Below are 107,279 nucleotides of genomic sequence, written 5' to 3'. Positions count from 1 at the left end.
GTCTTTGATTTGGATGAGAAGGCGGGAGGTGGAGGTACAGGATCCTCCCTTTCCAGGATTATCAGCAGGCCAGTCAGAAGGAAGGAACCCGCCCGCACAGAAGCCTCCTCCAAGCCTGTCTTTGGTGAAGTCAGAAGTCTGTGTCTGAAACTTCCAGAAACCCACTGTACTCCCACTTTAGAAGCTAGCTTTTCTGTAGGCCTCAAAGTCCCTGATCTCATTAAATTTTCAAAGCCGTTGCAGGGTCTGCGTCAGAGTGCGCTCAGGAGATGTTACTAATGGTGAGGGAATCAACAGAAGGACCCAAGAAAAGCAACTGAGGTCACACAGACAGTGAGCTGAGACCTGGGCCGTGTCCCAAGCAAAGCTCAGTCTAAATAGTTCCTGCAAAATAACTGTTAAAGAGTTTAAGTTAACCTGAGTATAACTCCATTTTGAAATAAAGATCTTGACTGGGAACTGAACTCAGGTACCAGGAAATATCACAGAATGTACACCTGGCAGAAAACAAAGTCAACTCTCCTAGCAACAGCCTCCAGGAAATATAACAGAATAAATGCTTCATAGAAAACAGAGACAAACTCCCTGGCAATAATCAATGGGAATCGGTTGAGAATCAGGTGGGAAAATTCTCCCCAATGTTTCAGATATGGTTTAGAAAAATAGCCATTGTGATTATATGCCTTAGCCATGGTGATTGTGTGCCTCAGAAAAGGTCACCCCGCCCTGCTAAACTTCACCCAATTCTGTAATGCCAAGGCTTGTGCCCCCCGGCTTGCTGCCATGGAAACCCCTTGATCACAGACTTTCCCTTTTAAAATCCTGCTCACTCAGAGCTCAGGGTCCCACTTCTCTCCTGCTGCATCAGTGAGACCTGGGTCCCGAGTTCGATCGCTCTCGTAATAAAGCTCTCTTGCAATTGCATCGAGTCATCTCCTGGAGGTCTCTGAGGGTCCCGTGAACCTGGCATTACACTGTCAGTATTTTTGAACACAAACTTCTCAAAATCAATTTGACAATTTCAATTCAAGCCGATCCATGGTATGGTCCAGGCTGTGGTTAGGAGGATCATCAGTTCAAGGCTGCCTTGGACAGATTAGTGAAGCCCTGTCTCAAAAAACTAAAGAACAAGTAGGATCTAGCTCATGTATAGAAGGAATGTTGGGCTGCAAGTGCAAAGCCCTAGGTCCCCCCGACCAGAACTGCAATAAAATAAATAAGAAGAAGGAGAAAAGAAGTTTAAAAATGAGGAAAAGCAGAAAAGCAGCGGGGTGCGGTGGCACACACCTGTAATCCCAGCACTGAGGGAGGCAGAGGCAGGTGGATCCCTATGAGTTCAAGACCAGCCTGGTCTACAAAGTGAGTCTAGGACAGTCAAGGCTATACAGAGAAACACTCTCTCGAGAAACCAAAAATAATAATAATAATTATTATTATTATATAAAAATGAGGAAAAGGTTGGTGTCCCACACCTTTCATCCCAGCATTCAACAGGGATGGATCACGGGCGATTTATCTGTGCTTATAGCAGAAGAAAAATGGCTTCCCCTCCTGAAGCAGGCATCGACCACTGGTAGTTCCTGGCTCAGAAATAGGAGATGGCGTTTTTTTGTTGTTTGCTGTTTTTGTTTGTTTGGGACACTGTGGCTCAGACTGGCCTCACACTCACAGTTCTCCTTTCTTGGCCTCCAAAATGCTGATAAACTGGAGGAAGTGGCACATATATGTAATCCCAGCACCTCGTCAGGAAAAGCAGGAAGATCTGGAACTTAAAGTCGTCCTTGGCACTCGGGAGGCAGAAGCAGGTCGATCTCTCTGCGTTTGAGACCAGCCTGGTCTACAGAGTGAGTTACTGGACAGCCAGGGCTACACAGAGAAACCCTGTCTTGAAAAACAAAAACAAAACAAAACAAAAAAAAAAAAAAAAAATTAAAAATAAATAATTAATTTTAAAAAGCCTGAAAAAAATGGATTTGGTGGCTAAGAATGTACATCCTCTTATAGAAGACCCAGGCTGCTGGGGGTTGGTCTGGGTCCTTGTATTCAAATGCTAAGTTAATGGCTCCCAAGATCAGAGGAGCGCATACTCATGCACACCAAGTGATGCTGTGTAAACTTTGACAGTTTACAGGAGCAGTTACTGCAAGTGACTTGGGGTGTGTACCCAGGAAATAGAAAAACAGCTTAGAGGTTTGATATCTGCCCAGGTATTGTGCCTTGAAGCTTTTATAAACCTAAAAAGTCTCTATCTTGATCATTTGGGAACTAGCTCGGATAGAGAAGCCTTCCGGGGCCTAATATCGATTCCCCAACACCAGGTTTGGTTCCCAACACTCATGTCAGGTGACTTAAAACCACTCCAGCTCTAAGGGGTCCAGTGCCTCTGGCCTCTTCAGGTTCCTGAACCCACACATAGAAGTAGACCCCCACAGAGACACGTATGTTTTTCCATATAAAGAAAAAATAGTTTATTACACATGTAGCTACTTAAACCATTAGGAAGAAAGTTTCTTTTAGAGGTAGGTGCACAGCTCTGATAGGAAGACAATCCGCCACTTGCTCTGCACAGTGTGCTAATGCTCTTCTGGTCCTGGGAAATGAGAAAGTTTGGGTTTGTTGGGATTATTTTTCAGCAGCCAATCAGCTAGCCAAATCTATGGAAAAAAAAAAAAAAAAGAAAGTTAATAAACATTTAGATATTTACTTTTGATAATGAAATTAACAACGGAAAAATTAAGTATCTTTTAAAAAAAATTTTTTTTTGAGACAGGGTCTTACAACCAAGGCTGTCTGGAATTTACTATGTAGACCAGGCTGGCCTTGAGCTCCTTAGAGATCTAGCTGCCTCTGATTCCTAAATGTTGAGATGCCGTGACATCCAGATAAACAGGGTTTTGTTTGTTTTTTGAGACAGGGTTTCTCTGTGTGGCCCTGGTGTCTTGAAACTCGATCTGTAGGGGATTGGGAGGCTCAGACTCAGAGATCTGACGGCCTCTGCCTCTGAAGTCCTGTACTGCCGCCACCACCACCCTGCCCCGGTTTAGAGGAATCTTTACATCCCTGGAAGTTGACAAGGACCATATGTACAGAGATGATATCCTCCAGTGCTCACTGTCTCACTGGGGCTTGGTGCAGGTCGAGATTCAGACCAGACTACTGGTCTACCTTAAGGGGGTTGAAGATTGTGAGCCTGTAAGAAGGAGCCAAACTGCTATTATGAATAACACTTCCATTTTGAATAAAGGACAAATAAAGTTCAAATTTCTAAGGCCTCCCCGGGTAACTGGCATCTTGCTTGGCGGAGAGAGACATGTACACAGCTAACTGACATCCTAGTTGGCAAGTTGAGACATGGGTGCTGGGCCCGTCACCTACCACAGCTGAATAAACCAACCAATGAGGACAGGGGCCGCATAGGGAAATGTTCCTGGGAAAGTCCTGGATCCCTAAGTCCCGACTGGTGTAACTGCTGTAAGACCTGGGGTCTCACAGCTCAGGAGTTCAAGATCGCGCCCTTCCCAGAAACTCCCCCAGACCAAGACTCGTTGCAAAAGCAAGAGGTTTATTAACCATTGTACAACAGGGTCACCCCCGCTGGTCAGCAAAGAGTGGCACCGGGAGACAAAGGCCTTTAGGTTTTTAAAAGAAAAATTGCGGGAAATTTGAAGTTTTAGTTTTGGCAATTTAGGATTGGATGAGGAAGCTATAAAGTAAGATAATTGGTTAGTCTTAGGTGCTCAAGCTTGGCCAGTCCTGCCAAGTGTGAATGCAGCTGCACTTTAAGGTGGGGGTGGTTAGCTCATCCTTGAAGATTAGGGCTGCGGGCTCTTGGCCGGAGGTCAAAAGCTACTCAGAAGAAGTCTAGGTTCGTTGCTAAGAAACGCTATCTCAAGGACAAGGGTCTGGTCCTTCTTTTGCTGAGTGAAGGTCATTGCTTGCTTGCCCTTTTTTTATATCTGTCCTCACAGATAGGGTCACATTCCTCCACTCTCTGGAAAGGTACTAAGAGGCTTTAGCTTAACCTGGACCTAAAACTCAAAACTATAGGCTTTAGAAGACATATAGGTTACAAAGTTAGTCTAACCCTTTCACTGCAACTTGGCAAAGATGTTTGCAGGTTTCAGGCTGAAAAGCTCTATAACACCTGGGTGGCCCTGGAGGCAGGGTGTGGCAGTTCAGCCACCAAGTCTGTTTTGCATCCCTGATGGATCAATAGCGGACTTGATTACAATCAATTTTTGTTTTCTGTCCTGACCTGGTGTTTGAGTTGTGTTGGATCTACCCAGACCCCATAACAAGGCCAGTGTAGACGTTAAAGTAAAGCAGGAAAGGACAGCAGAGTGAAGGGAGAAGGGAGGAGAGTTACCTCATTAGAACTGAGAGACTGGCAGGCGATCATAACAAACAAACAACAAGCTGGATAATGCTAGTAAGAAACGTATGATATAACTGGATGGTTATTTCTTGGGAGGCAGAGGCAGCTGAAGCTCTAAATTGGAGGCTAGCCTGGTCTACAGAGTGAGTTTCAGAACTGCCAGGACTATACAAAGAAACTTTGTCTGGAAAAACAAACAAACAAAGAAGAATAAAACATAGTTATTACAACAAAATGAAATCATTCCTCGACACAGTTAGCTTTGCACTGCAAAATGATTATGAGTATGGGTTGGGCTGTGCAGTGGCACAGGCCTTTAAACCTAGTACCCAGGAGGCAGGGGCAGGTGAATTTCTGAGTTTGACACTAGCTTGGTCTATCGGTCTGCACTGCCTGGCTGCTAAACAGCTTTTAAACCAATTTAAGGATAAAAATAAGCCAGGCTCAGTGACGCACACCTGTGATCCCAGAGCTCTGGGAGGCAGAGGCAAGCAGATCTCTGCAAGTTCAAGGCCAGTCTGGTCTACAAAGTGAGTCCAAGTCAGCTAAGGTTGCACAGAGAAACCCTGTATGGGAGGTAAAAAAAAGTATAGAAATAAAGGCCAGAGGACAGCTTTAACCTCAGCACTTGTGAGGCAGAGGCAGGTGGATCTCTGTGAGTTCAAAGCCAGCCTGATCTACAGAGTGAGCTCCAGGACAGCCAGGGAAACAATGAGAAACTGTCTAAAAAAAATAAAAAAAGCAACGAATAAAAATAAAAGTCTGACAGATACACACACAATAAAATAAATAAATGTAATTAAACATTTTTTCTTTTTTGTTTTTTCAAGACAGTGTTTCTCTGGCACCATAACTGATCTCTTTGGAATTTGTTTCTGGTTGCCATTTGCAACAAAGATGGTTTTACTTCTTCCTTTCTAGTTTAGATCTGTATTTGACAGTTTTACAGAATAGTGTTTTGAGGTTTTCCGCTTTGTTTTGATTTTTTTATTTAATATATATACAGAGTGAGTCCAGGACAGCCAAGGCTACACAGAGAAACCCTGTCTTGAAAAACAAAACAAAAATAAATAAATAAGTTACTTTGAGACAGGGTCTCAATAAATTGTCCTGCTTGGTGGCCATGGAGTCAAGGATAGCCCAAGCAAGCCTCAAACCCTGCGAGTCTTCAGACTAAAAGAATAAATATTAAAGCCAGTGCAGTGGCATAAGCTGGAAGCCTGGAATCCCAGCACTCAGGGATGCAGAGGCAGGTGAATCTCTGTGAGTTCAAGGCCAGCCTGCAACAAAGAGAGTCCAAGACAGCCAAGACTACACCGAGAAACCCTGTCTTGAAAACCCAAAATAAATAAATAAATAAACAAACATTAGGCAGGCAGGTGGTGCCCATCTTAATCCCAGCCTTCAGGAGGCAGATGTAGTAGATCTTCGGGAATTCAAGGCCAGCCTGGTTTACACAGTGATGCTGGACAGCCAGGACACATACATAGGGGCACTCTGTCTCAAAACAAACAAGATACAGTTTTAAATAGGAAAACGAGAAACAGTACTTTCTAGTGAGAATAAAAGGAATCTTACGAAAGGATCCTCTGGCTTTTGCTTACAAAGCTCTGTGAGTCCTTGAAGTAGGGTTGGTGTTACGTACAAATTTAAATAGTCCTTAGCGATTACTCCAGTTGGAATGGGTTCGGTGATCACTGCAAGCACAAATAAGTTCTCGCTAAAACTCGAATAGAAGCGATTAAACATTACACAGGTGGTAAAAGGATGCCTTCAAGAGCTTTTAACTGTCATGAGACACTCATCTCGTTGTGAGCTTTAAATTTGACTTTTACGTCTTGTATTAATTAAAGTATTATAATTGTTTTTATTACTGGCTATCTGATAAGGTCTCACTGTATTCCAGGCTGGGCTGGGACTCACTAGGTAGCCTAGGTTGGCCTCAAACTCAAGGTAATCCTGCTGGCTGGCCGCCAGGGCGGACAGATGGGTGCCACCACACTCTACCTGCTTACTGGGGTACCATTTACAGACAGTGCTTGCTGGATTTTATCACACCGAGAAAAAAAAAATAATTTAAAACTTAAAAAATCGAAAAGCTGGATGTGGTGACATACCTTTAATCCCAGCACTCAGCAGGCAGAGGCCATTGGATCTCTGTGACTTCCAGGCTAGCCTGGTCTACAAAGCAAGTCCAGGACAGCCAGGGTTACACAGAGAACCCATGTCTTGAAAAAAAACTAAAAATAAATAAACAAATAAATAAAATGACAATAACCACCATATACAAAAGAACAAAAGCAAAACCAAACCAACCCCAGCAGCCACTCAGGAGGCTGGCAAAGAAGGATCGAAGGGGGCTTGCCCGTGGACAGAGCACAGAGACTGCCTCAGAACAGAGGACTGGAAAACCAGGCTGCAGGAGGCCTGAAACCCCAGCGCTCGGAAGGCGGTAGGGGCAGGAAGATCGGTAGTTCAAGGCTAGCCAAGACCTACAGGCCTGTCTCAAAACGCAAAAGCAGGGGCTGTCTGAAAATGTAAGGGGGCGGGTTCAGTGGTTAAGATCAGCATTTCTTCTGGAGGACCCGAGGTCAGATCTCAGCGCCCACATCAGACGTGTCACGGCTGTCTGTAACTCCACCTCCGGGGATGCAATGCCTTCTGGCCTCTGAGGACATCTGCACACATGAGGCATAGCTCACACAGACATAAAAAATAAGATAACCTTAAAGATAAAAGACTAAAGGACTGAGGACTGAACTGCTCACCAGCAAAGGTTTCCTGTTATGGAGTCACAACCTGGACTGAAAGGCAAAGCACTGTTTTCTTAGTGTGCACACTCCCTTCTTCCTTCCTTGCTTTTCTTTTCTCTCTCCTTCCTTCCTTCCTTCCTTCCTTCCTTCCTTCCTTCCTTCCTTCCTTCCTTCTTTCTTTCTTTCGACATGGTTTCTGTGTGTAGCCTTGGCTGTCTTGGACTGACTCTGTAGACCAGGCTGGCCTTGAACTCACAGTGGTCTGCCTGCCTCCTGAGAGCTGGGGTCACAGGTGCACCGCAGTGTTCACCAGCATGTTTACTTTTTAAAGGTTTAGGCCTCCAGGACTTCAGATTGGATGGAGATAAGGTCTGGAGCAGCCTAACTAGCTTCCCTACAACCAAAACTTGAACTTCTAACCTTCCTGCCCTCACCCCGAAGGGTTAAGATTAGGATCACAGCCCTCTGGCCCCACACACAACTGTATCCTGTGCTGGGATTCAAACCCAGAACCTCCCAGGAGCTCAGCCATCTCCCTATCAAAGAGCTACATCCCAGGCCCCTCCAGCTCCAAGTTTCAATGACTCACAACCTGAAAAGAGCATATTTGGAGGGAGAAATCTCTGTGAGTTTTCCTTCCTTCCCAGTCACGTCTTCGGGATGAAAAGCAAACTTTAAGAGGTGAACAGTTTAGAGATAGTGGAGAGAGCAGGCACGAGAGACCCACCTTCTGGAAACATGAACCGAATCTCTCTCTCTGAGGTGGGGAAGTCGTTGCTCCCATGCAGTGCGTTCCTCAGTTCATCTGTACCGTAAATCGCCCTTAGGCTAGAGAGAATTAAAGACGTTGTCCCTCCGCTCGGGCACTCTTTCCTTCCTTTACATCAGAGAGTTCTCCCTACCCTACTTGGAGGAGGGGGAAGCACACGTGAAGGTCAGAGGATTACCTTGGGTCTTCTCCTTCCAGCTTATGGGTCCTGAGTTCGAATCCAGGTCGCCCCACTTGGCTGCAAGCACTTCACCCACTTAGTCATCTTGCCAGCCCTTTCTGGTGTTTGTTTGTTTGTTTGCTTTTAGATAGGCCATCTCAAATCTGATTTTAAGCTTTTCATCTACCTAGATGAGGGTCAAATGCATTTATATTCGCTGATGGCACACTCCGTGATAAAAGCATCCTCTTGGTGAAGAAAGGGGTTTTGGGAGAAGTCAAAAGGAGATCTAAATTTGAAAGTGTGATAACTGACTATTTTATTTCTAGAAGCTAGCAATAATGCTGAAATTTTGGCTTTTTTTTATTTTTATTTTTTGAGACAGGTTCTCACTATGTATCCTTAGCTGGCCTGGAACTTGCTATAGAGACGAGGCTAGCCTTAAACTCTCAGAAATTTCCTGCCTCTGTCTCTCAAGTCCTGAGATTAAAGATATGTACCGCCATGTAGAGAAAACAAACCTAAAGAATTCTCGTTTTCCTACTAAAACTCCTACTTCAGCATCAGTGGGTTGGCTCAGCTGCTAAAAGCACTTGCCACCAGCCTGAGGGCTTGAGCTGTGCTCTACATGTGAAAGGCACGCGTGCTCACAAAATAATAAACAAATAAAATTAATTTCAAAAATCCTATTTCATAGCCACGAGCCATGGCTCATGCCTGTAATTTCAGCGTGGGAGATGGGGGCTGGGGTAGGAGGATCATCACAAATTCATGGCTAGTCTGAGCTATACAGGGAATTACAGGCCAGCCTGGGCTACAGAGTAAGACCTAGTCTCAAAAAAATAATTAAAAACAAAACCAAGCAACCAAACAAATAAAATCGGGGGGGGGGGGGAGGGGAGGTGCACACCTTTTATCCCAGCACTCAGGAAGCAGAGGCAGGCTGAATTTAAGGTCAGCCTGGTCTATACAGTGAGTTCCAGGATAGCCAGGGCTTTTCTGTCTCAAAAAACAACAAACAAAAAATAAATCGAACCCTAAATCTTCCTTTGGAGGCAGTGTGACGCAAGGCTAGTCATCTGCCAATGAGATACTCTCTGATGTGTTCCTTCAGCGGCCTTTGGCATTAAGACAGACATTAAAATGGTGAGCATGCCGAATTCACCGCCTTACACCAGAGAAAAGTTCATTTAGGAAAATGTCCTCACACAGAAACCCCCAATTGTAAAGATAGCAGGCTCGAGCTCTCTCATTTCTTTTGTTCTCATACTTTAAGGTGGCTTCAGGCCTCCAAGCCACGCCAGGGAAATTACCTGTCCGGGTGTGTCTCCTTGGCTACCAAACTATTGGCTGGTCCCAAGAGTTCTTTCCAGTAAGATATGGCATTGTGTCTGGCTAATATCATGGCGACAAGCGGCCCAGAGCTCATGTAAGCTGTCAGGTTTGGGAAAAACATTTTCCCGTACTGGTCCACATAAAAGTTACTGCAGTGCTCAGGGCTGAGGTGGAGCTTTCGTCTCTGCAAACAAAACAAAGTCGGCAACAGCATTTAAAGCTACAGCTCAACGACCGCTCATTAAGTCATTAGTGACTTGCCGGGCACCGTGGGCATGCCTGCAATCATCTTTGCATTATTATATAGAAAGTAAGTGGTAATTAAGTGAGTTCCGAGGAAGTATTTATCCCACTTCAAAAAAAATGATCCCTGGGCTGCTGCCAAGGCCGAGGTTCTAAGTTCAACTCCCCAAATGTACATGTTAGGAATAGAGAACTGATTCGCTCAAGTTTTCCCACCGCAGCATACACTGTGTGTAAGTAAATATAAAAACTGTTGTTGTTGTTTTCCGGGACGGGGTTTCTCTGTGTCGCTCTGACTGTGCTGGAACTCCCCTGTAGACCAGGCTGGCCTTGAACTCACAGAGATACAATAACCTCTGCCTCCCAGAGTGCTAACATTAAAGACATGAGCTACCACTGCCGCCAGTGAAAACATTTTTTAAAAAGAGTATTTGCTGAACAATCATTAGGAACAGACTCCGGGTCCTGGTACCTACATTACATAAAGTAGGGTATCCACCAAACACATGTAACTCCTGCTACAAGGGTTTTGATGCCCTCTCCTGGCATCCATACCCGTGGGTAGGCACACTTCACACAGTCATCCTGAGATCAAGGCTCGCTTGGTCAGCATAGTGAGTTCCAGGTTGGCTAGGGCTCCAGAGTGAGGCCCTGTCTCTGAAACAATTTATATGAGATCACCTAAAGGAATATTCTGATAAACTCTGCAGTCAGTTCCCAAGACTAGCTTTCACCTGGCTCCCTGCTTGCAAGCACTCGCCTCCCTCCGCATGCCCAGTTTGTTTGTTTGTTTGTTTTGATACAGGGTCTTATCATGTAGCCCCGGTGGGCCAGTCTCCTTAGCTCCTTAGACCACTGCCTTGGTCTCCCTAGACAGGGAACTACTGGCATGCCCCATGGCCATGTGGTTTTGTTTTTTTTTTTTCTTCAGGTTTGCTAGCTCCTGCAGCACAACTGTAAAACTTTAGAGTTCATCCTTAAAGTTGATACAACATTAATGATTCTATTTGGTTGCTTTAAAATGAAATCAGGTGGGAGATCCTTTGAACTTTGAGAAACAGTGATTCCAAGTACAGGGTACAGAACTCAGAGTGTGCGACCAAGGAAAGGCTGCCACCTTCTGGAAGGAGGGAGAAGTTTCCAGAGCTTTCCGAGCCTCCACCGCAATAAAGCCTACTTGACCGACAAACCTTACCGATATCCAACAACTTCATCTGCATGAAGTAGCTGGAGGAGTCAAATTTCTCCAGGCAGAAACTAGGATAGTGGTGGCCAGGGGCTGGAGAAGACGCAGACACAGCTTCCTCCCTTTTTAAAACTAAGTTCACAGCTTCAGGTTGAGGAGACCGCAGTAGTGGTGACGTCACAAAACAACGTGAACGTTGAATACCACTACGCTGTACCTTAACAACAGTTTAAATGGTACAGATGATGTAACATATATTTTGTGAAAAAAAAAAAATTAAAGCCAGAGCAGTGGCGGAGGCAGCGGCATAGACCATAGCCGTCCCCGGTCTAACAAACGTTTGCTGCTGACGTAAATTTTGACTTATGTGGTTTTTTTTGTTACGTTGCTGTTGTTTTGTGGTAGGGTCTCTGTGTGTGTCCCGGGACGGCCTAGGACTCACAGAGATACATGTCTCTTTGCTTCCTTGAGTGCTTGGACTGAAGGTATGTGCCACCAGGCCAGGCCCTCAGATTTTAATTTACAATAACCACAAGCCACTTAATAACAAAGTCTGTCTCTTTTTTTTTTTTTTAAAGATGGACTTAAACGTTAGAGAGATGGCTCAGTGAGTAATGTGTTGGCAGCTCACGTGTGAAAACCTGGGTTTGGGTCCCCGGAACTGTGCTTGTACCCAGCACTGTAGTGTGAGCTGGTGATGCTCGTACACCCATCGAGACAGGGCAGCTGGAGACGAGAGGGCCCAGTTAGCTGCACTTTTTCAGCAGAGCCTGTTTCAAACAACGGAAACGGTGAGGGCTGGGGCCTGAGGTTAACGTGTTCAGCTCAGCTTCACCGACACGCGCCCCTGAGAACCTGGATTGGTTGCTTGCTTGCTTGTTTTGTTTGGGGGGGAGGTGTTTGTTTGTTTTGAGACAGAGTTTCTCTGTGTAGCCCTGGCCGTCCCAGAACTCATTTCGTAGACTAGGCTGGCCTTGAACTCAGAGGTCCAACTGCCTCTGCCTCCCGAGTTAAAGTCATACTGCCGTAGCCACCTGACTGAGGTAGAGTTTTAAAGTATCTTTTCCCTCGATTGTTTGTCTACATTTCTTCTAGAAATTACAAACATGATTTCATACTTGTGGTGGGGGGAGAATGGTAGGGATTGAACCCACAGCCTCATGCTTGCCAAGCCTGTGTTCTTCCACTAAGCTACGCCCGCCCTAGCCCTACCTGTAAATTTAATTTTCAAATATTTAAGATCCCAGAAAAAAAAAATTCAGTCTTTATTAATGACTCTGTGTCTGCCCGTAGCCTCTCTATCAGAGCCTCCCTGCCAGGCCATGCATGTGTGTGATATATGCACTTCTGTGCTCATGTGTTCATATGTGCACACGTATGTGTGGAGCCGGAGGTCCACACTGCCTGCCTGCCTCAGCTGCTCTCACCACCTTAGGTCCCCCGCAACCTGAAGGTCACCAGTTTGGTGAGACCAGTGGCCTTGCCGGCTCTGAGATTACCTGTAAGTGCTGCCACCACGCCTGGCCTTTCCATGGTCACTGGAGATTCAAACTCAGGTGCTTGTGCTTGCTCAGCACACACTGCCACAAACTCCCCTCCAGCTCAGTTTGAAAACATTGACAAAATAGATATGATACTATATAAAAAATTTGAGACAGTCTCAATGTGCAGCCCTGGCTGGTCAGGAACTTGCTATGGAGACCAGGCTGGCCTTGAACTCACAGAAATACACGTGTCTGCCTCCCCAGTGCTGGGATTAAAAACACCACACTCAGCTACATATACAATTAAGAGAGAGAGAGAGAGAGAAACAAAAACTAGAGTAGTTCAAAGAAAATTCAAACAAAATATTAAAAATATTAAGTTCTATTTGATACATTTATACACTTTGTCTTTTAGCTGGAGACCTTGTCCTGCTAGAAGACAGACAGAGAACAGATCCTTCCATTTTATGAGGGAAAATGTTTTCAAATCCAGAGAGACACCTGGGAGAAGAGAATGCAGTAAGTCATTGCCTCTCTCTAGACCTGCCCTGGAGAAGTTAAGGGAAGAAGAAGGCAATTGGCTTCTTTTGTGTCTTATTCTATGTCGTTTGTAAGTGTGAAAAACTTGTCTGTTACATGCAACTTGTTTGCTTTTGCAACAGGTCTCATAGAGTCCAGGCTGACATGTCAAACTTTGAAGTTATCCCACAGCTGACCTGGGGATCCTTTGGCCTCCATCTTCCGGTAGACCGAGATTACAGGCATATGTATGCTTACATGTCCAATTCACATATAACCTATAGTTAGAAACATAAAATTTAGCCCGGCGGTGCTGGCACAGCACCTTTAATCCCAGCACTTGGGAGGCAGAGGCGGGTGTATCTCTGAGTTCGAGGCCAACCTGGTCTACAGAGCGATTTCCAGGACAGCCAAGGCTACAGGGAGAAACCCTGTCTTGAAAAAAACCAAAAATAAGAACTGTGAACCTAATGTTAGCAAGGATCCAAACGGTGGCTGTATTAAGTATAACGCAAACTGATAAAGCTGCCAGAAGTTACCTGAACAATGGTGAAGCCAGACCTGAGAATAATATCACGTATCTCCTCTTCCTTGTCAACAATGTCTGGCTTGATAAGAGCTAGCGTTTTCTCCACGTATATCTGAGGCAGGGGCATTGATACCTTCATTCTGGCGACTCTCCTGACCACCTATCCACTGCAACGAAACACATCCGCGTCCCCAATTCAGCCCGTGGCAATATGTGATGCTAGGTCTGATTAATTTACTAAAGGAATGCAAACTGCCGTGTGCTCCTACAAGCAGTTTTGCAAGAACGCGACTTGCACAGCCCCCACGGGCCGCCCTGGCCGCTTGCCTGAGGCTGGATGGCACCTCGGTGCCGCTCTCCAGGGTGAGGGGAGGGTCCTGGCCGGCTGCCCTTGCGGAGGGCCCCTCCTCGCAGGTTTTGTACAGGCTTAGGTGTGACTGGAAGACAGGGTCCCCAAGTCCTTAGGAAATCTTCAGGCTGGACCGTCCCAGCACTCACCTCCGTTCAGGTGTTGGCAAAATCCGTTGCTAAGAGACCTGAAGCTGGGTCTCAACGGTGGCTGCAGAGGGCCAATCCCAGCAGCGGTTTTTTTTTTGTTGTTGTTGTTTTTTTTAAGGCTGTAGTTTGGTAACCTAGGGCAGCAATTAGCCATGCGCAATTTATTCTTTGTGAATCTTAGAGTAGTAGACGTATTTCTAACGTCTTTTTCCCCTCATAATCTAAAAAATAACTATTTATTGTGGTGTGTGTGATGTGTAGTAAGAGAACAACTTTGTGAAGTCAAACCCTTTCCATGTTTTCTTGGTTTCCAGAGATGGAACTGAGGGGGTGGGACTTGTGTGCAAGCCTCCTCAGCTCGTGAGCCTCAGCGCCAGCCTTCTCTAACTGATGTTCTTTCACGCTACTTGAAGGATGCCTGCCTTAGCCACTCTTTGGAAATAAGACGAACCAGACTCCTCTCTCAGCCCAATCTACTCCCTCCCAGACATTATATGAAAGACGAACGTCACGTTTGTTTTCTTAATTTATTGTCTTTCCTTCCTTCCCTGTGGTTTGGGTTTTTTTGCTTTGTTTTGGTGGTCATGGTGCTGGTGATAAAACGCAGAGCCCTGTGCATGCTGGGCGAGCACCCAACTATTAGCCACATCCCCATCCCCAGGGCCCTGTGCGTCACATGCCCAGGAAACATCTTTGTTAAACCGCAGGCAGCGGTCTCCTCTAGCGGCGGCTTCTTTAATCACTTAGACAGTCTTTGCAGGGTCTGGCGGTGCCCACCTCCAGTGCCAGCATGCAATGTAAGTGGAGGCTGGGTGCTACACAATTTCCAGAAATGCCCAACTTTAGAATTGTGAGACCCTGCCTCAAAAACCAAACAAAATACCTGGTTTTCGAAATGTTTATTTATAGACAAGCAAAAGGTTCAACCAAATTACTTCTAAGTCTAGCAACAAAACTGGGCACTATTTACATCCTAAATCCTGGTCGTGGCGCCCTACCCCCACCCCTTTACAAATACTGTATTTGCAAGCACACGGGCTTCTCATTTGGAAAGTAAGGCATTATTATCCTTGTTAGGAAGGCAGTGGGGAAGGAGTAAGTCCTCACATCTTCTCCGGCTAGTCGTGAGGAGAGCTATAAAGTTGAGAAAGAACAGGGCTAACAAAAGAGGCTTCCTTCAGCCACTGGATTAGCTGGCATTTCACTCCTGACTACGCAAGTCCTTCCTTTTGTCCAGCCAGGTACTCAGCACCTACGGGAACAAGGACAGAAAACAAAGCATGAACCCTAAAGCCATAGAGGAGTGTATGCAGTTTTACTTATTTTCTTGGCAAACAGTAAGACCACACCTTTAAAGTTTGGTGCTTCCCCAAAGAGAAACCCTTTCGCATCTCCTTGAACGAGGTCTTATCCCCAGATGTGGAAATACACATGTCCAACACCACCAAGGGCTGCAGCAAACAGGACATGGACAGCGGATCCAGCACCCGACCTGCTTTGGGCCTTACAACTTGGGCCTCTGAAAGCAGAATGGACACTTCCCAGACAACCTTATCCCATGGTGCGTTAAGTCTGGACCCGGTAAGGCTCGGAGCTTCTCAACCCGGAGGGTACACCAGGCCTGTCCTTTAGTCATCTCCGAAGGTAAACTCCAGGAACGCGAAGTCCTGGAGCTAGGACACTGGGACCACTACACTACTGTTCCCACGGCCTCAGAAACCACAGGCCGTTCGTGCGGCACTTTGTTGCAGTACCTGGATCTGCTCCAGGACTTCCCGCTGCATCTCCACAGCCATATGGTAGATGTGATGGTCAGAGTCATTGTACATCACAGCATTTTGGAACATGAGCATCAGGTCCCGCTGGAATTCAGCCATGGTGCGAATGCGTCCCTTAGACAGATTCCTCTTCAGGGTTGTTAAGTCCATGGGTCTGCAGGAGCCAGAGGAGACCAAACCTTAATGGGCAAGATCTAGTGAACTAGTGTTCTGGAGGCTGAGGCGGGAAGATTACCATGAGTTTGAGGACAGCTTTTGAGCTACACAATGAGTTCCAAACCAGCAGGAGGGAGATCCCGCCTCAAAACAGACAGTAGTGTCTGTAACAAGTTCTTTGAGAACTTCTTAGTGAAAATAGCAGCTATACTGGTTCATTTTGTTTTTATTTTTTGTTTTGTCAAGGTGATACAAGCTGGAGTCATTTGGGATGGGGAAACCTCAATTAATAAAATGGCTTCATTAGGCTGGCCTGTGGGTATGTCTGGGGTTATTATTATTATATTTTTATTATTAATGACGGATGTGGGAGGGCCCCACTCATTGTGGGTCACTGCTGGGCAGATAGTCCTGAGCTCTGTAAGAAAGCACACTGAGCAAGTCATGAGAAGCAAGCCAATAAGCAGCATCTCTCCATGGCCTCTGCATCTGTTCCTGATTCCAAGTTCCTAACATCAGTTCCCACCTTGATTTCCATAGATTATAAACTACAAACTGTAAGACAGAATAAACCCTTTTCTCCCCCAAGTTGACTTTGGGCATGTTTATCATAGCAATGGAAAATACGCTAGAAGAGTAGCAAAGATAACTTTCGTAAGACAAAAGAACAGCAGATAACATCTGATCCTTTATAAAGGTCAAGCAAGGTCAAGCAGTATGCCGAGTATGGTCAGCACATTCCGTAGTAAATTAATCCTTTCACTAAACATACCATGTAGGCATTACTTATCATCATCATCATCGTTTAGGAGGCACTGGGTACTGAACCTTGGGCAGTGGTTCTCAACCTCGGGTCACAACCCCTCTGCGGGTCGATGAGGTCACATATCAGACACCCTGTATATTAAATGTTTACATTAGGATTCAAAACAGTAGCAAATTACAGTTATGATGGAGTAACAAAATAACTGACTGGTTTGGGGTCACAACAGCATGAGGACCTATATTAAATGGTCACAGCATTGGGAAGGTTGAGAGCCGCTATGTGACATGCAGTAGGCAGTACCTTCCCACTAAGCCTTCATCCCATCCCTCTTTTTAAATTTTTATACATATCTTCTGCAGTTGCCGGGCGGGCCTTGAACCTGCTGTACTCCTACCCCTTCACTACGAGTGAGGCTCTCAGGCTTGCTGACACGAGGCCTACCTCTACCACTGCTTTTCAGACAGGGTTTTACTGGGCATGGCGGCATACCCGTTCATTCCAGCACCTGAAAGGCAGAAGCTGAAGGGCTGTCTGTCTTGCCACTGCTTATGCTGGCGGGACTTCGCCTCGTGACAATCCTGCCTCAGCTTCCAGAGTAAGCATAGGTACCATTATGATGTCCACTGACAGATGAAGAGACTAAAGCCAGAAGAAATGAGGTGCTGCTCTTTTCTAGCTATAACCAGGGGAGCCCCAAAGAGAAGAGAAGAGAAAGAAAGAAGGCTGCTGCTGTGCCAGAAACCCTTAATAGAAAAAGAAGAAATGTCAGAGTTGAAGGCAAATCTCCTGAAAAGAGACGTTCCGAAGATGCATCAGAAGACAAAGAGGAAGCTTACTGTGAAAAAAACATGCTCTACCACAAGGAACACACACAGATGTACAGAACTGAGACTCCAATGGCCAGATGGCAAGAAGAGCTGGTAAGATAACACACTTCACAGAACCCAAGTTGGCATTTGCCATCAGAGTCAGAGGATCAATGCTGTGGATGCGAACTATCCCCTACACTCCATGTGTTTGGACAATTGGTCCCCACATGGTGGGGCCACTTGAGAAGGTTGTGGGACCTTTAGAAGATAGAGCCCTGATGGAAAAAGTATATCATGGGGCCACACACTTCCTGCTTTCTTTCTGCTTCCTGTGAACCAAACAGTTACTTGGTCCTGCCATGCTTTCCCTACCTGTTACTGCACCCTTTCATGCCGTGATGAACTGTATCCCTCTGGAACTGAAGCTAAAACAAGCCCTTTATCTCTTAGGTTGCTTTCTTCAGGGTATTTTATCACAACAATTCAAAAGTAACTAAAAAGGCCAGAGAAAAAAGTGGCTTAGTGGGGACTAAAGAGATGACTCAGAGATTAAGAGCACTGGCTGCTCTTCCAAAGATCCTGAGTTCAATTCCCAGCAACCACATGGTGACTCACAGCCATCTATAATGAGATCTGGTGCCCTCTTCTGGTGTGCAGGTGTACATGCAGACAGAATACTACATAAATAATAAACAAACCTTTTTGAAAAAATGGCTTGGTGTTGGGGAGGATTTGCCTGATAACCTGTGTTCAATGGCCAGGATCTACATTACAGAAGGAGGGAACTCACTCCCAGAAGTTGTCCTCTGATGAAACACGCATGTCATGGAGTACACATATATGTACATGCATATTCACACAAAGACATCCAAATAAATAGATGTAACTATGACAAATGGCATAAACCCAATGATCTGTAAGATACTGCGGCCTCTTCACCATCACGAGACCCAGCTCTCCAGCATGCCTTCTTCAGTCCTTGATGGCACCTCTGTTAAACTTCATCCACAGACTTAACATACTGAAGATTGTAGCCCTGAAGTCAATACATGAATTAACCTACGAGCATCAGAATGACAAAATCAGTAACAAACTGCCTTCATAGATAAATGACTGCTCCCTCTATTGTTAAGCTTGGCATCATATGCTTGGATGATTTGATTCATAAAATACATCCTGTTTGAAAATGCTTCAAGGAAGCAAGTTTCTCTGGCCCTTCAAATGATCTTTTTCATGATATATAATGAAGGGAAAAACAAGATTGACAGTTATCTACAATAGTTATACATATATATACATATATATATATAATCTAGTTAATTAATAAGTAACTGCAGACAAAAAAAGAAAGAGAAAGATTAAGTAACTGTTCGAAGTCATAGGGTCTGGGTTCCAATCCAGAGCAGCCTGTTCATTTATTCATATATTTATTGTTCAAAGTCATACGGCCTGGGTTCCAATCCAGAGCAGTCTGTTCATCTCCTCATACACTGTGTGCAAACAGGCATGTATGCTAGCGTGGATGCCACAGTGAACTGTGGGCTTCAGAGGAACCTTGAGAGAGCCAGCCATTTCTTGTACTCAGTCACCAAGCTTTGCAGCCGGTGCCTTTACCCACTGAGCTCTCTCGGTGGCCCTGTGGAGCCCAGGCTGGTCTTGGCTTCATGGAGGAGGTAACCTTTTACCTTAAATACCACAGCCACTCTCAACCGTGTGTTCTCCATTTACAGATGGAAGAATTAATCCCCCAAGTGTGACAACAGCATGTCCCTGCTCACAGCTTCAGCCATACAGATTCACAACCTGCCTGTGTATCTGAGTTACTAAGAAAACCTAACTTTTACTACCTGTATTTTTTTTAGGATTTGAGCTTTAAATTATATATACATGTGGGACGGCGGTTGGGGGTTGGGAACATGTTGAGGGCAGATGCCCAGAGGCCAGACATGGATCCTCTACAATGTCCACACTTTCACCTGCTGAGTCACTTCTAGCCCCTGATCTCTCGTTAAGTATGCCTTCCTGAAGCTTTTGGGTCTCCTCCTTTCTCTATAGCTCTACTCCCCACCACAGACCTGCCATGTAGCTGACCTCCACACTGCTTAACTCAAAAGACCTGGTTCTTTTCTCTGGGAAGATGCCACGATGTACTGCCTTAGGATTTTTCTTTTAAATTCTAATAAAACTGTCCTCAAGCTTCTGCTTGAGTCCTTTTTTAAATCCCTTATTAAGGAGACTAAGAACCCCAAAAGGGGAATCCAATTTCACTGGTAACGTGGCAACTCTGGCAGAACTCCCCAAATTTCCAGTGATATATGGTAACCATGAAGGGTTTTTGTAATAGTTTCTCTAAGGATAAAACATTTGATCATATTTCAAGACTTTAGAAGCCATCTAAAGTGATTCCAGTCACTTTAACTGCTACCCAAGTGTCTAAAAGATGACCCTGGGTTCATCAATTTCTAGTTAAGCCTTTGAGGCCAAAGGTAAAAATACCCAAGAAAGAGCTCAATGGATGGATGCTCCTCTGAGCCTTTCGTGAGATTCTAATGGATGTGAACATTTCAAAAACTCCTCAGTCGTGGCAATTAAAAATAGTAAAACTCATGCTGAAGCTTAACCCCAGCAAAACAGTATTACAAGGAGTGGCCGTAGCCAGGCGGCAGTGGCGCACGCCTGTGATCCCAGCACTCGGGGCGGCCAAGGCAGGCAGGTCAGGCCAGCACAGCCAAGGCTACACAGAGAAACCCTGTCTCAAACAAAACAAAACAAAAAACAACAACAAATAGGTGTGGTGTGACCTTTAGGAGGTGGCTTTAGTAAAGGACTCCTTCTTCAGGAATTGGCATCAGTGTACTTGAGTTTAAGATGGAAAATGTAACTAATGATAAAAATAAATAAGTAAATAAATAAAAAGATGGAAAGATACTTCTTGTTTTCCCCCCCATGTAAGTCTTCAAAAGTCTCCATTCCTTTTTGAGGGGCACAGCAGGACCATCTCAGAAACAGAGGCTGGGGCTGGACAGATGGTTCAGCAAGTAAAGACACCTGAGTGAAATCCCTGGACCAACTCTGGGACTGGGGCATTAGCCCACCATTAAGAACACTGGCTGCTCTTCCAGAGAATCCAACACCCTCTTCTGGCCTCCTTCAGGCACCAGACACACATGCGGTGCGGTGCACATACACAAATACAGGTTAACTCAACCATATACACAACAACAGAAGTTGTCCTCTGACCTCCACACACACCATGACATGTATCCTCCTCTTTGACCAAATAAACAGAAATTTAAAATATACTATAAAAAACAAGGAAGAGACCAGCCCTCCCAGACATCAAGTCTGTGGGCACTTTGATCTTGGACTTTCCAGGCTCCAAACCCACGGGAAATCTATTCCTGTTGTTCATAAATTATTCAGTTAGTGGTATTTTATTATAGCAGACAAGTGTGTGTGTGTGTGTGTGTGTGACTGTCCACGTGAAGACCACTGCCACTGTGCCTCGCTCTTTACACGGGTGCTGGGGGTCCACACTCAGGTCGTCACCCCCTAAGGTCAACACTTCCTGACCCAGCACCTCCACTAGGCAGCATTTTCCGTGAGCCATGCTAACATTCAAAACACTCCACTGAGCCAATGTTTTTAATTTCTATTTAACATCTTTATCTTAGCATGTCTAAAACTATCTTCCTGAATGAGCACAGGGTCCCTCCTTAAATTTTTCTTCATAAGACCCAAACACTTTCATGCTGCTGGTGGTGGCACACACCTTTAACCCCAGCACTCGGAAAGCAGAGGCAGGCTGTACACACACTGAGTTCCCGGACAGCCAGGAACACACAGAGAAAGCTTATCTCACAAAAACACACACTGTCAAACGTGGAACGGCCGAGGATGCGTGTGCACTATGTAACTTCAGCGCTGCGCAGCCTGAGGCAGAACATCTCCAGTTAGCAGCCCAACTGAGGTAAATGGCAAACAGATTTAACACAAAGTGTTAATAACACCTGTAATTCCAGGACTCGGGAGGTTGAGGCAGGAGGTTCAGGAGTTCAAGAACATCTTCAGCCAAGTTTGAGGCCATCCTGAGGTACATGAGATTCTCTCAAAACCCTGTAATCTCAGTTAACAGAGAAGCAGAAATGGGAAGATCACCTGAACCCAATCTAGATACTGTTGGGATGGGGAGCAAAAAGCATATTAAAAATAAATTTGAGGCCAAACTTTAATTGGCTTTAGATTATATCTTTGAGTTTGTGAGCACTGTAAATAAGATAAAATACTTGAAAAGATGGGAAATAAAGAATGAGAAGACAGATATAAAGGCAACCAAGGGTTGCTGAGTGTAGTGGCTGAGGCCTGTAATCCCAGCACTTCAGAAGTACAAGCAGAAGGATTAGGAATTCAAGGTCAGCTTCAACTATTTGAGACCAGCCTGGGCTACATGCACCCCACAAAACAAAGAGAAGAGCAACGAGCCAGGCTGGAGATGAAGCAGAGCAAGTAGGGTGCTTGCCTTGCATGCTCTAAGCTCTGCTTTAACCCTCAGTATCATAAAAGATAGGCATGGTAGCACATACCTATAATCCCAGAACTCAGGTATGGGAGGCAGGAGGGTCAGAAGTTCAAGGATATCCTCAGCTATCTAGCCAGTTTAAGTAGTTATCCTGGACTACTTGAAAACTTGAAACACTGTCTCACAAAAAAAAAAAAAAAAAAAGAAAGAAAGAAAAAAGGGAACCAACCACTCTTGGCCCCTTTCCTACTGACCTTTTCACCACATCTTTGTATCCTGGGGCCTGCTTTTCTGACACAGGCTTCAAAAACGGACTGCTGAACCTGTTAAGAAATAAACCCAAAGAGGATAAAGAAACTCTGGCAAGTCACTCTAAGGGAGAAGTTTACTCTGTAGCTTAAGAGTCACTTAAACTACAGAGTAAACCCTAAGGAAGCTGCGACGGGAGAATCACCAAGCAGAGGCCAGCCTCGACAGCACACTGTGCTCTGGTTCTTGGCCAGCCAGGCTACAGGGCAAGGCAAACGGACAGAAACCTACAACACATGACTCCTTGTCCACTTCCCCAAACATCGAGAGTGTGAGAGGGGACACCCAACCTGTGAATAGTTTATTATTATAATCTTTCTTTTTTTGTTTTGTTTTTGAGACAGGGTTTCTCTGTGTAACAGCCCTGGCTGGCCTAGAACTCACAGAGATCCACATGCCTCTCCCTCCCAAGTGCTGGCATTAAAGGTGTGTACCACCATGCCTGGCTCTTTGTATTTTTTAATTAAGAGCTCACAAATTTGTTCAAGTTTTCCAGGACCCTGTTTTCTTCTTCCCCTTTTAAAAATATCTATTTCATTTTATGTGTATGAACATTTTGCCTCCATGTATATATGTGTTCACCTGTGTAGTGGCCCCAGAAGCCAGAGGAGGTCGCCTGATGCCCTGGATCTTACAGACTGAGAGACACCATGAGGAACTGAACCCATGTCCTCTGCAAGCCATCTCTCTAATCATTTGTTTGTTTTGAGGCAGGGTCTCATGTAGCTCAGAGTAGTCTTAAACTTACTGTATAGCTAAGGATGGCCACGTACTTATGACTCTCCTGCCTTGACTCCTCCAGTGCTGGGACTACAGCTGTGTACTTGTATGTAGGTGTACGCAACACTGAGGATTATTAAATCTGGGGCTTCCTGACTGCTAGGCAACCATTTTACCAATTGAGCCATGTCCATAGCTCTGAAGACCTGTTACTGTGACAAAAAAAAAAAAAAATATCCACCTTATGGAAAGGAGGCATACATATTTTAAGACAAAATATCATATATTAGAAGCAAAGCTCCAGAGGCAATTCCAATAGCACAGCAATGACTTCTTATAGACTAATAAAAACAGCTATCGGTCTCAATCATGGCCTGGTTCTTGGTTTCTGGACTCTTCATGTTTTGTTTTGAGGAGTTTCCTGTAGCCCAGGCCTGTCTCAAACTAGGATGCCCTTCAACTTCTGATTGTCCTACTTCCATTTCCCTGAAGTTGGGATGACAGGCGTGTGTGTCCCCAGCCAGGGTTTGCTGTGTTCAGATTAAACACAGGACTTCACGCATGGTGGGCAGGCAGCAGAGCGGCTGAGCTGCAACCCCACACCCCACTCCAACTACGGCTTGTATGAGGGGTGAACATACCCCTTCTGTGCTCATATCCAAGTACATGTTTTGGTTCTGGAGAAAAATCTCACTTTGGAAACCTACCTGTGACTGGCAATCATCTTCCAGACTTGCAAAAGAGTCTTCTTAAATAGGAAATGATCCTGAATAGGATCACCTTGGCTTAGGTCATTCCTACAGGATACATGACAGAAAAGAGACAGTCGCTTCATAAATGGTACTGTGTCTCACTAGGTGGGTAATGAGGCTTTCTCAAGGCATAGTTCTCCTAATTAAACATTTGAAGGAATATAGTATCATAGGTATGAAAATGCACTTATGTTTTTATAAGGGATAGTAAACTACATATTTGTAACATTTTTTTTTCCTTTTATGTGCCTCTGTGTGTACCTGTGAATTTATGCGCACCAAGAATGAACTGGGGCCTGAAGAGCACCATAGGGTGCCCTTGATATTGGAGTTATAGGTGATTGTGAGCTGTCTCGGATGGATGCTGGGCACTGAACCCAGGTCCTCCATAGAGCAGTGAAGGATCTTAACTGCCGAACCAGCTCTCTTCAGCCACAATAAACTATGTCACTCCTACTCAATAAAGTGGTTTCCTTTGTTTGTTTGTTTCCTATTTCTCTTTTTCCTTTTGAGGTAGGGTCTTGTATAAACTAGCTGGCCTTGAACTAGCTATGTAACTAAAGATGTCCCTGGGTAACTAATTCTCCTTCCTCCATATTCTAGATTACTTGAATTTTAGTCATACGCCACCATGCTGGGTTAAGTGGTCATCACCTTATAAAGCACACTGCAAATCTGAAACTGCTTGTGCCCTTTCTCGTCCTCTTTCTCCTTTCCCCTACCCTAGCATTTCCAGGGTCAGTTATGTTGTCAGGACTATTCTGAAGATCTGTTTAGACCAGGATGGCCTGGAACTGTTCCGCCTCCAGCCTGAGCCTCCAGCTTCCCAAATACTGGGATTGCAGGTGTCTGCCTGACTCACCTGTGCTTCGTCCTCTCCTACTCATTTGCACCTGTGATTCTAAAGCACTCATCTATGAAAGTAGTTTTTCAAGTGAGCATGGTGGTAACACACCTATAACCCAGCACTTTGGAAGTAGAAGCAGGAAGATCAGAGGTTCAAGGCAATATAATGAGTTAGAGGCCAATCTGGGCTACATGAGATGCTTGCCTCAAAAAAAAAAAAAAAAAAAAGTTTTTGTTCAGTGTTCTTTCCTAAGTACAAATACACAGTTGATAATATTAACTTATTCCTTATATATCAAATAATTCTCTTATGTTTTATTTGAATTCTAGAAATGAAATGGTTTCTTTTCTTTTTTTTTTTTTTTGACAGTGTTTCTCTGTGTAGCCTCAACTACCTGAACTTGATCTGATGACCAGACTGGCCTCAAATGCCTCTGACTCCTGAGTGTTGGGATTAAGGGTATGTGCCACTACCACCCAGCTAATTTTTTTTTTTCACTCTCCTTGTATGCTTCATTAGAGGCAGGCAAGCCTAGCAATCTGGAACTCCATTTCTTTGGGATGTACACCTAACAACCTCTTTTTTAGGAATGCACTTGGCAGTCTAAGAGCCTTCCCAAGATGCACTATGCATATACAACCCTTTGTAAACAATGTAACTAGGAACCTGCCAGCAGCTGGGACCCTACTACATCAGGCTGCATGTACTTGCTTTACACAACAGAAATAAGCTATTCCCCTTATCAACCTCTTAATAATGGCTACTCTCTGCTTTCCTTTCTGACACATTCTGAAGTGGGCCCATCTGCCCTAGACTGGTTCTGGGTGCAAAGTGCATCTCCTTTTTCTCTTTTGCTTCCTGTTCTGGAGATTAAAGCTTAGCCCTCAAGCATGCTAGTCAATATCCCTCAGGCCTCCTCTGTATAGTAACCTTAACTGTCCTGAGTTCCCCCTAGTTTCTTTTATGCTGTGTGTGGGCAGAGGACAACCTGAGGAACTGGTTCTCCTCTTCCACCATGTGGACCCTGAGGGCTGAACTCAGCCTAAAAGGTTGGTAGCAAGTTGCTTTACACACTGAACCCTTTCTTTGCCCCTCGTTTTCATTGTTTTGGTTTTTTTTTGGTACTAGGACTTCTTGTTTTCTGGGCAAGCACTCCATCGCTAAACTATATCCTTAGTTATCATAATCTTAAAAAATAAATACTTAGTATAGATCAATGTTTCCTCATGATACTTCCTCTCCTGGGCTTAATTCTCTTATTCTGTTTTTCTTCTGAGATACAACAGTTCAAATTTTATCTCACCTTATAATTTGAAAAGTTGAAAAGTTTTCTCCTGAGCCACGTGGAGGTGGTGCACACCTTTAATCCCAGCACTCGGGAGGCAGAGGCAGGTGGATTTCTGAGTTTGAGGCCAGCCTGGTCTACAGAGTGAGTTCTAGGACAGCCATGGCTACAGAGAAACCCTGCCTCAAAGGGGGGGGGGGGAGTTTTCTGTTTATTCCAAAGTTAAATTTTATGTTTCCAGTTTCACATTATATTCTCTGTTATTCCCTTGAAAAAGGTTCTCTTAACACTCTAAATGTCTACATTCTCTAAATCAAGCATGGTGGCACATCTGTAATTCCAGGAGACAGAAAGGAAGATCAGAATTCCATCATCTTTGACTACACAGGCCAGCCTGGGCTACATGAGACTCCATCTCAGGAAAAAAAAAAAGAATTTCACATTTTACTGTATGCCACATGGTGTGGGTGCATGAGACACTACACTCCTATTACTTGTTCAATTTTAATATCTCTTTAAAACTATCATCATTATGTAATATTTCAACTGTATCTGGATTCAGTGTCTGAATATTTGACTGCATGTATGTGTATGTCACACGTGTTTCTGGGACCCGTGGAGGTCAGAAGACGGCACTGGACTCCCTGGGACGGGGGTAACAGATGTTTATGAGCCGCCATGTGGGTGCTGGGAAGTGAACCCTGGTCCTCTCCAGAGCAGCAAGTACTTATGTAACAGCTGACCCAACTCTCTAGCCCCACTTCCATCATTTAAAATTTACTTACTTATTTTGACATATGGTCTCACTGTATCTCTGACTGGCCCAGAACTTGCTAGGTAGACCAAGATGGCCCTGAACTCACTTGCCTCTGTATCCTGACAGCTCAGATTAGAGGCATGCACCACCACAACTGGCCTCACCTGGATATAACTGCATACCACCAAATCATATAATTAAGATCTTTACTCAGTTTATTCCTAAATGCTATTACAAACCCTATCCAAATAAGACATTTAAAGCACAAAACAAATTTCTTTTCTTTTTTCCTATTTTATTTATATTTTTAAGATTTTTTGTTTTGTAAGTCTGTGTGTTTCTGTGTACATGAGTGCAGTGCCGGAGGAGGCCAGAAGAGGGCATCAAATTCCCTGGAGCTGAGTTACAGATGGTTGTGAACCTCCGGATATGGGTGCTGGGAAACGAACTTGGGTCTTCTGCAAGAGCAGCAAGTGTTCTTAACTGCTGAGCCATCTCTCCAGCCATTCCTATTTTATTTAATGTTTTTATTAGCATATATTAATTACACATAATAATGGATTTCATTAATTTTCATACATGCACATTAATATGTATCAATCCTACTCAGCACTCGTTTACTATCTCTTGTCCTCCTCTAACTCCCATTACTCTCCTTCCTTCTTCTAGCTAGGCTCACTTCTACTTCCATGTCTTTGTGTGTGTGGGTCTATGTCCCAATGAGTGTCATTAGGCTTATTTACAGGAGTGTGGATGGGAGGTTTGTTTATTGTAGCACATGTGCCTTCAGTCTCTGACCACTCAGGCTAAATTAACATTCCCTCCTTTGTGTTAGGTTGCAGAACTTCATTCACATATTTCTGTAAGTATTTAATGTCTCCACTATATATACTATGGTATGGTAGATTTTGTAAACTCATAATTAACCAACTATGCATATTTTAAGAATCTCTATCTTACCTTTATTTTACCCATATGGAGAACAATACCAAGCAACATAAATGAAAGTAAGAAGCAAGGGAAAACACAGCACAAGTGGAACCCAGAAGGCTCTATTTCTCTTGACCCTATCAGTAGGGACTAAGGAACGGGTAAGAAAAGAGCCTGGAGAATGTCTGTTTTGTTTATTTGTATTTTCCAATGCTACAACATAAGGTCTTGAGTATTCGAGCCAAGAGATCTACCATTGGGGTCCACCTCCACGTTCCCACCCCAGGGACTGCTGCTGGTGCTGTTGCTGGACAGTGTTTCACTTTGGAGCCCAGGCTGGTCAAACAGGGAACTAGTGAGTTCTGGGATTATATGGCACCAGCTCAGCTATGGGATTGTTTTTTAAAGGAGTTTTAAACTTCTACTTTAACCTAAGAATTCATGTAAGAATTTCTATCTCCCCTTAAGATAACTGGCCAAGCCTATAACCTCACTCAGAGGTAGAAAGAGAAGAATCAGAAGTTTAAGGCCATTGTCATCCACATACAGAGTCCCAGGCCAGCCTGGGTTCCAGGAGGCCCTGTTCAAAAACCAAGCAAACAAAAGAGGCCCTTAGTCAGCGACATCACTATTACTATTCTATTGCTTTCTTTTTCTTTCCTGCCTCCTCCCTCCCTTTCTCTTCTCTTTTCTTTTCAGATACAGAAGATAACATGCAATTTTCTCTGAACTGAAACATTCCATTTTGAAATGATGCTCCCTAAAGACTCAGGGAGTTACTGGGCACATGCCTTTAATCCCAGCACTTGAGAGACAGAGAAAGGTGGATCTCTCTCTGAGTTTCAAACCAGCCTGGTCTACAAAGCATATTCTAGGACAGCCAGAGCTATGTATGCTTGGAAACTTGTCTCAAAAGAAAACAAACAAGACTCAACAAGGAGGCTCGTTATAGTTATTTTTACAAAACTGTGTTTTTTTTCCCAAAGATTTATTTACTTATTATTACTGTATTCTGCCTGCATGTATGCCTAAAATCCAGAAAAGGGCACCAGATCTCATTATAGATGGTTGTGAGCCACCATATGGTTGCTGGGAATTGAACTCAGGACCTCTGGAAGAGCAGCCAGTGCTCCTAACCTCTGAGCCATCATGTTTCTCTGTGTGGCCTTAGCTGTACTGAACTCACTTTGCAGACCAGGCTGGCTTCAAATTTAGAGATCCGCCCGCCTCTGCCTTCCCGGGTGCTGGGATTATAGGTGTGCACAATGCACCTGGCTTTATTTTCTCTCTTAACCCTGCTATCATACAATAATTGAGACTATTATTTATTTTAACAAGCTTCACAGCACAATTCTGAGCAATAGTAACTCTATTCTTAACCCTCTCAGCTAATTTGGCTTCCTTCAAATATGCATTCCAATGATACTTGCATTTTGTAGCTTTTCTTGCTGAGTTCTCTCTCCTGGTCCCTCCTGGACATCTGCCCAGGACTGAATTCCCCACTTCCTCTTCTAATGCCTCCTCCCTCCCCTGGCTGGCAGGAAGTTCAGCCCTATTCTCTCTCCCGCTCATCCATTGGCTGTAAGGTGCTTTATTGACATATCAGGAAACAATTGGGGAGCAGAGTTTACACAACTTTAAGACAGGAAATTCTCTCCCTTTGGGAGAGTAGTAGGGGAGTTTCGAGACAGGGTTTCTCTGTGTAGCCTTGGCTGTCCTGGACTTGCTTTGTAGACCAGACTGGGCACCAGATCACAGTGATCCGCCTGTCTGAGATTAAAGGCAGATGCCACCATGATTGGCTGGGATAGTAGATTCTCAGAACAAGGACAACCAGATGAGGAGGTACGGAAATTAGCGTTTGAATTACACAATGACCCTAACCTACATCACAAAGGTGGCCCATAGCCGAATCCTTTCTAGCCAGCATTTCAGTGGGCTGCATGAAATTTCTTCAAGCCTTTGTGGATGTTCCTTTTTCCTCAAAAAAGGAACTACCTTTTTTGGTGTTATTGTAAATTCTAGATTGGATTTCTCTGAAGATTCCCTATTTTGATTAAAAGATTCCTCCAACCTCTATTCCTTGGCCTCTAATATAGCATCTAACTTCTCAGTCTCTTTTTTTCTCCAAGTCTATCTTACTCTGATCTCTCTCAAAGAAAATATACAAAACTGAAATCGTCACTGAAAAAATTATTTGTATGCTAAGATAAACAAACTCAAATAGTATCCAGAAGCACTGTGACATTGTGTCTTCCTCCATTTTCAACACAGAAAATAATCTTCTTTAATCTCAAAACCTCTTGCTAAGGACTTTCTTAGGCCCAGCTTACCTTTCAGACCTTACCAGCTCAGATGCTTAAGGCTTCTCTGTCTTTGGCTCCTGCTTCCAGGGAGAGGCTATTTGTTTTTCTGCCTCCTTCACTGGAGCCTGACCCCTCCCCTCACTCTGGGAAGTTATTGGGTCCACAAGTGTTTGCTCCTCTGGCCAGCATAAGCCAGGACAACAAGGGCCCCTTCTCAAAGGAATTTAGCTTTCTGCCTTGGCTAGAAGGTCTGGCTTTGAGAAGCTTGCTTGTGTCAAAGAGCTACTTTTTTTGTTTGTTTATTTTCCTTAGCACGGTCTCCTAAAAGAACTGCTTCCGCTCTGTCTCTCTGGCATTTGTATCCGTTTTTGTTTTTCTGAAGCCTGTTGGTTGCTGGGGTGGGGGGAGCACTGCTTATTCAGGAAACTGTGAGATCCTGCCTTAGAATCTGCAGTTGCTCTCTTTATGAAGAGAACTAAGAAATTGCTCTGTAGTTTTACTTTCTACATAAGTCTGGCCCCACCTTGGGCGCCAAAATGTTAAAGTTATTTTTTTTTTTAACTGTTTTTGTTTCTCTTGGTTTCTCTCTTAACCTGGCTATCATACAAATAATCGAGACTCTATTATTTATTTTAACAAGCTTCACAGCACAAACCTGAGCAGTATTAACTCAATTCTTATCCCTCTAAGCTAATTTGGCTTCCTTGCAGCATGAATGCCATCAATACTTGCATTTTGTAGCTTTCCTTGCCGAGGTCTCTCTCTCCTGGTCCCTCCTAGAGGTCTGCCAGTGACTGAATCCCCTAATTCCTCTTTTAGCTCCTCCTCCCCTGGCGGGCAGGAAGTTCAGGCCTTTTCTCTCCCCTGCTTAGCGATTGGCTGTAAGCGACTTTATTGACATATAAGGAGGCAATTGGGGAGCAGAGTTTACATAACACTGAGACAGGAGAGTCTCAGAAAAAGCAGTGCAACCAGATATGGGAGTTAAAAATCAGCGTTTGAATTACACAGTAACCTTATGCCTACAAAGGTCATTAAGTTCAGGAAGTAAGCTACTTGGCAAGTCTCAGGATGTCCCTGAAACTAAGAAGATTCAAAGCACCCCCCCACCCCCCAGTTATAAAAATAGCAAGGACTTCTGATGAGACTCCAATCTATTGAGCCGCCTACAAGCTGAACAGAGAAATCCAAGGTTTCAGCTTTCATGAGATGTTATCCATGATGGGGAGCCTTTGTGATATCCATTCTCTTGTAAGTAATCCCATACCTATATTTCTTTAAATGAATGACCCCAATAAACTCATTACATGCATACACTTCTAGCCCAGTTCAATAGTTCACCAAGTTTGACTTTGGTGGTATCATTATTTGGTCTGTCATCAGTTTTCTATTGAAGTACATAGATGTTTGTTTCACATTTCTCCAGAAATAATGTTATACCAAAATAGGCTCATTATGTAGTTCAGAACATCAGCCTCCAAGAGTGCTGAGATTACAGCCTTCCTGACTATCCCAACATATCTGGCTATTTTTTTTTTTTTTTTTTTTGCTTTCTAATAAACAGTCTGAAGAGGACATGGTAGAGCATACCTATAATCCCAGCCCTCAGGGTTCAGAGGCAGGAGGAGCATTACAAGGCACAGGCCAGCAAGAGCTGCCTAGGAAGACCAGTTTTCCTCTGGACAGTGGTGGCACACACCTTTAATTCCAGCACTTGGGAGGCAGAGGCAAGCAGATCTCTGTGAGCTCAAGGCCAGCGTGGCCTATAAAGTGAGTTCCAGGACAGCCAAGGCTGTTACACAGAGAAACCCTGTCTTGAAAAGCAAAACAAAAAAGACCATTTTTCAAAATAAATAGATAACTATGGTCTTCAGTGACTCAATTACCTATAAAAATAAGACAATTATATTATAATTTTCCCAAGATACAAACAAGAAAAAGGGAAAACATAAATTTTAATCTTAAAGAATTAGGCCTGATGGTTTGGGCTTATAATCCCAACACCTGGGAGACAGAAATAAGAGGATCAATAGTTCAAAGTCACCCTCCACTGTATAGTTAATCTGAAGTTAACCTGGGTTACATGAGATCCTGTCTCAGGGGAAAAAATGTCTATCTATAAAATTAACTACTTGAAACAGGTTTAATATGCAGCTCTGGAATTCTGAAACTCACTAAATAGACCATGTTGGCCTTGGACTGTTAGCTATCTATCTTCCTACCCCTGCCTCCTAAATGCTGAGATTACACGAATGCACTTCTGGCCCAGTTTCAATAGTTTTTTAAAAGGTATATTTTTTATAATAGTAGATCATTTAGCACCATTCCTAAGTAAATGAAACTAGTAATTATTGAGAAGGTTTATTTATGAAAGAGATTCTGTTTTTTCCTTTTTTCAAAATGCTGGGTATTAAACCTAGAGCTTTGCAAGTGTTCTACCACTGAGCTACCTCCTCAGCCCTGAGACTCTCTAAATATCAACAAAACAGCTTTTAAAAAAATACAAAGATTTATTTAATTTTATATGCATGAGTGTTTTGCTTACGTGTACATATTTGTATTGTGTACATGTCTGGTACAGAAGGATAGAAGTAGGTATCAGTTCCCCCGGAACTGGAGTTATAAGCACTTGTTAGCTACCAGGTTGGTACCAGGAATTGAACCTGGGTCCTCCACAAGGCAGCAAGTACTCTTTAACCACTGAGCCATCTCTCCAATCTCTCCAATACAAAACTATGCTTATTTTATAATAGAATAGCATATAAGCTTCTATTTATAGTACGTTAAAAATTTAACCTGAGCTCAAGAGGTCAGACTAGCCTTGGTAATAAAATGAACACCTTGTTCAAAAAAATTCTTAGTGTTTTCCACCCATAACTTCCTTTTTTGTTTGGTTTGGTGTTTTGTTCTGTTTTTCGAGACAGGATTTCTCTGTGTAGCCTTGGCTGTCCTGGACTTGCTTTGTAGATCAGGCTGGCCTCAACTCACAGTGATCCACCTGTCTCTGCCTCTCAGAGTGCTGGGATGGCAGGCATGTACCAACACACCTGGCATAACTTCCTTCTCAAAATAGTTATAAAAACAATTTAATTCATAGTAACAAATCCAAGTACTTATAAACAGAAACAAATGAAAGGATGAGTCCTAACAACCTTGGGTGGAGATCTGTGCTTAGAGGTCCTCGCCGTACTGGGAGCACATGGAGGACCTCCAGGGTGTCACACAGCACTCAAGTCATCCACTGCACCCCCAGCCCTATACTTACAGTTGTGAGGAGCTGTACAGGATGTCCACCAGGGGAGCTTCCTTAATGCTGACGCCGTCACCTAAAGGGGGCTGCTCTTCTATTTCGGAAGCATCCCCTTCACCCTGATCCTCCTCTTTGGTGTCTTGCTGAGCCTCCCCCTGGGAATCCAAGAAGCACCGGAAACTTTAGAAAGTCACCATCCACATCCTAATTTTTCTCATACAGGGGAAAGGGTAAGAAGACCTAAGGGTAAGAAGAAGCCAATTCTATAGAGCTACCAGAAAAATTAGAAAAAGGTGACTACATTAGAAGAATCAATAAAGGTTTCAGTGATAATCCAAACAATTTAAAAAAATTCTCCAAAGTGAAAAAGTATATTTACTCAATTCTAAGTTTGATGTTGACCCCTGTAGGGGAGGAAAAAAAACAAACAATAACAATCAAAAACAAAACAAAACAAAACAAAAAAAAAACAAAGTAAATAAAACAACCCTTCACTATCCCCTGGGGTCTTAAAGTTAGCTCTTATAGCCACCCAGATAATATTAACAATGAGATTCTAAATTTACTGATTATGTTCGGGCTAAAACAAATGTTAGGGTGAAAATGGCAAAACCAGAAACACCTGGAAAGCTAGAGAACACACGGCCATCTGTGGAGATCAGAGGACAGCTCTCAGCAGGCAGGTCTTTCCTTCCAGCATGTGGGTTCTGGGGGTTGAAACTGGGTCTTCAGACTTGGCAGCAAACACCGTTAGCTGCTGAACCATCCCACAGACCCTTATTTTCCTAGTTAGCTATTTACCTAGTTATTGGCTTTAGGTCTTGTCTTGCCCAGGCAGATTCAATCACAAGTTCAAATGATTCTTGTCTCTCAGTCTCCTGAGTAGCTGGGACTACAGGTGTGCATCATTACGACCCCCTGAATTGTTTCATTTGCCTGATTGCAACTCGGCCTTCTTTACCTCCAGCTGGATCTGAGGTGTGGCTGAGGATAAGGCGGTATCTGATCTTTCTCCGCTGACACCTCTTGACTGCTGGGGTCACAACCATGCAACAGCACACCCTGCTTATTCAGTAGTGGGGATCACCCAGGGCTTATGTGTGCTAAGCGGGCAATCCGCCGGTTGCGCTCACCCCTGGCCCTGTTTGTGTTTTAAGACAGGGTGTCATGTTGCCCAGCTAGTCTGAAATTCATTGTGTAGCCAAGGATGGCCTTAAACTTCTGGTCCTCCTGCCTTGGCCTTCCAAGTGCTAAGATTACAGAGGTGTGCCACAACATCTGGCTGAATTCTTACATTTAAATCTTACCCCAAAAAAATCTTCCAAGTAGAAATGTATTTAATCTGTTTGGAGCAGAGAAAACAGAGGTTTTAAATATCCAGTAACATACTGCCTAAAGCTGGTGCTGAAGCTGGACTTTGGAAGCAAGAAGTTTAACTCTTTGGGTTATATGTTCTAGTCACTCTGCTCCACCTGCCTGTGGGGATCAGGTGACCTAAGTAGTTTACCTCTTCACTCTCTTGTGGGTAGCCCCTTTAAGCCATAATTATTTGCGGGGGCTGCAGCTGCCTCTGGCTTTCCATTCTCTCAGCAGCTTCTTTTCAGCCAGAGTTTAAGTCTAGCTTAGGCCTCCTGAGGGTCTTCACTCTCCACATCTTCCATAAGAAACCCACTAGATTCCTTCTGCTTCAACTCTGAGTCATCAGGGGAGTCTCGTCCAGAATCCAACCAAACCCACTCACAACACCCCGTCTTCAGTCTGTCTTCAGGGCCCCTCTTTCACTTTGGTAGTTTCCACTCCCCTTCCCTCCTGTTGCCTGGTACCAGATGAAGGGCAACAGTTTTGACTTGATTCGTTGCTGCTAGTGCACAGTGGCCCAATTAAACAAGCTCCCTGCAATCAATGTATTCGTAGATGCATAGGACCAGCAGTGGGAGTCAGCACCCATACATTGTATTGCCACATACTCACACTATCAGGATGACTAAGCAGGAGATGGCAAACAGATTTCACCCATTCAATTCAGTCCTGAATTTTATCAAAGGCACTGGGTTAGTTGCTAGGGTCATCATGTAAACATGTAGACCTACTTCTTGGCTCTTTCAGATTATATAGTATAATTTTTAATCTCAAGTATAAATATGAGTAAGAGTGGCTGTCCATAAAACTTAAAAAAATCTATTCATTTTATAGAAGTGGCATTATTTAAACTAGATACCTGTTGAACTTGATGTAATTCTCTTGAATATGTTCAGTTGCAGACAAAATATAAATTCACTGTCCCAATCTGTGGTCTTCAGCCATTAACAAAGGTAATGACACAAATGGCAAGGATAGTCATCATAAGGCAGCCTTGCATGTAATAATGCTACTCCCTAAGACCCAGAGCCCTAAAGACTGAGGATTTAGGATATTTAGTTGCAAACTACATATTTGATGCACATTCTATATCATGACCAAGTGCTGGGGCACAGTAATCAAGCAGCCACTGCCACAGTACAACTTGTATTTTGCTTTTATTTTTTAAAGATTTATTTTTATTTGCTGAGCATGGTAGTGAACTCCTTTACTCCCAGCACTCAGGAGGCAGAGGCAGGCAGGTCTGTTTGAAGCCAGCCTGGTTGGTTTACACAGTGAGTTCTAGGACAGCCAAAGCTGCATAGTGAGACCCTGTTTCAAACAAACAAACAAATAAACATACATACAAAAATATTTTTTATTTTTATTTACATATGTGTGTGTTTGAGTCATAACACATGTATGTGGGTGTCCTCAGAAGCCAGAAAAGGCTATTGGATTGCCTGAAACTGGAGTTACAGGTGTTTATGAGCTGCCTGATGTAGGTAGCTGCTGGGAAACAAACTCCAGTCCTCTGCAAAAGCATTAGTGCTCTTAAGCACTGAGTCATTTCTTTAGTCCCTAAGCTTTTGTTCCAGTCAACAATAGTAAGAGTGGTAGGGACATGCGAGGGTAAGCATTCTGGTGAAAACTTAGGTGGGACATCATGGTGCACATGAAAATGCCCCCAGGAAAGCTGAAGCTGAAAAGGATCTCAAGAGTTCCCATATCTGATCTCAAAATGAAGAGAGAGAGAGAGAGAGAGAGAGAGATGGAAAGGGGAATAGGGAGGAAGAGGAGGGGAAGAGAGAGGAAGAAAAGGAAAGGAAAAAGAGAATGAAAAGTTTAAAAAAAAAGTGATCTTTCCAGCTATGGAAATAATAACTTCACCATTACCTCAGAGAGGATTTGGAGGAGGTTCTGGTGTGTGTCTTGTTCTGCCTCTTCCTGAGGGTCTTCACTCTCCACATCTTCCACAAGAAGCCCACTAGATTCTCTCCCTGGGCTGCTTTCCTCTAGTTCTTCAGCCTCAGCATCCTCAGTTTCCCTCCAACTGCCCGCATCAAGATCCAGACTGGAGTCCCAAGAGCTGAAGAGAGACGTGCAGCCATTGCTCAACTCTGAGTCATCAGGGGAGTCTCGTCCAGAATCCAACCAAAACCACTCACACCCCGTCTGTAAACACACAGAAACAAACAAACAAACAAAACACACACACACAAATTAATTCAAATAAAAGCAAAATAAATTCATTCAAATCAATATTCCCAACACACCTCTATTGTCCAAGTTCATAAAAGGGTCCCGGAATGTCTTTCTATTCATTAGGAGGCATAAAATCTAGCTAAAGGGAGACATTAGATAAAATTTTAATCTTTTAGATAAACTATAGCTTCATATTACCCCATTTTAAAATTTTGATTTCTTCATACGCCAAGAGAATTAGAACATAGTTGCCTTAATAGACTTGCTCTATCACAAATCACTCATGAACTCAATCACAAAGCAATATACTTGATAAAACTATTTTCTTCAGTGTATATCAATTATTAACTTACTTTTAATCATTAGTTCAAAATACTCATGATTACCTTTGTCATCTTTCTGGTCATATCTGACTGTACAATAAAAACAGAAACACTTGAGTTTTATTCATTTATTTGGAAATTTCATTTTAAAGATTTACTATTTTTACATGGTTTGTGTATGTGTGAATGAATGCAATTTGTGTGCAGGTGTCCATGGGGGGGCCAGGAGGAGGAGAGATTGAATCCCTTGGGTTACAAGTAGTGGTTAAGCCACCTGATGTTGGTGCTGAGAACAAAACCCAGGTCCTCTGGAAAAACAGCAAGCACTCTTTCGTTGATCCATCTCTCCAGCCCAAAACATTTTTAACTGCCTTCTCTTGCTCATTACACTTTTTTTTTTTCAATTTTCTTTTTTCATTCTTTTAAAGACAGTCTCCTGTAGACTGGCCTCATGTTCTGTAGGTAGCTGTGAATGACTTGGTTTTCTTCGGTGCTAACCCTGAAATCCGGAGTTTTATGCATGCTAGGTGATCTAGCTACATCTCCAGCATCTAGCTACAGCTTTCAACAAAGATTCTTCTTCAGTTCTTGCTTGGTCTTCTGCTTTCTCATTAACTCCTTTAAAGTTTCATCTTTTTTTCTCTGTGCAAGTTGCTCTCTTGATTTGTTTGAAAAGATTTAAAATTACTGTTTATGCATGGATGCCTGTGTGAAGTGTTGGATCCTCAGTTGCTGGAGTTACAGGCAGTTGCCAGCTGCTTGGTGTATGAGTGCTAGGACCTAAAGTTCTCTGAAAGAGCAGCACATGCTCTCCATCTCACCATTCCACCCTCCCCACTTTTTGAGTCTTACTGTGTCAGAAAACTCAAAAATTCTACTCAAGCTTCACAAGTGCTGGCTGCAATTACAAAGCTGTGCCACAAGGCCTAGCTTTCTAGTCTCCACCACTGGGGGGGAGGAGTGTCTTTTGTCTCATCTGTACTTTACCCCTAATTACGTCTCCTTATTTTTGTTCAATATCTCTTAATATACTTTAAGACATAAGTTGGCAGAAAAGCCAACTTAATTTCCCACAAATTTTTCCAACTTAAAATATTTTTTCAAAGATTTACTATTATGTATACAGACTTCTGCCTGCATGTGCACCTGCACTCCAGAAGAGGGCACTAGATCTCACTATAGATGTCTGTGAGTCACTGCATTGTTGGGAGTTGAACTCAGGACCTTTGGAAGAGCAACCAGCACTCTTAACCTCTGAGCCAGATCTCCAGCTCCTCCCACCCCACAACTTAAATATTTCTGAGACAGGTCTCAGCATGCAGCCGTGGCTAGTCTGGGACAATGTGGAGAGAGCAGGATAACTTGCCGCTGAATCTTGAGTGCGGGGTTTTCCAACCTCTAGTGCTTTGATGTTTGTAACACGACTGCTTTAAGACTTATTTCCTATTCTGATTTCTGGACTAAGTGAATTCTCTATCATCTCAAGGACTAACTTCTCCCTTAGTTTAATGAAGTTTTTATTTTTGAACAGGGTCTTGTGTATCTTGGAGTGGCCTAAACTTTGCCAAGTTTGCCAATTATTACTTTGAACAGATTCTTCATCTAATGCTAAGTGTCAGGATTACAGGCTTGTGTTGCAATGGTATATGAAAGCTAGCGATAATCTCTAAACTACACCCCAAGCCCTCAAATTTCATAAACAGTTCCACTTTAGACAGTTGAGATCTTTTTTAGGCATAGCCTATTGTTTGGATTTTTTTTTTTTTTTAAATGATGGGGTCTCACTAGGTATCCCTGGCTAGCCTTGAACTCATTATGAGATCACCTGCTTTTGCCTCTGAAATGCTGGGATTAAAGGTGTGCATTACCACACCTAACTGTAAGCATATTCTTCTTAAACCTTTTTTCCTCAAGATAGTATTAAAGAATGCCCTACCAGTCACTGTTTTAAAGACTCATACCACTAGTTCATTTCACTGCTGAATATTTTTATTTAGTAACGGAAGTTAGAACTGAGGTCTTACAGTCCTAAGACGTTTTAAAATTACATTTGTGTGTGCACCCACACATGTGTTATGAGGATGTGCATGCCCCTGTGCATGTGGGTCAGAGCACAACTTGCAGGAGTCCATTCTCTCCTCCCACCATGTGGGTTTCGAAGATTAAACTCAGGTGGTAAAGTGCGGTAGCAGGTGTTTGAGGCCACTGAACTATCACATAGGCCCCACTTCTGTAGTCGTGGCTGGCCTCAAACTGTCAGCTGTCCTCTTGCCTCAGCTTGTCTGGTCCTGGAATTAACTGGTATGAGCCAACATGCTGTTTTCAAGTGATTTCTTTCTTCCAGCACTGGGAATTGCCAAGGCAAGTGCTGTACAATCAGACTTCACAAACATAGTCCCAGCCCTAAACCTTCCAACTCCCACAGAGTAACCTTTAAAGTTTCTGCTGTTGTTTTAAGCACACAGTACACCCACCTGTAATCCAAACCACTGGGGGAGCTGAAATGGAAAAAATTCTGAACTCTAGGGTAGCCTTGTCAAATAAAAGGAAGACTCCACCTCAAAAAACAAGACAATATTTTACAAGAGTTTTTTTGTTGTTTTGTTTTTCGAGACAGGGTTTCTCTGTGTGTAGCTTTGGCTGTCCTGGAACTCACTCTGTAGACCAGGCTGGCCTCAAACTCACAGAGATCTGCCTGCCTCTGTCTCCTGAGTGCTGGAACTACAGGTGTGTGCCACCATGCCCAGCCTGTGCAAGAGTTTTACCTATAGGAATACGGACAGCATAGACAAAGATAGTACTGACACAAAACATTACTGACATATTTTGTTACCTTTGTCCATGCTCTAATCCTTAAGGAATTATATGAACCAGAAAAGACTAGTAAAACAGTCCTTATTACACAATTAACTCTTTGAAAACACTAAATATTTGGTCTTGGTTACTCACCTCTTCTCAGTTGCAGCAGACAATTTGTAAGACCACGTCTCAGCTCTAACACTCATATGTTACCCCACATATGATCAGTCACGGTAAAGAAAACACATCTCAAACACAAAGGACACATCAAAGGCCAGTTTTCCTTATGTCTGTTATATACACACACTTCACAGGTTTATTTTTTAAAAAAATCTGTACACTTCACAAGACAGTACAAATTAGCTACAATCTGCTCGCTACACATTAGGCATTGACACAGCCCATGATCTCTGCCCTACAACGGGCTTCTGTGCTACTCCAACTCTCTGAAAAGAGATTTTCTTTTCTCAAGTTATGTCATTTGGCCTGGGGACTTCTTCTTTTGTATTCTCACTTCTGGACTCATATTGCTTCTCAGCCTTTTGACTAAGATCAAGTGTGGAACTGAGCCCACAAGCCCAAGCTATAACATCTTGTTTATTTCTATTTCAGGTCCAGCTCAAAGAAGGTATTCACTTCTTCATCTTCATATCTGCTTCAATTGCACAGCGGCGTCCCCTGGTTCCCCCATCCTAGACATCAAAGAAAAGAAGTTGAGTTGGTTACATACTAAGAGACAAAGTACAACAGGAATTCTGGGAATTTGCTTTCTTGGGGGAAAAGAATCTGCAGAGAATACCAAAGGGAAGAGGTGGAAGGAATTTTCTGTTTCCCCACAGAGTAGCTAAAGAACACCTGGTTTTGTTTTGGTTTTGGTGAGGGAACTGTAAGATGTATTTTCTTCATGGCCCTTAAACTTCACCTGGGGTCCTACAGAGTGACTACCAGTCACCACCCCCCCAGGCTCAAATTGTATGTAAAGAAACAGGTAAGGAAAATGAAAGGTGGGAGAGGCAGAAAGGGCAGTAGATAACGAGGTTCTTGGCTAACATACCTGTCCAGTTGTGGATCCCTATAAGAAAGGCCTTTCCTGCAGACTGACCCTGGCACTAGTTCCCTAGCACCTCCTGACAGTTGTTTTCCATGAGATCAGGACAATCAGGCTTCTTTCCATCTGCTGCTCTCTCCCTGCAGCCCAGCTCCTTCCTCTTGTGCAAAACTTTGCTGTCTTCAATAGATAAAAGATCTTATTAACCAGCCTTGCAACAGCCAGCCACTCAAATGAGGGTCCAGGGTCACTGTTGCAGGCCAACAGAAAAGAATAGAGGTCACCGTGTTCTGTTTATGGCACAGGCCTACAGGAAACATGAACTAGTCAACACTTCTGCTGGGCTGGACCATTTTGCATTTCTAATATGCAAGGATTAAAAAATTTTTAGAACATAAGTTGCCAATAGTTAACAGTAAAAACAGTAATAACACCTTGCAATTGTGGAACATTTTAATAATTTTTTTCAAGTTAGTTTCATAATTTATTTTTATCCTCACAACATCCCTGTGAGGTAGGCTAGACAGGTATCTCCATCTTTTTCTTTTCTTCTTTTTAATTTTGACTTATTTATTTCTATTATATATTCATATATATGTTTTGCCTACATGTGTATACATGCACCACAAGTGTGCAGTGCCTGTGAAGGCCACAAAGGGCTTTGGATTCCTTGAAACTGGAATTACAGGCAATTGTGAGTGGTTGGTGGAAGTCTAACCCAGATGCTCCCAAGAGCAGCAAGTGTCCTGAACTTCTGAGTCACCTCTCTAGCACTCTCTCCTGCTTTCTTCTGAGACAGGATCTTACTCTGAACACTAGGCCACTTGATTCTGTGGGCAATCCTCCTGCCCCTCAACTCATTATTTCTATCATATAGGTGAGAAAAATAAGGCCCTCAAGGTTATCCAATGATCTTAAAACCACGTAGTGTTTCAGTATGTTCTTTATCTTACTTCATTGCTCTACCATGAACAAAGTCAGCATTTAATTCATGGAACAAAAGAATAAAAGCCTTTAGGCTAGATCAATTACGTTAACTCTAATTCCACCAGCTATTAACCTATCCAGGGGTCACTGCTACTGAGATGTTTTTAAAGACTTGCTATTACTGTGTGTGACGGATGTGTAGGAGCGCACATGCCATGGCGTACATGTGGAGTTCAGAGGACAATTCTAGAATCAGTACTCTCCTTCCACCTTCAGCGGGGGTCTGGGGAGCAAACTCAGGCCAACACCCTCCCAAGGCAAGTGCCTTTACCCACTGAGTCATCTCACTTGCCTCTGCTTCTCTGAGCTATCTTCCACTTGTAAGTAAAGAATTGGTAAAAGGTGGAAGCAAGAAATGAGGAGCAGGTGCATCCTAAGTTTTTTACCCCAAGAATACTTCATATTTCAGTCCAGTTATTTTATAAATAGTCCCTTCCCAGCCCCCACATACACATACTCCCACACTCACACATGCAAAGAGACCAGAATGCAGAAGAAAAGAGTTTCCTATTCAAAGATTAAAAAGAAATTCAAGACATTGCCACAGTCTGCATGCTGGATTTCCCTCTGCCACCCAGGACCAGTAGGAGCTGAGAATCTTTCTGGCAACATCATCCCTTGCAGCCATTCAATACTTACAAAGAGAGAGAGAAGGAAGGCAGGAGAGCCCATGGGGACACTGTCCTGTTAGAGGACAAACAAATACTGATCAGGTTCCACAGAAACTCTCAGCCACAAGCACCCCAAACCTCAGGACAGAGACAAAAGCACCACACACACAAAACAAAGACAAAATTTTAAAACTCAAGAACAGGAGGAAGAAAGAGATCCCACAGCCACATGGCCATATGACTCTAGAATAGGAGCTAACAGTCATCAACCACTGTGGGCTAATTCATCCCCCACCCTGAAGCACTCTCTCAGAGGATTAATAATTCACTCACTCAGCTCAAACTTTCTCCCATGTAACTGGGCTTTTCAATCACAGCAGATTTCTTCACCAGTTAGACAGAAGCAAGCTCCCAACCTAACATCAATGTGCATACAGTGGCTGGAAGAAGGTTAGCACTATCAGAGTCACTCAAGGTTCTCTGGGTGTTCTGAACCTAATTTTGCTCTGCTCACCTTCTCTGAAGCATCTTGTTTTCGGGTAGAGTCTCTCCCTCGGAGACTTTTAGCACTGATTCCAGACTCAGATGTTTGCATAATCAACTGTGTGGCCAAGAATTGCTGTAGGGAGGAAAAAAACGGGAGACCGTAAAGATCCAATCCAGTAGGAAATTAATATGCTTCAGATTTTATGAATAAAATTTATATAATAATCTTCAATACTTTTTGGCTTATTAAAAGGCTTAATTCTAGCTATTCCTAAAGAATTTAGAAGTGAAAAATAGCTTTTAAATAAAGTAAGGCTAACAGTCTTCAGCAATTAAAGTCACTTGGGAAACTTAACAAAGATACAGTACCCTTGAAGACCAACGTCACAAAGGGCGTGTGGTGACACAAGGTGAAGTAGACTACTTGTGATAAACAGGCATTACAAGCTCTTGGTTGAGCACACGTGCCGGAATGCTTTACCTAACTAACAAACAACATTAACCCTTTAGAAACTGACTTACAACTTCAAAGGGGGCTAGGAATATAGTTTAGATGGAACAGTGCTTTGCCAGCACACATGAAGCCCTACGCCCAATTCCTAACATGGATAAACTGGGTGTGGTGGGGGCATGATGTAGTTCAGTAACAGTATTTGTGCAGCCTGTGTGAATTTAGATCCTTAGCAACAAGAGCAGAACATCAGCAACAACAAAAACCTTCAAAAGCTGAATTCACTTGCCCAAGATAGACTTTGTATCATTAATTCTTCCATCAAACTCATCAAATCTATACAACTCCAGTAAGAAAAAAAAATTACCTGTGTTCCTGATACCTATTACAAGTGAAAGTCAATATAAATTCTTCATTTCATTTCATCCCTACTAAAACAAAAATGAGCCAAAATGTACCTGGATCTGTTCCAAGACATCTCTCTGCATCTCTACTGCCATGTGATAAACATCATGGTCTGAGCTATTGTACATAACAGCATTCTGAAACATCAGCATGATGTCACGCTGAAACTCAGCTGTGCTGCGAATCAGTCCATTTTCAATGTTTTTCTTAATAGTTGACAAATCCATAGGTCTAAAAAATAAATAAATAACTAGGGGTAACTGGCCAGAGAGGGGAGGATTCACTTGGATTTCTGAATACAGTATTATTATACAGTCCTGTTCATACAGACCTTCAATATCAGCTACCAAGATTCAAATGACAACCCATTATGCCAAAGCATGCACTCAACTCCCAAAAAGCCAATCTGCGTAACAGGCATCAAAAAAAGCTTAATTCTTTTAATAAACGGTAATATAGCCACTGCAATAGTAAAGAGTTAATCCCAGCCTTTAACAAACTCAGCACTCAGGAGGCAGAAGCAGGGATTACTCACAATCTGAGTTTGAGGCTGGCTTGGTATATAGAGTTCCAGGCCAACCAGGTTTACACATAGTGAAACCCTGTCTTGAAACAAGAACCTGATACCCCCCACCCCCCAACACACACACACAAATCAAAACAAAACATCTTTGCTTTACATTTACTACCTAAGGAAAAAAAAAATTCACTGAAGTCTACACACATTGTAAATTGGACCATGGCTTACCTCTGTACAATACTATGGTAGCCAGGAGCTATGTCATCTGTAACAGGCTGCAGGAACACATTGGCATACCTGTCCAAAAATAATAGGTTCATTACTGATTTAATCTCTAGAACTAAAAGGTGAGAATTTATTCTGTGTAGCAGAAAGCACTAAGAAGCAACACCAACGGACACGCAATCCCATGGTTTACTCAAGGAGTCTAAGCCAGCAACGGGGAGCTGGTAATGCCTGCTCACCTATGATTCGCCGCAGCCCTCCATACAAGCATGATGGCTTTCTTCCATATTTTCTGAGCCTGAATTGCTTCTTGATCTTCACTGCACACAGAGCTGAAACAGACAGAGGAGTGCTACTAAGCATAAAGGGAAAAAAAGAAGTCACGTTTCTCAACTATTTGTTTCAAGCCAAGAATGGAAAAATAACAAGTAAAGACTACAAATGTGGCTCTATGGTAGAATGCTTGCCTAGCATTCAAAAGACTCTCGGTTCAAATGCCTGAAAACATTCTTGTCCCGAATTAGCACACGCACACACATGCACATACCAAGTGGGGTGTGTGTGTGGCAAGGCACAGTCGTGCACACCTGTAATCTGTAATCCCAGCACTCTTACTAAGCAAGATGACCAAGAGTTCAAGATCACCCTCAGTTACATAGTCTGAGTTGAACTCCAGCCTGGAGTACATGAGACCCTGTCTAAAAATGAAGAAGAAGAAATCATAGATACTCACAACTGTGAAGAGGCAGGGCTGCTTGGGATAGAGTCTGCCAGTGTGTGTGACTGCAGTGTGGCATTATGTATACTAAAGCCATCATCACTTTCGCTCACAGGGGGTTCATTATCCATCTCAGACAAATAGCCTTCTCCTTGATCCTCTTCCTTAGGCTCCTCTAGGCTAGCAACTTCACTGACTCCATCTTCTTCCTCCTCCTCACCTGGAGCATCCTTAGACATAGTGTGCATTAGTCAACAAATGAAAGCAAAGCTACCTAGTAAGGCATTATTAAATAAGATCTGTTTTTTGTTAGATCAGCTCCAGAAATGGCCTCACACTGATTTTTTTGGCTGAGCACTCTATTGCTTATACTACCCTCTACTTAACTGACTGATTAAGGTAAAGTAATTTAGAACCTGGATAAAGAATAAAACCCAGGATCTTTTTAAAAAGAAAAAAAAAAAAAAAGAAAAAAAAGAAAAAAAAAGCTACTTACTTAAGACTAAGCTAAGAGGTGTTCCTTCTTTCCCCTTGCTCTTGAGAGGTACTCTGACCCTGGATATAAAGTTATCAAAAATAGTTTCATTTTATGTCTTTTTCTGATGAAGAAAGCTCACCTCACATTACTTTAATCTCTGTTACTACTATTTTAGTAATTCTAAAATAAAACCAGATAATTCTCTTTCAATAGTCTAAACTGTAACCAGACTTCCATATGGTCTTCCTGGCCCTTTTATTTACTCCAAGTTATTCTGGATGTATCAAAATGTCTTTGTGTGTTATATACAGAAAGACTACATGGTCTTTACAGCTCTCACAGGGGAAGCACATATTGCTACAGTACTCCCACTACGCCAGAATGTCCACTACAGTTTTTCTCATCCAATTCTTTACCAGTTTTACCAGAAAATAAAGGTATGAATTTACTAAAATTCATTTAAAAAGGTAGTACTGTGGGGAAAATCTAATCATATGGCAAGAAGAATAAAGAAAAGTCTGAAATACCTTTATCTGGCTTCCAAAAATAGTCCCTGATTCTTCTTTCAATGAGTCTGCAGAGGAGAGAAAGACTACCTGAAGATTTTGCACCTTAGCTTTCCCCTTCCTATGGACCCTGACCTCTCCCTGCAGCTCTCCTTTCTTCTCATGCTGTCCTGTCCTACCTCCTTTACTTGCCCACAACCCACAATCCCTGAGAAGCCAAAGGAGAGATTTCAAGTCAGAAACTGTTCAAACTTCCTGTGCTTTATTTACCTGATATTTCAAACTTGTGTTGAGTCTCTGCCTCTAAAGGATCTTCAATAGGATTTGAGCCATGTGATGGTGACAACATGCTTTCAGGGGATGCCTGAAGACCAAAAAAGAATAAATTCCTTAGTTACTACTAAGTTGTTATAGCTCCCACAATTCTGTTCTCCAATGACAATGAGACCATAGAAGAAATTCCAAGGCCTACTCATCTCACATTTTAATGCTTGACATAAAAGGATAGGGTGCGCATACCACTAATGGCAGCCTGTGGCTTTGGGTATGTGCCTAAGCTCTTACTTCTTGCCTAAGTCAAGCCCTCCTCCTCTCTTCCCAGCCCAATCACATTAAATACCTCTGACTTCACAGTTGAAAGTGGCATCTCATCGCCTTTCCCACTGGAACCATCTGTCTCACCAATCTCTCCAGCTGTAGAACTTCTAGGTTCTTCATCTAAGTCTTGACTCCTGAGTTCTGGTGGGTCCATACTTGAGACTGGACCAACTCCAGCTACCATCTCAGCTCCTGACAGGCCTTGCTCTTGCTCTGTAGGTTCCACCTTAATCTCAACACCTGACTCCCTCATGTCAACCAGTTCATGGATCCCTTTGTTTTCTGTTTCCTCAAAGTCCAGCCTCTCTTGTTTGACTGTCATTTCTGGTGCTGGAAGAGGTGCTGGCTTGTCCCGCTCTTGCTGGATAGGGTGCTCCCAAGGGCCAGGCAGGGACTGAGGATCATCATTTTCTTCACAGAAGGACAATGCTGCTTCTACAGCTGCCACATCTAGCACTTCAGGGTGATCATCCACCTGTCCCACAATGTACAAACCGTTGAGAACACAGAAAAATCCCAAGTTCTTCAGTTTAACAGTACACATTTAGATGCTGAAGCCACAAATGCTTGCTATCCTTACCAACTAGTGGAAGCAACCAGTGGATAGAGAGTTGTGCTATACAAACAAGTTCAGAGGGAAGGAAGGGAAGACAAGTAGTGTGTACAAAGATAAAAAGGGGCAAAAACAGAATTAAATAATTCGTGTCTTTTGAGACAGGATTTCTCTATGAAGCCTTTGCTGTCCTGGACTCGCTTTGTAGACCAGGCTGGCCTCAACTCACAGATCCAACTGCCTCTGCTTCCCCTGGTGCTGGAATTACAGGCAAGTGACACTGAGGCCAGCTGCATTAAATAATTCTTACTAAGAAAATAAAAGAGAGAAAGAAGAGTGTAGTCTATGTAGTACCCAGGAAACTTCAGGATTTCACTAGTTACCTTGTCCTCAATGATGGCAATGATGTCTCCAACTGTTTCAAAATCCAACTCTTCACCTGTGTAAGACACAGCAATATCCATCTTCTCAGCCAGATCTAAATCTTCCTTCCCATCTATGCTTGGAGCCTTTGATCCACCAGGAGCCTCTGCGACCCCTGACCGGAAACATTCTTCTTTGATAGAATTAATGATCATAGAGATTTCACTGCTGTCCATAGAAACGGTCACAGTGTGTGGATCCCCGACAGCTTCCAGGGGAAGGCAGGGGTCAGGCTGACTCACTGATTAGCAGAAAGAAAAGGCACTCAGAAGCTTATCCATTATTAAGTGCCCACCCAGAGATCACACCAGAGCTGTAGACACTTATGGTCAGACACACCTAAGGTCAAAAACTTACTTCTGCCCATGTTTACTTCTCCCTCGTTTTAATTACAAAGTAAAGTAAAAATACAGTCTCAAGCGTGCTTATGCTTCTGCACTTCACCTTCTCCACCCAACTCACAAATACCCACCCACTTCTACCCTTGTTTTTCTAAGGATAAAGATGGTCCACATCTATGGAGATGGGAGATAACAGTCTTGGTCACCTTTCTCTAACTAAAGTTTGGTCCTGTGGCTGCTCAGGGCGTGGGTCAGGGACGCACCTGGAGCTACACTTTCAGGAGTGGAGACAGCTGGAGCAGAGGATGGTGTTGGCAGCGCAGGCATCATGACAATGGTAGCCTGGGACACAGACTCTACAGGGGGTGGCACAAGTTTAACTGGAGGCTCACTGGCAACAGTAGTGAAGGAAGGAAGAGGAGTGGTGAACTGTGTAGGACCAGCTTCTAAAAGCCGGGAAAGAGTGGGAGCACCTAACAGACAAAGAGGGACACAAAATGAGGAAAGAGAGCACATGAACTAGAAGCAACAGCCACTCTAGGACTCAATCAAGAATCTTTTTCATAGTTTCAAAGAATGAAAGTAACTCCTGTTGAATAAGCTCATCACCTACATCTCTGCTTTCTTTAACCTCACCTAAGATATTTCTTCAAGTTAGAAATGAACCCAAATGCCAGATTATCCACTTCATATATTAAAAATGGGTGGCCATTTTCTCTGAGGAAAAATAAGCAGTCATAACAATAAAATAAAAGGACTGGCATGACAAGTAAGAGACTAAGGAAGTAGGGGAGTTTAATAGCTATAAAATAAACTCTTGGATAGCCTGAACTCCATATCAAGACCCTGCCTTAAAAACCAAATGATTGAATGAATGAATGATTGAGAAGGAAAAAAACCTGCCAGTTCTTCTGAGATTCAGCACACTGCACACTACCCAAACCCAACATAAATAAATAAAATAAATGGGAAGGGAAAACCCTGCCACTTCTGCTGAGATTCAGCACACTGCACGCTACCCAAGCTCAACATTCATCAAATAACAATCTCTAATATTTATGTTGTATTACTATTTTTGCTTCACATCTTCTATATCATTTTTAACACATCCTGTAAAGTATATATGCCATTATTAGTAGAATAGGAAACTAAGTCTCAATAGAAAAGATAACCTCTCCAAGGTCACAAAACCACTCAATATGGAAGATCTGAGGTTCAAAGAAGGTCTCTAGTTCCAAATCTCTTCCCCCTATTTTCTAATCTCTAGGATCTTTAGCATCTTTTCTATAATTTTGCAAGCACTAGTATATTGCCAACATTAATAAAATAGGAACAATCAATAGTTATTTAAACAATGTCACAAGATCCACACTATGGAAGACATGAGATTCAAGCCCTGATCTTGGGTTCTAAATGTCTTTCTCCATTTTACAATCTCACAGATCTCTGGAATCTTGTCACATTTGGCAGAGAAACAGCTTCACTATTAACTTTATTGCTTCTTTTATCATCACCTATACTGTGGTCAATTAGAGCTATCAATATTTTACATACAGAATGGATAAACAATTTCAAACACTATGTTGTTTAATAGAAAAACTATCCCCAAAGTAGAGTCTAAACACTGTAATTGGGCCTTAAATCCAGGATGACTATTTTCTCTCTAAAGACATGAAAAGCATAAATGGTAACTTACCCGAGGCAGCGGGGGAGGCCGCAACAGTACTGGTTGTTGGCTGGATCTCCCCACCGTGTATCATGGGAAGAACCCCGCCTACCTCCAGAAGAACACCTGTGCTGTTCAGATGGCCAGAAGCCACAGACATTTCACTCTCATTTACCTAGCAGGGAAGAACAGAGGTGAAGGCTATACTCAAGCTCTTTTACTACCACATCCCAAAAAAAGGCTCCAGTGCTGAACCAAAGTTCTTGAACTAAAACTTAGCATCCACAGAAAATAATTTAAGATAGAAGGGAAAGTCTAAACTATAATGGTCAGAACTTTAGTGACAAAGAGTTCTCTAGGGGAAGAAAACCACAATAATTATCCTTCAGATACCTTAGGATCCAAGGATCAACCTAATGCATTTTTTTTTAAGTTAACCTTTAACTAGGAGATCTTTTCCTGTTTTTTGGTTTTTTTTTTTTTCTGTATTTTTTTTTTTGTTGTTGTTGTTGTTGTTGTTGTTTCCCCCAGGTCATATTTTAGGGCCCAGGCATTCCCTTCCAAGTACTAAATTACCACAGCTCTCAAACACCCAAAGAAGTCTCCATACCAGTCTGGGGCTAGTAGGCAGGAGGCTGCCCTTCTTCAAGAGCTCTGACAGCAGAGGGGAGGGGGGTGGAGTTGCTTTCTGTCCAAGCATCTTTTTCTGGGGTGAATCATCTGTTACTGGGGTCATGGGGGCTTCTAAGGGTGCAGAGCCTGGAGGAAGGGTGTCAGGAATCCCAGGAAACGAGGTGACTGGGGTACTCGGCAAAGTCCCAGGGGTTACCTAAGAGACAACAGAGAACCTTTATCTGACTTCTCAAACTATGAAAGGTTCCCTACTAATCTGGATGGGTTAGTGTGTCTATTATTTTATTAGTTCTGAATGGAAATAACCAGAATCTGTCTATACTTCTTTCCCATAGTATTTCTCTTCCACTTACTCTAACCCACAACCCAATCATTCCATCCAACCTGCTATTTCTTTCTTCTTTTTCATTATTTATTTATTTATTTATTTATTTTACAAGACAGGGTTTTTCTGTATAACAGAGCCCTGGCTGTCCTCTACTTGATTTGTAGACCAGCCTAGCCTTGAACTCACAGTGATCTACCTGTCTCTGCCTCCCAAGTGAGAGTAAAAGCATGTGCCACATGCCCAGCTCAACCTGTTATTTTCAAACTCCTTAAACATTATTACTATATTTATAATTAGATGATCTCTTTCTTCAGCAGAAATTTTATAAGACTAAACACATTTATAAATAATTTACAGTCTTTTACCTATCTCTCAAAAAGTCAGTATCCTAAGTGCTTTTAGGTGCATCCTTATCTCACAGGGGAGTGCATAACCTACTCAGTCTTTAGCATCAGACCAAGAAAAGTTGCTTCTAGGCAAAAAGTGGTTTCCCTATTATTCAGTTCTCTGCTGGCATATTGTCCCTTTGCATATCAATGTCAAAAAATGCAAACATACTTACCCCAGAGGTAGCTTCTTCCATACTGGTTGGGGTCAAGTCTCCAAGTGGATAATCACCTCCAGGGGAGGCAGAGTCTATAGGAGAGCGGACCATCACAGTTGGTAACCTTCGAGGAGGTGTTTTTACTGCTTGCCGAGCTACAACATAAGCAAACAGACCAAATCGTCAGGATTGAAGAAGTGAAACCAGCCACCAACATACCCTAAAGCAGCGATTAGAAGTTTTATTACTTTTTTTAGCTTTATTTTTCACACTAAGGGCAATTTTCACACTAAATAGATTAACTACGTAACTATTTCAAAGGTCCTTGTTGTAGTGAATGGTTTACATACCCCTCAGCACCTTCTTCAGCGACTTAAGATTCTGCTTTTAAAAAGAGACAACCTCACTGGTTCACACCATGTAGTCTCTCTTGCACTTGCTAACTCAAGTTTCTCCCTCATCTCATTCCCAAGGCTGGCTAAGATGAGTTCTTGATCCTATGTCCTTCCTGGATTACAGGTGTGCACCACTGCATCCGGCTTTCCCTTTTCATTTTCATTTTGGAGACAGGGTCTCACAATGTAGCCCTAGCTGGCCTGGAAGCCACCAGATAAGCTGGACTGGCAGAGAGCTGCCGACCTCAGACATCCAAATGGTTATCACTACATCCAGCTCCATATTTCTTTCCTTTTGATTGGCCTCTGAGTTCTAAAAATTAATTAAGGCCAGTGAGATGGCTCAGTGGGTAAAGGTTCGCGCTACCAAGACTAAGATCTGAGTTCAGTCTTGGAGACCCACCGAGTAGGAGAGAATCGACAACTACAACCTGTTCTCTGGTTTATAAACCACAATACAGCACTCACCTGTGCCCCTACCTCTACACAAGCAAATGGAAAAAAATAAAATTTTAGCCAGGTATGGTGCACAACTTTAAGCCCAGCACTTGGGAGGCAGACACAGGTGGCTCTCTATGAGTTCGAGGCCAGCCTGGTCTACAAAGTGAGTTTCCTTTGTAGTCAAGGCTATATAGAGACACCCTATCAAGGAATACAAAATAAAAAAAATAAGATAAAAAACTGATTACACTGTGTTCCGTATACCGGGCTCAAGTGTGTAGTCCCACAAGTAAAGTGAAGACCTACAGAGGATGAAGAGACCCCATTCTCTATACATTCCTTCTTGGACATAAAGGAGGGTTTATTCTGGTAGGAAAGAAATTTTCTTTCTGGCTGTTTGTTGTGCTAGAACTTAAGCCTCATGCATGCTAGGCAAGGGCTTACTACTGAACTCTACTTTTAACGAGGGGCCTGATTTTAATAAGACTTCTGTGCACATATGAACAATAGATCTGTGTCTTTCTTCTGTTTACTGCCAGTTTGCTCCAGAGATTTAAAAACACTCAAACTTTATAGGAGGAAAAGTTTTAAATTGCCCTTCAATTTGGCAGATCAGTCAGGAGCCTAAGACATTTTGCTTGATCCACAGTCTACAACTGGGAAATCATGGAACATGACAAAACTAGTGAATGGTAAACACAAAGGCTGAAAGAACCCTGATAGGTGTCGCTTTCTGATAATTTTGAAAGCCTACAAGCATACTGGAATTCCTTTCGATAAAAGCCTGTTTATTTAATGCCACTTGGAAGTCTAACTTTAGGGGAATATACAAGATCCTCAGTTCAATTCCTAGCACAGAAAACAAAAAGAATACTGTTTGGGGGGTGGGGGGAGGAAGGAGAGAGACATGACAAATTCTGCAAGTAAATGTAAACAACAGACTGTGTTATAAATTATAAAAAGTGTGTGCAGGTGACACACTTATCTCAGTACACACTCAACTGCTGTCAGCATACAGGACTACACAGTCAAGGGCCAACAGAGCCCCAGACTCCGCTTACCCTGGTATGCAGCATCTGTAGCCTTCCTTTTGACTTCAGCCTCTTCCTCCTCCAACTTCTTTTTCCTAAAGAAGAAATTGAAGTATGTTAGCCAGCTGTCGCTCTTCTTCATAATTCACCCTAACCCTCATAAAAAAAACCTTTTTTGCCAAACTGGCACAGAGCACAAACAGAACCTACATTGCAATGTCATTGCAAAGCTCATCCAGTCTGCTGTCCATGTGTCCAGCTTGAATTAGTTCTGCATCTCTTTTCAGCCGCCTATGGAAACAAAAAGAGACAAAGAGTGGTTCTCTTCGTGATTCTTAGTTTGTAAGTTTTGTTTTTTTTTCGAGACAGGGTCTTCCTCTGTAGCCCAGGCTGGGCTCAACGACATAGAAAATTTCCTGTTTTGGTCTCCCAAGTGCTGGGAGTACAGGCATGAACTACCATACTCATTTTTTTTGTTTTTTAGTGTGTATCTGTGTGTACAAGTACAGGTGAACACGTTCCACAGCACGGGTCAAAGGACAGCTGTTGGGGGTTGGTTCTCTCCTTCGCTGACTCAAACGGGGCCCCTTTCTTCATTTCTGCCACTGAGTTGCCTAATGGACACCTACTGTAAACTACCACATCCCAAGCTTTTACGTGAGTTCAGGGGATCAAACTCAGTTTTCAGGTTTGTACAATTAAGTGCCTTTATCCACTGAGTAATCTCCATGGTGCACTGCTTTCTGAGCAAAAACCTTGCTCAGACATACATGCAGTCAAAACACCAATGAACATAAAATAAAAATACATTTTTTAAAAATTTTAAATAATTTGTTTTTATTTTATGTACACTGGTGTTTGACTGCATGTATGTCTATGTGAGGGTGTCTGATCCCCTGGAACTGGAGTTACAGAACAGTGAGCTGCCATGGAGTGCTGGGAATTGAAGCTGGGCCCTCTGGAAGAGTTGTCAGTGCTCTTAACCACTGAGCCATGTCTCCAGCCCCAGCAATTTATTTTTAAAAAGCTAAGCTTCTTTTTTTTTTTCTTATTAATTTGTTTATTGATTGATTGCTTGATTGATTTTTTTTTTAAGACAGGTTTCTCTGTGTAGCCTTGGCTGTCCTGGACTCACTCTGTAGACCAGGCTGGCTTCAAACTCAGAGATCTGCCTGCCTCTGCCTTCTCGAGTGCTGGAATGCACACTCACCACTGTGCCCAGCTGAAACTACATTCCTTAATCTGTCATTAAAAAAAAAACTTTTATGAGGTTGGTTCTGCGCACACCTTTAATCATAGTACTTGAAAGTAGAGGATGATGGGTTTCTGGTTTAGTGTACAGAGTTCAGGGTAGCCAGGAATATACAGTGAGACTCTGTCACAAACAAACAACACTAACTAAATTCTTGTATGTACCAGAAGTCAGCCTTTATGTGTTTCCAAACCCCCCCCAATCATCTGATAACTACCTGTATCTCTCCTGAGTTTCCTTTATCACTTTCTTTAGTTCCTCAACTCTCTCAGCAGTCAGTTTCCGAACAATAACATCTTCAACAGTTTCTACCACTTCTCCTTTTTCACCCCGTTTCCGTCTGTGGAAAATCAAACAATAAATCCAAATTTAAGTTAAGAGGACATTTGTTTCCACTTGTATTCTTTGACCCTTTTCTACCTTTTAACCACAAATAACATCTGCTACACTTTTCTCACCCAAAAAGATGTATCTCCCCATGGACACTTCCCAACTCAGCAGTGTGTACCTGGGTTTATACTCACTTTGGAGTCTCAGTAGTCTCTAAGAGCTCAGAGTACTGAGAAGCACAGTGCTACAACAAATTTCAAAGAGAGAGAAAAGAAAATGTGAGAAGCAAGCTTGGGAAGAAACACGCTTTCCAAATTTCAACAACAGAGAAAGACTTGGTGAAGAAGGCTATTCGAGATTGTGTGGTTTAGCTGGTCATGGTGGGAGGCAGAGATAAGGGATCTCTGAGTTCAAGGCTAGTCTGGTCTACATGTTGAGTTCTGGGACTGCTAGGGATGCATAGTGAAACCCTGTCTCAAAAGAGAGAGGCTCACTGTCTGTTCCGGGCTGCTAAGATAGTTCAGTGCTATAGACACAACAACCTGAGCTTAATCCCCAGAACCCCACAATGAGAACTCATTCCTGAAAGCTGTCCTCTGGCCTCCATGCATGTACACACAAAACTACTACTCAATAAAAATTTTAAAAAGCAAAAAGTTTGTTATACTTTGTATTCATATATACACACATATTCATATATTCAAAGCCAATCAGCAAACAGTGGGGAAAAAAATGGCATTTTCTATGGTATATAATTTTTTTGTTTTTAATTTTTAAATATTTTAATTTTATTAAGTTTAAATTGGTTAAAAATTTATTTTTATTACATTTAAAATAGTAAAATAATTTAAAACATTTTTACTTTTAATTTTTATTTCTGCCTGTGTGTGTATGCCTGCATGAATTTACACGTACTCTCTGGCTACAGGTGCCTCAGAGGCCAGAGAAGGTACTGGATCCCCAGAAACTGGAGTTACCAGCAGTTATAAGCCACTGGATTCGGGTGCTGGGAACCAAACCTGAATTCTCTTCAAGCACATTAGGTGCTTTTAATCACTAAACCTTCTTTCCAGTCCCTTCTTACTTTTTAAAATGTGAACAGACACAACACACATGTTCACATACATGCCTAACTGTATGTACATGTGTGTGCACATGCATGTGGACACGAAGACTGACTCTGGGAGTCTTTACCTTATTCCCTGAGGCAGGGTCTCTCAAAAAGCTGGAGCTTGTTGTTTCAACTAGTCTAGATAGGCAGCTTAGCCTAAGGATCACTTATTGCCCCTGCATTCCAAATAGTGTAGAAACTACTGGGCTGCCATGCCTGCTTGGCATGTTAAGTGGGTTTAAGGATCCAGACTCCAGTCTCTGTGCTTCTACAAGTCAATACTTTAACCCCTACAGTGCCGCCCAAGCCATGATTTCCATTGGTTTTTCTTTTTCTTTCTTTTTTTTGAAGCAGGATTTCTCTGTGTAGCCTTGGCTATCCTGGACTTGCTCTGCAGGAACTCACAGAGATCCGTCTGCCTCTGCCTCCTTGAGTGCTGGGATTACAAGAGTGTTGTCTCCTTTTGGTTTTCTTGAGGCAGGGTCTTGTTGTTTAGCCCTGGCTGGCTTGAAACTCCCAGTGTAAACCAGGCTGACCTCACATGTTGATATACCCCTGGCTATCTCCCAACTGCCTGAATTACAGGCATGAACCACTATATCCAGGCTCCAGCACTGCAAGTTATTCTCCCCTTCACGATACAGAAAACCTTGTAAGCAACAAGGCAGAACCTGGTAAAGAATCAATTTCATATTCCAGTGGATATAAAAGATCTGAATGGTAACTTACTTTTTGAGAGAACCAGTCTGGAGGCCGGCCAGGTTCTGCAAAAGGCTTGATTGCTCTGCTAACTGATACCCTACAAAATGAGAAAAGCCTTATTATACATCAAACAGGAAAAATGTAAGTGGCAAAGGTATGCTGAGTTCAAAGATATCACATAAAGAACTGTCACTGGTGTTCTAGAATACCTTTCCTTCATCTCACCCATGCACATTAGGGAAGTGCTCCACCAGTTACACCTCTAGTTCTGGGATACCCGACAACGGAAAATGACACAACTAACTATGGAAAAAGCAATTCAGGGGCTAGCGAACTAGTCCTGTGTGTAAAGCCACTTGCTGCCAAACCTGATGACTTTAACTCTATCCCCAAAATCTATAGGGCAAAAGTATCAACTCCTACAGTTAGTTCTCTGACCCCCACACCATGCACAGTGGCTTGTATAAAAGTATATACACATACATGCACAATAAATAAAAATGCAAAAAAATATTTAAATGCTAGAAACAATATTTAAATGAATCCAGGGCCTATGCAGGCAAATATTATATAACCAAGCTATCACCCCAATCTGGATTTGTAAAATTAGCTCTTCGGCCATTCTCCCTTGAGAAATCAGTCCCATACTTGGTATATCTTACTTTTATGACTGCTTTTTGAGAAGCCTACACCCCTGATATCATGTTTCCTTCTGAGCCCATTTCTCTCTTCATCCTCGTTATGAAACTGTATTTAAATACCTTTATTTTACTTTTTTAAAAGTATATATTTTGATGGGCATAGGAGAAGAAAAGGGAGGGAGGATGGGATTGGGAGAGGATGGGAGAGGGAGCTACAGCTGGGATACAAAGTAAATAAACTGTAATTAATATAAAAAATAAAAATTAAAAAGTATATATTTTAAAAGATTTATTTATTTATTTATTTTATATGAGTGTTCTATCTGCAGGCACACCTGTGCACCAGAAGAAGGCATTAGATGTCAGTATAGATGGTTGTGAGCTACCATGTGGGTGCTGGGAATTTGAACTCAGGACCTCTGGAAGAACAGACAGTGCTCTAACCTGCTAAGTCATCCCTCCAGCCCCTAAATACCTTTATTAACACTATTTTTTTAAAAAAAGATTTATTTATTATATAGTATTCTGCCTGCATGTATGCCTACAGGCCAGAAGAGGGCACCAGATCTCATTATAGATTGAGCCACACCATGTGGTGTGCTGGGAATTGAACTTAGGACCTCTGGAAGAGCAGCCAGTGCTCTTAACCTCTGAGCCATCTCTCCAGCCCCAAACACTTAATTTTAAAACTCAGTGGGATTATACCTGTAATCCCAGCACTCTCAGAGGCAGAGGCAGGTGGATTTCTATGAGTATGAGACTAGCCTGGTCTACAAAGTGAGTCCAGAACAACCAAGGGCAACACAGAAAAACTGTCTCAGAAAAAGTAAAAAAAACAACAAACAAACAAACAAAACCTAAACACACACACACAAAACCAAAACAACAACAACAACAACAACCCACTTCATTGCCTTTTTTCTTTTTAAAAGACAGGGCTTCTCTGTGAAACATCCCTGGGTGTCCTGGAATTCCTTTTGTAGACCAGGCTGGCCTCAAACTCAAAAAGAGCCACTTGTCTCAGAATACTGAGTGCTAGGATTAAAAGCATATACCACCAAGCCCTGCCATTTCAATTTTATTAAGTATTTTTTACTGTATAATTATGCTTATAATTCTAACAAACAGGAGGGTGAGACAAAAGACTATCATAAGTTTGAGGCTAGCCTGAGCTACATGAGTATCCCAACACCCAGAACTAAATAACAAGACCCTGTCATCATCATCATTATAACTCCCCCAAACCTGACCCCCAAAAAGCAGCTGGGCATTGGGTCTACATGGCCAGCCAGGCATGCAGAGCTACAAAGTCAAAATACCCGTGTCAAAATAAACCAAACCAGTCTACCAAGAGCATGTCTAACAATCAGGCTCTTTAAATATGTTAAACCTCTTCATTACCTCGCTGGCAGAGGAAAAACTAAACATTAGACCATATCTGTAATCAAAACATAAAAAAAGGCAAGGTCATAGCCAATTAAAAGACCGGAGCCAATCTACGTACAACTTTCTGTAATTAAAATATTATCTAGATGTGTATGTTAGTGCATACATATAATCTCAACAATCAACAAACAGATAAAATCTTGTTTCCCCAAATTTTATGACTGAAATGAGATACTGTTAAATATTACAGAACAACAAAATACTAGAACAATTAAACTACAGTGATGCCTTATTTTTCAACTGTTAAATATCAACTACATTTCGGAAAGGGGAAGACTAGATTTTATTTATTTGTTTATTTATTTATTTTAATTTTTTTCAAGACAGGATTTCTCTGTGTAGCCCTGGTTGTCCTGGATTCGCTTTGTAGATCAGGCTGACCTGGAACTCGCAGAGATCCACCTGCCTTTGCCTCCCAAGTGCTGGGATTATAGGCATGCAACACCATTTCTAAATGATTTGATTGTTCTTAAAGCAGAAATATCTCTAGAAAGTTGTTTGAAAAATATAAGTTGTTTAGGCATAGAGATGTATGCCTACAATCCCAGCACTTGGGATGCAGAGGCAGGAAGATCACCTCAAGGTCAGTCCAGTTTACAAAGCAAGTTCCAGGCCAGTCAGAGCAAAACAGTGGGACCCCGTCTCAAACATATATTTACATGAAGACAAAAGTTGCAGGAAAAAAAAATGTGACTGCTGCTGCTAACTTTATAAACTCACGTAAATGATTAAAATCTGTAGGGTTTTGTTTAGTTTTGTCTGCGCCTTGAACTGATCTAGAGCTTAGGGCTCCTGCCTTTCCCTCTTACTCCAGAAACACATGCACAGCCAGTCCCATTCATCCAGAAGCTTGAGTACCTCTCAGGCAAGCACTCACCAGCTGAACATCACACCTTTGGCCTTGGTTTGCCTTTTGCTTTCTCTTTCTCTCTCTCTCTCTCTTTCCTTCCTTCCTTCCTTCCTTCCTTCCTTCCTTCCTTCCTTCTCTCTCTCTCTTGCTTTTTTTGAGACAAGGTTTTCTCTGTGCAGCCTTGGCGGTCCTGGAACTCACCCTGTAGATCAGGAGGCTGGCCTTGAACTCAGAAATCTGCCTGCCTCTGCCTCCTGAGTGCTGGCATTAAAGGCATTTTGTTTTCTTAATGAAAGGTCTCATGTAGTTCAGGCTACCCTAGATCCTGCTCTTCGTCTTCTCCTTTCCAGTGGGATTATAGGTGGCACCACACCAGCTCTAGATTTTTTTCATTATATGAGCTGGGTATGGTAGTAGGATAGAGTTCAAGGGGATCCTTGACTCTTACCACATTCTGGGTAACCAATAAGACTTCCAGGCCAGATGGGACCAACAATGCACTCAAAAAAGCCTAGACCACATATCCAGACCCTGTCCTTAAAACAAACAAACAACACATGAAAATCTATTGCAAAAGGAAACTATTTGATTATAAGGCTTAAGAAAATTTCCTGGGTATGGTGGTACATGCTTATAATCCTAGCAACTTGGAAGGCTGAGGCAGGCTAGTACCTTTAAGTTTCAAGGATATTTTGTGTGATTTTGGTCCTGCCTTTAAAACAAATAATACCAGACAGGGTAGTACATGCCTGATTCTAACCCTTGGGAAGGAGTCAAGCTCAGCCTAGTCTACATAGTGAGTTCCAGCCAGGACTGCAGAGCCAGACTGTTTCAAGAACAAAAATGGTTTAAAGAGATGACTCAGTGGGTAAGACCATGCAATGCTCTTGCAGAGGACCTGAGTTCAGTTCCCAGTACCTGCATGAGGTGGCTTATAATAGCACGTAACTCCAGCTCCAGAGGGATCCAATACCACTGACCCCAGGAGCACCAGCATGTCCACCCACAGGTCTCCAGCATGTCCCCTCCACACACACATGCACAGTTTAAAATAATAAAAACGCTCTTAAGAAAAAAGAAAGACAAAAGAAAAAAATTAGGGCCAGCAAGACAACTCACCAGGTAAGGTGCCTGTCCTGAAAACTTCCCAACCTGAGTTTGATCCCAGGAACCCAGAGAAAAACTGACTCCACAAAGATGTCCTCTGACCTCCATACCCAGGCCATGGCATTGCATCCCACCCTCCTATACGCCCCTAACAAAACTGTATGTAAAATAAATAAATAGTACAAGGTTAAAGAGTTGTCTCAGTGGTGAAGAGAACTTGTTGCTTTTGCAGATAATCTAGGTCTAATTCCCAGCACACACACACACAGTGTCTCACAACTACCTGTAAAACACCAGTTCCTAAAGATCCAATGACTTCTTTTGACCTCCAAAGGCCAGGCAAGCACATGGTGTACATACACACGCGTACACACACACACAAAACCAATACACACAAAATAATGATAATAAAATTATTTTTTAGGGGCTGGCGAGATGGCTCAGCGGTTAAGAGCACTGGCTGCTCTTCCAGAGGCCCTGAGTCGAATTCCCAGCAACCACATGGTGGCTCACAGCCATCTATAATGGAAATGGATTCCCTCTTCTGTTGTGCATGAAAACAGAGTACTCATATGCATAAGATAAATAAGAAAATCTAAAAAGATAATTTTTTAATAATAAAAGCCAACAAACAAACAAACAAGGCCAGATAGGTAATTTCCTAGCTGATTCTCTAGCTAAGCAATACAAGAAACTAAACTGGTTATCAGTTAGAATTAAAAACTTTTCGGCTGGGCCTAATGGCTCATACCTTTTATCCCAGTATGTGGGAGGTTGAAGCAAACAGATCTCTGTGAGTTCAAGGACTGCCTGGTTTATATCATGAGTTCCGCACAGCCAGAGCAATATAGAGAGACCCTATCTCGAAAATAAAGTTTCAAAACTTTTGTTTGTAAACAATAACAATCAAAAAAGTATAAAGACCTGCTGGAGAGATAAGTCAGTGGTTAAGATCACTGGCTGCTCTTCCAGAGGACTGGTTCAATTATCAGTACTGATATATAAAACCATCTGTAACTCCAGTTCTAGGGAACTCACACCCTCTTCTAGCCTACACATAGGTTATATACACACAGACAAAACTCATATACATAAAAAGTAAAATAAGTGTAGTTGGGCATGGTGGTGCACACCCGTAATCCCAGCACTCTGGGAGGCAGAGGCAGGCGGATCTCTGTGAGTTTGAGGCCAGCCTGTGTACAAAGAGAAACCCTGTCTTGGGGGAAAAAGAAAAAAAAAGTAAAATAAGTGATTGAAAGATTGTTTATTTTTTAAAAAAGTATAAATATAATATACAAAATAGGAGAAATAGTTGCAAATTAAAGGACTAGCATCAGAATGCACAAAGAATTATAATGCAAGTAGGGAAAGAAATTCAACCAAACACAAATGAACAACAACAACAAAAAAAACCTGAGCATAAATTTCTCCATAGATATACAATGCCTACATAGCCACACAAAAAGATACTCATTACCATACATAATGATCACTGAAAACATAATGATCATCAGAAAACGCATATCAAAACAACAATAAGATGCCGGATGGTGGTAGCACAAACCTTTAATCTCATTACTCCAGGGCAGAGGCAGGTGGACATCTATGAGCTCAAAGCCAGCCTGGTCTATAGTGAGTTTAAGGACAGCCAGGGCTAAACAGAGAAACCCTGTAGAGAAAAACAAAAACAAACTGAAAATAATAAGCAACTAGATGTGATAGCTCACATTTGTAATTCCAGGTGAGGAGAATGAAAAGGGGAATCACTGAGCTCTAGGCCAGCCTGGACTAGATATATACACCCTGTCTTAAAAATCAAAACCAGAGTAGAGTGAGTTGGCTCAGCTGGTAAAGATAAGTGACACTTGTTACCAAGTCTAATGATCTGAGTTTGATCCCCAGAACCCACAATGTGGAAAGAATCAAATCCCACAAGTTGTCCTCTGACCTCCATCCATGCATGCAAACATAAAAATAACTGTAAACAAAATCTGTAATGAGATGATTGATTAGCATGGCTACTATAAAAGTAAAGAAATATAGTGAAGCAAATAAAGATACTGGAGTGGATGAGGATATGGTTCAGCTGACAAGAGTACCTGCCTTGCATGAATGAAACCTTGGTTCTGATCTGTACTACAAAAACTGGGCCTCAAGGTACATGCCTGAAATCCTGGTATTCAGAAGGTAGAGTCAGGATCAGGAGTTTAAGGTCATCCTGGGCTACACAGAATTTGAATGTGGCTTAGCTAAGAGAAAAAATAAAAAAAGGGATTGAGCCAGTTGTATTGGCTCACACCTTTAACCTCAGTGTTCAGGAGGCAGAGGCAGGAAAAAGATTTCTGAGTTCGAGGCCCACCTAGTCTTTCCATATAGTGAGTTTCAGGACAGCCACAGCTACATAGCAAGAGCCTGTCAAACAACAAACAAACAAACAACAAAAAAGGTCTGAACTTGCAGTTGTGGTGACACAAGCTAGTAGGATAAGCTGAAACAGCAGACAGCCTGGGTTATACTGTTTTGCTGGGCATGATGGCACATGCCTTTAATCTAGCACTCAGAAGAAAAAAGATAGAAGGACCTTTGTGAGTCTGAGGCCAGCCCAGTCTATAGAGTTTAAAAAAAAAGTTTGATGGCTGTAATAGGATGGTAATAAGTGTTAGTAAGATGATAGAATCTAGGAACTCATATCAGATGTTTCACAACTGCCTGTAACGCTAACTCCAAGGACTCTGATGTCCTCTTCTGGTTCCCAAGGAATTCTGCATTCATGTGCCTACACCCCTACCCAACACACAGTTAAACATACATAATTTTTTAAATGCATTAAAGAAAACAGTTTGGCAGTTCCTCCAAAAAGTCAGACCTGGAGCTACCACATGACCCAGAGACTCTACTACTTGGGTGGGAACACAGGGAAACTGAAGAGTAAGTCCATAAAGACCTAAATCACAACCACCCCAAGGGGGAAGCCCAAATGACAGGTAATAAATACATCGCTCACTGTCCATAGCTAGGGGATATCCATTCTTGGGATTTACTCAGCCTAGGATGGACATTGTGATCGTCTCTACAAACAAATGAAATAAAAACCTGTGTCTGTACTGAACATGTACAAACTTACTCCCTACTTTCCTAATGCTGTTACCCTTTAATACAACACATGTTGTAACGACCCCCAAACATACAGATCCTCATGCCGTAGTGACCCCCAGACATAAAATTATTTTTGTTGCTACTTCATAACTGTAATTTTATTCTTATGAATTGTAATGCGCATATTATCAGAGATAGAGGTTTGACAAAGTATCATGACCCACAGGTTGAGAACCCCTACCTTAAACCATTTACATGCTATTTCATTGTATTAGGTAATATGCCCTGTATTAGGTAATATAATCTAAAGATAATTTGGAGTAAGTGTTGTGTACTTGCAAATATGAGGCATCGTATGGTAAGGAATTATGTTTATATCCTCAAGGATCCTGGAACAAATTCTTCATAGATATGGAAAGGCTGACTCATACTATTATCTAGCCAAAACTAGAAAAGAAGTACTAACACACAATTACATGTGAATAAACCTTGAAAGTGTTGCTAGGTGACTAAAAAATTAGTCCCAGAAGATTACATATTATACCTATGGGAAATGTTCAAAATAGGCAAAACTATAGGGAAAAAAGTAGATTTCTCAGGAAAGAGAGGAGAGGGAAATGTAAGAGATTTATTTTAAAGATTAAATTAGATTGCAGGGATGGCTGCACAAATTTGTGAAAATAGGAGAGACTATCAAAATCCTCACTTTTAGTACACTTATTTTATGGTATGCGGTTTGTATTTTGGTAAAGCTAACTACTCCATAAAGGTTAATGTAACTTAATAAAGTAATACACTGAAATGAAAAATAGTCCTGCCCAGCTTAATGGCACACACCTTTAATTCCAGTACTAAGACAACAGAGGCAGGCAATCTCTGACTTCAGGCCAGCCTGGTTTACAGTGTGAATTCTAAGATTACCAGGGTTACAAAAAAAAAAAAAAATCTGTCACAAACAAACAAACAAACAAACAAACAAACTCAGTACTTCAGCTCAAGAAATCAGATAGCTTAGATGCCTTACCAGTTCTGATCTCCACTTCTCATGACAGAAGATGCTAAGCACAACTTCTCTCGAATGGACCATGGCTCTGTTGGGCCAGTACTCAGCAGCTTGTGCTCTGGGAATAAAAAAGGCTTAGACACCACCACTGAGCTAGTTCTAAGCCCCAGAACAGCGAAAAGCCTGCTATAAAATAACATCATAGGCCGAGAATGAAACATTAATCCTGGTTCTCGGGAAGCAGACACATTCAAATTTCTGTGACCGTGAGACTAGCCTGGTTTGCATGGTGAGTTCCAGGCCAGGCAGGGTCAGTCACACAGCAAAAGTCTGCATCGAAATAATAAACAACTCTCAAACTTTTTCGAGCAGTGTGAACTACTACCATCAATTATTATCACCAAACCTTGATCTTCACCATTCCAATGAAACAGCCACTACTGGCCAGGATACGTGTTCTCTGAATACTCATTTATAGGACATTTTATTTGTTTAAATGCCATGGCTTCAAGGTCTGCTTCCAAAAAAAAAAATGGGCAGCATTACGTTAAGATGAGGTTCTCCTTAAGAAGCCAGTGTTTTTATTCCCGTTCGAACGCAAGCTCGTTTCCCAAGATTCCCAGCGGCCCCCGGCAGCAACCGCCCACCTCCTCCTTTGCATAAAGTTGTTTACCTCCCAGCCCCGCCCCCCTAACTGTCTGGGAGAAAAACTGTTCGTCTGCGACACCGGAAAAAAAAAAACCGTCTGAGATACAGGAACCGGGTTCTCCCCGGCTGAACAAACACCACCTCGGCCGCTTCACCCAGCTCGGCCGGAGGAACGGCTGACGCGCCGGCCCCCCGACCCTGCTTCCCCTAGACCGCGCCTAGCACACAAAGGCCGCCCGGACGGCCGCTCTCTGCTTCCCCCGGCACCGGGCACCCCGCCGGGGTCCCGAGGACGCCGCCCTCTGACAGCCCGCTCCTGCAAACCCCTCCGTGCGTGACGGAAACGGCACGCCCGGCCTCCGCGCCACACAGGCCTTCGGCGTAAACGCAGCTCCGATACTCACTGCCTGTCCCGGTCGCCATTTTGGCTCCGACGTCTTCAACGTTTGCGAGGGACGCGGGGGACTATGGGAAACACAGGACCAGCGTCCGTTCGCGGTGCCTCCTGGGTAATGTGGGTGGGTCATTTGCCCTAATAAAAGCGAATTCACTTTAGGGGGAGAAAAAAATGTCTTTATTTTTACTAATAAAGGACAAGGGATCGCAGCCGAAGCCTCAGGAAAGAAACGTCTAGATCCGGAGATAGTTAACCGAGACGAACCCCTTAGCGGATAACTAGGAACTCGTGACAGTTGGTAACCCGGACCCAATTTAGAGCGAACGGCCTCGCGGTCGGCTCCGCCCCTCCCCTGTAGTGATTGGTTGCTTCAGGCTCCGCTCTGTGATTGGCCGGACGAGCTCAGCGCGCAGTTTGAAACATTGTACGGGGAACAAAGCTGGTCCTCGTGGGCGGAGTCGCGTTCTCCGGCAGCGGGAGTCGCGGTTCTGCAGCTAGGTGGGAGCTGGCATCGGAGAGCAGGGAGGCATACCGTCTTCGGGTGAGTGCGACTGGGCCGGGGCTCCGGCTATCGGCCCTTTCCTGCGTGCCACAGGCCCTGAAGGTTGGAAAAGTACCCCGGGGAGCTGAAACACACTTGCACCGGCGGGCCCGTAGACAGCCTGTGTGGAGCGTGGCCTTCTCCCTTTAGAGCCACCAATCTCTCGGTGCCCGCTCGCCTTCAGAAATACTGCCCCGGGCTGAATTGTTTTTGTTCTTCTCATCCTCTTCCCGTTGGCTGTTAATGGTGTAGAGTCGTGACCGAGCGTCCTAAGCAAGGGCATCCCTCCCGGGGGGTTGTTTTTAGCCTACAGGTTTGCAGTTTCTGGACGTTAACGTTCTTCTCCCACCTACGCTTGTCTGTTTTCAGACATAGGCTGTGCTTGTCATGTCTCATGGGATCCTTTCTCCGCCGGTGGGCTTACTGTCTGATGAAGATGTTGTAGTCTCCCCCATGTTTGAATCCACAGCTGCAGATCTGAGGTCTGTGATCCGAAAGGACCTGTTGTCAGACTGCTCTGTCATCTCCACCTCTCTGGAGGACAAACAGGTAAAGGAGTTGAGTGACTCTGGGGCAGAAAGTTCTTAGGGGCTTAATAGTTCTTTGTACAAGGTAGTATGAGATCAAAGGCCAGTAATCCTAAGTAAATGGAAGATCAAAATTTAAAACTAAGCGCAAAGCCAGGCATTGTGGTGCATGCCTTTAACCCCAGCGTTTGGGAGGCTGAAGCAGGCAGATCTCTGCAAGGCCAGCCTGGTCTACAAAGTGAGTACTAGGAGGACCAGAACTACACAGAGAAACCTTGAAAAAAAAAGAGGGCAAAGCAAGTAAAAAATAGTCTGTGTCCATAAGATTATTATTGGCATTGTATTCATGAAATACAATACCCAAGTGCATAATGCTTTCAGTAAATTGATGAAGAATAATCTTATTTCTCTAGTATACAGGCTATTTATATATATTAAATAATAGGTACAAGGGCGGAGGCTATGAGAGTATATGTTTGGTCCTAGGTTCAGATACCAGCACCACATACAGTTATTTGCAGGGAATCATGGTGGCCTTAAGCAGGTAGAATGGAATTCTTGTTTCAGTAATAATCATAGCTGTCATTTCTTTAGCCTTTCTTTTGCAAGACCAACGATTCTCAGTTTTAGCACTGTTGATGTTTGGAGCCAAATCTTGTTGGAGGGGGCTGCCCTGTACTTGGCAAGATGTTTAGCAGATTTTCTGGCCTTTATGCACTAATGCAATAGTTTTTCCCTAATTAGAAGTCAGTGTCCTTGGGCATGCAGAGATATTCTCTTAAGTATATGCTGAATAAGTGGAGCAGTTGCTATTCAACTTCATCCTTCAGATGAGTCGTTACTCAGAACTTGTTTGCGATCTCCTAATTACTAAATGATGAAATTGAGTGTGTCTACTATTATATGTATGCATATGTGAAGGGGATACACACATGTGGAAGTCAGACTCATGTCTTTATATGGATTCCTGTGATTAAACTCAAGTTGGCAGGCCTGTTCAGCAAGCTGAGCCATTTTATTAACTCAATTCTCATTACTGAGCTTTGAAAAAACTTTTATTGATCAGAGCTGGAGAGATGGCTCAGGGTCAAGAGCCCTTTCTGCTCTTCCAGAGGACCCAAGTTAGCTTCAGGACACAATGTTGGATGGCTCACAATTGCCTGTAACTCCAGATGCCAGTAGATCCAACACCTTCACAAACAAAAATAAATAAATAAATAAATTTACATGCTTTGAGATAGTATTTGTAGTCAAGGCAGGCTTTAAATTTCGGATCCCCCTATCTCCACCTCCTACTGGGTGTTAGGATTATAAGCACATACCACCATACCTGGTACTTGCTGATTTTCAAATCTCAACCAATTCTAACTCAGATCATTGGTCCAGCAAGCCAGGTTTGCAGGGCAGTAATGAAACAGGGAAGGGTAACCCAGTTCATGTGAGCTAGAATGATTCTGGAACCAAAGGACAGCTGTCAGGGCCACGTAAGGTGAAATGCGGGAGTTCCTCCTAGGAACTAGGCTGTTTAACCATTTGTTCAGAGGTGAACTCTGTGGCCTGGCTGGAATCTGTTACAGGCTCCATCTGAAGACGCTGCAGAGAAGGTGAAAGTTTTCCTTCGAATCAGACCCTTCTTAACTTCTGAGCTGGACCGTCAGGAAGATCAGGTAAGGACTTAAGGTAGATTGGTACAGGGCAAAAGAGGCTTCCTGGGAATGCGTATTTTACTCTGCCAGCCTCTACTTTCTATCTTCTCAGGGCTGTATCCATATTGAGAACACAGAGACCCTTCTGCTACAAGCACCCAAAGACTCCTTTGCCTTGAAGAGCAATGAGAGGGGAATTGGCCAAGCCACCCACAAATTCACCTTTTCCCAGGTATGAATACTGGTGTAGGACCAAAGACCCAACACTCAGGGGAAATTTCATTTCTTTAAAAAACTACTTGACTGTCAGGTTTGTTTTTTTTTTTTTTTTCCTCCTTTTTTATTATTATTTTATATGCATTGTTTTGCCTGCATGTGTCTGTGTGAGGGTGTCAAATCCCCTGGAACTGGAGTTACAGACAGTGGTGAACTGCCATGTGGGTGCTGGGAATTGAACCCGAGTCCCCTGAAGAGCAGCCAGTGCTCTGAACCCTGAGCCAGTCTTCAGCCTAGAGTGTCAGTTCTTTATATGTGTTATATGCTGGTCAGTGTGTCGGGGACTCTTATGTACATGAATTCCCACTGAGGCTAGCCGGGCATGGTGCAGCACGCCTATAATCCAGTCCCAGCACTCAGGGAAGCAGAGGTGGGTGGATCTCTGTGAGTTCAAGGCCAGCCTGGTCTACTGAGCTGGTCAGGACAGCCAAGGCTACACAGAGGAACCCTGTCTAAAAAAAACCAAAAAAATAAAATAAAATAAAAATAAATACGATGGTCCATATTACAGAGAAGTTAATTCTACTGAAGCTATTGAGCGTCAGTGGTAGAGATGGAACTGGGATCCATCTCCAAACCCAAGGCTACAACCAAGTGCATTATCCCCTCGTATGGGCAGCGTCCAACACACTTAAAGCACTCCTTAAGTATTTAACTTGGATGAAAGGGATCAGCAGAGAGTGGCGGAGTCTTTAGCATTTAGGAACAGCTGGAGTCCAACAGGAAAGCCAGAGAAGGAATGTATCTACTAGGCCTGCCCAGGTGACATGTGGCCTCTGAGAAACCCGTCTGTTTCTAGATATTTGGTCCAGAAGTGGGTCAGGCGTCCTTCTTTAACCTGACTGTGAAGGAGATGGTAAAGGATGTACTCAGAGGACAGAACTGGCTCATATACACATATGGCGTCACCAACTCGGGGAAAACCTACACAATTCAAGGTAAGTAATTTCATCAGGGTTGTCAGATGTTATATGTAAAAGTACGGTTTTTTGAGACAGGATTTCTCTGGATAGCCTTGGCTGTTATGGACTCATTTTGTAGACCAGGCTGGCCTTGAACTCTAAGAGATCTCCCTGCCTCTGCTTCTCTGAGTGCTGAGATAGAAGGTGTGTGCCACTGCGCCTGGCTAAGTACAGTTTGCCTGTCCTAGCTCTGAATAATGACATTTCAGGTACTATAGCTGGGCAGATACTTAGCTATTCTAACTGGATGATATTGGCATGGCCTAATTCCCAGCCACGTGGCTTGTTACCTGCCATCTCAGTTTCACCCCTGGCTGCTCCTCCTTCATCCCTGTCCTGATGGTGACTCCTCTTGGTCCCCACTTATCTCTGTCACTGTCCTCTGTCTGGGGTTGGAAGTCCTGTCTCCAGCACAGCCTATTGGCCATTCAGCCCTTTATTTGACCAGTCAGAAGGTGATGGAGAATGATGTTTACAACATACCAAGAGTTTATAATAACAGCGCCAAAGCCGAAACTGCAACTAGATCTCTGGGTACAGAAACCAGCATTTGAATGACACAGTGCACAAAAACATTCTCCAACAGGCATCTTATGGTCCCCTTTGCCTTTTGATACCTTACTGAAAGATACTATCTCTAATAATTATTCCAGGTACTATTAAGGATGGGGGGATCCTGCCCCGGTCCCTGGCTCTCATCTTTAATAGTCTCCAAGGCCAACTTCATCCAACACCTGATCTGAAGCCCTTACTCTCCAATGAAGTAATTTGGTTAGACAGCAAGCAGATTCGACAGGAGGAAATAAAAAAGCTGTCCTTGCTGACTGGAGGCCTCCATGAGGTGAAGTATTTATGAAGCTGGGATAGAGTACAGATCTCAGGAAAGATTAGTGCTTATTTTCTCTCTGTGCCCCTTCAGGAGGAGCTGTCCACCTTGAAAAAACGTGGCCATATTGAAAGTCGGATAGGCACGAGCACCAGCTTTGACAGTGGCATCGCTGGGCTCTCCTCCACCAGTCAGTTCACCAGCAGTAGCCAGCTGGATGGTATGTATCACGAGTGGGGACCCACTGCCTACTCTGAACAGCTGTAAGGGGCACAGATCAGTGATTGCAACCTGAATTTCATCTTTTGAAGTTCCTATAGACCAAGGCAAGATGGTCATTAATGCTCCATGGTTAATGATGTACACATTGGTTTTTCTCACAGAAACAAGTCATTCATGGGCACAGCCAGACACTGCCCCAGTAAGTGTCCCAGCAGACATTCGCTTCTCTGTCTGGATCTCTTTCTTTGAAATCTACAACGAACTGCTTTATGACCTGTTAGAGCCACCTAGCCATCAGCATAAGAGACAGACACTGCGGCTGTGCGAGGACCAAAATGGCAATCCTTACGTGAAAGGTATGCAATGGTAGAGGAAGTTGGCAGGAGACCTGGAGGGACACGTGGGGCAACTAGAAAAGGGACTAAGTGTTCCCACCTTTCTTTGCCCCAGACCTCAATTGGATTCATGTTCAAGATGTTGAGGAAGCCTGGAAACTCTTAAAAGTGGGCCGTAAGAACCAGAGCTTTGCTAGCACCCACCTGAACCAACACTCGAGTCGTAGGTGAGTTGTGAGAGTTAACAGTGTCTAGGAATCTTTGGCCCTCCAGCTGACCATGGAAGACTTAGAGTGATTTTTCTCTTTTCCTTTTCAGTCACAGCATCTTCTCAATCAGAATCTTACACCTTCAGGGAGAAGGAGATATAGTGCCCAAGATCAGTGAGTAAGTTTTCCCACTTACAAATTTGATCATCTTGACCACCTGGCAGTGGGGGCAAAAGGGAACTTCTCAAAGGAATTAGTTGTTTTCCTTCGTTGAATAAAAAAAACTTTGATAGGTCCTTCCCTTACCAGAACCATATAAGCTGTGGGTTCCATATGAGCCTTGAGGTCTTGTGCTTTATTCCAGACTGTCACTCTGTGATTTGGCTGGCTCAGAGCGCTGCAAAGATCAAAAGAGTGGTGAACGGCTAAAGGAAGCTGGGAACATTAACACTTCCCTGCACACACTGGGCCGCTGTATTGCTGCCCTGAGACAAAATCAGCAGAACCGGTAAGCCACAGACTGGGATGGTCTGGGCCCTGGCAATTTGCTCAGTTCCAGGTCAGCACTCGGGATGCTGCTTGGATAGCCCTCAAGGGCTGTAGTTATGTTGACAATGTTATTTATCTGATTCTATGCCAGGTCAAAGCAGAACTTGATTCCTTTCCGGGACAGCAAGTTGACTCGTGTGTTCCAAGGCTTCTTCACAGGACGAGGCCGTTCCTGTATGATTGTCAATGTGAATCCCTGTGCATCAACATATGATGAGACTCTTCACATGGCCAAATTCTCAGCTCTGGCTAGCCAGGTGAGAAGCTGTAGACATTGTGATTTATTTACTTTGGACTATCAGTCCTTTTCTTCTTCTTCTTCTTCTTTTTTTTTTTTTTTTGAGACAGGGTTTCACTGTCTAACTTTGGCTGTCCTGGACTCATCCTGTAGAAGAGGCTGGCCTCAAATCTCCAGAGTGCTAGGATTAAAGGCCTGGCTATCTTAAAGTAACTCTTAGGGACTAGTTAAGGAGTCAATTAAGGTTTGTTTCATTTTCCTCCTCTAGCTTGTGCACGCCCCACCTGTGCATCTGGGAATCCCATCCCTGCATTCACTCATCAAGGAGCACAGTCTTCAGGTATCCCCTGGCTTAAAGAAAGGGGACAAGGCTGACTCAGGCCTTGATGACAATCCTGAAAGTGACACTGACATCTCCATGTATGGCAAGGAGGTGAGGATACAAGAGCTCTAAAATAGCAGCGTGATGGCTGCATCTCCACAGGGTGCTGTTCCCGGTGGACTGGGGCCTTTTGGTGCAGGAGCTTATGCTCTCTCTCACACGCTCTTCCTAGGAGCTGCTGCAGGTGGTGGAAGCCATGAAAGCATTACTTTTAAAAGAAAGACAGGAAAAACTGCAGTTGGAGATGCAGCTCCGTGAGGAAATTTGCAACGAGATGATAGAGCAGATGCAACAGCGGGAGCAGTGGTGCAGGTATTGGCTGAATGACCCCCTTACCTGTGGTGTAGGGGACAAAGGGGCTTGGGACCCAGTGTTTGTCTCACTTCTCACAACCTTTTTCTGGCAGTGAGCATTTGGACACCCAAAGGGAACTGTTGGAGGAAACCTATGAGGAGAAACTAAAGATCCTAAAGGAATCACTGACGAGTTTTTACCAAGAAGAGATTCAGGTGAGGTAACCCCGACGAGTCCCAACTGCCACTCAGACTTCCATCAGTTGGTTGTCTGAGATAAATTTTTACTTTCACTTGTTTTTGTTTGTTTGGTTGGTTGATTTGTTTGGTTTGGTTTTTCAAGACAGGGTTTCTCTATGTAACAGAGTGTTGGCTGTCCTGGGAACTTGCTTTGTAGACCAGTTCAAGGCTGGCCTTTCAGATCCCCTAATCTCCTGATTATCTATGTATTTCTGAGATTGAATCTCACTCCTTTATTAATTTCCCTTAGTGCCTTATAGCTGTTGAGTTTAAATTCAGGGTTAGTTCACCACAAAAGTGTGCTAATAGGCTTAATGTCAAATTGAAATGTCTAGAAAGCTTATGTTCATATAATCTGGTCCTTTGGTATTTGTCTGATCCTGGACAGAATTGTGCTCTCTGCTTCCCTCTTAGGAGCGGGATGAAAAAATCGAAGAGCTAGAAACCCTGTTGCAGGAAGCCAAACAGCAGCCAGCGGCACAGCAGCCAGGGGGCTCTGAAGTGTCCCTACGCCGGTCAGAAAGGTTGGCAGCTTCTGCCTCCGCTCAGCAGCTCCAGGAAGTTAAAGCTAAGCTAGACCAATGCAACGCCGAGCTAAACTCTACCACAAAAGGTGAGCAAGGAAGGCAGGAAGCCTGACAGTGGGTGAGGGAAAGCTGTTATTCAAACTTAGTTCTGACTCCCAAATCTAAGCTTTATCTACCACAGCTTACAGCCTGTGGCCTCACTTTTGTCTATGAAAAGCCCATGTATTAAATGTTCCGTATATTCCATGTTTTCCTCCCTCAGAGCTGCAGAAGTATCAGCAAATGTTAGAACCACCACCCACAGCCAAGCCCTTCACCATTGATGTGGATAAGAAGTTAGAAGAGGGCCAGAAGGTATTTAACTTTTCTGTTTTCAAAGCCTTTCATCAAGGGTTTTTGTGAGAGTAAGGTGGGCTTTGTTTTTTGTACAAGAGTCCTGAGGAATGGCTATTTGTTTTTGCTTCATCTTTACTTATTTGTACGTGGTAATGTGGGATTGAACTCAGATGTTGGGCTTGGGGGTGCCCTCACCAGCCCCCAGCCTCCTAAGTCTGTCTTCAAATGATTCCTATTCTTTCAGAATATAAGGCTGCTACGGACAGAACTTCAGAAGCTAGGGCAATCTCTCCAGTCAGCAGAAAGGGCCTGTTGCCACAGCACGGGGGCAGGAAAACTTCGTCAAGCTTTGACCAACTGCGATGACATCTTAATCAAACAGGTGAGGGCAACCTAGCTACCCTGCCCCTTCTCCCTGCTCTCCTTTCCAGCCCCACCAGTGTGTATGTGCAGGGTCCTCTACCGCTACACTATGACATTCTTCATCAACAAGTCATCTTAAAATGCTAAATAAAAATGTACACTTTACCTAGGTAACAAGTGCCATGTTTAGTCTAAAGTGTATTTGTTTGTTTTTTTCCATAATGCTTACTCTAACTTTAATGTTCTTAGAACCAGACCCTGGCTGAGCTACAAAATAACATGATGCTAGTGAAACTGGACCTTCAGAAAAAGGCAGCCTGCATTGCTGAGCAGTATCACACAGTACAGAAGCTTCAAAGCCAGGCTTCTGTCAAAAAGCGGCTGGGAGCAAACCAGGAAAACCAGCAACCAAATCATCAACCCCCAGGAAAGAAACCATTCCTTCGAAACTTACTCCCCCGAACACCCACCTGCCAAAGGTCAACAGACAGCAGCCCTTATGCACGGATCTTGCGTTCACGGCACTCTCCTTTACTCAAATCTCCTTTTGGCAAAAAATATTAAAGTTGTGGGGATGAAGATGCACGGTTGTTGCCCTGAGGCTGGTCAGCTGCTCAGCTTATGAGGCTCTTTTAAGCGTCAGCATATACCCAGAACTTTACGCAGAATCACTGTATTATAATCACCTATATAATCTTGTTTTTCTTGCACAAATATTATATGAAATAAAGATACTGTTTATGCTTTTTATTTGGATTCCAAACTTAGAAAAATATAAAAAGGGGCACAGAAAAGTGATATAAATACCATCTAACCCATTGGACCCTTAGACAGTAACAGCAATGGAAACCAGCCTAATGTACACTACAGATGAATACAATGGTAAGGGGTATTCTTGTTTTGTTTTGGGTTGTTTCAAAGTTTTTAGGTTTTACTACTGTCTGGCCTGGACCTTGCTGTATATAGGCTAGCCTCAAAATATCCGTCCGCCGCCTCGGTCTCCAAAATATTAGGATTAAAGATGTGTGCCACCACACCTAGCTAATGTTTCATACATTTAAAAGGGGAATAAAAGTGTTCTGCATACAAGAGGAAGGCTAGATCCTAAACAGAATGATCTATAGCATCTTCTGCAAACTCATCACAGCATCAAAGGGTACTCAAAACTCAACAAGAACACAGGATTCCCTCAACCTTGTAGGTAAGGTTAGAAACCAAGTATTCTTTTGGAGATTAAAAACAAAATAAATGATTATACCAAGCATTTACTAAAAGATACCAGCATAAAAATTTAATATCTGAAGTAAAAAAAAAAAAAATTACTTTTAAATGTCCACGAAGTTATCTGTGATCTTGTCTCCTTGTGTTTCCATCACGGAATAGTTTATGAGCCACAGTTCATGCTCATTCAGACCCCCACTTGAAAGGTTTTAGGAGACTCCCTTTGAAAACTCCCAAAGGTCATACGGATAGCTCCACTCTTATTAAAACCTAATCTCTGATATGAGAATAGAGGACACGCAGCAAAATAAAAGTCATTCTAGCCAGGCCTCATGGCACATGCCTGTAATCCTATCATTAGGGAGGCAGAGGCAGGGAGACACCAGCCTAGGCTACACAGAGAAACCCTTACTGTTCAAAGCTGACCTCCCTACTACCGGAACAAAAGCATGGTAATTTTTACTCCCTTCCCTTTCTTAGTGCTGTAAAATCAAGTGGGGGTCAAGGTGTGGAGACACCATGGGAAGGCCTAGACCTGCCATTCTGAATAGAAAGGAGACTTGCTGTCTGGCAGAAGACAGTATCTGTCCCCTGCCACATTTCTGTCTGCCTCTCAAGGTGGGTCCATAGGCTGTCTCCCAGGCTGTTTCTGTCTAAAAATGAGAACTCAGGTCCTTGGAGAACAGATGTGGCTGTTCTTTGCTGGAGGTAAAGTTTAATACTGGTCTAGCAATGTGCTGACTTGAGTCAACTACGGTGTGATTGAAGACAGGTTGAGTGGAGAAATTCTGCGTGTAGGAGTGTTGTTGGCAGACAGTGAGGCAGGGAGGAAAAAGGTACCCGGCGTGTCCGTAGTGGGCGTCTCCCCCTGGTTCCGAAGCTGAAGGATCTGGCGGAGCAAGGCCTTACCTTCTTCCCGGGTCTGAAACAAAGTCACAGCTGTTTCAAAAATGTGTTCCATGCTATTCTCAACATCTGGTTATTAAAATACTATTCAGATCATTCCTTACAAATAAAAGGAATGATCATTTTAAAAAAGGTACTACTCAATGAATAACTTCCACAGGTCAAAGTAAGTTTCCCTACCCTTCATTGTAAAGACTGTACATTTTGGCCTAAATCTGAAACCCTTTAAAATCACATCACTGAAACCCTAATACTCACATCATTGAATGCACAACATTTTTGGGCACAAGTTGAAGCTTCATCCCACAGCTTGCACTTAAAATAGTACTGGGCCAGATAGCGGAAGGCTGTGCTCTCCTCTAAGTGCTCCACTGTTTCCTAGATAAGGAAAGCAGGCATGACTGAAGTGACGAGAACCCGTCAGTGACAGCTCTCGCGCTCTGACACATACCCCACAGGAATAGATATCTTGGATGTATTTGATGTAACACTGGGCAGCCTGCTCTGACTCAGTCAACTGTTCATGAAGCCTACAAAAGAAATAAAAGATCACAAAGCCAGCCAGAGATTAAAAAGGAAAGATGTAATTAAAACCAGAAATGAAGTAAACAAGTAAATTTTAAGATAAATTACATATTGAGACCCAGAAGACTGTCAGTGCCCACGAGACAGTTACTGTAAGAAGGATTAGGGGCTGAGTGCAGTAGCACACGCCTGTAATCCCAGCACTTCAATCCCAGGCAGAGGTCAGCCTGGTCTACAGAGTGAATTCCAGGACAGCCACCCAGAGAAACTCCGTCTTGAAGGGCTCAGCTTCCTTTTGGGGGCTGGCCACTGGAGTTAGCCCACGCTACAGTGAGGATATAGACAACACAAAGTGGACTTGAAGAGTTTTGTGGCTGTTTTTCCCCTTTTTGGAGGGGCACAGGAGGGAAGGGTAAACATGGGATAACTGAGAGGTGAGCATGGTTGGCGATGCATGATGTGAGATTCTCAAAACAAAACAAAACTGCGACAGGTATTTAGCTAGGGCTACAGAGTAAGACTTGAAGGCAAACCTGTTAACTGAGTTCTGTTCTCAAGACTTCCACAAGTTTTCCTCTGACTTCCACACACATATGCCCAACACACACACAAAATTTTAAAAAATGTTTTTTAAAAGACTAGTTAATTTAAACTGGATAGTGGATAATATACCCTTGCAAATACTGGTGAAAATGAGAACTATACCAAACAACTGACTAGTACTGAGCCAACATGGACTTGCTGCATGCTAGGCAAGTCCCCGACTTGCACTCATGGTCTATTCATGGTTTTTCAATTCACTTTGCAACTCTTGCCTGATAGGAAACCTATTTCCAACTCAAAACGAAGTGGCACTCTCTGGAGTCAAGAGACTCGGGTTAGAATGTAACTCTGTGCCCAGTGTGTATAAGATCCTGGGTTCATCCATAACACAGAGAGGAAGGGAAGGTGCTCAACTGACAAATCAGCATTTTTACACCCTGCTCCACGCACATATCTATGTATGATCAACAACTCAGCAAAGCCAATATAGGTGTCAGAAATATTCACTCACTTTGCCAGCTTCACGAGAGCCATTTTCTCCACATCTCCCACAGCGTATGCCCTCCAATAACACTGGCAAAGAAAGAGAGGTCACTTCTGACTACCGCACATGAGCAACAATTTGCACCTTCCAGAAACTCAGACTTTCAGAATACAGAGCATTTTTCCTAATGGGGATAGATCCAAGCTACATATAGACATCCACACTGAAAATCTCAGCCTACATTTCTTTTTCCTTTTTAATTTTGTAATTTATTTAATTTTATGTGCATTAGTGTGAAGGTGCCAGATCCCTTGGAATTCAGGGTACAGACAGTTGTGAGCTGCCACGTGGGTGCTGGGAATTGAACCTGGGTCCTTCGGAAGAGCAGACAGTGCTCTTAACCACTGAGCCATCTCTCCAGCCCTACATTTCTTTTTAGACTGTATACCTACAAAATATGTAGATTTTGCTATACATGTAGAACAGAATACAGAAAAGAAAAAAAAATCACAGCATATACAGCCCAAACAGCTTCTAAACAGCAGATTTCTGCTCAAATTCTCCAGGCTGCAATTAGAAATACCTTTTTGGCTTCCACTAGTTGATTGAGTTTCTCATAACATTCTCCTAAGGCAACCAGCATACGAGAATCATTGGGACTATGAAAAAGAGTAACATCGTCAGGGCAAAGACTTTACCAAAACCTCAAGTCTTCAACTGAAAGATTACTATTTCCATGCTATTCCAAATCTATGAAAGGACTGTTCTTCAATCAAATGTTTCATTTAACTACATTACACTGTGTTTACAATTATCCTATAAACTCACTAGTAGAAGACACTAAGTGACTAACCTACACCCTTTGGATCTCACAGAGATGGTGTCCTATCAACCCTTCCCACAATGTCAAGTAGCCAACTTACCGAAGCTGGTGGGCTCGTCTGTAATAATAAAGGCAATAAAACGGCATCTTCAAGATTTCATAGGTCTGCCCAAGGCCATACCAAGCTCTGTAGTCTCTCTTGTTGACCTCAATGGCATGTCTGCGAAACAGACAAAATACACCAGTAACACGGCAGAAGAATCAAGGTTAGCAACAAACAGGTGCACCAGAGCCGCCCGACAGCACAGGAAAACGTTCTTCCACCCCTCCCCACGCTACTGGATGCTCACCGGTAAGCTTGAATAGCAGCAGATGTGTTTTTCATTTCCATGTACTCATGCCCCATTAGTGTCCAGGCCCCAAGATAGCGAGGGTTCAATTTTAGAGCTCTCTGAAAATATAAGGCTGCTTTCTCATGCTGGGAGCGCAAACTGTAATAATTGCCTGATTAAAAAACAAAACAAAACATAGTAAAACAATACACAAAGACAAAAATAAAGGGGCTAGAGAGATGGTCCAGCAGTTTAAGAACACTAGGTGCTCTTCCAAAGGACCAGGTTCAGTTCCCAGCACCTACATGGCAGCTCACAACCGCCTCTAACTACAGTGCTAGGAGATCTGACACCCTCTTCTGACCTCCTCTTGTACCAGACACATACACACATACATACGTATACACATACATACATATTTATACACATACAGGCAAACACTAGTAAACATAAAATAATCTTTAAAAATTAAGCAAAAAAAAATTAAAACTGTTCTCATTTCTTTATTTCATGTACATATAGCGTGTGTGTGTGTGTGTGTGTGTGTGTGTGTGTGTGTATTTTAAGACAGGGTTTCACTGTGCAGCCTTGGCTGTGTCCTGCTGGCCTTGAACTTACAAAGACCCACCTGCCTCTGTCTCCGAGTGCTGGGAATAATTAGGCGTGCACCACCACCACCTGGCTATATACAGCAATTATATACACTCTTGAAATATAAGAATTTTCTATAGCATGTTTAAATTTGTAAATTTTGTTTATTTCATTTTCTTTTTGGGTTTTTCAAGACAGTGTTTCTGTGTAGCCCTGGCTGTCATTGAACTCACTTTATAGAACGGGCTGGCCTCAAACTCACAGAGATCTGCCTGCCTCTGCCTCTCCAGAGCTGGGATTAAAGGTGTGTTCTACCATACCTGGGCTCGATTTTTGTTTAGATTAGTGGTTCTAAACTATATTATTTTAAACCTAGACTTCAAAGCAATTTCCCAAAAGGATTAAAAAGGCAGAGCTCTGACCTTCTTCCCTGTGAATAACAGCAGTTCTATTACTGTTTGTGAAAAGAGAAAAGAACAATTTAGGATACTGTAAAAGATATTAAGAGTCTAAAAGCTACCTGTCTTACCATGAGTTATGAATAGATAAGTAAAATATGGTAGATCCAAACAATGGGACACTATCCAGGAAGAAATAAATACTTTAGATGTTACAAATATTTTTAAGTTTCAAAAGCATGCTGGCTGAGTGGGTGGAGAATGCTTTGAATCCCAGCAGTTTGGAAGAAAAGGTAGGCAGAGCTCTGTGAGTTTGAGGCCACTCTGGTCTGCAGAGCAAGCTCTAGGCAGCCAGAAGAAGAAAGGAAGGAAGGAAGGAAAGAAAAAGGAGGAAAGTCAGACAATAATATTTTATTAATACTAAATAATATTATTCATTTTTATATTTTATGTAATTACTGAGAGAGAAAAAATTATAAGCTAGAAAGCTAATCAGTGGACTGGAACCAGGGCAAGGAGCTGACTACAAAGAGACAAAGAAAAATTCTTGTGCTGATAGACTCAGACTGTAATGTTGCTAACAAAACTGTAAATCTATAAAAATCCCTTAAGCCATGAATCTAAAACAGGTAAATACTGTGGTTTGCTAACTGTTCCAATAAAGCTTTTCTTAGCCAGGCAGTGGTGGTGGCTCACCTTTAATCCCAGCACTCCAGAGGCAGAGACAGAGGCAGATGGATCTCTGAGTTCAAGGCCAGCCTATTCTACAGAATGAGTTTCAGGACAGCCAAGGCTACACAGTGAAACTCAAAAAAATTAAAAAAAAAAAAAAAAACAAAAAACAAGCAAAAATAAAGCTTTTCTTCTTTTAAGGAACCAACTAGAGCTAACATGAAACATTGAAGGGGTTTCTTTTCTTTTTAAACAAAAACTATATTATTTTTTTCATTTGTCATTGCTGAAGAATGAACCCGAAGCCAGGTGAGGTGGCACATGCCTGTAATCCCAGCTCTTGGAAGGCAGAGGCAGGCAGATCTCTGTGAGTTCAAGGCCAGCCTGGTCTACAAAGCAAGTTCAGGAGAGCCAAGGCTACACAGAGAAACCCTGTCTCAAAAAACAAACAAACAAACAAACAGAATGAATCCAGTGCCTAGGCAAGTACTTTACCATTGACCCAAACTCCCAGTCCAAACCAGAAAGGATTCTCATGACATACAGTTAAATAAGAAAAATAATTGCGCAAGTAAGAATGTAACTTGGACTACTTTTTCACAAAGCACATAACCATTACATATGACGTGTGTTAATTACTCTATGGGTCTCAACCTCTTTGGAGGTCAAACGACCCTTTTATAGGGTCACCTAAGACCACTGGAAAACACAGATATTTACATTATGGTTCATAACAGTAGCAAAATCACAGTCTGGAAGTAACAACAAAAAAGTTTATGGTTGGGGGTTACCACAACATGAAGAACTGTATTAAAGTGTTGCAGCATTAGGAAGTTTGTGGACTACTGTTTTATATGGACCAAGAACACATTCAAACAAGTATCTTAAGAAAGAAAAAGTACAACAAGCAAAACAAATAAAATTGCACAAGCCCTCCCTTTAGTTGGATGCAGTGACCCTTAGGAGGACACGTCTGCCTAAAGGAGCAGGCCATCTTGGGCTACAATCTAGGCTATAGCCTCACCTCAAAAATCAATATAAAGCCTGGCATGTGGCCTACAGCTGTAATCCCAGCACTCAGGAAGCAGAGGCGAGCATATCGCTCTGATTTTGAGGATAGCCCGGTCTACAAAGAGAGTCCAGGACAGCCAAGGCTACACTGAGAAACCCTGTCTCCAAAAACCAAAACCAAATAAATAAATCAAATTTCCCTTGTGTATAAATATATGTGCACAAATAAGCCAACCAAAACATAGTCTGCACAGTAAATATTATACTAACTTGCAAAGAACATGAGATACATAAAATATGAAAATCTGAAGTAATTACATAAAGAACTCCATGCTGGTAAGTCACCAACAAAAACTCTCCATGTTTTTAAAATAGCTTTAGTTTGTTTATTAAAAAAAAAAAATCAATTACATTCACTGTTTATACTGTACGCCTGATTACTTAAGTTCAAACTAGTTGTGAACTTAAGTTCACAATAGGGTTTTATGCCCTCTATAGCCGGGGATGGTAGCACGTCTTTAATCTCAGTACTCAGGAGGTAGAAGCAGGAGGGTATCTATGAATTCTAGGCAGCCTGGTCTATACAATCAGTTCTGGGACAGCCAGGGCTCTGTAGATAAATTCTGTCTTAAAAAAAAAAAAAAAAAAAAAAAAAAGGAATACCTGTAATCTCACTACTTGAGAGGTGGTCAGGAGGCTAAAAAGGTCAAGGTCATCCTCACCTACAGCTACTACAGAGTGAAGAATGTGTGTGTGTGTGTGTGTGTGTGTGCATATACATTTATATATACACACATACACACATACATATATATTATATGTATATATAAATGTGTATATATATGTGTGTATATATATATATATGTACATATAGTGGGGTAGCACATGACTGCAATCTTGGCATTTGGGAGGTGATAGGAGAATCAGTATTCTCGGTCAACTCCACTGATTACATTGCAAGCTGAAGCTAGGTGAAGCTGAGGGAACTGTCTCAAAACAATAAAAAATTTAAAAATTACAAAAAAAAAAAAAAAAGCAAGCCAGTTGGTGGTGGTGCACGCCTTTGGTCCCAGCACTCAGCAGGCAGAGGCAGGTGAACTCCATGAGTTCAAGGCCTGCCTGGTCTACAAAATGAGTTCTGGAAAGCCAAGGCTTCACAGAGAAACCCTGTCTAGGAAAACCAAACAAAACCAAAAGCAAGTCAGACAGAGCTGAAGAGGTACCTCAGCATCTAGGGCGGTGTATGATTTTACAAGGCCTGAGTTTGATTCTTAGTACCCATGGCATGCATGAGATCACAAGCACATGTAACTCCAGCTCCAGAGGGATCTGACACCTCTGGCCTCTGTGGGTACCAGTACGCACAGGTGGACATGAACACAAAATTTTTTAATTAAAAATTTCAAAAGCAAGCCACATATGGAAGCTCATGATCCTAACCCTAGCAAATCTAAGACAGAAGACCCACCAGAGGTTAGAGTTCCATGTCATTCTGGGATAGGGTTGGAACACTCAAATAACCTCTAAGATGGGTCTGGAGTGATGGCTCATCAATTCAGAGCACAGGCTACTGTTCCAAAGGACCTGGTTTCAAGGCCCAGCACCCACATGGTTGCTCACAACCACCTGTAACTCCAGTTCCAGGGTACCAAGCCCTCTCTTGCCTCCATGGAAACCAGGCATACCATTCAAGCAAAAATATCTTCATACATAAAATAAAATTTTAAATTAAAAAAAGAGAGAGGGAAAAAAACAAAACAAAACAAAACCTCCAAGATGGCTCAGAGGCTAAAGGCACTAGCTTTGATCACTGGGACCCACATGGTAAAAAGAGAATCTCTTCAAGTTGTCCTCAGACCTCCACAGTGCACCTGGAACACATATCTTGGTACATACACGCACACATACACACAAATAGATATAATAAAAGTAATCATAAAAACAGGGCTAGCACAGAGGCTGGTGGATCTCTGTGAGTTTGATAGCCTGGTCTATAAATTGAGTTCAGAGCAGCCAAGGCTACACGGAGAAACCCTCTCTGAAAAAAAACAAAACAACAACAAAAAGAGGGCTAGCAAGATGGGTTTTAAGCCAGCCAGTCTACACAAAAGGTTGGGCTTAGGGTCAGTAACAGGTCCTGTCTCAAAGAAATCAAGGTGAAGCCAAGTGTGGTGACTCTGTCTTGCCTTTAATCCCAACATGTAGAAGGCAAAAGCAGGCTATCTCTGTGAGTTCAAGGCCAGCCTGGTCTACAAAGCAAGTTCTCAAGTTATAAACAGTTAGATCCTGTCTCCAAAAAATACAAAAAGAGATTAAAAAAAAAAAAAAGAGAGAGAGATCTTAAGGGAAACAAAAGTAGTTAACTCACCAATAACACAACACGTTTCCACTCGGTATTTATCAATCTCACAAAGGTTATGCGCCAGATAACTCAACTCAGACTTCATGCTCTGAAAGAAAAAAGGAAGACCACATGAGCCCGAAAAAGCACCCTGCGGTTGTTTTCTTCAGCTAGTGAAAACATGATAATCTAATAGAGGAGCTTCATCAAGCTCAATCAAGAGAAACAAATTACCCTGACATAAAGAAGATTGGAGAATGTGTCCATATTTTCAATCCTGTAAGGATCTTGTTTCCTCAGCTCATTAAAAATAGAAAGGGCTTTGTCGATATCTGCAGAAAGAGGGCAGAGTTCAAAACCCAACTAACTGCACCTCCACTCTGTTGGCTCTGGCAGCATCTCATCTTCAGTCACTCACCTCTGATATTGTGATAGGCAACTGCGATTTGGGAAACAATGTAAGAGCTCTTGGAAAAGCCCACATCAATGAGGTGCTGATACTTCTGCAGGGCCTCCTCTATCAGCTGCAGTTCTGTGTATATATGAGCCAAGAAGAACTCTTTCATCCACGTGTCGGGCAAAGACAGGAACTTCAGCTGGTACCAGAAGAGAGGGACACACTTAATATAATCTGGCCGTTCTCCCAAAAGAACACCAAAGAAAGGTCATTACTTTCTAAAAGGAGTCATCCTTAAAATGTTATCAGAACACCTACAAATAAATACAGGATAATCCCACTAAGTTTGACTTACATACATAATTAACCCAGTAGGATAGACTTCAAAAAAACAAGACACAAAACAAACAAAAATTCACAAAAATTGAGAATAAGTAGAATCTAAATAGGATCAGAGAGAAGAGAAAAAAAAGCATTCCAGTCAAAGGTAACAAGATTATGGTGATTAATACAAAGAAACTAGCTTGGTTTGAGGAAGCTATATGCAAAAAAGTTGATCACATCACACACTAGAGAACAAGACACAGTAAGAACCCATTCAAATTCCTACCCAAAATGTTTTACGTGGTTTCTTATAAGCCTAGCACTCAGGAGGCTGAGACAAGAGGACTGCCATGAATTTAATGCCAATCTGGTCTACATATCGAAGCCATCTTATAAAAAAATAAAAAGGGGCTGTGCATGGTGGTATACACCTTTAATCCCAGCGCTTGGGAGGTAGAGGCGAGAGGATCTCTGTGAAATCCTGATCTACAGCCTGGTCTATACAGAGTTCTAGGACAGCTGGGCTCCAGAGAGACCTGTCTCAGGTGAGGGAAAAGTGCTCTTGAGCAGACCTGGGCTCAATCCACAGCACTGACATGATGGCTCACAGCTGCCTGTTAACTCCAGGGATTCCGATGCCTTCTTCTTACCTCCTTGGGTACCAGGTACATATATGGTGCGCATTCATTCATTCAGGCAAACACCCAAACACATAAAATAAAACCAAGTAAGTCTTTTAAAAAATATTTTATTAAAGTAATTTTGGAAATGGTATGCAGGATGAGTTGGGAAATCCAGGAAAAGTGTAAACCAGAAGTTATTTACGTAATACCGATCTGAGATGCTAACAGAGGTAACAGGCAACCAAGACAAAGATTCCTATAGAAAAGCAGCCATGGCACTGCTTCATCACTGGACAGGAAAAAGGAAGCAACAGACTCTGAGGTGGAGAGACTGGCTGTCTTGAATGCACATCAGTGGGAGAGGGCTTTCTCAGCTCAGGGAAGGATTTAATCCCTACGATGACCAACACCAACTGTACACACCCCCACTGGAAAGCCGGGTATCTTGAGCAGTGATAATAATGATGGAGGTGGAAAGAAGAAAAAATATAGGCAAGAGAGATTTTGATATGTAAGATAAAATACTTGTTTTTGCATATTTTGAGTTCAAGGAACTAACAGGTGAATACAAATAAAGATACATTTCAGACACTGACTTAGCAGCACAAACCATTGTTGGGGGAAGGGAATAAAACCTAAAGATGTATATCTTTAGTTTTTGTGGTTTTTAAAACAAGGTTTCACAATGTAACCCTGGCTGGCCTGGAATATACAGATCACAAGAGCCTTGAGCTCAGAGATCTGCCTCTCAGGTGCTGGGATTTAAGGCCTTCACCGCCATGCTTAGCCCAGCTTTCACTCTTGACAAAAGAAGTGTGTAGTTGCTTTTATCAACTACTATCTGAATACTAGAAACGAAGTTCACAGATCGCAACTAATAAAAAAACCTTCGGGACAGGGTATAGTGGAACACACCTTTAATCTCAGCACCTGGGAGACAGCCTGGTCTACACAGAGTTTCAGGATAGCCAGGGCTCCATAGAGCCAGGCATGACACCTATACTTCCAGGGAGGTAGGTACATGAAGGCAGAACAACCAGGTTAAATAACCCCTAGGCCAGCTAGGGAGTGCCAGATCAGCCTTTACAGATAAAACACTGTACCAAAACAAACGAACAACAGTGAAAGGGGCTGGGGACACAGCCAAGAGCTAGCTATGAACAAAGGTTATCACAGATTACAAAGGGTTTCCCATGAAACTTACCATCTCTTTGTCTGTGATCAGGTTACACAGCTCCAACCAGGCTCCCCAGTGTAAAGGCAAAACATGAGCAGCCTCCACAAACACGTCAATGGCCTCCTTCACCAAGTCCAGCTTCCGAAGCACCACCCCGTACCTGGGAAAGAGGGAGGTTAGGCCTGAGGTTAACCTATACTCAGGAGGCAAAGTAGCGCTGACAGCTCCAGACCCCTGTAACACTCACAGGTAAAGGCCAAATCCATCGAGTCCCCGTGCTTGGTGCTTCCTGCTGAGCTCAACTCTCAGTTCTCTGAGAGCCTCATTTTTCACCTGTCCCTTTTCTAGGGGTCCTAGGAGAGAAACAGTCTCTCATCTGAAGAAAGGAGGTTCATTTTCATCCTCAGACACACACACAGATTTCTGTTACTATCAACCAAAATTCTACCTGCAACCTCTAGTAACTGCAGGTGGCCCTCCCTCACACAGCCCACTTACTCTAAACGATGGCTGCTGTGCAGTCCTAGCTTATCAACGTTTACAAGACAGAAGCTTCAATTGAAGCTGACTTTTCCACCTTAGCTTGCAGAAAGGAAGCAGGGCTTGGGTCAAGGGAAGCAAACAAGCCACCAGGCTGATTCCCACAAGCAGCCCTCAGTGGATCTGAGAGACAAAGGTAGCTCAGTCATGAGTTCTCCACTACGCTTGGGCCACGCAGTCTACTTATTATGTTACCTGGATGGTCTGTACGACCTCTAAGCATGCAGCCCTGCTTTTCTGTCTGAAAGGTTAGACAGGAAAAAATAAAATAAAAATCATACCTAGGCTATCAACTGTCTCATCATCCTTCTTTTTCTCTCCAGACTGTAAGAGAGGGAAAAAAAGAAAAAGAAAGAAATCAACAAATAGTTTTCCCCCAGGTTATTCTAAAATTAGCAGCATGATTTTATCTACAGGGTTAGCTAATGTCTAAGCAAAATAACATCCACCTTATAAACAACTGTTCATTCAGGTGTTCCCACTGGCTAAATATGGAATAAACTGAACACCAAACACTTAAATATAGTAATGAATTACAGAATAGTTAAAAATATGAGAATCCATGAGTTCATGATGACACTAAAGAAAAAAAACGTGGAAGGAGATAGCGGCTCTTATTGGAAACAGAATGTTTCATGTTGATTAAGTGTGGAGAGAACGCTAGAGTGGAGAAAAACCAATCATTTTGCAATATCAGGTAAAAGTGCTTTGGGGAGAAAAAAGTCTGTCTCAGGCAAAAACCAGCAACGGATACTGTAGCTGAAGATGCAGTGCAGCTGTTAGGAGTGCCTGCCTACCGTGAATGTGCCCGCTTACTATGCTTGCCAGCTTACGGACACCAGAACAAAAACTGGGGAAGAATCATCAGATAGCCCAGATGAAGAAACGCTCTATTTTTTATAAGAGAACCAAACTAGGCATGGCCTGGTGGCGCACACCTTCAATCCAAGTGCCTGGGAGGCAGAGGCAGGCAGATCTCTGTGAGTTCTAGGCTAGGCCAGCCTATTCTACAAAGAGAAACCTTGTCCTGAAAAAAACCAAATGTAATAATAAGTACAAGAATAAAAATTTAAAAGGAGCCAGTAATATGGTCGGCACATGAAGGAGCTTGCTGCCTAACTGAATTCTACTCTCAGGGATGCACACGATAGAAAGAGAGCCTGACTCTCCCAAGCTGTCCTCCACATGCTGCCAAATCTCTCACAAAAAAAGAGAAACAAATAAGGAAAATGTAAAGCATTAACATAAAAGCAAAAAAGGGGTTGAGGTGTAGCTCAGTTGGCAGCGGGCCTGCTTAGCATATAGGAAGCTTCGGGTTTGATTCCCAGCACTGCAGGGACTGAACACGGGAGCACACACCTACAACCCCAGCACTTGGGAGGTGGAAAGAAGAGAATCAGAGGAGTTTGAGATAATTTTAGGCTAAATACCAAGTTGAGGATCAGCCTGGGCTACACGTGACTCTGTCTCAAGAAAGGGAAATATTTGGACTTGTATACTTACATTGTATACATTCACCTTAAGGAAAAATTTCTCCAAAACTTCAGCAAAAGCTGTTTCTTTTTCTACCCTAACTCATCCAAACTAGTTCTAGATCACATACTGAAAAGGCGAGAAAAGCTGCATGTGGTAGTGCACTCTGGAAAGCTGGCAGGAGGGAAGCTGTTCCAGGGCAGCCTGGGCTACGTTACATAGGAAGAAAGGATCCAAAACAAGCAAAGGAACAATTATAAATATTAGCTTTATTTACATTGTCATTTATTTACTCAGGCTTTTCTGAGGCAGGCACTCACTACTGTAGCCTTAAGTAGCCTAGAAACTTCAACGCACACCAGACAGGCTTCGATCTCAACAGCCATCCTCCTGCCTCTGCCTTTTGGGTGCTAGGGTCACAGGTGTATGCTGCCACACAGGGCTGCACTGTTCTTTGTATTAAAAACTTTGGCTGGTGGTGGTGGTGGCGCCTTTAGTCCCAGCACTAGGGAGGCAGAGGCAGGCGAATCTTTAAGTGTGAGGCCAGCCTGGGCTACAGAGTGAGTCCAGGACTGCCAAAGCTACACAGAGAAACCCTGTCCTGAAAAAAAAAGAAAAAAAGAAAAAGAAAAAAATGGTGCATTCTGGTCGTCCCCCCACCCCCTTTTTTTTTGAGACAGGGTCTCTCTGTGTATAGTGCTGGCTGTCCTGGACTCACTTTGTAGACCAGAGTAGACTGGCCCTGAACTCACAGAGATCCGCCTGCCTCTGCCTCCCAAGTGCTTGGATTGAAGGTGTGCTGGAATTATAGGCGTGTGCCATCTAGTCTAGCTATATCCACATTTTTTTATGTTACTATTTCTTTAAACTTTGTTCCTCTCTTTTCTTTTCTTTTTTCTTTTTGGTGGGAGGTGGTTTGAGACAGGGTTTCTCTGCATAGCCCTGGCTGTCCTGGAACTTGCCCTGTCTGTAGACCAGGGTGACCCTGAGCTCAGAGATTCAAGGCCTGTCTCTGCCTCCCAAGTGCTAGAATTAAAGAAGTGTACTACTAGGCCTGGCATCATTTTTGTTTTTTCAGTACTACAATATAATTATTAAGTACATTTACTTGGTGACTTGCTGCCTGGCTATTTAAAAATTAAACTTTTTCAAGGCTAGAGAAATGGCTCCGGGGTCTGAACTCCTGTTCAGGGGATCCCACGCCCCCTCAGGCCTCTGCGGGTACCAGGCCTACCCACGGGGCACATACATGCATGCAAGTAAAACATCCATATCCATAATTTCTTCTTAATTAAAATCTTCCTCTTGGTTCTAAATATAGGTGCTTCACCAAAGGCAGAGGAGCATCTCAAAGTGGAGCTCACCAGGTATCTGGAGTACATGTACAGGAAATAGGCTTTCTTGCTGTTGCAGCCCTGCAGGAAATGTGCTGCCCGGTCATACTCTTTAACGTCAAAGTAGGCCTTCGCCAAGGTGTAAGCGTCCACGTCCTCTGCATCCTCCTACAAGAAACAGGTCACATGAGTGATTAGGACTAAGACAGCCCGAGCTCACCTAGGAAAGAACAATTATTTCTCCTCCCCAAATTGCAGGGACACAGTACACAGTAACATTATGCCAACAAGGACATGCATTTATACAGTATTTTTAATAAACATTATCACCTGTAAAGCCAAAGAACTTGCTTTTCCAAAGTTGTTTTTCCCACCGCCCAAAAAATGAAAGTGGAGCCTGGCATGGTGGTACACACCTCTGATCCCAGCAGCTGGGAGGCAGATCTCTGTGAGTTCAAACCAAGCCTGTCTATAGAGTGAGACTCAGGACAGCCAGAGCTATAGAGTGAGACTTTGTCTCAAAAAAAAAAAAAAAAAAAAGGGTAGGGTAAGAGGAGTGGCTCAGTGAGTCCAGTGCGTGCCACATACACGACGAACTGACTTAGCCTCTGCAGCACCCACACAAACACAGCACCTTCACTGTGACCCCAGTGTATGCCCGCAACTCCAGCACTTGGGAGGCAGAAGCAGGAGGAACTCAAGGCCACTCTCAGCTTTACAGCAAGTCTGAGACCAGCCTATGAAACAAGAGGCCGTGTCAAAAGAGAGGGAAAAGGCAAGGAAAGGCAAAAGAAGGACAAAAGAGGAGGGTAGGGAAAGGCAGCAATGCTATCTTGAGGGGAAAAAGGTCATCCTCATACTATAGTGGTAAGTATCCCTGCCTATCACACACAGCAAAGGTGGCTCAGAGGGTAAGAGCACTTGCCACCAAGCCTAAAAACCTGAGTCAATCCCAGGGCCCAAATATAAGGGGAGAATCAACTGCAGGCTCAGCTCTGACCTCAACATATGTGCCATGGCATGCACAAACACACATACATGTACAATAAGTAGATAAATAAAATTTTACATGAATTATGATGAAATTCATCTAGGTCAGGTATGGTGCCTATAATCTCAGCACAGGCAGAGGAAGGATGATCACTGAAAGTGCAAGGCCAGTCTGTTCTATGTATTAAGTTTGAAACCAGCAAACACTACCAAAAAAATTATGAAAACCTGTATATATACACACAGAAGAATATTCCTAACTCCTTATGCACCTTCGTAACTCAGAAAGTTTTATAACTTGGACTGTATGACTTTTGAGTTTTTATTTTGGAGGCAGCAAGATGGCTCAGCGGGTAAAGCAGCCTGTCACCAAGCCTGATGAGCTGAATTTGATCCCCAGGACCCACATGGTAGGAGAGAGCCAACTTCCAAACACTGTCTTTAGATCACTACACAGCATGGGGGTGCACACCTTTAGTCCCACTCAAAAGGCAGGGGCAGGCAGATCTCTGTGGGTTCAAGGCCACTCTGGTCTACACAGCAAGTTCAGGCCAACCATGGTGTCTTAGGGTTACTATTGCTGTAATGAGACACCATGACCAAAGCAACTTGGAGAGGAAAGGGTTTATTTCACTCACAGTTCCATGTTATCATCAAAAGCAGGGCAGGAACTGGAGGCAGGAGATGATGCAAAGGCCATGGAGGGATGCTGCTTACTGGCTTGCTCCTCCTGGTGTGCTTTTGAAAGGGTTAGGCTAACTTTGTAACCTATATGTCTTCTAAAGCCCATAGTTTTGAGTTTTAGGTCCAGGTAAAGCTAAAGTCTCTTAGTACCTTTCCAGAGAATGGAGGAATGTGACCCTATCTGTGAGGACAGATATAAAAAAAAGGCAAACAAGCAATGACCTTCACTCAGCAAAAGAAGGATCAGACCCTTGTCTTTGCGTTAGCGTTTCTTAGCAATGAACCTAGACTTCTTCTGAGTAGCTTTTGACCTGCAGCCAAAAGTCTGCAGCCCCTAATCTTCAAGGATGAGCTAACCACCCCCACCTTCAATTGCAGCTGCATCCATACTTGGCAGGACTGGCCAAGCTTGAGCACCTAAGACTAACCAATTATCTTACTTTATAGCTTCCTCATCCAATCCTAAATTGCCAAGACTGCAACTTCAAATCTCCCACAATTTTTCTTTTAAAAACCTAAAGGCCTTTGTCTCCAGGTGCCACTCTTTGCTGACAGGCAGGGGTGACCCCATTGCGCAATGGTTAATAAACCTCTTGCTTTTGCAACGAGTTGTGGTCTGGGGGAGTTTCTGGGAAGGGCGCGATCTTGAACTCCTGAGCTGTGAGACCCCAGGTCTTACACTTTCTACAGAACCCAGGACCATACCGTTACTCTGGGGGGAGGGGAATGACTCACAATGGCCTGGGCCCTCCCCATCAATCCCTAATTAAGAAAATGCCTTACAGTCCGATCCTATGGAGGCCTTTTCTCAGTTGAGGTTCTCTCCTTTAGGTAACTCTAGCTTGTGTCAAGCCGACATAAACTACCCAGCACACATACATAATGAAACCCTATCTTAAAAAAAAAAAAAAAAAAAGAAAGAAAGAAAGAAAGTAGAGCCAGTCAAGGTGGGACATGCCTGTGATCCCAGTGCTCTGGGAGGCAGAGGCAGGCAGATCTCTGTGACTTCAAGGCCAGCCTGGTTTAGAGTCCAGGACAGCCAAGCCAAGACTACACAGAGAAGCCCTTTCTTGAAAAAAACATAACAAATTTTACTTCATTTTTGCTTACAGGACACACCCAGAATGTTCTGTTCAAAGTTAGAGATAATGTGATTCAGAAGTAACTGGTTTTAAAATGAAAGTTTCACCCAGGCCTAGTGACACAGGCCTTTAATTAGAGCTACTCAGAAAGCTGAAGCAGGAAGATGGCAAATTTCAGCCCTGCTTGGGCCCCAGTGAGATCCTGTCTCAAAACAAAGAGTGGTGCTGGAGAAACAGTTTAACATTAAGAAGAGGCTTGGCCCCAGCACTTAGGAGGCAGAGGCAAGTGAATCTCTTGAGTTCGAGACGAGCCTGGTCTACAAAAACAGTCCAGGACAGCCAAGGCTACACAGAGAAACCCCGTCTGGAAAAAACAAAACAAGAAAGAAGATGATGCCTGCTCTTGCACAGGACCTGTGCCTGGCTCCCAGGACTGAGAGGTGGCCCACGGGGACTCTCACACCATCTGCTGGCTTCTATAAGCACCAGAAACACATGTGCTGCACATACACACACACTGGCAAACACTCATACACATAAAATGAAAATAAACCTTTTTAATGAAGAAAACAGAGAACTGACAATGTAACTCAGTATTAACAGTGCTTGCTTAGCAGTTCCTAACAGCAAAACAAAACAAAACACCTAAAGTTTTAATTTTTATTCTACTGATCAAGGCTAACTTAGTTTTGAAGGTTTCTTCCATGACAGTCCTTAGAGATAAAAATACAAACAAGTACTCAACAAATCAGCAAAGAGGCTGCTAGGTCAATACACCTCACAGCAAATCTCATAGCTATTAACCTCACCAATGCCTAACGCTTTGTAATAATTCAATAATGGTCAGGTTTCTACAATATCCATAAAACCCAATTATCACATGAGTTCTTAAAAATTACTTAAATATTTTACATTGCGTGTGTCCACATGCACATACATGTCACGTCATGGCTGTAGAGGTCAGAGAACAACTTTCCAGAGTCAGTTCTCGCCCTCCACCTTCTGTGGTCCAGGAGATCAACTGTCAGCCTCTCTGCTGGACCTATGTGACATGATTCTTGACTGGGGGATATTTTCTGACACTCTTCTCTCACTTGATAATGTTCACTGCTTCCTCGTTCAACAAAACTTTATCTCAAGGACGTCAATGTGCCTAAGCACTGTGACAGTCAGTGCAGAGAAGTACAAGCTAATAAGACAGACGTAAATCACAACGATTAAATAAGTCATATAAAAATAATATATGCATGGCTGGGTATGGTGGTGCCTGCCTGCCCTTCCTCCCTCCCTTCCTTCGTTTTTTGAGACAGCATTTCTCTGTGTTATAGCACTGGCTCTCCTGGACTCTATTTGTAGACCAGTCTGGCCTCGAACTCACAGCAATCCACCTGCTGGGATAACAGGCATGCACCACTGTGCCTGGCTGCAGGTGCACAGCTTTAATCCCAGTGCTTGGGAGGCAGAGGCAGGTGGATTTCTGAGTTTGAGGGCAGCCTAGTCTAAAGAGTGAGTTCCAAGTCAGCTAGGGCTATAAAACAGAAAAAGCCTGATTCAAAACAAGATTATTAAAATATGCTTTATTTTACCCTCATTGCCTTATTTAACCTTCTTGAAAGCTGGAAATTTATTAATATTATCTGTAAGTGAAAAAGCCATCACTTTTGGGACAGCGTTGGAGGTATGAAGTAGATTCTCACTCAATAGGCTGGGCTCAAACAACTGGCAATTCCCCTGCCTCAGTATCCCAAGTCTTGTGATTACATGTATGACCCATTACACCTAGCAGCAGCAGGCTTGACACTTAAAATTCACCTGCCAACACTGATATTACTAAAGAACATGCCTGAAACACAGATGAAAATCTACTTGCAAGCCACAAGCACCCCATCTCCTGCTGTTAGTGAGAATAGTTCATTTTACTGAATCCTATGTGTCTGGTACATTTTTAGCTTTTATTTGTATTTGCTTTTTAGGTACTGAAGGTTGAACTTAGGGCCTTGTACATGCTATAAAAGAACTGCTTCAATTTAGTTTGTATTCTAAGCAGACTATGACTTGGCATTCTCTGACCTCAGTCTCCTGAGCAGCTCCTGTGTCACTAAGCCCAGGTATATTTCTAGGCAGTTTAAACCTTTAATCCCATTTAATTCTTTCCACAACACCACATAGATACTATTATTATCCCCATTTGACAGATAAGGAAACTGTGGATCTCCTGGTCCACAGTTAACAGTGACTTAAGAATTTAGTCACTCTATGTCAGTAATTTGAGCTTCAAAACCTAAACCCATACTTTTTTCCCCCCAAGAGTTTTTCTGAGTAGCTTTGTAGACCAGGCTAGCCTTGAACTCACAGAAATCTACCTGGCTTTGCTTCCCCAAGTGCTAGGATTACAGATGTGGGCCACCATATCCTGCCTTTTTTTCTTTCTTTCTTTCTTTCTTTCTTTCTTTCTTTCTTTCTTTCTTTCTTTCTTTAATTTTTGAGACAGGGTTTCTCTGACCCTGGCTGTCCTGGAACTCACTCTGAAGACCATAGTGTTGGGATAAACGGCATCTGACACAGCTCAGCCCAAACCCCTACTCTTAATCATTTTGCAATGAAGAGCAACAGTAAAGAATGATTTCACTTTTCTGCAAAAGCTTCATTTCAAATGTTTCTTATTAGCATTATCCAGGTTGTCTACAAAACCTAAAATGTTTGACATGTTTATTGGTTGTGTTTTGTTGTTGTTGTTTTAATTTCTGTGCATGAGTGTTTGCTTACGTATGTCTGTACACTACACCCATATCCGGTACCCTCGGAGGCCAGAAGAAGGCATCTGATCGCAACTGTTAACTGGCCCCGTGGATGCTAGGAATCAAATCCAGATCACCTAGAAGAGCAATAAATACTGCTAATTGCTGAGCCATGTCTCCTGCCCCTCTTTTTTTAAGATTGTTTTTAATTACGTATGTATGTGTATGTGCATAGTATGTATTTATGCATGTGTCTTCATGTGGATTTGTGCGAAGGTTTGAAGTGTCAGAAGACAGTATTGGATCCCCTCTCCCAAGAGCTGGAGTTACAGGAGGATTATAAACAACCCCTACTTGCCCCTGCCCGGGGTACCAAGAATTGAGCTACAGTCCTCTGCAAGAGCGGCACACACGCTAGCCACTGGGCCATCTCCCCAGCACAAGGACGAACTTTTTAAGATTTATTTTTATTTATGTGTATGCATATGTATCTGTCTACCACATGTATATGGGTACCCGTAAAGAACAGAAATCTCCTACACTGGATCTCCTACAGCTGGAGTTTTAAATGGTTTTGAAACGCCTCCTGAAGGTTCTGGAAACCGAACTGGGGTCTTCAGCTCCATCAAGGCTGAAATCTTAAGCAGTAATTATTTACCAGTTCTCTCCAGCTTAACATCTTCCAAGGCACAAACATCTTCCGACACCCCCCCCCCGCCCCCCACGATCCGCTTTTAAGGACCCGCTCAAATGCTCGCGTTTCAACTACATCGTTCCCACCAAGCAGCTCGCTCCCCTCCAGTGACAGGGCGCCGAGGACGTCCTGGGCCACCTCCCTCCGTTAGCGGGAAGCTGGCTGTCAAGACGCCCTTACCTCGGTGAGGGGCGGCGGCGGCTGCAGCTCGGACAGCGGCAAGGCGGGCAGGGAGAAGGCCAACTCCGCGGACCTGGAACACCACACACACGGCATGAGCCACGCGAGCCCCCGGGCCGAGATCCAGCGCCGCCCCGTCCGACCCCGACCGCTCACCATTTGCTGCTGTGGAGAAGGCCCCGCTCCCGAGTGAGGCCCGCGATGAGCAGCAGCTGCTTTTTTATTTCCCGCAAGTCGGAGAAATCCGCGGCGGCGGACGCGCCCGGCGGTGCCGCGGCGGCGGCTGCCACCGAGACTACCGAAGAACTCGCAGCCATTTTCCTCCCTCGGCCGCCCCAGCCAATCAGCGGCGACGATACTTGCTGCTCAGCCGAACCGAAAAAGTCTGCCTCTCATTGGTCTCACCCGGCTCCGGAACAACCAATCACAGACCTCCTTTCTAATGCCCCGGAAAGGCGGTGGGAAGAAGAGACAGAGCCTGATTGGCAAGAGTTACTGAGGAGGTAAATTAGAACAAGTGAAGGGGAGGGAGATAAATAAAGGACTTGGGGTCCAGGAAAGACTGAGGCGCCGCAGGAAGAAAATATGGAGAGGGAGCCGTGCAGCTTAGGGGCGGTGTGACTGAGCGGCTAGAAAGGGGTGTGGTTATGGGAAGGTCCTGGCTATGGGAGGGCAGTGATGGGTGTGTTCTGGGAAGAGCGGCTTCCCCTGGGATCTTTTCCTTGACGTACATGAAGGTGCCCTGCCCCTTGTGGAGCATCCTTCCTCTTTACCACCCTCGGTTTTGCCCAGCAGGGGAAAAGCAGCCAGTATTGATTGAGAGGATGCCCGGTGAAGCGCTAAATACTTTTAGAAATATAATTCTAAAGTCAGAGCCGTGGCATGCCTATCATTTTATCATTTTGTAGGTAAGGAAACTATCTCAGGCTCAAGAAAAAAAACTTTAAATGATCAGCTAGCTGCAGCGCTAAAGCCCATGCTCTTAAACATCACCTGTAGAGTACTGTCGGTGTAACCTCCTGCCCTGGATTCGATCCCTAGCGCCCCCCAAAATTACATGAAGATTTTAAACATTTATTTGTTTGACTGACTTGTGGGGGTAGATTCTCATGGAGCTCGGGCTGGCTTCGAACTGAATTCGCTGCCAGGGAAGGCTGGCCTTAACTCCTAATCTTCCTGCCTTCACCTGCTCTGTGCTGAAATTACAGATGTATACTATCAGGCATTGCGGACTTTTTTCTTCTTAAATCTAAGGGGCATGCAGATAGGCACATGCTGTATTCTTCTGGAAGTTGAGGAAGAAGGACTGCATGAGCCCAGAAGGCCTAAACTACCCCGGGGAACACAGTGGGATTAAAAACATTCATAGTAATAAACAGTACAGTTCACTAATTCCTTTGTGTGGTGGTCTGAATGGCTCATATGTTTGAATACTTGGTCCCCGCTTGGTGGGACTGTTTGCAAAGGATTAGGAGGTGTGGCCTTGTTGAGGAGCTGTGTCCCTGGGGATTGGCTTTGGGATTTCAAAAACCCATCCCATTCCCGGTTAGTTCTCCCTCTCTCTGTGCCTCGTTGTGGATAAAGGCATCACCTCTCAGTACTGCTCCAACACCATGCCAGCCTGTCTGCTGCCATGCTCTCTGCCAAAATGGCCATGGATTCTAACCCTCTGAGACTGTAAGCTCCAAATAAATGCTTTCTTTTATAAGTTGTCTTGGTCGTGATGGCTCTTCACAACAGTAGAGAAGTAACTTACAAAACCTTGGGACATTTTTTTTTTGAGCTATTTTATTATTCTTTGGATTTTTTTTTCCTTTGGATTTAGTTTGGGGTTCTTTTGAAATAGAGTTATTCTGCATAGTGCTGGCTGTCCTGGGATTCTTTATGTAGACCAGGCTAGCCCAAACTTAGACCTGCTTACCTTAAAGGGTGTACATCATCCTGCCTAGAATTTTGGGATGTTATTTTAATTTTTTTTTAAATTTATTTATTATGTATACAGTGTTCTGCCTATATATATCACCTACACACCAGAAGAGGGCACCAAACCTTATTATAGATGGTTGTGAGCCACCATGTGGTTGCTGGGAATTGAACTCAGGACCTTTAGGAAGAGCAGCCGATGCTCTTAACCTCTGAGCCATCTCTCAGCCCAAAGCAGAGAATGTTTTGTTTTCTTTTAAGATTTATTATGTATACAATGTTGTGTTTGCATATACACCTGCACGCCAGAAGAAGGTGCCAGATTTCTTTATAGATGGTTGTGAGCCACCATGTGGTTGCTGGGAATTGAACTCAGAACCTCTGGAAAAGCAACCGGTGCTCTTAACCTCTGAGCCATCTCTCCAGCTCCCATTTTAAAATTTCAGAGGCAGGCGTGGAGCCAGTAGAAATGGTTCAGAGAGTTAAGGCACTTGTTGCCAAGATTGATGACCTGAGTTCAATCCCCAGGACCTACATGGTGGAAGAGGAGAAACAACTCCCCAAAAGTTGTCCTCTGATCTCCACACACACACGAGTAAATAAATAAATAAAAGTAATAGAAACGTTAAAGCCAGGTGTGGGAACATATATCTATAATTGCAGCACTTGGGAGGCAGAAGCGGGAAGATTAGGAGCTCAAATTTATTCTTGGCTACATTGGGAGGAGTTCAAACAAAATCAGACTGCAACATGATTCTCAACAAAAAAAAGAAAGAAAGAAAGAAAGCAAACTACCAGAAAATTATTTTAGATAAAGTATGTTATTGTAACTTTAAGTGTTATCATTAAAAATTATATTATCTTTTCACTCCTTATCAAATAAATATCTCTATGCAACAGATAGAGGCTATTAGTGAAAACCACAACCAATCAAAAGGCAGAGAGCAAGGGCTTTATGGCATCCAGCAGACAACACAATCCTGCACCTAAGGCTCAGAGATCATTGCAGAAGAAGAGGAGCAGAAAGACTGTAAGAGCCAGAGAAACAGGAAGTTTGCCGTGAGAACTGTGTCTTTAGAAATGTAAGAGAAATTACACCCATGAAATCTTTTAACATATCCGCCTAAACAAGACCTGAACAACAACACCAGTGGACATGCTGACGGGAAGTTCAAGGGGCCTCAATCCTAGACAACGAAGTTCAGGCAACTAAGGAAGATGTCCTCCCACACACACACATTGATTATCTAACACCAGTGGACGGCCCTGAAATCATATGTATATGTGTGTATATATATATATATATATATGTAGCAATATATGAACTAAGGAGGTTGATGTTGTATTTAGGAATATATATTTATAAACGAAAAAGAGGCCTGAATCTGGGAGAGAGCAGGAGGGGCTTGGAAGGAACACTGGAACATTGTAATTATAATTTCAAAAGATATAAAAATTATTAGCCCAGCACGGTGGTGCATTCCTTTAATTCCAGCACTCTGGCAGCAGAGACAGGTGGATCTCTGTGAGTTTGAAGCCAGCCTGGTGTACAAAGCTAATCCAGGACAGCCAAGGCTACCCAGAGAAATCCTGCCTTGGAAAGCAAAAACAAAACAAAACAAACAAGAAAGCGGGCCAAACAAGCCATGGGAAAGAAGCCAGTAAGCTGCACTCCTCCATGGCCTCTGCATCAGCTCTTACCTTCAGGTCTCGCCCTGTTTGAGCTCCTGTCCTGATTTCCTTTGATAATGAACAGTAATATGGAAGTGTGAGTCAAATAAACCCTTTCCTCCCCAACTTACTTTTGGTTGTGGTGTTTCATCCCAGCAATAGAAACCCTCAGATAACTGGGATCTTGACATATGTAGTCACTAATCTTCTTGGCCTCCTACAGAACAAGTTTCATTATCTCTTTATCACACAGTAGAGAACAACCTCTACTAACAGTTTAGGTGAGGTGGCCACAAGGCCTGTCCACCTAATGTCCATGCTCTTCCACTATATTTTTATAACATTGAATTTGTACTGTTTATTATCTTTACATTTTTATTACATTTAAAAAAATTAATTCTGTGCGCTTGTGGGTACCCTGTGTGAGCATGTGTGTGTGCCATGGCACACTTGTAGAGGTCAGAGGACAACCTTTGGCGGTCACTTTTCTCTATCCACCATGTGTATCATGGGGACTGAACTTAAATCATATAGTTCTATGAAAGGCACATTTGCTCACTGAGCCATCTTGCTGGCCAATATTATTTCTTCTTATTTATATGTTGCCATTTACAAATAATTTTCAAATTTTATTGGGTCCCATGAAGCAGACCCTGTGTTTTTTTTTTTTCTGATGCTAAAAAGCCCGTTTTATAGATTCGCCGTAACAATGAGAGATATGTATATGCAGGAGAGACTGCTATTTCTGTAAAGAAACAGGATGACACAATTTGGGGCTGTTCATACATTCTGAGGTGTTCAGCCTCTCCACAAGAGCTACCACTCCTAGAAGTAGCCTAGGATAGGAGGCCAGAAGAGCTGAAATTGGCTATGATCTAAATACACCTGCAAAAATATTACCTCAGTTGTAAAGGGACAGGGCCAACCAATGTGCCTTTAAAATTCCTTCTACCTCTATTAAGCCCTGTTGTGTCTAAAGACCAGTTTGCTTCTGAAAAACACAGGGGGGAGGGACCATGACTTCCTCTTTTGTTTTTTTTTATGTTTTTTTTTTCTTGTATTATTCATTTACTATTTATACAGTATTCTGCCTGCATGTATGTCAGCAGGGCAGAAGAGGGCCCTAGATCTCACTATAGATGGTTGTGAGCCACCATGTGATTGCTGGGAATTGAACTCAGGACCTCTAGAAGAACAGCCAGTGCTCTTAACCCCTGAGCCATCCCTCCAGCTCTCTTTTTGGATGATTGATAGTGAATAAATGGAGGTAGAGGCAGGAGGACCGGAAGTTAGAGGTCATCCTTCATTACAAGGCAAGTTAGAGTACACAGCCTGAGCTACAGGAAACCCTGTCACAAAACACAAAATATTAGCCAGGCAGTCCTGGCACATGCTTTTAACTCCAGAGCTTGGGAGGCAGACGTGAGCGTGTCTCTGTGAGTTAGAAGTCAGCCAGGTCTACGGAGTGAATTCCAGGACAGCCAAGACACAGAGAAAGTCTCTGATGAAAGGAAGAAGATAAAAAGGAGGAGGAGGAGGAAAAACCAACCAACCAACCAAACAAACAAAAAACCCACAGAAAGTTAAGAAGTAAAGAAAAGGTATGACAGTAGCTGGTGCTTTTTGTAGCACGATGGCGATAGGGCTGAACATGAAGTGCTGTGTAACTGATCTCACCTTCTGGGTGAGTGAGTAGATGGGCAAGGACATTGAGGTCAGTGAGACTTAAATATAAAGGCAGGACATAGTGCTGTACGCCTTTAATCGCAGCACTCAACAGGCAGGAGCCAGTGGGCCAGGAGAGCTCAAGGTCAGTTAGGAATTCAAAGGGAGAACCTGTCTTTAAAAAAAGAAAGAAGGAAAGGAAAATGTTTTCAATGAGTTCTAAACTCATTCCTATAAAGTGACAGAATACAAAAATTCTTTAAATGGAACAGAATGGAAGAAAGAACAAATGCAGAAAAAGAAAAAAAAAAAAAGAAAAAAAGGCAATGGGAAGAAAGCTGGAGAAAGAAAGACACCAAGACTGGAAAATTGCCAGCAGCTAAGAGTGCTTGTTCTTGCAGAGGACCGGGTTTGGTTCCCAGCACCCACCTGGCGACTCACGCCAGGTCCTCGTCCAAGCTTTTCAAGCCACATGTTGCTTCACTGAGCATTCTGAGGCTGTATGCCCCGGGAAAAATACTCGTGCGGTCCCCTGCTGTCCCAGATGGAGCCGGCAGATGGAGCTCTTGCCTTCATCCCTCCCGCTCTTCAGCCTGCTGGATTAGAGAGGCTTTAGCTCAAAAGTCATCTGGCTCAAGAGACCAGAAAACCAATGCACAATGGGAACTGGCTGCTACTGGAATGAACTCACTAAATTGAAATTCCAAAAGGAAAGAAAGAACAGGCAATAACTGCTTACCTACTCAAGCTCTCCAGATAAACAGATGAAAAAGATGAATTTACATTGAAGGACATTCCTTTATTGAGAAAGATAATAAATGAACCATCAAATAAGGAACGTTTTAGTAAAAATAGTTATAGGCCAGGTTTGATGGCTCTTTTCTAAACTCCTCACATTCTGGGAGCTTAAGCAGGCTGTAAACTAGACGCTGGGTTCTATAGTGAGTTTCAGATGGACTTGGGTACAGAGTGAGAGCCTGTCTCACAAACAAAAACAAGCCCAGTGTGGTGACATGCGATTGTAACCCCTGTGCTCAGGATGTGGAGGCAGGAGTTTAAGCTCTTCCGAAACAAAACCAAACCAGTCATGGCCCAGTGGTGCATGCCTGTAATCCCAGCACTCTGGGAGAGGCAGAGGCAGGTGGATCTTTGTGAGTTCAAGGTCAGCCTGATCTACAAAGTGAGTCCAGAACAGCTACAGAAAGAAACCCTGTCTCGAAACACAAAGCAAAGCAAAACAAAACAAAACCAAAACAGTTATGATAAATGCATGGAGGGAAAAGCTCCTAGGAAGGCCTGTGCTAGGCTGGGAGCAAATCGGTCACAAGTCCTCCCATTCGTGGTTCTGTGGCCCCTTACAGTGTGCTTCTGTATCAAGAGGGAGGTGAGTCTGTATCACTGCCTTTGAATCTCCACTAACTCTGTGACTTGCTCTATCCAAGATTCTACACTGGCAGGGAGTGATGTCACTGGTGAGCCTTGGCCACAGGAGACCATGCAGCAGTAAGTTTGCCCTCTTGCTGCCCTGCAGACACTGCCCCAGGCTAGCCCCCAGCTATGCTGGACATCTATCTGTGCCTGCTTTCCCCACCGTTCTGCCTGAGGCTATGCAGGACCCACCAGCAGGACAACTAGCCGAGATGCAAAAGTGACCTCCGGCATGACTGAGAAAATGGTTGGTTGGGGCAGGTTATCGTGCAGCAACACAACAGGCAGGAGGCCCAAATCTGGCACCAGAAGGTACATCAAGGAGGCGTCCTTGAAGAAATCAGGTTCAAGCAGAGACCTGAAGGATAGGCAGGGGGCAGTCCGGCAGCAGAACCTAACAGTTTGAGTGCCTTGAGCTGAACACGGATCACGTATGTCTGAGGACCCAAGTGGAGACTGCGCAGCGCAAGGCGGTTGGAGGAGACAGAGGAGCCCAACAGTGACTGATGAACGAGGGCTTTGCTCTCTACTCACCGAGTGCCTCCTTCCCCAAGCCAGCTTTTAGGTTTTACCGCACTCTGGCACGTCAACAGGCTGTGTTAAACACATGGGCTTCCTCCACCGTGTGTGTTGAAGACTTGAAATGCTGGAAATCGAGATCAGCATGAACCTGCTTCCCAGATGCCCGGGCAGGGTTAAGTCACAGTCCTCTGGGGATAAATGGTAAGAGGATGACAAGGCAGCCTGAGCACGGAGAAAAATGTATTTTTAATAGCTGTGGTGACCATCAGAGCTATTATGACCCCATCTTCACTGGTTTAAACTCATACTTAAATGGAAATTTGCTTGAAAAGCCCTTTCTTTGCATAATGGAAAGACAGGCTTGTCCAATTCCATCTCCCCAAGGTAATAGCCCCAGCATGTAATTGGATGCCTCCTTGTCAGTTCTGCTCCTGGGGACTCCCAGCCTGTGTACCTTCCCACTTCCCAGTATCTCTCATTCCTATTAACAAGGTTCCCCTAAAGGATGCCTCACCTCTCAGGTCACTGCTAAGAACTGTAGGAAGGAGAATTGATTGCGCTGACATCACTCTCGGCCCAGCTCTTTCCTCTGTCTAAGCATGTTGTTCCAGGGGGAACTCCCTTGTAGGGGCAACAAGCTGAGCTTGATCAAGCTTCCTGTCAGCCAGGCCAGAGCGCCAGGAAAGCCTACATTCAGGTGTCAAAAGGAAAGAAAGGGGGTCAAGAGATGGCTCTGTACTTAAGGAATGGGGTTCAGGTCTCAGAACACACATGGCAACTCACTATCATTTGTAACTCAAGACCCCAAAAACTTCTTCTGGCCTCCTCAGACACCAGGCGTGCATATGGTACACATAATACATGCAGGTGCACACACATACACATAAAATAAAATAAATCATGTTTGGGTTTTTTGTTTGCTTTTCTCTGGTCTTCTGAGACAGGGCTTTTCTGTGTAGGAACTTGCTCTGTAGAACAGGCCGGACTCAAACTCACAGGGATCTGCCTACCTCTCCTTCCTGTGTGCTGGGATTAAAGGTGTGAGCCAGCACTGCCCAGGAATATTTTTTTTAAATTCCTTTTAAAAAGCAAAGCAAAGGGAGAATGGGTCAGACCCTTCCCTGTTAAGTTTGTTTGTGTTTACCCTGTCACTGCTAGCCCCTACCACAGAGGGAACATTTGTATTATATACAATATAAAGGGAACATTTACTTGCAATCATAAAATAAATGGCCAGGTGTAGTGACACAGATCCCAGCACTCTGAGGGGCAGAGGTAAATTGATCAGCCTCGTCTACATAGCAAGTTCCAGGACAGCCATAGCTGCATAGTGAGACCCTATCTAAAACTTTAAATGAATCATAGGAAACTATAATTTGGAGGCAGGAGGATCAGAACTTTCAGGTCATTCCTGAGTAGCTGATGATAAGAGTAGGCTTTATGAAACTATCTCAAAGAGGAAAACAAAAAACAAAAAAACAACCCTATGGTTTGTCAAAAGGCTGACAAATATCATAAGCAATACAAAGTCAGAGGGACTGGGAATATAGCACAGAGCTGAAACATCCGGCTGTCCTAAGTCCAACGCACAGAACTAAAATACAAAATTAGGAGGTGGCCATAATATTTTTATTAATTGCCTGGTAGACCTTTATAGTACATCGCATCTATGTTTTAGTCTGCTTTTAAAATCTTAATTTTTGCTGAGACGAGAATCAAACTCAGACACTTGGATTTGCACCCCACCCATAAGCTAGACCTCCACCCCTGCTTTTCGTTCCTCCGAGACAGTCTCACTATGTAGCCTAAACGGCCCCTGAACTCAGATCTGCCGGACTTTAAGGCTCTTACCCCCAGTCTGTACTACAGCGGCAAACACACCTATTGGACTCACTCAAAGTGATATGTTGCCTCTCCTATTTTGTTTTACTTTGCTTTAATTCTCAAGAATAGGCTTTAAGAAAAAACCTAGATGGTGCCTGGTCAAAAGGAAACAAAAAGGCAGGAGGGACAAATGGCTGTTGTGTTGGCTATCAGCATGTCAAGCTCATGCTGGCCTCCAGGCTCCCTCAGTTTCCCAAGTACCTGTTACAAATTTCCAAGTCCACGCTAGTAGCATCCTGGTGCTTATCACCTCCTCCCCTCCCCTCAACTTCCCCAGCTCACAGACTTCCTTCCCCGCAGCTGCTCGTTCTCCTTATAGCCAGCCGTTTAGGCTGTATGTACTCTCTGTGTCCCTCTTTCCCCACTTTCTCTGTCTGCCTCTCTCTCTGTTCTGTGGTCTTGTTGGAGGAAGTGTTGTTAGTATTTAGGAACCGGACCACCTTCTGGGTTGCCTAGCAACCTATGATGTCATCGTGTGTCGCCGGCCAGGTGGTCACACCTGGAAGGTGTGGTTACCTCGATCCTTAAAAGGGAACAATCTGCCACGTGGTCCCTCTCTTGGCCTCTTGCCTCTTGCCCTTTCTTGCCTTCAGGCCCTCTCCCCTTTCTCTGTAGTGACCCCCTTTCTCCCCATCACGTCCCACTCTCCCTTCTCTCTCTCTCTCTTCATCTCCATCTAATAAACCTCTTTCATATAAAATTTGTTGTGTGCCTAATGGTCATTATTTAAATTGTCCCCATCAAGTGTGTCACTGTGTAAGTGGACTTTGAGGTCTCCTATGCTCAAGCTATACCCAGTGTAACACACAGTCTTCTGCTGTTCTCGGATCAAGATGTACACTCTCAGCTCCTTCTCCAGAACCATGTCTGTCTGGGTGCCACCATGCTCCCTGCTGTGAGGATAATGGACTAAACCTCTGACTCTGTAAGCAAGCCCCAATGAAATGTTTTCCTCTATAAGAGTTGCCTTCGTCACGGTGTCTCTTCACAGCAATAAAACTCTAAGACACAGGGTCTCACCACGTAGTTTTGGCTGGCCTGGAACTCCCTATATGGATCAAGATGGTTAAGGATGTGTGGAGAGATCTGCCTGCCTCTGCCTTCTGGAATGCTGGTATTGAAGGCGTGTGCTATTACACCCAGTTGGGTTTATGGCACTTTCATAGTAGCAGAGTGAAGAGACTCACCAGTCAAGGTACTTAAAAATATTCTGAAGAAACACTGAGTGTTCAGGCTACATCAAAGCAAAAACAGCTGCTGTAAGCCTCCAGGGCTGTCTGATGACATTCTCAGCCATTGGGTTGGTAGATGCTAGTGGTCTGTTAGCACATTTCAAAAGGATTTACCGCTCAGTCACCAGGATGTAAGATCACACACACAAGGGGACAGTAAACAGCTATTTAGCAGGCCAAGATAAATGAGCTCAGGACCTGTAACATTCCAGGTCCCCACAACTGCAGATGCTCTAATCATTCAGCCAGCCCTGTAGGGTGTTTTGTTTTGTTTGTTCTTAAGATTTATTTATTATGTATACAGTGTTCTGCCTGCATGTACACCTGCCCACCAGAAGAGGGCCCCAGATCTCATTACAGATGGTTGTGAGCTACCATGTAGTTGCTGGGAATTAAACTCAGGACCTTTGGAAGAGCAGCCAGTGCTCTTAACCTCTGAGCCATCTCTCCAGCTCCCCTGCAGGGTGTTTAATACAGGAAAAACTATTTTTCTCGGAACTATAGTTTCCCAGTAGGAGATTCCTGGCCCCTAAGGACGACAGCAGAAGACAGTCCAACCATAATGGCCATAGTAGGCTTGTGGTGCCTCCCTGAGAAGAGAGCAAAGCTTTCACTTGTCCCAAGGTCTAGGCAGGGCAGCTCAGACCCAAATTCTTTACCTGGAGCCATAGAGAAAAGTCATTCATTCAGTTCCATTCCTCCTTCAGCCACTCCCTGACCTGAGCACCT

The 107,279-nt window shown here is 43.3% G+C and overlaps 5 protein-coding genes across 8 annotated transcripts; 1 reads left to right on the top strand and 4 right to left on the bottom strand.

The window, feature by feature from the left end:
- Window positions 1-2,474: 2,474 nt before the first annotated feature.
- Window positions 2,475-13,900, bottom strand: Nme5 (NME/NM23 family member 5). 2 transcript variants are annotated; one of them, XM_021653357.2, is made up of 6 exons: window positions 13,852-13,900; window positions 13,364-13,520; window positions 9,371-9,576; window positions 7,856-7,956; window positions 5,954-6,072; window positions 2,475-2,654 (listed from the first exon to the last, which is right to left on the bottom strand). In XM_021653357.2, exons 2-6 carry the CDS (start codon window positions 13,490-13,492, stop codon window positions 2,574-2,576), a joined length of 636 nt encoding a protein of 211 aa, XP_021509032.1. In that variant the 5' UTR covers window positions 13,493-13,520; window positions 13,852-13,900; the 3' UTR covers window positions 2,475-2,573. The 2 variants fall into 2 exon arrangements, with proteins under 2 accessions (XP_021509032.1, XP_060233450.1); XM_060377467.1 differs by lacking the exon at window positions 5,954-6,072 and having other exon boundaries at window positions 2,506-2,654.
- An 835-nt stretch (window positions 13,901-14,735) lies between these two features.
- LOC110558465 (bromodomain-containing protein 8-like) lies at window positions 14,736-36,587 on the bottom strand (the record flags this gene model as incomplete). Its single annotated transcript, XM_021653363.2, has 6 exons — window positions 14,736-15,103; window positions 15,606-15,783; window positions 22,134-22,202; window positions 23,616-23,705; window positions 33,051-33,190; window positions 36,270-36,587. Coding segments are annotated over 6 exons (846 nt in total), but the record flags the coding sequence as incomplete, so codon positions are not given.
- A 3,391-nt stretch (window positions 36,588-39,978) lies between these two features.
- Brd8 (bromodomain containing 8) lies at window positions 39,979-66,016 on the bottom strand. Of its 3 annotated transcripts, XM_021653374.2 has the most exons (22): window positions 65,678-66,016; window positions 64,647-64,743; window positions 56,510-56,579; window positions 54,864-54,913; window positions 54,557-54,679; window positions 53,298-53,378; window positions 53,118-53,182; window positions 51,239-51,375; window positions 50,326-50,544; window positions 49,746-49,890; window positions 48,313-48,522; window positions 47,669-47,949; window positions 46,755-47,207; window positions 46,406-46,499; window positions 46,157-46,203; window positions 45,167-45,381; window positions 44,673-44,765; window positions 44,437-44,505; window positions 43,742-43,919; window positions 42,861-42,965; window positions 42,375-42,419; window positions 39,979-40,392 (listed from the first exon to the last, which is right to left on the bottom strand). In XM_021653374.2, the coding sequence occupies exons 1-22, from the start codon at window positions 65,694-65,696 to the stop codon at window positions 40,333-40,335; spliced, it is 2,856 nt and encodes a 951-aa protein (XP_021509049.1). In that variant the 5' UTR covers window positions 65,697-66,016; the 3' UTR covers window positions 39,979-40,332. The 3 variants fall into 3 exon arrangements, with proteins under 3 accessions (XP_021509049.1, XP_021509055.1, XP_060233449.1); XM_021653380.2 differs by lacking the exon at window positions 50,326-50,544; XM_060377466.1 differs by lacking the exon at window positions 42,375-42,419 and having other exon boundaries at window positions 65,678-65,832.
- Window positions 66,017-66,050: 34 nt separating this feature from the next.
- Kif20a (kinesin family member 20A) lies at window positions 66,051-74,892 on the top strand. Its single transcript, XM_021653370.2, has 19 exons — window positions 66,051-66,211; window positions 66,581-66,760; window positions 68,316-68,405; window positions 68,497-68,616; window positions 69,460-69,598; window positions 70,276-70,463; window positions 70,542-70,668; window positions 70,832-71,026; window positions 71,121-71,232; window positions 71,324-71,392; window positions 71,579-71,722; window positions 71,855-72,020; window positions 72,270-72,434; window positions 72,556-72,695; window positions 72,790-72,892; window positions 73,331-73,529; window positions 73,706-73,797; window positions 74,024-74,161; window positions 74,392-74,892. Exons 2-19 carry the CDS (start codon window positions 66,599-66,601, stop codon window positions 74,704-74,706), a joined length of 2,664 nt encoding a protein of 887 aa, XP_021509045.1. The 5' UTR covers window positions 66,051-66,211; window positions 66,581-66,598; the 3' UTR covers window positions 74,707-74,892.
- Cdc23 (cell division cycle 23) lies at window positions 74,875-96,585 on the bottom strand. The gene is made up of 16 exons (XM_021653371.2): window positions 96,382-96,585; window positions 96,226-96,298; window positions 89,888-90,025; window positions 87,332-87,374; window positions 86,758-86,863; window positions 86,538-86,670; window positions 84,408-84,585; window positions 84,224-84,321; window positions 84,017-84,098; window positions 78,995-79,148; window positions 78,745-78,864; window positions 78,405-78,480; window positions 77,849-77,910; window positions 76,721-76,799; window positions 76,528-76,647; window positions 74,875-76,285 (listed from the first exon to the last, which is right to left on the bottom strand). Exons 1-16 carry the CDS (start codon window positions 96,540-96,542, stop codon window positions 76,115-76,117), a joined length of 1,794 nt encoding a protein of 597 aa, XP_021509046.1. The 5' UTR covers window positions 96,543-96,585; the 3' UTR covers window positions 74,875-76,114.
- Window positions 96,586-107,279: the final 10,694 nt, after the last annotated feature.

This window comes from Meriones unguiculatus, chromosome 2 (assembly GCF_030254825.1).
Source record: "Meriones unguiculatus strain TT.TT164.6M chromosome 2, Bangor_MerUng_6.1, whole genome shotgun sequence".
Lineage (NCBI taxonomy): Eukaryota > Metazoa > Chordata > Mammalia > Rodentia > Muridae > Meriones > Meriones unguiculatus.
The sequence above is the reverse complement of the archived record's forward strand: the minus strand, read 5'-3'. Positions and strand labels throughout refer to the sequence as shown.

Coding starts and splice junctions, on each gene's coding strand:
- Nme5 (XM_021653357.2), bottom strand. CDS start 13,492: ATGAAGGTATCAATGCCCCTGCCTCAGATATACGTGGAGAAAACGCTA. Junction 9,577..13,363: donor CTGGCTTCACCATTGTTCAG/GTAACTTCTGGC, acceptor TTTTGTTTGCAG/AGACGAAAGCTCCACCTCAG. Junction 7,957..9,370: donor AAGGAGACACACCCGGACAG/GTAATTTCCCTG, acceptor AATTCTCTCTAG/CCTAAGGGCGATTTACGGTA.
- Brd8 (XM_021653374.2), bottom strand. Junction 49,891..50,325: donor TGCCTACTAGCCCCAGACTG/GTATGGAGACTT, acceptor CTTCCCTGCTAG/GTAAATGAGAGTGAAATGTC. Junction 46,204..46,405: donor ACACAAGTTTGAAATATCAG/GTAAATAAAGCA, acceptor TCTCCTCTGCAG/ACTCATTGAAAGAAGAATCA.
- Kif20a (XM_021653370.2), top strand. CDS start 66,599: ATGTCTCATGGGATCCTTTCTCCGCCGGTGGGCTTACTGTCTGATGAA. Junction 71,393..71,578: donor ATAGTGCCCAAGATCAGTGA/GTAAGTTTTCCC, acceptor GCTTTATTCCAG/ACTGTCACTCTGTGATTTGG. Junction 72,021..72,269: donor TCTCAGCTCTGGCTAGCCAG/GTGAGAAGCTGT, acceptor TTCCTCCTCTAG/CTTGTGCACGCCCCACCTGT.
- Cdc23 (XM_021653371.2), bottom strand. CDS start 96,542: ATGGCTGCGAGTTCTTCGGTAGTCTCGGTGGCAGCCGCCGCCGCGGCA. Junction 86,671..86,757: donor GATGGATTTGGCCTTTACCT/GTGAGTGTTACA, acceptor CCTCTTTCCCAG/GTACGGGGTGGTGCTTCGGA. Junction 76,800..77,848: donor GCTCTCGTGAAGCTGGCAAA/GTGAGTGAATAT, acceptor TTTCTTTTGTAG/GCTTCATGAACAGTTGACTG.